At 48.8% G+C, this 143,066-nt stretch overlaps 7 protein-coding genes across 9 annotated transcripts in view; all 7 read left to right on the forward strand.

Moving 5' to 3' along the window:
• LOC144932336 (importin subunit alpha-1-like) overlaps positions 1–3,765 on the forward strand; it is a 6,125-nt gene extending 2,360 nt beyond the window's left edge. The window contains exons 4-11 of the mRNA XM_078856276.1: positions 1–10; positions 188–456; positions 713–807; positions 1,032–1,295; positions 1,637–1,870; positions 2,354–2,536; positions 2,871–3,017; positions 3,237–3,765. The exon at positions 1–10 is cut by the window's left edge and continues 121 nt beyond it. Of these exons, the coding sequence (XP_078712402.1) occupies positions 1–10; positions 188–456; positions 713–807; positions 1,032–1,295; positions 1,637–1,870; positions 2,354–2,536; positions 2,871–3,017; positions 3,237–3,332 (1,298 nt within the window). The 3' untranslated portion in view covers positions 3,333–3,765. The remainder of the gene's footprint in view (positions 11–187; positions 457–712; positions 808–1,031; positions 1,296–1,636; positions 1,871–2,353; positions 2,537–2,870; positions 3,018–3,236) is intronic.
• Positions 3,766–6,018: 2,253 nt separating this feature from the next.
• Positions 6,019–15,985, forward strand: LOC144932689 (putative ATP-dependent RNA helicase DDX5). 2 transcript variants are annotated; one of them, XM_078857024.1, is made up of 13 exons: positions 6,019–6,222; positions 9,363–9,564; positions 10,053–10,149; positions 10,356–10,489; positions 10,618–10,683; positions 10,973–11,114; positions 11,481–11,641; positions 11,812–11,984; positions 12,344–12,454; positions 12,670–12,731; positions 12,928–12,987; positions 14,477–14,707; positions 14,951–15,985. In XM_078857024.1, the coding sequence occupies exons 1-13, from the start codon at positions 6,170–6,172 to the stop codon at positions 15,538–15,540; spliced, it is 2,082 nt and encodes a 693-aa protein (XP_078713150.1). In that variant the 5' UTR covers positions 6,019–6,169; the 3' UTR covers positions 15,541–15,985. The 2 variants fall into 2 exon arrangements, with proteins under 2 accessions (XP_078713150.1, XP_078713151.1); XM_078857025.1 differs by having other exon boundaries at positions 6,019–6,177.
• A 1,857-nt stretch (positions 15,986–17,842) lies between these two features.
• Positions 17,843–24,744, forward strand: AIMP2 (aminoacyl tRNA synthetase complex interacting multifunctional protein 2). The gene is made up of 4 exons (XM_078857026.1): positions 17,843–18,106; positions 19,876–20,100; positions 21,669–21,903; positions 24,007–24,744. The coding sequence occupies exons 1-4, from the start codon at positions 17,978–17,980 to the stop codon at positions 24,402–24,404; spliced, it is 987 nt and encodes a 328-aa protein (XP_078713152.1). The 5' UTR covers positions 17,843–17,977; the 3' UTR covers positions 24,405–24,744.
• Positions 24,745–35,621: 10,877 nt separating this feature from the next.
• LOC144932691 (voltage-dependent calcium channel gamma-2 subunit-like) lies at positions 35,622–52,162 on the forward strand. Of its 2 annotated transcripts, none has more exons than XM_078857027.1 (4): positions 35,622–37,118; positions 43,456–43,539; positions 45,419–45,559; positions 46,111–52,162. In XM_078857027.1, exons 1-4 carry the CDS (start codon positions 36,902–36,904, stop codon positions 46,746–46,748), a joined length of 1,080 nt encoding a protein of 359 aa, XP_078713153.1. In that variant the 5' UTR covers positions 35,622–36,901; the 3' UTR covers positions 46,749–52,162. The 2 variants fall into 2 exon arrangements, with proteins under 2 accessions (XP_078713153.1, XP_078713154.1); XM_078857028.1 differs by having other exon boundaries at positions 35,622–37,058.
• A 644-nt stretch (positions 52,163–52,806) lies between these two features.
• LOC144932275 (voltage-dependent calcium channel gamma-1 subunit-like) lies at positions 52,807–59,794 on the forward strand. Its single transcript, XM_078856217.1, is given in 6 exon segments — positions 52,807–53,043; positions 53,045–53,148; positions 53,150–53,409; positions 57,586–57,657; positions 58,101–58,238; positions 59,562–59,794. Coding segments are annotated over 6 exon segments (1,044 nt in total).
• A 20,290-nt stretch (positions 59,795–80,084) lies between these two features.
• On the forward strand, positions 80,085–103,055 carry RBBP6 (RB binding protein 6, ubiquitin ligase). The gene is made up of 18 exons (XM_078856277.1): positions 80,085–81,409; positions 81,759–81,855; positions 84,229–84,259; positions 86,716–86,760; positions 87,052–87,140; positions 87,251–87,347; positions 87,999–88,141; positions 88,812–88,981; positions 89,560–89,663; positions 90,259–90,527; positions 91,199–91,286; positions 91,808–91,880; positions 92,213–92,273; positions 94,071–94,505; positions 95,336–95,434; positions 97,021–98,486; positions 98,527–99,730; positions 101,026–103,055. Exons 1-18 carry the CDS (start codon positions 81,244–81,246, stop codon positions 102,605–102,607), a joined length of 6,219 nt encoding a protein of 2,072 aa, XP_078712403.1. The 5' UTR covers positions 80,085–81,243; the 3' UTR covers positions 102,608–103,055.
• Positions 103,056–110,425: 7,370 nt separating this feature from the next.
• LOC144932338 (trinucleotide repeat-containing gene 6C protein-like) overlaps positions 110,426–143,066 on the forward strand; it is a 51,111-nt gene continuing 18,470 nt past the window's right edge. Inside the window, exons 1-5 of the mRNA XM_078856278.1 lie at positions 110,426–110,742; positions 122,882–122,990; positions 123,526–123,550; positions 138,271–138,603; positions 139,125–139,178. Coding sequence (XP_078712404.1) covers positions 110,426–110,742; positions 122,882–122,990; positions 123,526–123,550; positions 138,271–138,603; positions 139,125–139,178 — 838 coding nt within the window. The remainder of the gene's footprint in view (positions 110,743–122,881; positions 122,991–123,525; positions 123,551–138,270; positions 138,604–139,124; positions 139,179–143,066) is intronic.

Raw genomic sequence — 143,066 nt, forward strand, 5'->3', positions numbered from 1 at the left:
AGGGAGCACGGTGAGGCCCTGCTTGTATTTTCTTAAATGGCCTAGAGCTGGGTCATTGAGACTCCAGTTCTCATTCAGGTGCAATTTATCATATCGCACTGCGCATGTCCTCTCGGTTACTTGTGCAGCCCGTCGACACACACCCACTCCCCCGACTGAGCCGCGTGCGCGCATGTGCTCTCCACAGGAAACTGCTCTCTCGCGAGCGGCACCCACCACTGAACGAGATAATCAGCGCCGGGCTGATCCCACGGTTCGTGCAGTTCCTGGGGCACGAGGACTGCAGCCAGATCCAGTTTGAGGCGGCTTGGGCGCTGACGAACATTGCGTCGGGCACGAGCGAGCAGACCAAGGCCGTCGTGGACGGCGGTGCCGTGCCCGCCTTCGTGGCGCTGCTGTCGTCGCCGCACGCGCACATCAGCGAGCAGGCTGTGTGGGCGCTGGGAAACATTGCCGGTACGTGTGTGTGTACGCGCATACAAGCTGTGCGGGTGCCATTACTATTGGCATCAGCAAGGGTTAGTGGTGTTGTAGCTGCAGGAGATGGGAGTGGTGTTGGCTGTTATGCTGTCCCCCAGCTGTTGGAACTCGAGTGGCCAGGCTCGCCTGTATGCATGCGTTGGTTGTGTCCTTTGTGGTTGTGCTGGTGGTATTGAGATTTGGCCTCTCGCACATTAAATTAACTTTTTCTCCTTTCGGTGTCAACCCGCAGGTGATGGACCCGTCTTGCGTGACCTTGTTATCAAGTATGGAGCTGTAGAGCCCCTGTTGGCCCTCATGGCCATGCCAGACCTGTCCATGCTGTCCGTGAGTTTCACTTCCCCCAACGCTTTCCCGACACTGCACACATCTTTGGCTTCTGATTGTCATGAGCTCTCGCACTATTATTGATAGTCAACTTGTGTTAATTGTTAAAGTGGATGAAAGCAGTTTAATGATGCGTATGCTTTCGCGTTCAATATTATGGATGAAGTTGTAATGAATGTGCAGCTATTGAGCTTAACTTTGTCATTCGGTTTCCCCGTGCACAGGTGAGCTACCTGCGCAACCTGACGTGGACGATCTCGAACCTGTGCCGCAACAAGAAGCCCCCTCCCCCTGAGGAGGCTGTGCTGATGCTGCTGCCGGCGCTGGTGCGGCTGCTGCACCACGAGGATCGGGAGGTGCAGACGGATGCCACGTGGGCGCTCTCCTACCTGAGCGATGGCCCCAACGATCGCATCGAAATGGTGGTGGCGGCCGGTGTAGTGCCGCGCCTTGCACAGCTGCTCGCCTCGCCAGAGCTCACCGTGCTGGTGGGTGATCATAACCGCATACACCGTGTCACCACGTCACTTGCAACACTCGTGGACACTCCGGTTACTCGCCGCTTGCAATGAATGCAAGAATTGCTCGTACAACCAGGCGACACTTATGATTAACACTGCCGTTGATCTGAATAGACAAATAGATTCATAGTTGATTATAGTTTTTATATATCAGGACACAATCCCTCAAGTTTTATTTTAATAAAAGTAGAGTGATTTTTTTTAAGTTGGAGAACAAAGATGTCTGCTTGGTAGCTTCTGCTCGGTATCATGTTTTTTGCCTTTTTAGGAGTAACGTCACCACTCGTGTGTTCGTACTTTCTCCTCAGACTCCAGCACTCCGAACAGTGGGGAACATCGTGACGGGCACAGACCAGCAGACGCAGGCGGTGATCAACACCGGCGTTCTTCCAGTGTTCCAGAATCTGCTGCGTCATCAGCGCAGCAATGTGCAGAAGGAGGCTGCTTGGGCACTGTCGAACATCACGGCTGGGCATGCCGAGCAGATCAACGCAGTCATCACTGCTGGCCTCATCCCCCCGCTGGTCGAAGTCCTGCACAAGGTGGGGGGATACGTGCGTCGTGCGTGGGGGGAGGGTCCAATTCTCACTTGAGCGTCGTCTGTTTGGAGGCCATTTCAGTTTTAGGGTTCGCCTAATGGTTTGACTTGTACTGAGCTCTTTGTCATCCAGATTGTAGATTTAAATTCGACTTGTTTTTAGTATACGTGCAATCATTTTCAGGATCGGCTTTAAGTCCTGTTTACCATAATGGTGATTTGTATGTTTTCTGTCAATACTATAACTTGAAGTCGCCAAAACACAAGTGACTTGTATGTATACTATAAAAAAGTAATTCGATGACATTTGCATCTGATTACAGCCATTGAGAAATTGTATAATGACCACGCGTCCACACGTACGACTGCCGTGTAACGAACGTGACATTCCAGGCTTTTACCCAGAAGATCGACAGTCGATACGGTTTTAGCCGCAGTGCTCGAGTGGAGGCTAACCGATGTCTGTTCTTATTCCCCTCGTACCCAGGGAGAATTCAAAGCCCAGCGCGAAGCAGTGTGGGCGGTGACGAACCTGACGTCGGGCGGCACTGTGGACCATATCGTGTACGTGGTCCAAGTGGGGGCCATGGAGCCCCTGCTGTCTCTGCTTGAAGTCAAGGACAGCAGCACGGTGCTCATCATCCTGGACGCCATCACCAACATCTTCCAGGTTTGACTTTTCTTCCTCAAAGCAGTTTTCTGGCTTGGTTGGTAAGACCTTGAAATGGTGAATTTTTACAGGTGTTTCAAAATTTGTTTTAATTTAGTAAGGACCCCTAATGTCTGTCAGTCCCAATTAAAAAGTACCTGCAGGGGTGCATAGAATAGTATATAGGAGAAACCTGCAGAACTTTGAAAGCACACTTGATTGCGTCATGTATTATAAAGCTTAACGTGTGGCTGTTTCAAATATGCATTCTGAATGATTGCTTGCTGTCGGCTGGCATATTTTTGATTGCCTTGACAAGTGATGTCCCGGTGTACGTGGTGCGGTTTGTGCACAGGCTGGTGACAAGGTTGGCCAGACAGACAAGCTGTGCATGATGGTCGAGGAGCTTGGGGGACTGGATAAGATTGAGCACCTCCAGTCGCACGAGAACGAGGCAGTGTACAAGGCTGCCCTGAACATCATCGACAAGTACTTTTCTGAGGTGCGTCCTGGCGAAGCGCTGCTGCTGGCCGCGTTTGCGCTGTATTGAAGTTGTGGCCGATTTTTTGAAGATTTTGAGATGGTTTGGGCCCATAGTTTTTTTTCATTTTCACATCAATTTGTAAGACATTGTCGATGTTTTATCACTAAAAAAGCTAATTACAAATGAAGTTCTCGCTTGACATTTTAGTGCTGTGTTTTGGGTGCTTTTTGTTGGCAGGAAGACAGCGAGGCGGAGAACTTGGTGCCCGAGGCTGGGGAGCAGGGGTACAACTTCCAGGTGGCAGACGAGCAGCACGGCAACTTTGCCTTCTGAGCTGCCCTCCCTCCCAGTGCACCTCCACCCACCATTCTTCACGCTTTCCCTCCCCCCCCCAAATTGGGAGTGGGGCGAGAGATTCCGTGCTTCGGGCATAATGAACTGCCGCAGCGAATTTTAAAACAAGATGCTGGAAATTAACGACTGCCGTGTCATTTCACCCTCGTCTCTGTTTTTTATGTGTTTCTTCTTTCAACTCTCTGGGCCTCCTTGGGCGATCGAGTGTAACACTAGACCGCTCGGGCACACGCACACTAGGCTCGTGAGGTTGCTGCTGTGTCATTGTGTTGGTTGTGCTCGTTTTGACTACCACTGCCGTTGTAGCAGCTCTCACATCCACTTTTAATGTGAATACGTACTGCAGTCTACTTGAATTTGGCTTCAAACTTTTTTTTGTACACAGTATTTCTTTAAATAAAAATGTGTGAATATGCAAGTGTGAAATATTTTTTCTGTATGGTGAAGTGCCGTAGACTTTAATTTTCTGTTGGTGAAAGGTAATTCGTGAACACTTATGTTAGAGAAAGCTTAACATGTATGTTTTCGCGACCAATACATTATCCATAAAGGTTTTTTGGGTTGGATTATGTCAATGGGGTGTTAAACCTGTGTTGGAAAGCAAATCCACAACATTTACAATCTTGCGTACGACGTTTTGCCAGTAATTACAACTAGCGTCATCAGGCGACAGCCAGGGGCAGTTTCTTCATTAGGGCGATTGGGCGACGCACCACCAATCTCAGCCGTCACTGTGCCTCTGGATATAGTCCAATCAGCGTCATGTCACGTTCTGTGGAGTACCGCCTCTTTTTGGGCGATTTCACTCCGGCTGAGAATCGCCCCGTGTGGTCCCATAGACTTACATTCAAAGATGTTTTTTTTCGAACGGGGGGCGCTGCAATGCATTCTCTATGGCTTCCGGGAGGGCTCGCACTAACGTGCTTACGTCATCATACGTAAGCACGTTTCAGTCAATATTATTTAATAAAAGAAACTAAGTGGATTGTAATAATAGTGAGATAGAAACAAACAAGATGTATTGTAAGAGTCACTTTATTTTTCATTAATATTAAAGAAGTGAAGTTGCCTTTACATCAGTTTAACACGTAGGCTTTCGCGACCAATGTTATTCATAATCAACGTTTTTGGGTTTAGATCGCCAGAATGGCGAATTGCCCGATGATGCTGGATGCAATTACCAGCGAAACGTCGTACTCAAATTATAAATGTTGTGGCTTCAACACACCGGTGGGCTAAAGCAGTGAACTATTTGTCTTTTGTCAACGTGACACTTTTTTACTGATTGGCCGTATCGGGTGGTGGAGGGTTACGACACATTTATAAATAACGCGATCTAAACCCAAAAACGTTGATTATGAATTGCCTTTACATGCTTAAGCTGTTAATTTATCCATTGCATGGGTGGACCTTATCCTTATCAATCATCCAGACATTTTCCCCCCCCTGAGAGATTTTGCAGGAGCCGCCACTGGCGACAGCCATATTTGTGGTGAAATCCTGTTTCATTCTTTGGAGGGATAATTGTCGCCCGAGCCATTTGGGTGGGAAGGCCAGAGGAGTGGGGGGGGTTAATATATACATCTAAAGTACAATGGGTTGTAGGGAGATTGTGCTTGTACATACTGACAATTTTTTTTGGTGCACGAAGATTGCAGTACCTGTTACTGTCGGCTCTCCAACACACCGGTGTGTTGTACCAGGAACGAATTTATTTGTTTTACGTGACCAAGCCTTACGAATTGGCTGTCGTGACGGGTTTAACAAAAAACAAGTGTATTGTAACTACGTGGTAATTGTGGCTCTTTCAGGCTGTAGCTACTCTAAATCACTTGAGTTTGTCTTAATGTGGCAAAAGTAGAAACAATTATCTCGGTTCACATTCCACTGGTATCCGTACAATGTGGGAGCTTAACCAATGTCAGCCTTGATCTACTGGCAACCCGAATGTTTTGACCATCTGGGTGACAGGAATTGATTTGTACCGAGATTTGATGGCATTGTAGAACTATACAGTATGCGGTACTGCTCGGTCTTAATATTACTGGGGCTGGGTGGAGTGGGGCTGGTCACTCCGTGGTGTCCTTATAAAACTCAACGTTTAACCTACTCACGCCGGCTTGTGTCCACCCTCAGTCGGGCATATTAGCGGAATACACCGCGCCGCCGTTGACCCTGGCCATTGACCGAGCAACCCAACGTTCCTACCAGCTCCCTCCGCAGGAATTTGTTACAGGGAAATTGAGTTTTCAGGTTCATACGGGGTACAGTCATTTCAATATGGGCAACAAGACTTTTTGTCTTTCTCCATAGTGATGGAACTTTGTAGGATGAATGGTGAAATGGCACGGGGTGACCAATAAGGTCTGAATTGGTCTTTCACTAGAAAGGCACCGATCAGGAATTGACTGCTATGATCTCCCTCGGATTAAAAAAAAATACATTCTCATTCTGAAGCTGTTCACGTTCGTCACGTGACGGCCACGTTGGAAAGCACTCTCCGCGCGCGCGTCATTTTCTCCTAGAAAAAAACGTCACGTGACACCCCTCCCCCGCCTCCCCCCCGATTTACACTGGCACCGTCGTCGACGTCATCCACGCGTGATGACGTCATGTAACCCCTTTTTTAATGTCGACGCCACCGGACTCCATTTTAAGAAGGTCGGTGACGTCAGAGCGAAGGCAGGCGCCATTTTGAAGCTTGCGAGTGGCGTCGTCTCCTCTTCTTCCTCCTTCAGCGCGACGACTTCTTCTCCTCCTTCCACCTCCTCTACCGTCGTTTTCTACTCCGTCGTTGTCGCCAACGTCTCTTCGACATGCCGGGGTACAGCGATAGGGATCGCGGCGATAGAGATCGCGGCCGCGACAGGTTCGTTAGAGAACAACAACGCGAGGGGTGGAGTTGGGGGGTTGGGGACGCGGGAGATAAAACAACAACAACATCAATACTAATAACAACACACAGGAGTGGTTACGATACGTAATAAAGCAACGCAAAATAACGGGTTATTTGTTTTAAAAACGTAACGTCTTATTTATGTGAGGACATCGCACAAAGGGGGGGGGGGGGGAGGTAACGGGTGAAGGTGCTGACATTAATCGTTAAATACGTGACGAGGGCAGTGATAGTACACCGACACATTGCAACAATACTAACGTCTTTTATACACCAAACATGCTAACAGTTGTAATAACTATAATATAGGGTTAGCGTTACGAGAGAGCAATTATAAAAGTAAGCATTTGACGACGCTGCGTGGTCAATAACACCGCGGGCCTGGCAATGATAACTTGTGCTACGTTAAGGCCCAAATGGCACTTGTTACTATAATAAAGCTTATTGATCGATACGCGGCGAGGGAGTTAAGTGGTTGGAGAATTAAAGAACCTCGGCGATAATGTAAAAGTTTCACGGCGAAACAAAAGTAAATTGTTACTGTTTGGACGTGACGCATCTTCGACAAACTTAAAATATAACTCGTGACTACGACAAGACGTTCAAATTTTAAATATATAAACGGACATGACGAGACAACATTCACAAACTGCTATTAACTTCAAAAGAGTTACTATATAAAAAAAAGTATTGTACATTTCGTGACGCAGCGCCAATAATGACCACAATAACAAATGTTGCAATCCACGACGCAGTGACGCATTGGGTAATCGAGTGGATCAATAGTTTCGAGTTTATAAATCCCCAGGGGTCAGCGAGGTTGCCCCTGGTTCAGATTTGCGGTACATAAAAGTGGGTTTATCGATTTAATCTGTGCGTTGGCCCTTTTTCCAGGTGCTCTCCCAATTTTTGTTTCAACGAAGTAAAAAAAAGTGAAATGTTGCATTTAAAACTAAACTAATTTGCTGTCTCGATGTAGGATCCTCAAACAAGTTTATTATATGATAATAGGTTTTCCCCCTTTTTTCTGGCAACAAAACGGGTGTGTTAAGACGTTAGAACACCGAACTGAAACCTTTTACAAGGATTCTAGATTTGAAGCTTTCGTGACTGCAAGGATTCATACTCTTAGGATGTTTCGGTAAAGTTACGTAGGTAAAAATAAAAAATAATAAATACTTTTACAAGGAATCATGTCTGCATTAACCACAATACTTGTAATCAGAATGCAAACAAAAAACATACTCTGATAATATATTAATTGTCTTTGAAACTGATTGGTCCACACCAGAGACAGCTTTCTTTTGAGCCTAGTCTCCAACGGTGTTATATTGACCATGGCTGGGTGGATACATTACATTTATAATTTGCGTAATAGCTATAATTATAATTAAAAACTACGAAATAAAGTAAACATCTGTAACAAGCAGAACCACGCCAAAATATTTGCAATTGAACAGTTAACCATAAAAAGCAATAATTCTCATTGCTTTTATGCAAATAAACACACTGCCGACTTTCTTGGTCTTTAGCTAAGAATCACCTCCACGACATTTCTCTTGGACAACAACGGCGATCAGAATACAACCACTGTCATCGATCTCGTAACCACACCGTAACGATCATTATCGACGAACGACTAAAACAAACAATCACTGGACTGTAACATCCACAGCAAAATCCACCATCATAACAGTCACCACTGGGGGGACAACTCGCGTAATGCGAGGTTGGGGAGCACGGGCACTTTGCTTTTTTACCCGTTGATGTTTACTTTATGTCATTGTCTATTCCAGTTATTGCCGTATTCTCCGGATTTTAGAGACGTTCTGGAAAGTAACTGCGCAACGTAAACTCGTGCCTTAAAATAAACCCAAAAGAAATCGAGATGCTCGTCAGCAACACTTGCATTAAAAAAACATCGGCAAGGGGGGGGGGGTGGTGGGTGCGTTTTTAAATCCTGAGAATACGGTGATATAGCAACTGAAATATGCGGATTGATTATGCCTCAGCTGTAGATGTTTATGGGCAGTCAGATGCTGTATTCTGTATGCTATTATACACGGCTTGCATGTTCTGCAGGTATACTAATGAGGCTAGCCCCCCGTGTGTTTTTACGTTGTCCAAACCGCCCTCAACAAGTCGCTGGCAGGGGGTGGGGTGAAGGTCACAACGGGGTGCGGCCCGCTCAGCCATAGCCCAGGCCACGTGAGTTCCCGCACATGGAGCTGTCGGTCCTCGGTTCTTTCAAGGCTGGTCCTGCCCTGCCTTGGTCCGGCACCGTAATTTAGACGTGAAAACGTAGAAGCACATTGATACCCCGGGGTACCGCCATAAGGTTCAATAGTACCCCGGCTCTCGCGTAATATCCGTGATGCAGTAATTTTAGTCTGTTGATGGTCGGCGATGCGGCAATCGACTCATCTCGACGAGCTGTACACGATGCACTATTCAAAATTGAAATTTTTATGCTGCTTGGCGTTTCGACATGGCTGAGTAACACTGATTTCGGATTGATTGGTACCCCAGTTGCGGAGTTAAGTACACCCCTGGAAAAAATAGTGTCCCAGAAATTAAATATTTAATTGCCTCGGGCATTTTGTGTTATTTGGTACCCCGGGGCACCGCCATGAGGATCATTTGGTCATGAATCCTGGCAGGGAGCCAGGCGCACTTGGGTGTGGGATGCACTCATCCTGGTTCACGTGAGCAAAGGCATGAACCAATGTCCCAAGTGAGTGTCGAGTTATACAGATGGTTTAACTGTGTAAATTGTGTAAATGTTATTAGTGAATGATGTATGGCACTAGGTGCACTGTGTTACTTAAACTGACATTTCAAAGAAGAAAAAACCTTGATATTTGTTAACTGTTAGTCTGTATTTCAGATTGAAGTTAGTGTCTCTGTCGCAAAACTATAAATGAGGTGGAATATTGTGGCAATTTCATATTCTTTTGGCAGGGGCCAGCATTGAATTTGCCACAAAAAGATCAAACCAGCTGAGCAAAACCCGTACTGGAATTTGAATTGTAATCCACAAATTTTAAGTGAAGCGATTTAACCACAGCACCACACTGCAGCCAATAAAACACATCCCTCCAATCCTGAATTAGGTGGGGTCGTGATTCCAGCCCGCGCTTCGGCAGCAGCCGCGGGTTCGGTGGGGGTGACCGCGGTGGTGGCGGCGGCGGCGGCATGAGGAAGTTTGGGCAGCCTGGCGAGAAGCTGCGCAAGGTCAAGTGGGACATGAGCAAACTCCCACGCTTTGAGAAGAACTTCTACGTGGAGAGTCCCAACGTGATACGCCGGAACCAGGTACGCAGGTGCTGTGCCACGCGAAGTGGAAAGCGGATGAAAGGTAAAAAGGAGGGGGCCATACCTGGAAAAAATGAGGGAGTGGACAGTGGTCAACCTAAAAAACGAGCCAAGCAGCCCTTAGCACAATTCTTAGACTAGTCAACCAGCTCCTATCGTTTATTTTGTTGCTTTCAAAGGCATGAGCAAAAAAACACTTGAGCTATTTTATGCAACTGGCCCTTGACGCCCTAGTTCAAAATGTTATGTTTATCCAAGCCGCCTTTTGTTTACTTATTCTATCTCAAGGACCCACGAGTTATATGGAATATTGATGTTTTTGTTGCTGTGCCCGTGCACCACGGATCTTGTAAAATATCTGGGAAACTGGCGAATAAAACTGAACTATTGTGTCGTCGTCACTTTGGGTGTTTACTGCTCTTGCCTCTCAGTATGTGGTGTGTATCTTGTGTGAGAACCCAACATCACGGCTTTTGTTGTGTGTGCAGCATGAGGTGGATGAGTACAGGCGGAAGAAGGAGATCACGGTCAAAGGGCAGAGCTGTCCCAAACCGGTTTTCAATTTCGAGGAGGCCAGCTTCCCTTGTGAGTAGAACCAATCAATAGCGTACACAAACAACTTATTAAAGGAATGTCGCTTATGTTATCATATTCGCAACTTTTTCCATGCAAAACCTTGCGCAGCATGCAGTAGGTTTCTCTACTTGTACTGGATATAATCTTTCTGAGAGTTTTGAGTTGCATCGTTGGCAAGTAGCTGGTGTTGAGTATGTATGATGTTACCTTTTCAGCCTACGTGATGGACGTCATTAAGCAGCTGAACTTTAAGGAGCCCACCCCGATCCAGGCACAGGGATGGCCCTTGGCGTTGAGCGGGCAGGACATGGTTGGCATCGCCATGACGGGCTCAGGAAAGACCCTGGCTGTGAGTGCTACCGCCCATTTCACCACTTCGCCAGTGACGTATGACTCAGATGGGCCCTCGCAGAGTTGTTTCTCTTGTGCTTCGTGCCACAGAAATCTAAAATACATGGTTGCTCTGTTTATTTGCAGTATTTGCTTCCAGCCATCGTGCACATTAACCACCAGCCCTTCCTGGAGCGTGGCGATGGCCCAGTGGTGAGTACTGTCTGAGGTGATTGTTCGAGATGAGCATGATCTGCATGTTTTACAAGCTCTGTTGGTGTCTTGTGTTAAGTGGACACAATGTTAGATAATGTGTTGTTACTTTATATTGTTATATAACTGATCAAATTAAAATTGTAAACATTGAGTGATTGAAGTTAAGGAATGTGAAATATGTACCTGTTTAATATTAGAGATTGCTGCGGATGACTTAAAACACGCATGATATCGGTGAAAGTGATGCTGAAATGGAGCAGGTATGGCTAATGGTGCTTGTTTGCAGGTGCTGGTGCTGGCACCAACGCGTGAGCTGGCACAGCAGGTGCAGCAGGTCGCGCAGGACTACGGCCGCTTGTCACGCATCAAGTCCACGTGCGTGTACGGCGGAGCCCCAAAGGGCCCACAGCTGCGCGACCTTGAGAGAGGTGCGCTCCCCTGTCATGCGTTCATCGTGCTCTGAAGCAGCAACGTTTATATTTCAGATTTATATTGTTCTACACATTTTCCCAGTTCATTAATCTTACTCGATTGCGGTCAAGATTGCTCGTTATTAAATTGTCCAAATGATCTTGTGGTCAGATGTGGCAAACTGTATTTTTTTTTATTCCATTCCTAAAAATACGTAATGCTAACATACTCTTTTAAAAATGCTACGAAATCCCTTCTCTCGGTCGTACTAAAGTTTTTACACAATTGCTGGTACGAGTGTCTTTTCTGGTCCAACGGTGCCAATTGCATTGCCGTGGACATTGTGCCGAAGGTAGAATCGCGATGTGCTCCGTCTTTTCTAGGAGTTGAGATCTGCATCGCCACCCCGGGGCGCCTCATTGACTTCCTGGAGTCGGGCAAGACGAACCTACGGCGCTGCACCTACCTGGTGCTGGACGAGGCCGATCGCATGTTGGACATGGGCTTCGAGCCACAGATCCGCACCATCGTCGACCAGATCCGGGTATTATGTTATGATATATAAAACCATTTTAACAAATGAATTGGGTTTGTTCAGAATATAAGATTGTGTTGGACATTAGCTCATCATGAGCTGTGAAGTGTAGGCTTAACCAAAAGTCGAAGGCTCACAGATTACTGATGCTGTGCTCGGTGCTTGCATCGTACGTGCAGCCGGACCGGCAGACGCTCATGTGGAGCGCCACGTGGCCCCGGGAGGTACGACAACTTGCAGAGGACTTCCTGAAGAGCTACATCCAGATCAACGTGGGCTCCATTGAGCTATCGGCCAACCACAACATCCTGCAGATTGTCGACGTGTGCATGGACAGCGAGAAAGACAGCAAGTGAGTTGATGTGCATGGCCGACAAGGGTCCGTGTGACTGCTGGGACTCGCTTCTGCAGTTGTGCACACTGCTCGGGCCATGCCTTATCTGCCTATTTAATATTGCTGACACTTGTCAGCACTATTAAGCAAATAACTAGAAGGCGTGTAACAATTCTTAATATATCGTCAAGATTTGGTATTTCATTCACAATTTATACACTATAGCTTTCATTGGTTTCAATGTAACAGCATATCGTCGACAGGATAATTTTAATTGTAAATTCTCATGGAGGCACTGACCTACCCGCTGTGGAGGTTTCACCACTGGACGCAATGTGCTTGCGGTTGATGAAGAATGTGTATGTACGTGTCGTTAGGCTGATCCGCCTGATGGAGGAGATCATGGCAGAGAAGGAAAACAAGACGATCATCTTTGTGGAGACTAAACGGCGTGTGGATGACCTGACACGGAGGATGAGGCGTGACGGGTGAGCCTGCACTCTTCTCACGTCAGAACGCAAGCACACTCGCACCCAAGCACAGTTGCACATACCTCTTAATGGTGTCACAGTATGTTATTCGCACGGGGTGGGGTGTGGGTTATGGTCAACAGCCTGTGTTGGCCTTAATATAGGCGCACTAACGGTTTAGCCTTTGTTATTGATGTCTCTTAATTTTTTTAATTGATGGACTTTGTGTGCAGATGGCCGGCAATGTGCATTCATGGAGACAAAAGTCAGCCGGAGCGAGATTGGGTTCTGAGTGGTAAATGCTGCAATCAGTCACAAATTGTTAATTTGCCTCAAAGGATATCAGATAATTCCCATCATTTGTAATTTTACTAATTTTACAATGTTTTCAATCATTTATCATTACAGTTGGCATTGACTTTTATTTGTTGCAACTCCCTCTGCATATGTGTTCATATATTTATGCATGAACCCCATTTGTTTTCTTGCAGAATTTCGCACTGGCAAGGCCCCCATCCTCATTGCGACTGACGTTGCTTCCAGAGGACTAGGTCTGTAAATATTTGCAAATGTCGACTCTAATTTTTAAGCACATCTACTTTTTTTAGCATTGTGAGGAATTTGGGGAGGCTTGGCCGAACGTGCAATGTGTGATGAACGCCTGTGTATAATTGTGCTCTGTGTTAGTGTTCCCTGCGACGATAAGGTGCAGGAGTTTGGCCTTGCGCGCGGCAGGGCCTTGGCATGACGGCCAGGGGACACGAGCAAGCCGGAGAGGCCTCTAGGCGCCAGCCACCCGTCCACCGCCTAGCAGCCTACTCGCGTAGTCTGCCTCGGCTTAAACCGAGGGCCTCTGTGGGCGCCACTGTGGGCGCCAGTGCTCATCGCCTGCACTGCCGCCACTTGGGAAAATGCTAAGCTGCCTTAACGCGGGCTGTTCTCTCTAAGGCCTGCCCGCTGTCCTGCCGCAGCCCAATCTGCCGGCCAGTGACGCTGAAGTTGGCTGCAAAGCCAAGGGCGTGCTTCAGAAAGCAGCGTGTCCAACAGCACGCACACAACAGGTGGAACGCCTACGGCAGATGAACATGCTTCTGCCTGCTGGAATTGTGGGCCGACTTAGGCAAAAATGCAACGGAAGACATTGGTAATATGGGTAGTAATTGTTGAAAACGCGAGAGAGCAGCTGCAGCCTCCTACCTGGGCAAGCGTCCGGGAGTGGGGCAGTATTCCCAGCGTCCCATTGGAAATGACGGCGATGACCACACTGGCCCCGACAGCCCAGAGCCCTGAGGTATTTTAAGTTGAGCGGGTGGCTTTAGCCTGGCTGTGGAGTGCCTGGTTCCTCCCTTGCCGTGCAAGTCATGTCAGGACCTGCCACCGCCAAATTGGGATGTTGCATTCCATGTGATTTCAGGCAGTGCACTTGATAGCAATCAAAACCCTTTAATTTACTCAACTGCATTTTCAGCAGCACCCAGAATTTGTTGGGTCAGAGTGCAATTGGCAAATAGCAATGTCCCACAGTACAGAGGCACTGTCTGAGCCCTTGGCGGTAAGCAACCCTTGGTGACTGACCAGTGGCTGGTGCGACCGGCTTGGCTCAAGGCATCGGCTGGCTATTGTGACCAGCTGGCAACAGCAGTGACTGGTGCGATCAGCTGGCCAATGCGACCATCCGGCTATCAGAGTGGCTGGTGAGACCGGCTGCCTGGCCACTGGGGGTTGCCAACGAACGCTGGACACTTGCCAGCACTCGGCCGCGCTGAGTGCGACTGGCGCCCCTTCGTGGATTGGACATCCGAAAAGCGGGTGCCTGTCCGTCATGCCCGTGGCGGGGCACGATGGCGGAATCGTCTTGATAGGCACGCACGCACTCACAAATACGCACGCACAGGCATATGCAGTGGAATGTGTGCTCTCTTCCCACTGAACAACTCCGGGCAAAGGTAAGTGACTAATCCTTGCACGACCGAGTTTGACTTTGTGTGTGTGTGGCTGTCTTGCGGTGTGTAAATGGCGCCTTGCTGCGTCACCCTTCAGACGTGGAAGACATCAAATTTGTCATCAATTACGACTACCCAAACTCGTCGGAGGACTATGTACACCGCATAGGCCGCACAGCTCGCAGCACCAACAAGGGCACTGCCTACACCTTCTTTACTCCATCCAACCTCCGCCAGGCCAACGACCTGGTGAACGTCCTACGAGAGGCCAACCAGGCCATCAACCCCAAGCTGCTAGAGCTGGCTGGTGGGGCCCGTGGAGGCAAAGGTATTGCACAGATAACATTCATTTTCACTTTGCTAAATATTTTACTACTTGGCTTGCTGTGGCTGGTGTACACTGGAAATGAGATTATTTTGTCTTGGGTTTGAGTTCATTTTTCACACATTGATACAGTAAACAGCAAATGAATGTAGGTCCTTAACAGGGTGGTGGTGGTTTGTGCAGGGATGTGTGAACGCATGCTGTATTGACCATGTCCCCCCCCCGACCCTTTTTGTCTATATACAGGTCGCTCCCGGTACCGTGGTGGAGGTGGAGGTGGCGGCAGTTACCGCGATGACAGCGATGACGATCGACGTGACCGCTTTGGTAGTCGCTTTGGCTCCGGCCGAGATCGCGACCGAGACCGTGGTGGTCGGGACCGCGATAGCGGGAGCAGTCGGGATCGTGGGTACGGGTTATCGGGAGGGAACAGAGACTCTGGCTCGAACCGAGATGCTGACAGTAACAGCAGTCAGAGCCAGATGCTGCAAAAAAGCCTGCTTGGGTTAGCACCACAAGGTGGTCTATCCCTAATAGGCCAGCCAGGTCTCCTGGGACTGATCCCTTCTTTCTCTGCTGCCAGGGACGGTAAGTTGGCCCAGGTGGGTGGGGACCAAAGCTCGCAGCAGTCGGCGCAGCAGCAGCAGTTTCTAACAGCGAGCACGCCCCAAATCTCAACCCTCCTTGCGCAGCAGTACAGTCAGTACCAGTCACCCATGCCGCTCATGAGCCTCAACTTTATTCCTGACTTAAACCAGGCTAACTTCTGTTTGCCTGCGAATGGTGTTGTGCCCCCTCCTCCCCCACCCCCTCCTCCCCCAGGAGTTAAAAATTGATTTCACTTTTCATTTCTGTTCACTTGTGTATTAACACTTCGAAAGTAGATCAAACATTTAAGGACATTTACTTACATATACTTTTGTTTTTTGATTTATAAAAAAAATTGTGTAAAAGTGGTTGTCCAACTCCATTCCCCGTGCCCCTCTATTTTGACAACACTCGTGTGACAATTGGACTTTCAATTGGTACTCGAGCAACATGGACTCGGGGTGGGGGGGGCGACTAGGAATGGAGTTAGGTTCTGCATTATCGGGGCAATCATCCCATGGTAAGTAGCATGTTTTTGGTTTAAAACAAAAAAAAGTCCTTGTGAAGGTGTTTTGACACATTCCCATTTATTTGTATAGTCTTAACCTTTTCAGAGCTATGTATTTGTAGTGTTACCTAATTATGGCGTAGCACTCATGTTTGTATCGTTTTCAATAAAGGCCAATGAGCACACGAGTGGTCCGTGTGGTGTTGTGCGACGCGTTTGTGGTCTGATCTTTTTGTTAAGCACAGCGAGACGAGGAGCCATTACGTCTTTGAGGGATCTTCTTTTCACATTGTCTATATTCTGCCCACGCTCAAATCTTCAGATCTAGGAAGCCTAAAAGAGCTCAATGTTGTACTCGTCTCGCATGACAATTCAAGATTTCATTTAAATAATTGTTTAGATCCCGCCGATCCTGAGCCTCTTGGTGGTTTTTTTTACTTAAAAATGTATTGCACACTTTATAAGAATGTACAAATATTTGTAACGAAATTTTCAAAAATTATTTGCATGATTCATTTTTGAAGTGTTTTGCAAATAAAATTAGAAAAATTCTGGGGTCAATTTACAGATGCAATTATAACTAATTACTGGTGGAGGGTCTCTTCACGCTGGTCAGTGCGGCAAGAAGCGAAGACGAGGCAGTGTGTACAGTTCAGGGAAGACTAATGAATATAATTGACTTAGAAACGTGCAAAAAATACGAATAGATCTCTGCATGTCATGTATATGTCATCTGCGGAACATGAGCCAATAGCATCTGCAAAACATGAAGAACCAGTGGCATCTGCAAAAAACAACCAGTGGCATTTACATCTGCAGAACATGAAGAACCAGTGGCATCTGCAGAACATGAAGAACCAGTGGCATCTACAGGAGATAATAAAAATGTTAAAGCCATTCCCCGTGTTTAGTGTACACGCCGTGCAACACGTTTGGAATCGACGGGGCGGTAACGTTGGACTCGTGAACAAATCGACTTTGGAACAGCCCTCTGGGACCCAACTCGTTCGTCACCAGTCCCTCTACAGCGGAAGAGCCACCACCCTCGACCCCTCCCCGCATGCTGCTTACAGCCAAATTTAAATCACAGTTCCTATGATTACTGCTATATTGTTTTTACAGCCTTATTTTGGTGATTTCGAAAACATGGGTAATCTAAATTGTATTATGGTTATTGTTTGACTTGCATCACACTGGGATTGTTACGCACAGCGTTTTTTTTGTGGAAGATTTGCTGGTTTATCCAGGATGTTTCTGTTGCGCGTCGTCGCTTTAAGATGTTCTCCGTTCATATTTTGTTTGTTGCGGTTGCCACCCGACTTCAAGTTCATTTATTAGGTATAGCCCTGTGAGCCATTCGGCTCTTGAATCGGGTGCAACCGCAATAAACAAAAACATGAACAAGAAAACATCTTAAAGTCAATATGTGACTAAGTGCAAACAGAAAATCCAAGAAAAGACACCAAAATATTGCAGAAAAAGCACCGTACACCAACGCTGTGTGCAAAAATCCCAGTGGGATGCAAGTCAAACAACAACCACAAGACAACTTAGATTAAGGCCATCAGTCTTCCTCCGTATTACAACAAACAAACATGGCCAAACCAAAACACTTTTCGAAATCACCAAAATAAAGCCATGAACGCAATGAAACAGTGATCATAGGAACCGTGACGGAATTTTCACAATAAACGACATAAACAACATGTACTGTTCATGTTTTTATTTTTTGTTTGTTGCGGTTGCACCCGATTCAAGAGCCGAATGGCTCACAGGGCTATACCTAATAAATGAACTTGAACTTAAGATTCTAGATTTGAAGCTTTCGTGACTGCAAGGATTCATACTCTTAGTTCTTTCGGTAAAGTCACGTAGGTAAAAAATTTAATTAATAAAAGTAAAATAAAAATCACGACGTTTCATCAGGTGGGACCGTCACAGCCAGATTGAACTTAAGAGCCACATGGCTCACAGGGCTCTACCAAATAAATGAAATTTGAGGCCACCGGAAGTCGCAAACACGTGCTGACCGACCACTTCCGGCCACTTCCTCCTCCCCGCTAGTCTCACGCCACCCGCTGACGCCTCTACGCAGATCGCAAAGCGCGGTAGTTTACACTGTCGAGTTAGGGAGGGGTGTTGCGGGAAGACTTATCGTCGAGTTACATACAATTAATATGTACAAGGTGAAGCCGTTCTATAGCTCCGCGCCGCTGGAGGATCTGCCCGGCTGCATGTACCGACTCCCGGGCGTCCACGCCGCGCCCGGGGTCGACGCCGCCGCCGCCGCCGCCGCTGCCTCGCAGGTGCGGTGGTGCCCGGCAGGGCTGTTAGGAAAATCGTGTAGGCTTGGGCCTTGCGCCGCTCGGGTTGAGGGGGGCATTTAATGCGAACACGGTTTAAATGTCTCCTGGGCTTCAGTCGCGGGGAGGTGTCCTCTGGCTGCCGTTGTTGTGGCGAGTTTTGTTTTGTTTTGTTGTTGTGGTACAATGAGAAAGTTTAATAAAATAGCGGTTCAGCGCCACCGTGCAACGCGGCGTCTTCCTGCAAGGCCATCGTAAACCGGCACATACCGTTGTCGCTAAAATACTGAATGAAATTAACGTGATTTCCAACACTTGGCAGTCCCATTGCACGTCCTATCGTTGTAAATTCGGCTGTGTTGCACTCTTATTTTTTGTTTTATATTCGGGGGCTTTGTGTTCATTCTTAGATTCGCGTGGTCAAAGGCACCTGGAAAGTGACTGTCTTGGGGTGACACTCGGCTGGGCGATGGGGGCTCAATGTGGGACTTGAAGTGGTTTTGTTCATGGCTCTTGTCATGGTTCTTGGTGATGACATAGCCTGTGAACACACACGGTCGGTTTAATCCAAGGGGAAATTGAGTTTTGAGGTCCATACGGCGTACAGCCGTTTCAATTCGGGCAACAACAAAACATTTGTATTTTGTGTCTTTTCCTTGTGATGGCACTTTGTAGGATGCTCGTTGAGATTAATAAGGGCACGGGGTGACCAATAAGGTTTCAGTTGGTATCCTAATAAGGTAAGCACTGACAAGGGGTTGACAGGTATGTGATGGGGACTCAAATGGTAAGATGATTAGTTATGACTCGCGTGAGACTGGTTCCTGGGTTATTGTGCCTAATTTCAGCCCACACCATGAATGCCAATTACGTTACATGTGTATATTTTTGTACAGTATGTTGAACTTTTTTCGCACCCTACGTAACCATCCGTGCTAATCGGAGGTTGCGGGGAAGGACAAAAAATTAAACACAAAAGCAGTTCTAAAGAAATGAGCTTTCAATCTAGATTTAAAAGTGCATTGCTCTGGTGGCTTCCAAATACTGTATCGAAATGGAAGAGCGTTCCAGATGGCGACAGAAACGCATCTGAAAGCGTCAACGCGGTCGTCTTTGTTCGATGGTTCGCCAAAATCCACTGCGAGGATGACTGGACTTTGCGTGATGGTTTATGCTCTTTGCTATGGGACGACAATGGAGAATCCGGTGGACACTCACGCAGAACAGGAAGAGAACATACACACGCCACAAAGACGCCCGAGTCGGGAATCGAACCCAGGAACTTCTGGCCGTGAGGCACAAGGAACAAGTGTTACTATTGCGCCACCCTGCCGCATCATTATGCGTACAGTACGTTGTTACCGCAAGTCGTGTCGAAATTGAAATGCCGTTCTTATTTGGAACTGTTAATCAGCTTTACAAATCGTATATCACATTTAAACATCAGAACTGAAATAACCAAGATAAATAACAATCGTGTGTTATCAGACATGGGTAGTGGTAAAACAGCAAAGGGTAGTAATTTAATATACAAATAGGGGCTCTCAAAATACTGAACCCTAATAAAGCTTCATCCAGCCCTGGCAATAACGCAGCACAACCCTGGACCAACAAAGCCACGTCTGGGTGGATGAAACCACATGAGCCCAATGAGTCTCAGGCAAGCCAGGCCCCCCCATCACCAACCAGTTCTAGGGGTAGACAAGACAAGCACTTCATCATGCCACAGTTTTTCAGAACAGAAATCAACTTTGCTGGAATGTGCGGTGCAGGGGGAGGATGCCACCCTTCTGGAGCTGGAGCAGCGGCAGGAGGCGATGCTGCGCCGGCTACACAAGTTGCGTAACGAGGTGGATGATCTGGTGCGAGCCGTGCTAGTGCCCAGCGGGCCCCAGAGCTCAGCTCCTGCAGCCGGTGCCAGCTCCTCGCCGCAGCTTCGCTCGTGCCCTGCTCACCACCACCAACACGATGGGCAGCTCGACGCTATCTTTGGCATGGTACGTCGGTGCGGAACCATCAGCGTGACAACTTTGACAGCTTTTTTTGTATTCTTTGGGTCTTTCGGTAAAGTCACGTAGATAGGTTCAAAGAAAATAAAAAATTACGACGTTTCGATCGCAACACAAGCGGTCGTCTTTAGAGGAGGCTGGCGATTCTGAGACGGGGATAATGCGTGGGTTAAGATACCAAGGCAGCAATCTTACACAGGCTGACAGGGTCACGTACAGACGCAGGCACATGAGGCCAAACTCAGAAATTGTGAAAGAGATGGGTACTTAAGGACAAACATATACCCCTTTTCCACTGGCATACCCAAGCCACACAATTGCACCCATGCCATGAGGGCTTTATTTTCTGTGCCAAGCCAGAGCCATTATCCTCACAAGACTTATGAATTTGATTCAGGTCAACCAGAGCCAGAGGCGGGTTCAGTCATTTTCGTCATACGTTGCATCAGTAGCATGGGCTCGGGTTCTTCAGTGGATAAAACTTGACACCTCCTGAGCCATGCTGGGTTGACTCGACATGGCCCCGGTGTGGCTCGGTTGTACCAGTGGAAAAGAAGTAATAGACTCGTATAGTGACATTGACCCCCACAAACAAACAAAAAACAGACGTACACAATTCGACATGAAGGGGCAGAGTCAAAGAAAGAGGCGCCACGTTTAGCCTTGATTGCTATTATTTATCACCAGGTAAGACCTGATCTTTATTGAGATATGCAATAATGTTCTGTAGTTAATTTCCATTGATTGTTAGAATGACTATTGCATCAGAAAATCTGAGATGGTTCATATATTCTCCACGTGTTTTTTAATAAAAGCAGAAAAGTGCACAGAGAAGCCATGGGGAAGTGCACGTTTGGAATTGCACATAGAACGAGGAACGCATGGCTTAGAGAAAATATGCAAGTTAGGGAGACATCGTATTGACTTTAAAGAAAACAAATGGGCTTGGGCAGGACACATTGCTAGAATTTCACCACTAACTACAGCACTTCTAGTAGTGGCAGTATGAACTAAACTAATCATTGGCGATATCTTTGTCATCAGTCTGAATCATCCATTTCTGCCTGAAGCTGTGCTAAGAAAATGGCAACAACTCCCAAAGTATTGAAGGGCACACTTTCAAACTTGCAGAGATTATTGGCTAGTCGATGTGCTGCAATATGCGATATTTATAAGACAATCTGAGGTTGCGTTATTTGATTGTTGCATTTATAAGGTCAAGGTAAAAAGTAACATACTTATTTGTTCTTTATTTTCTTCCATTTCCCTTCAAGGGATATTTTTCTTCCAAGACTAATTCAGGAGTTTTTAAATGACACCTGACTCACCTTTCTGCATACACTTCGAGGGACTTTACAATACCTGGAAGTCCACCGAGTGGTCTGGGTCTGGTCAAACTTCATTAACCTACATATGAACGGGTGGTCAGATTTGACCTATAATTAATTGGGCCAGTATCTTTCTTGGCTAAATACAAATATGTCCTCCAAATGTTATCAAAATTGGGATTGATGAAGTACAGTCGTGACTGAATGGGCCTGGCTCTGTGCCTCCAGGGCGGTGGTGTCGTGCGCGACATTGTGGTGGTCGCCAGCCCCGCACGGCCGCCCCTGTCCGTGATTGTGCTGCACGAGCTGCTGCGTCACCGCTACCGCGTGCTGACCGCTGTGCACGTCCACTCCAACGCCACCACACTCGTGCCTCCTGCCCTGCGGCTCTGCCTGGGGCCGCCCAGCGCCAACGACTCCCGCAGCGACCACCAGCTCGTGCTCACCATCATCTGGAAAGATGGTGGGGGAACAGCACACGCACGCACGCACGCACGCATGCACGAGCGCACAAACTACATGGGTGTCTAGGGCCTCCGATTGATAGGACAACGATAAAGATAGGCCATGTAGAAGTTTATCCCGCGTGCTGGAGTATAATGTTGGGCATTATGCCAAACGACATGCGGGTACAACTCAAAAACACATCAGAGAGCGAAATCCTTTAACAGACTGTTGGAAAGACCAACATATGGCGCACAACGTGGTGATGTCGCCAGAACCACACCCGACTGTCTTCGCTTCCCAAGTGCTAATGTTTTTAACACTTCATAGGTACTCACTTAAGGCTGATTCAATCTGGGGAAGGCCCAAGATAAATTTAGATATCATTCGCCACTGATGTTAACCGTGGCCACGAATTGAGATAGAAGGTCACAGCACGGTGGATCAACCAGTGCACCACTGCTCTAAACTGGTGGCGTGTACACACACACACATGCACACACACGGGAGTGCGCAATTTTTCAGTGGGGTGGGGCATGCACGTACACACGCACGTACACACGGGTGGCTTGGGACCTCTCTGTGAGATGGCGTTTAGTGAGATGGAGCTCAGCGAGACTTGGTGCTATTAGTAGTTCTCTCATTTCACGTTGACATCGGTCCTTTGTTTAGCCACGTGAGAACCAGCTGAGATTGACTCCCTCTTTTGCCAGGGGGCTGTAATTTACTGTGTCCACACAGCAGCATCTCTTGTTTTTTATTTGAGATTTGCACTCTGGGGTTTTCCTTTTAAAGTCTGGCGATATCTCCGTTGCTACCAGTGTATTTTGATGCCACTATATTTTGATTAAAAAAATCTGATGAGAGTAAGCCATCGTTAAGTTAGGAGTGATACTCTATGACTCGCGCCACCCTTGCGATTGGCCACTTTATAACGTGTTACGCTTATTTATCCAGGAGAGCTTCACTGAGTTGATACTATTTTTTTCAGGAGTGTTCTGCTTTGGGAAGTTTGGCAAATGGCAGCTTAATCCGTGTTTAATACGATCTTTAACATCCACTTCAGTATTTTCCATGCTGCACGTACATTTTGTGATGCGGGTGCAACAATGGCACAGTGGTTTGTGTACTGCAATTCCTGAGCACAGCTAATGTTAGTAGTGAGTGATATCTGAACTCAAAATCTTTATTTTGTTTAGACTGGATGAATCCGATGAGCTATGAAGCTCTTTGTCACAGATGTCCAGTAGGGGAGGGTCAGAAAGTTACAACAACAAACTGAACTGGTCCTGCATCCCGGACCCCTGCCCCTACCTCAACTCCCCCTTCATCAACCTGCATTGATTGGCCAGCTTTGTGAAGCATGGTCAAACCACACCCCCCCCCCCCCACATGATCAACATGGTGTTGGGTGGCCTTCATCTCGCAGTGGATCGAACAATGACTCGGACGTTAAGTGAACGTTGTTCGTAACATTCGAACTGCCGACTCGTCGGTTACTGACTCGATGACGAGCGTGCCGCCCACACGGCTGTTAAGCCTCGTGTCGAACATGAGAAGACATTGATTTTCCCGACCTCAAGCCTCAGTCAGAGCCACGACAAGGAAACCTCAGCTGGGTTTACAAATTCCGAGTATCCGGTGTGGCCAGTGGATGAGTAAGCAGACACCTCGCGCACACTTCCTCACATTGAGGACACGGTTACGGCTGCGCCCTTTGATGCTGTTGATCATTTGGCTTTGTGTGTGTGTATGTGTGTGTAACCATGTGTGTTTGTGCAATCGCATGTCTGTGTACAGCTCTGTGTGTGGATACGTGTGTGTAGCGGTTAGCGCACTGCGCTATGAACCTGGCGACCCGGGTTCGATTCCCGCTCACGGCTAACACCAGTGACGATTATCTGAACCGGTCCTGGGCCTCCCCTAGGTCGACTCAGCCTTAAATGAGTACCTGGTGCGGTGTGTAAACATCGCCACAGGGGAGACAAAGGCGGTCGGGCATGGTGTTGGCCACCTACTGTGTACCCCCCTTTGTGTGCTGTGCCGCATTTCATAGGCGCTCGCTAACGGCACTTGCCCCAACAGTCTGTTAAGGCTACACGCGCGATCTTTGTCTTTGCAGTACCGCGGCCCGAGCTGCGCGTGAACGTCACTCACGCGTGCCCCGTGCACGGCGAGGGCAACGTCGCTCGCTTCCTGTGGGCGCTGGCAGGCGCCGCCCCGAGCGACCCGGTCGCACGCACGCAGGATGACGCCTGGGTGGACGTGGCCGCGCTGCAGCTGCTGCCCGCTAGCCCCAAGGAACGGGCGTCTGTGCTCAAGGCCCTCAACGCCGAGCTGGGCCGCCCTGGCCGACCCTGGCTGGGCGGCGCCGAATTCTCGCTCGCCGACGTCGTCATGTGGAGCGCCCTGGCGCAATCGGGAGGGCCCGCGGCCATGGGGGGCCCCCCGCACGTGGCGCGCTGGCGCCTGGCATGCGAGGCACACCCTACCTTCCAGACGGCGAAGGGCCTGCTCTAGCGGGGGGGGCGCATAGAGGGCTCCGTTCCCCTACCCCCATGACACCCCCCCACGATGCGTAGTGCAGAGCTCCTGTCCATGGGACTGCATCGGCGCGATGCCACCCCAACTCCACCTCCCCTGCCCCCCACCCACCCCTCCACTACCTCCGTTCCTGTCCCACTCCTGTCTGCAATTTTCATGACGGATTCTCTGTGGGAGTGAAAATGCGCTTCTGCTTGGCCGCGGCTTGCCCCTGCATTTCCCCCATTGTCCGTGCATTGGATAGAAAGCCTCTTGATTGTGCAAGCGAGTGTCATTCTAGAGTCTGAAATGTTTGTTTAAAAGAAATAAAATTATATTTAAAAACAAAATCGCAACAAAATGACTCGACTGATAGCGTGGAGGCCATGGTGTGTGGATACAAAGTGTGCATTGCACGTGATAAGTGGCTAAGTCCGTGGATAATTTGGTCGGTGTTGTAGAATGAGTGAATAGGTAGATGTTTGGGCAGGTAATAGAGCTAGTAGGTGTGTGAGTTTGTAAGGAAGCAAGCGAGCGAGTGAGCTTATGAGTGTCTGTGTCAGCGAGCAAGCAAAGCGAACAGGGTCAACTGGCTGGACGACTGCACAGAAGATGGCACGGTCGCCCGTCGCGTCGGCCCTTAAGCGGAGCTGCTGCTGCTGCTGCTGCATTATTAACGAGAGCCTCTCTCCACCACGCTCCACGCCGTTTATTGGCGTTCTCTGTAGGTTGAAAGGTTGCACCGTCCCGGGCGACCAGGGCGGTGGGGGGGAGGGTTAGGCGATGGAGGGGGACTCCCCCTCCCGTCCGCACCTCGCTCCTTCCCCCCACGGAGTCTGTCAAAGTGTGCCCCCCCCCCCCACCATAAAACCCACCATTCCCCTTGGAGCCTTATCTCACAAAGCCAGATTAATTTTAATAACCTGAAAAGATGCTCGCTTTAATTATTTACGATCGTATCAATCGGCGCGCAGATGAAGCGCGGCGCGCAGATGAAGCGCGGCGCGCTGGGCTGCTGCCACTGTCCTCGGGCCTCCTGGTGAGGGCCCTTCCTGTGGGCCTTCGGGTGTCACTGGACCCGGGGCTTTTATCGTCGGTGGCAGAGGCTGCGTGTGGGGGAACTTTTACTCGCAGGCGGTTTTGTTTTTGTGCCCATCCTGGAAGTAAATGTCAATAATTTCAACGTCTTCTTCTTCTTCCGTACGGCTGATGTACAATGCGGGGGAGGGCAACAACTACGATTTCACATTCAGGTGGTCAAGACAGTCACCTGCGTCAAGGAGCAGCGGAGTAGCGTATTGCCGCGATGTCTCCGTGTTTGTGGAGCGGGCATCGCTTCGTTTACACCCTTGCACGGTCTGTTCTGGATGACCACAGTAGCACACTGGAGAATTGTACATTTTACACCTGTGCATCGGGTATCCGCATCTGCCGTGGTTTGTGCGGATGCGGTTTAGGGTGGACCATGACCTTTGTGGAAAATCAAACCCAACTTGTAGTGCGCTGCCGCACAATTGTCGCTCTGGCAGCGTGAGGACGACGACTCCAGAGGCAAACGGGAAAGGCAGCAGCCACACGGTGATCCAGCTTCAAATCCCCCCCAGTTCTGCAGTCCTCTATATATTAAGGTGTTCTCGGCCAATTAATAAGTGATTACGTGTGTGGGAGGAAACCGGTGTGCGCATGGAAAACCCCATGCATGCAAGGGAGGAAACGCGAGGTGACATGAAATTAGTCCGTGCTTTGCTGTACCACCTGGTGAGCCAGGGTATGGCTTCGATTCGACATCCTTCGGAAAAAAGTTTCACAACATTTGTGCAATTCAGCAACTCTCGCCTTCACGGTGCTGGATTACCAGCATGCGCGCCACCACCCTCTAGTATATGTTGCCGGTGTGGCTTGATTGAACCACGTTGGAAGAGTGGAGATTGTCATCTTTAGTGGCGAGAGATGGATGTTTGGAGCAAGATGCAACGTCTCTGCTACTCCGTGGGTCAAGAGAGTCGTTCTTCGACAAAGAAACTAGAAAGCACAGTAAAACCCCGGTCTACATCGGGGGGGGGGGGATGCGTTCCTGAAAGGCGTGACGACGAGTTTCGAGACGGCGCAAATCAAAGCGATTGACAGGGCAGTAGGCGGTGAAGGTGAAGGCTGAGAGGCGACGGATAACGATGCTGACAGCGACGTCAAAGTGTGTGGTTTGGGGCGACGCAAATCCGGTAGCGGTGTTAACAGAGTGACGACGTAGTTGCAAAACGAGGTAAAAAGGGTGAGACGCAAATCGTCGTATTGCTCCATAATACAGGTGTTTTGGGTTAGATCACGTAAATATATAAATGTGTCGTGAAACTCACCACCACCCGACACAGCCCATTGGTGAGGTTTGTCGCGTAAACAGAAAATGCCAATTCGTTACTGGAACAGCACACCGGCGTGTTGGAGAGCAAAGCCACAACATTTACAATCAGTACGACGTTTCGCCAGTATCAGGCAACACCCAAAATCTGGCTGTTGCCTGATGAAGCTAGCTGTAAATTTAACGACACTTTTATATATTTACGCGACCTAACCCCAAAAAACGTCATGGATATTGGTCGCGAGAGCTTACGTGTTAAACCGGGATATTACTGTAATCCTCTGGCTTTTGAATACGGGTGCAAGTGAAAAGTAATGCAGAACACATTCAATGGATGGCTCGGGTTAACAACGTGTAAGCTGGTGTGTGTGTGAGACCAGATTTGTAGACTTCAATCGACACCGAGCACAAGTTTGCAACTGCGTCTTACTTTCCAGGGAGTCCTGATAATCCGGTATTTATTTGGCCGTGAGAAGACGACCGTCAGTAATCCGATGCTTTGTATTTAGGCGCTAGGGGGCGCTGCAGACCCTGAGAGTCGGGATTGGTGTGGCGTGGGGGACTGGCACTGGGGATGTTTAGAGGTAGGGAAAGGACACCGCCTCGCACGTCGATTGGTCGATGGCTGTAGATGGCAACAGCTGCTCCCTTGACCACGTGCTCCTGGTTAATAATGGCCGACGAATGGTAGATAATTTACTTTTAGGATTGTTTACCCAGGAGAGTCTCAAAGGCTTGTATGTACTACGTATGTTGAACTTCTTTTGCACCGCACGCAGCCAACTGTGTTAATCGGAGGTAGTCCAATTTCCGTAGTCCAATTTCGGAATTTGCGAGTCGCTGATATAAGATGTCCACTGTCACCAGTAAGTTTACATTTTACCAACTTTGGGCGAAACACTTAAACATAGCACATTCGCCCAGGTTGTGCTATGAATATACTGGATCCCGCCATAGGAGGTCGTGGGATCGATCCCGACCCTAACACTTGTATATTTCAAGTTTGCATGTCTCTCTCCCCGTGATCGCGTGGATTTTTCTCCGGGGCTTCCGGTTTTTACCTCCACAGTTAGAATCAACGTGCCGATATAGTCATTTGTTTGCTATACATTTCCACCTGATAAGCCGCTTCATTGAGCTATCATTTGTGGCCAGGTCGCTTCTGAAAAAGAGCCATATAGCTCAGTGGGCCTTACCTAGGATCATTGTCTAGCGTAGTACCGCCCATTAATTTTTCTTCTCAAGACTTTTTTAACCTCGCGGTCACGGTTACCAGGACTGGTCCCACCAACCCCCCCCCCATCCATGCACCGCTACTGTGGTGAAGGCTGCCCCCCCCCACCACCGAAGGGTAAATGCAACGGTAAATGCGCAGCCACAATACCTTGCTGATCTCGTGAAAGGAGCACAAAACATCACGCGAAATCCAGTCATCATCATAGCAGCAGCTTTTGAGGCTGGCCATCGAACAAAGATGGTCACCACATCGCGCGCTTTCAGATGCACTTCTGCGACCTTCTAGGTCCGCAGAAGGGTGACGAGCGAGACGTCTGGGTGGACATAAGGGTGACGAGCGAGACGTCTGGGTGAGTAGAAGGGTGGACAGAAGGGTGACGAGCGAGACGTCTGGGTGAGTAGAAGGGTGGACAGAAGGGTGACGAGCGAGACGTCTGAGTGGACAAAAGGGTGACGAGCGAGACGTCTGAGTGAGCAGAAGGGTGGACAGAAGGGTGACGAGCGAGACGTCTGGGTTAGCAGAAGGGTGACGAGCGAGACGTCTGGGTGGACAGAAGGGTGACGAGCGAGACGTCTGGGTTAGCAGAAGGGTGACGAGCGAGACGTCTGGGTGAGCAGAAGGGTGGACAGAAGGGTGACGAGCGAGACGTCTGGGTGGGCGCCGAGGCCCCGTTACTTCCAATGACGCGACGCCGGTTAATTCTCCACCTCCCCCCACCCCTCCGCCCCCTCCCCCCTCACAATTCGATTGTTCCTGCTTGTGCTGCCGCTTGACTTCGTTCCGCCCCGTGATTGCCTCATCCATTACTCCTCCTGATGTGTGGGGGGTGGGGTGGGGGTGGTGGGGTGGGGGGCACGGGCGAGGGGAGGGGTCACCAGCAGAGGCGAACAGAACCGGCCGACAACGATTGGCCACTCTGCATCTGTGCTCTCAGAAACATCCCAAAAAAACCTGCCGTTGTTTTAATTTCCCTCGTAATTTTCAACACTGTTGGGTTGTTGTTGTTATTATTATTACGATTATGTGTTTTTTTTTTTTGGGGGGGGGGGGGCTCTGTGGGGGTGGCGAGATGGAGGAGTTCATGCCTCGAACTCTCATCTCTCATCAAACCACGAGGTCATTGATTGTCCAGGCCAAGCCTCGCTCAGTCTCGATGTTTCTCGAGTCCTGCGCCGCACCGGCAATGTTCGTGACAATTCCCATTTTAAATCGAGAGGCATTTCGTTTCGTGTGGCGCATACGAGGGGATGACACTAAATGGTTCGCTTCGTTCACGAGCCCACTTGCTGTACTGCCACCTCGTGGTCACCCACCTCGCAGCCCCGGCGGATTTGGGAGGTTTCAAAAAATCTGTCCGTGGCCCACCAACCCTGGCTTACGAAATTGCTGGATTACAGGCGGGTTGCCACTCCCCTCCACCGCCCACCAATCACCAATTACCATCACTCTTCACCATCACCGATCACCCATCACCATCGCACCATCAGCTTTCGCCGTCGCTCATCACCAACCTGCCACCGCTAGAACCACATCGATAATTACACTCAACCATCACAGCACCAGTTCACCTATTACTCCTCACCGATCACTCATAACCCATTACCAATCGTACACCCCCCCCCTCCCCCCAGCCATCACCAGCACACCATCGCTAATCACCAACACACACCATCGGCAGTCGCCATCTCACACGAATCACCCTTCACACCGGGCACCCATCTCTGGGTCGCCTCGTCCCGCCAAGGGCAGCTCGAGGACGTGGACTGGGCTCTTACCCCTCCCCCTCCCCCCTCCCATCCCCCGGCCCCGCCCCTCCCCTCCCTCTGGGTGTCGCTAATCTGATTGAGAATCGCTTTGCACAAAACGGGGCCCGATTGTTCCTGGAAAGCAAATGAGTGTGGATCGGCCACCCGCACATCCCGCGGTCCCTCCCCCCACCATCATATCCCCCCCACCATCATATCCCCCACCATCATATCCCCCCCCCCCCCACCATCATATCCCCCCCACCATCATACCCCCCCCCACCATCATATCCCCCCCACCCCCCACCATCATACCCCCCCACCATCATACCCCCCCCACCATCATATCCCCCCACCATCATATCCCCCCCCACCATCATATCACCCCACCATCATACCCCCCCCCCCCCACCATCATATCCCCCCACCATCATATCCCCCCACCATCATATCCCCCCCACCATCATATCCCCCCACCATCATACCCCCCCCCACCATCATATCCCCCCCCCCCACCATCATACCCCCCCCCCCACCATCATACCCCCCCCACCATCATATCCCCCCCCCCACCATCATACCCCCCCCCCACCATCATATCCCCCCCCCACCATCATACCCCCCCCCACCATCATATCCCCCCCCCCCACCATCATACCCCCCCCCCCCACCATCATACCCCCCCCCACCATCATATCCCCCCCCCACCATCATACCCCCCCCCCACCATCATACCCCCCCCCCACCATCATACCCCCCCCACCATCATACCCCCCCCCACCATCATATCCCCCCCATCATCATATCCCCCCCCCCACCATCATATCCCCCCCCCCCCACCATCATACCCCCCCCATCATCATATCCCCCCCCCACCATCATACCCCCCCACCACCATCATATCCCCCCCACCATCATATCCCCCCCCCACCATCATACCCACCATCATACCCCCCACCCACCATCATACCCCCCCCATCATCATATCCCCCCCCACCATCATACCCCCCCCCACCATCATACCCCCCCCCCCCACCATCATACCCCCCCCCACCATCATATCCCCCCCACCATCATATCCCCCCCACCATCATATCCCCCCCCCCCCACCATCATATCCCCCCCCCCCCACCATCATATCCCCCCCCCCACCATCATATCCCCCCCCCCACCATCATATCCCCCCCACCATCATATCCCCCCCACCATCATATCCCCCCCCACCATCATATCCCCCCCCCACCATCATATCCCCCCACCATCATATCCCCCCCCCACCATCATATCCCCCCCCCACCATCATATCCCCCCCATCATCATATCCCCCCCCACCATCATACCCCCCCCACCATCATACCCCCCCCACCATCATATCCCCCCCCCCCCACCATCATACCCCCCCCACCATCATATCCCCCCCCCACCATCATATCCCCCCCCCACCATCATATCCCCCCCCCACCATCATATCCCCCCCACCATCATATCCCCCCACCATCATATCCCCCCACCATCATATCCCTCCCCCCCACCATCATATCCCCCCCACCATCATATCCCCCCCACCATCATATCCCCCCCACCATCATATCCCCCCCATCATCATATCCCCCCCCCACCATCATATCCCCCCCCACCATCATATCCCCCCCCCCCACCATCATATCCCCCCCACCATCATACCCCCCCTCACCATCATATCCCCCCCCCCCACCATCATACCCCCCCCCCCACCATCATACCCCCCCCCCCATCATCATATCCCCCCCCCCACCATCATATCCCCCCCCCACCATCATACCCCCCCCCCATCATCATATCCCCCCCCCCACCATCATATCCCCCCCACCATCATATCCCCCCCCCCCCCCACTTCCATCCATTCACTTCCACCATCCTCATCCCCTCCATTGTCTCATCATCCTCACCATCCCCACACCAGCATCCCACTCACCATCGTCATCCCACTCACCATCGTCATCCCACTCACCATCGTCATCCCACTCACCATCGTCATCCCACTCACCATCATCTCGATGCCGTCTTCCCTCTCTCGTTGGTAACAGCTGCGAGTGAATATTAATCTTGTCCTGATGGGGTCAACGTGGAGTCGCGTCTCCCTTCCCCCACCTACACCCCCTCCCCCCTTTCATCTTTCACCCCCTCCCCCTGCACCAGACGATGTAATCACAGCGCAGTGCGGGGGTCGGCATGATTACCAGCACCCACCATCATGATCATCATCATGATCATCATGATCATCATCATCGCGCTAATGAGGATGTGGGATCATGAGACACGCGTTGGTGTGGTACCCAATCACTTTACACTGCACACGATACACAACGCACACTACACACACACTACACGCACATTGCAGCTTACACACACACACTGCACCTTACACACCGTGCACATTATAGAACTGCACTTTGACACACTGAACCTCACACCTACTGCACCCTATACACAAAGACGAAGATCTCGTCTATAGTCTGAACACACTGTTGGGGACAAGTGCTGTTAGGAAGCACCTATGAAGGCCGGCACCGCACACTAGCGGGTGGGTGGCCAGCACCAGGTAGTGATTTTAGGCTGAGTCAACCTGGGGACCGGTTCAGATAATCGTCACTGGTGTTGGCCGTGAGCGAGAATCGAACTCGGGCCGCCAGGTGCATAGCGCAGCGCGCTAACCGCAGCACCACCGCTCCCCAGGATACACATTGCACACTGCACACGCACTGCACACCACACATCCATACTGTACACGGTATAAACTCCACTGGGATCGCCCCCCCCCCACACACACACCCCCTCCCTCCATTTCAATGAATACACTCCGAGAGGAGATGACGGAAGAGATATCGACTCGCGATAGAGATGCAGCGAGATGAGCGTAACGTAGACAAAATATCGAAGGTGTTACGAGATGGTTACGATATGTATACAGATGAGACACCAGTGGATTGAATACAGGTGCAAGCGAAGAGAAATGTGTGACGAGAGAGAAGCTGAAGACAGGATCGAGTTCAGATGAGAGACATTAATTCATTAGCTTCATGGCAATTGTCTCTTCAGGCTCTGAATTCGAGATGATATTCGTTGCATCTCCGTTGTTGTCGTGATTCCGTGGTTCCCTTGAGCTTATCGGGTCTCTACGAGCAAACGGCCATAGGCGGAGTTTGACTTCTATATTTGGGTGGTGGGGGCGGGTTCGCTTTGTCCATCATATTAGGAATCGCGGGTGCATTTAATTAATTAATTGTGCTCTTCATTGTGAACTACTGAAAACTCCGCCCATGAGCAAACCCCCTGCCGTGCGGAGTGAGCTGCGATGCCAAACGCTGAAAAGTGCGTAAAGACACGTGGAGGAGGGAGATGCATTTCTCGGAATCACATTAAGAGACAGACAGGAAGATGGAAAAAAAACCCCAAGGAAGACGCGGATTAGAGAACGTACAGAGCAGGTGAACGACATCATTGTAAGCCCGATAAGAAAAGTCGGTCTTGGCTTGAGTCAATCTGAAAAGGAGCAACATATCTCAGTGGGCCTTTCCTGGTAAAAAAAAAAAATGTCAACACAAATAAGACACGTCGCTTACAAGGGCCGATGGTCAACACGAACAAAGGAGTGGCCATCCACACGTGATGGGAACATATCCGAGGTGGAGCGATAACGGCACCTCGCGTGCAGGTGCTGTCGGTGGACTGCTCGTATCGCAGAGCCGGGAGGGGATTGATCACGGCTGATGCTGACAGACAGATGACGCCAATAATACCACGAGAGCGGTCATTGGAAGTGTGGAGTCTGGCAGGTGGAAGGAAGCGATGGCGAGGTGCGGCGACATCAACGATATTGCCCTGATGACCTCTTGACCTTGACCGGGTTCCACTGCTGTACGGAGTGGAGGGGGGGGGGGGCTCAGACAGGGCTGGAGGGGGACCGAGAGTCGGGGGAATATTTTCCGGAATTCAGACCTGGATAGCTCCGGCTGATTTATCAACATAACCATCCCCAAGAGTCCCGTGCCTCCCATCGGAAACGAGCAATGGGGCGGCGCTCATCTTCGTTGACCACTCGAGGCAACAACTGGACGTTCCACGTTCCTATGGCGGCTCTTGCGTCCGTATTATTGAGTTCATTGTATATTGTTCCGCTCCTCCAGCCCTCTATTCGATACCCTTCGTTCTTGGGCGCGGGGAGACCAGAGTGGACTTTGATTTGCTTTGCAAACAGCATCCATCCACATCCCCTCCGCCTCCTCCCCTCTCATTGACGCGCTCTCTCCTCCTCCCCGCACCCCCCCCCCCCCCTCTTGGAGCGGCCGCTCCCTTTGTCCCGCATGCACGCGAGCAGCGTCTAATTAACCAGGCTTGGCGCATGCGCACCCCGGGGTTTCTGTTAGCCTGATAATACCACCTTCTTGCGCCAATGACTCCCCCCCCCCCACTACGGACACGAACCCGGACCCCCCCCCCCCCTATCAACTCAGAACCAAACTCTTTTCCTATACACGCCCTATACCTCCTGTACCCCTAGCCCCCACACATCATTCTGCCTATCCCCTACTCATCCCGCCTGTCTATCCCCTATACGTCCCCCTGTCTATCCCCTATATGTTCCCCTATCCCCTGCACGTGCCCTATTACGATGCCCGACGCAACCCCGTCTATCCCATATGACCCCTGCATCCGCCTGCGATATCCGTTAATGACACCGTATAGAACAAAACAAATTATGGAGATAAAAAAAAAACTTTCCGACAGTGTGCGGAGACTTTCGTCACCACCAGGCAGAACAGAACCGTGGGACGTCGATAGAAACTCAATGCCGGATTCACAAACACGGACGAGGATGCATCATCAACTACGATGCGCCACTCCGCTGCTCGTGACGCAATTATTTGGCTCATCCACCTCAAGGTATAATTATCACTGTTGCTCCACATCAAAGACAGACTGTTGGGGCAAGTGCTGTTAGCGAGTGGCACCTATGAAGGCCGGAACGGCACACGAAGGGGGTAGGGTGGCCAGCACCACGTCCGACCGCCTCTGTCTCCCCAGTGGCGATGTTCACACATCGCACCAGGTACTCATTTGAGGTTGAGTCGACCTATGAGAGGCCCAGGACCTGCATTGCCCTCTCCAACACCTCCTGCACCACCAGAGAGCGAGGAGAAAGCCAGTAGAGAGATGGGGAATAGAGAGAGTGAGAGGAGAGAGACAAGGGGGAGAGAGGAGAGAGCGAGGAAATAGATCAAGAAGAGGAGGTAGATGCAGAGCATAGTCAGAGGAGAGGTATGGGAGGGAGATGGGAGAGCGAGCAGAAAGTGCAAGGTAGAGGGAGGAGAGGATGGGAGAGTCAGAGGAGAGACAAGGGAAAGAGAGGGGAGAGACGATGGAAAGCGACCATAGAGGAGAGGCGATACAGGGGAGAGCGAGGAGAGAGACAAGGTGTTTGGGGGGGGGGGAGATGAGAGTGAGAGGCGAGGCAGGGGAGAGGTGGAAGAGTGAGAAGGCAAGGTAGAGAGACGAGAGAGGGAGAGTCAGAGGAGAGGCAAGGGAGAGAAGGGAGAGAGAATGGGGGAAAGACAGAGGGAAGGGAGAGTGAGGAGAGAAGCAGAGGGGTAGAAAGTCTTGCTGCACGTGTGTGGGCTCTCATTTCAGTGGCCCCCTCCAAATCCTCTCAGTTGCCCCCCCCCCTCCCGTGACCCCTATCTCCAGTGACCCCCCACCCCTCCAAAAGCAAAAAAAACCCTCCCCTCCATCTCGGCTCGGAACATTTCGCACCCAGCCCCTCCTCTCCGCCAGCCGCGCCTTGACGTCCCCCACCCCCTCCTTTCTCCCCACCTCCTCTCCCTCCCTCCCCTCCCCCCACTACGCCCCCCCACCCTCTCCCCGAGGCTGCTCATGGAATCGGGAGTGAGATTCTGGAAAGGAGGAACCGGGACGCGAGACGCGGAGACGCGGGCAGAGCTGCGGAACGGGGGGAGATGCTGCCGTCGGGCAAGATGCTGTAGAGGTGATGTGTGTAGCGTCGTGCTATAGAGAGACATAGCATAGAGCGTGATGCTATGGGGGGGGGAGAGTGGCTGTTCGAGAGAGAGAGAGATGAGACAGAGCGAGAAGGTGCGGTGATGATTTAGGATGCGGATGTTATAGAGGGCAGCTGTAAGGAGATGCTTGCTACATTGCGAGATGATCTGTAGAGGAATATGCTGTAGGAGTGACACGCTATGGAGACAGCAGCTGTCGAGAGAGACGCTGTGGGAATGAATAGAACGGTGCCATAGGGAGGCGAGAGAGAGAGAGAGACGGTACGAGGTTACGAGATGCTGTGAAAAACAAGGAGACGATATTGCAGGGAGAGAGGGATGCTGTAGATAGGACATTGTGGAAGGCTGTAGGAGGAGAGAGATCGAGCCACAGAGCGAGGTGGTATGGAGGAAGACAGAGGCGCTGTAGAAGGGATGAGAAGTCATTGGGGGAAGGAGAGAGAAGAGCGCTAATGTGCAGGGAGCTTTTTGCGGTGCAGAAGCCGCTGTAGAGAGACACGACGAGAGAGACAAGGCGAGAGAGAGAGACAGAGATACCAGCAGGGAAACACAGCGAGTGAGACACGGGGGAGAGACGCGGAGACAGACGGAGGGTTGCTGTAGAGACACACGGCGAAGGAACAAGGAGCTGCTGTTGATGGAGGCGCGGAGAGTCAAGGAGAGCTGCTGCAGCTGATGCAGCTGATGGGGGAGAAGACGCATTCGGCTAGTGGCAAAGAGGAGGGAGACGCTGCCGTTGTAGCGAGAAGGGAGATAACGAAGCAAGGGGCTATTGACGCAGACAATGTAGAGTGCTGATCCTGCTTCTGAGACGCAGAGAGACACAAGCACAGAGACAAGAGAGCGAGAGACAAAGACGCAGCTAAGGGACAGAGGGCTAAGAGACTCGAGAAGAATCCAGGAGTGTGAGACAGGAGACAGGGGATACACAGACTCGCGAGTAGATAGACACGCAACGCAGTACACACCTAGTAAGACACAGACAGCAGACCCCCCCCCCCCAAGGGAGACAGACCCCCCCCCCAAGGGAGACAGACCCCCCCCACCCCGTCCCCGCTTCCTCCGGCCACCGGGGGCCCCGTAGAGGATGCGGCAGCAGCATGGGAGTGGGCGCGGGTGAGCGCGGAGGGCGGATGCTGCTCGCGACCCTGGGCGCCTTCGCCGCCTTCAGTCTCATGACGATCGCCGTGGGCACCGACTACTGGCTGTACGCGCGCGGCCTGTGCCACAGCAAGGACAACGGCGACAATGACACAGGCAAGAAGATGCAGGAGGTGCTCACGCACTCGGGCCTCTGGAGAAAGTGTTGCCTCGAAGGTACGCGGTGGGGGGGGGGGTGAGAGCGAGGGTTGTTTGTTGGTGATGGCACCGGGTGGGGTGGTTGAGGAGGGGTGGTGAGGATGAGGGCGGTAGGTTTGATTCGGCGGCAAAATGTTGGTGAGATCTTGAGCGAGCGGTGAGGCTGGTGATGGATGGTGAAGCCGATGGTGGGTTGGTGAGGCTAGCAATGCTCGTACGATCCTGAGGGATGCGTGAGGATTGAAGGGTTTAGTGAGAGTAGTAAGGCAAAATAAATATATAGGTGAGGTCTTTCGGGATGGTGAGGGTGGCGATGATGGAAATGTAGGCGCAATCCTCAGGTTTGTGTGAGACCGGTGAGGGGCTTGGTGAGACTTGTGTTTGTTGAGGCTGGGGGGGTTGGTGAGACTTGTGATGTCTGTCGGGCAGCTGAGCCTGATGAGGCTTTTACAAGTTAGTGAGGCTAGTTGAGTTGGGCGGTTGGAGGAGCCACTGAAACTGGTGAGGCTATACGTGTGGGGGAGTTGATGAGGTTAGTGGAGTGGTGTGAGTTGGTGAGGTAAGTTGGGTGGGTAATTTTGTGAAGGTTAGAGGTATGGGTGAGTTGGTGAGAGTAAAGGTGTGGGTGAGTTGGTGGGGCTCGAGGTGTAGGTGAGTGTGTGAGGGTAGAAGAGTGGTTGCTTTGGTGAGGCTATAGGTGTGGGTGAGTTGGTGAATCTTGAGGTATGGGTGCGTTTGTGAGGTTAGAGGGGTGGTTGGGATTAGTGTCGCGGTTGTGGTGAGCGTTGTGGTAGATATTTTGAGGAGTGTTGTGGATATGATGAGTCTTGTGGTTGTGGTGAGGATTGTGGCTGCACTGAGCGTTGTGGTTGTGGTGAGTGTTGTGGTTGTGGTGAATGGTGTGGTCAGTGGTGAGGCTGTGATGTGGTTGTGGTGAGTAGTGTGGTTGTGGTGTTAGTTTTGCCGTGAGTGTTGTGGCTGTGGTGAGTGTTATGGTAGTGGTGAGTGTTGTGGTTATGGTGAGTGTTGTGTTATGGTGAGTGTTGTGGCCGTGGTGAGCGTTGTGGTGAGCATTGTGGTGAGTGGTGTGGCTGTTTTCAGTGCTGTGGCTGTGGTGAGTGTGGTGGCTGTGGTGAGCGTGGTGGCTGTGGTGAGCGTTGTGGTGAGTGTTGTGGTAGTGGTGAGTGTTGTGGTTATGGTGAGTGTTGTGGTTATGGTCAGTGTTGTGGTTATAGTGAGTGTTGTGGCTGGAGTGAGTGTTGTGGCCGTGGTGAGCGTTGTGGTGAGTGTTGTGGTGAGTGTTGTGGTGAGCGTTGTGGTGAGCGTTGTGGTGAGTGTTGTGGCTGTGGTGAGTGTGGTGGCTGTAGTGAGTGTTGTGGCCGTGGTGAGCGTTGTGGTGAGCATTGTGGTGAGTGGTGTGGCTGTTTTCAGTGCTGTGGCTGTGGTGAGTGTGGTGGCTGTGGTGAGCGTTGTGGTGAGTGTTGTGGCCGTGGTGAGTGTTGTGGTGAGTGTTGTGGTGAGTGTTGTGGTGAGTGTTTTGGTGAGTGTGGAGGCTGTGGTGAGTGTTGTGGTGAGTGTTGTGGTGAGTGTTGTGGTGAGTGTTGTGGTGAGTGTTGTGGTGAGTGTTGTGGCTGTGGTGAGCGTGATGGCTGTGGTGAGTGTTGTGGTGAGCGTTGTGGTGAGTGTTGTGGTGAGTGTTGTGGCTGTGGTGAGCGTGATGGCTGTGGTGAGTGTTGTGGTGAGCGTTGTGGTGAGTGTTGTGGTGAGTGTTGTGGCTGTGGTGAGTGTTGTGGTGAGTGTTGTGGTGAGTGTTGTGGTGAGTGTTGTGGCTGTGGTGAGTGTTGGGGTTTATGAGGCCGGTGCGGCCGGTCACTGTGACCCACAGCCCCTGCGTGAAGGCGGTGATGGCGGCACCGGTGAAATCTCAGGTCCATTGTTGTGTCAAGCGAGTGCGAGGCGCTCGGGAGGTGGGGGGGGTGAGGGGAGGGGTTGTGGCGGGTGAGGGGAGGCGGTGGCGTGCATGGGAGCGAGGGGGGCGGCTGTGTCACCAATAGAATAAAAACTGAGATTAGAACCCGGTTCACGGTGGGGTTTGGGATTGTAACGTCACACATCGGCCTCACGCTTTGCCTACCCCTATCTCTATTCTATCTTTACCGCTATATCGAATGCCTATACTTATATCTTGATTTGAAGCTTTCGTGACTGCAGGAATCCATACTCTTTGGTTCTTTCGGTATGTATTTCAATCCCTACCCTGATCTCTATCCCTATCGCTATCTTTATTGCGACTCCTATCCCTGCACAATCTCTACTCGTATCTCTATCCCTGCCCCTATCTATACCCCAACACCTATCACTCTCTCTACAAAAACGCTACCCCTACCCCTATTTCTATCCATACCCTTGTCAGCATCCCTAGCCCGATCTCTATTCCTACCCCTATCTCGACCCCCACACATAACACAATCTCTACCCTATCTCTACCCATACCACCTGCTCTACCCCATTTCTACGCCTATCTCTTTCCCTACCCCGATCTCTATCGCTGCCTAAATCTCTATTTATGACCCGATATCTATCTATAGCCACATCTATTTTCATACCCCTGTCTATCCATGTATCTTTACCCCTATCTCTATCCTTGCTCCTACCTCGATGCAAAGCTGCTCTTTCTGTTTTATTGGCGAAATAATAACCATCCCAAGGTGCGTTTATACTCCCGGCTCTTCGTCCAGACGTTTCGAGCGTTCTCCTCTAGCACGCGTGGGGTTTTCTCCGGTCACTCGTGTGTCCTCATCATAAACACTCAACCAGGAATTGGCGACACAGCCCCACGCGGGACGCTCCTGAAAATGACCTTTTGAGGCTCAGTGAGGCCTTTATGGAGAAATAAAGGATGCTCGGTTGATATTGTTGTTGTTTTGAGGGGTAGGGTAAGAAGGGGTGGGGGACAAGGGCGAAGGGGGGGGCGAAGGGGGTTAGGACCCCCTGGGGGTTGCGGGAGAGATGCGCGTGCACAACAAGATGGCGGGGGCGTTGGGCGCTTTCACGGGCGTCGCGGGCACGCGCTTTGTTAGGGAGGGAGGGGACATGGCTGGCTTTTGCCTCCCTCCCCCTCTCTTCTGCGCCTCTCACTCCATCTCCTTCCTCTCTCTCACCCCAGCTCTGTGTCTCTCTCCATCTCCCTGACATCTGTGTGTTTATTCATCGCCCATACCTCTCCCCGTGTGTCTGTCGCTCCATCTCTCATTACACTGCCTTCCTCCCTCCCCCGGCCTCTCTTAAACTCCTCCTCTGCGTGTGTTACTCCATCTCTCATCCCCTCTCCACTGTGTATTTCGCTGCATCTCTCACTTATTTCCCCATCTCCGACTCTCTCCATCTCTCATCCTCTGTCTCCATCCATCTCCATCTCCTCTGCGCTCTCCCCCTCAACCACTGTCTCTTCTCTCCTTCCAGACTCTCTCCTTTCTTTCTTCTCCACCTCTCTCTACCTTCTCTCCACCTCTCTTTCGCCATCTCTCCCCATTCCCTCTCACCGTGCCGATCTCCATCTCACTCCATCTCACTCCTGACTACCCAAGAGGCAGTGGAAGGACCGTAATTTGCGCTTAGCCCCATGGCGCGGTGTGCGTGACTGTCCACATTACAGTGCCGGGATTCACAGCCACTGATTTGCGTTTGTTGAGCGATCTCGACTACGATTTGACATTCGCTGCACTCGCCATGGCTAAAGTAGTGCGTGTGCATGGTGTAATGTATGTATTGCCCCTTACTGTTGCGGGAAAGATAATGTGCATACCCTATGACATCGCCATCTGCAAGAGAATACCGTTGTGGGCTGCGGGTGTCATCGATGAAAATGATATGTTTGAAAAAAAATCCAACATCAAAATGAAATTAGCACGCGAGTCTCTGTGGACGCGGATTCCTGGTCTCCCGTTACAGCGATAATGCATTTTAAACGACTCTCAAACGGAATAACAAGATTCGTTCAATTTCAACGAGCTCTCACTTTGTTAAATAGACGGAGTCGATACCAAAGACGATTCATATCTCAATGAGCAACTCGCCTACTTAAATTATGTCAACGTCAAGTCACAGGAAAAAGGCATTGAATCTCGGTTGGTAAAATAAATGGCATCGATCACGATAGAATGGGATTTTTTTTGGAACGCTTAAATACGTGACTCAAATCGCACGGGATAATCTCAAAACGAGCTTGCATTTTGCTAAATAAAGATGTCAGCACAAAGGAAGCAGTTAATCGCAGCGGTCTCTCTAGGGGCTGCGGTCGTCTTTGTAAAAGAGCCGCTTAGCTCAATGGGCCTTAACCAGCTGAAATAATAAACTCCGAGTCTCTCGCCTACAGCAAGTTGAAGGGCGTCAATGGCGACGGACAATGGCTCGCACGGATTTTAATAAAGACCTAACGCACGCGAATCGCACGAGATAGCGATTTCTCAATGGGCTCGCTCGCGCTCACGTGGCTTAAACAAAGGACGTAAATCACAGCGGGTAATTAATCTCAAAGGGTCCTTCCTCGCCTGGTTAAATAACGGACATCGCCCGGTCTCTGTTCGCTCCGGGCCGCCCTTCAGCACCGGCGCGCGTGGACAGCGGCCTCAACCCCCACCCCACCCCACCAGACGTGTGACGTCATCACGAAGTGAGGGAGGAGAGTTGGGTCACAATGAGTGGCGTCATCGCGGCTAGCATTAAACACCGGTGACGTCATCGCCGATGAATCACGCGGATGACGTCGCCGCGAATGAAGCACGCTCGGTGACGCCATAGCCCAGGAGCCACAATGAAGTAAATTGCCGTTAAACAATTGATGCGGCAATGCTGCTGTTGCTGCTGCCAGTGGTGCACAAGTACAAATCTAACAACAACAAAAAAAACTGAACACATGTTCAATAACACAGTGGGGTCAATGGGCGACGTTTCGGGCAATGATCTTTGTTTCAAAGTACACGAGGCATAAAGAAATGTAATTTGACAATGGGTCGTCACGGCGGACCTTAAGCACAATGTTATGCCCATCAGCCAATCGATATGCGCCTCGTTTGTCAATGCTTTCCAATAGCAATCGTTCAAGCAACACGATTCATAGTCAATGTTTGTTAATAACGATGGTGCTGATGGTTAATGCTGAGGTAAACTTAGTGCTGATGTTATGGTAAATGCTAAGGGAAAGTCAGTGCTGATGTGAATGATGATGATGATGGTCAACTCAGTGTTGATGTTATGGTAAATGCTGAGGTAAACTCAGTATTGATGTTAATGATGGTAAATGCTGAGGTAAACTCAGTGTTGATGATGGTAAATGCTGAGGTAAACTCAGTATTGCTGTTAATGATGGTAAATGCTGAGGTAAACTCAGTTTTAATGATGGTAAATGCTGAGGTAAACTCAGTGTTGATGATGATAAATGCTGAGGTAAACTCAGTATTTATGTTAATGATGGTAAATGTTGAGGTAAACTCAGTGTTGATGATGGTAAATGCTGAGGTAAACTCAGTATTTATGTTGATGATGATAAATGCTGAGGTAAACTCAGTGTTGATGATGGTAAATGCTGAGGTAAACTCAGTGTTGATGATGGTAAATACTGAGGTAAACTCAGTGTTGATGATGGTAAATGCTGAGGTAAACTCAGTGTTGATGATGGTAAATACTGAGGTAAACTCAGTATTGATGTTAATGATGGTGGTAAATGCTGAGGTAAACTCAGTATTAATGTTAATGATGGTGGTAAATGCTGAGGTAAACTCAGTATTTATGTTAATGATGGTGATAAATGCTGAGGTAAACTCAGTGTTGATGCTAATAATGGTGAATGCTGAGGTAAACTCAGTATTGATGTTAATGATGGTGGTGAATGCTGAGGTAAACTCAGTGTTGATGATGGTAAATGGTGAGGTAAACTCAGTGTTCATGTTACTGATTATGGTAAATGCAGTGTCTCTGTGTCTATGACAGCCGTTATTGATGATTTTAAATGCGGTGATTATGTTAATGATGGCAAATGATGAGGTAAACTAAATTGTTGATGTTAATGGTTTGTGGCAAATTATGAGGTAAACTCAACGTTGATGTTTTTGATGAGGTAAACTACTTACTGTTTTCAGTATTGACGATGATGATGATGACGATAATTTCAGTGTTTTTTCTGCTATAGGTGGCAATGGCGCTGCTGCTGTTACGTCTTGGGCTGTTATTGTTGCTGCTACTGCTGTTATTGCCACTTCTGCTCCTGCCGAGTATCACTCCGACTGTTGCAGCTGCTGTTGCTGATGTTGCAAAGAGTTGTGACACGGCCTGTGCTGTCCCTTGCTCTATCCCCCAGGGGAGCTGAAGGGCGCTTGCAAGAAGATTGACTACTTCCCTGACGACCAGGACTATGAGAAGGGCAGCGCGGAGTACCTGCTGCGTGAGAGAACGCACACCTGGGCGATCTTATACACATACACACCTGGGCACACCTGGGCGATCTTACACACATACACACATGGTTGATCGGTGATCTTATACACATAATACCTGGGTGATCCTATACACATACACACCTGGACGATCTTATACCCATACACACCTGGGCACACCTGGGCGATCTGATACACATACACACCTGGGCACACCTGGGCACACCTGGGCGATCATATACACATACACACCTGGGCATACCTGGGTGATCGTATACACATACATACCTGGGCGATCTTATACCCATACAACCTGGGCACACCTGGGTGATCATATACACATACACACCTGGACGATCTTATACCCATACACACCTGGGCACACCTGGGCGATCTGATACACATACACACCTGGGCACACCTGGGCACACCTGGGCGATCTGATACACATACACACCTGGGCATACCTGGGTGATCGTATACACATACATACCTGGGCGATCTTATACCCATACAACCTGGGCACACCTGGGTGATCATATACACATACACACCTGGACGATCTTATACCCATACACACCTGGGCACACCTGGGCGATCTGATACACATACACACCTGGGCACACCTGGGCACACCTGGGCGATCTGATACACATACACACCTGGGCATACCTGGGTGATCGTATACACATACATACCTGGGCGATCTTATACCCATACAACCTGGGCACACCTGGGCGATCTTATACCCATACAACCTGGGCACACCTGGGTGATCGTATACACATACACACCTGGGCACACCTGGACAATCTTACACACATACACACATGGGTGATCAGTGATGTTACACACATACACACCTGGACGATCTTATACACGTACACACCTGGGCACACCTGGGTTATCTTATACACATACACACCTGGGCGATTTTTACCCAAACTCACCTGGGCACACCTGGGCACACCTTGGCAATGTTATACACAATCACATCTAGGCACACCTTGCCATTCGTATACACATGCATACCTGGGCACACCTGGACAATCTAATACACATACACACCTGGCGACACCTGGGCACACCTGCGCTATCTTTTACACGTACAAACCTGTACACACATGAGCAATCGTATACACATACACACCTGTACACCTGAACATTCGTATACACATCTGGGTACACCTGGCCATTCTTATACACATACAGACCTGGGCACACCCTGCCTGGCTATGTAGGCTGTAATAGGGATCTGTGTGTGTGTTTGTGTGTGGGGATTGGAAGTGCAGTAGTTAGCACACTGCACTCCGAACCTGGCGCCTTGAGTTATATTCCTGCTCTCGACCACTAATCATGTGACGAATATTTCAACCGGTCCTGGGTATCCCCAATATCGACTCAGCCATAAGCGAGTACCTGGTGCGGTGTGAGAACATCAACACTGGGGAGACAAAGGCGACCGAGCGTATGCTGGCACTTTCGTTGCTGGAGGGCGACTGCCAGAGGGAATTGTCTTGTTTTTACATATGTATGTTTGGTACCAGCGTTGTCAAGATCGACCTTTGGAGAGGAGGTTCGTGAAGGGCACTTCCTTGGGAGTTTGTGGCAGTCGCCCTCCGGCAACAACGGAGAGTGACGCTCACAACAATGAGCAGAGCGCCGGGTGGCTAAAACGCAGACAGTTGGCACAGTAGGGACCACAGTTGGTGCATCTGCCAGTCACCTCAGGCAGAAAACCCATGGGTCTGTTCCGTGACTTGCCAGCGGGCCTTTTATACTTCACCTGGTTTTAAAGTGCACCTAGCATGGCACAAGCGCCACGATGACATCACTGCTACTTAACAGTGAACGGCGGTTTTGTTGTTGTCGTCGTCGTTGTTATAGGCGTGGTGCGAGCGTCCAGCGCGTTCCCCATCCTGAGCGCGACGCTGCTGCTGTTTGGCGGCGTCTCGGTGGCAGCGAGTGAACTCTACAAGCGGAAGCACAACATCCTGCTGGGCGCCGGCATCTTCTGCGTGTCGGCGGGTGAGCACCGCCAGCTCCGGCTCTCAAACTCGAGCACTAACACCACACTGCCCACTTAAATCTCCAACACGCTCGTCAACAACACTGTGGGCCTTTGCAGAAAACTAAATGTATGTGTGTATTTTCATATATTCGGCGACGTTTCAGGCAATGACTCTTCTTCACAGCACAAGAAGGGCCATTACCCGAAACGTTGCTGATTACGTATTGTCTTTTTCTATTTTATGGCCAGTGTTGTTGACGAGTGTTTTGAGTATTTTTTGTTAATTCTGCGTTGTGCACCAGTGCAGCAGCAGCATCACCAAATGCTTAGTTTACTCCCTGCATAGGCACAATTAATAAACAAAACCTCAACACATTTATTCGTCAATAACGCAGCCTTAATTAGGGCTTCATTCTGCTGAAGCTGGTAGCTGTCCTTGGCTGAGCTCCAGAAAATGTTTCCTCAACCACCTCCTGGTGCTGGTAGGGGCGGAGGGAAGTCCAGGTGGTTGGGGTGTCCTTGGAAAATATTTCACCCCTCCGTCGTGTCTCTCCCGCGCGTCTCCCAGGCCTGAGCAACATCATCGGCATCATCGTGTACATCTCGAGCAACTCATACGACCCGGCGCAGAGTGACTCCAAGAAGAGCAGCTACCAGTACGGCTGGTCCTTCTACTTCGGCGCGCTCTCCTTTGTGCTCGCCGAGGTGGTGGGTGTCGTTGCCGTCCACGTCTACATCGACAAGACGCGGGTGGCCCGTGCACGGGCCCGGCCGCACCAGCTGCAGCACCTCAAGCGGCCCGTGCCAGCCCCGGGGCCCTACTCCACGTACCGGGCGCGCTACCGCCGCCGCTCGCGATCCTCGTCGCGCTCAAGCGACCCCGCTCGCTCCCGCGACGCCTCGCCAGGCCTCCTCCCTCCGCAGTCGCTCCAGCACCAACAGCAGCAGCACCAACAGCAGCAGCTACTGCCCTTGGGGGCACCGAGGTTGACGCAGGTGGGACCTCCCATGCCAATGGCCGTCACGGACATCATCCCCATGTACGCGCTGCAGGCCACGCCAGGCCGCGATGTGTCGTCGGCCTCCGCCTACAATTCTGTTCGTGGGCCACCCGGGCCCTTCCTGCAGCCCCACGCATTCTCGAGCAAGGACGACTTTGACGACTCGACGCTGCCGCTCGCGAACCGACGAACTACGCCCGTGTGAGCGTGGGGTGGTGGGCGGCAAGGAACGTGGGGTGGGGGTGAGGGGCGCCCAGGACGTTCCCACGATGGCGTGATGCTGGTGATGGAGGTCATGATAGGAAACTGGCAATGATCAAGGTGATCGTAATGATGATAATGATCGTGGTGATGATGAAAGCCACAATGACACACTGGCGGAGATGGTGGTGATGGCTCATGTAGACGAAGGTAACAAGGATGAAGTGGTGGAGATGGTGGTGATCAAATTCACGATGAGGAACTAGTGGTGTTGATGGTAATAATTGTTAGCGGTAGTGTCTCAATGATGTAGAGGGTTGTCAAGATACTGGACTGGCAGTGATGGTAGTCATGCTCACTGATGTTGGTGGTGGTGCGTCAGTCATGATAATGAACTGGCGGAGGTGATAATGATGATGGCGCTGAAGACGAAGATGATGTTGATAATGGTGATGATTACGATGGTGGTCACGATTTTGTTGGTAGTAGTCGTGTTTACGATCATGATGGTGGTCATGATGATGATGGTAGTGATGATGGTAGTGATGATGGCGAAGCAGCCGGTGCTGGTGATGGTGCTGGGGGAATGGGTCAGGGACCAGATTTCAGTGTTTAATGTTGTGATGTTTGTTGAAAGAAAATGTTTTAAAAGGTGCACGTGGGCAGTGGCCCCACACATAGCTACATATACATAGCTACACACACAAATAGGTATATACACATCACCCACACACAGGCATATAGATACACACATATATAAACATATACTGTACAAATCACACACATATAATACGTACGTACAACACGCATATACACACTTCAGGATCACACGGAGATACTAAATACGTACAGGTACATAGCGACAATAAACACAAATTAAAGAACACGTACACAGAACACGCATAGGTACTTAACGACGCACACACGTACTGACATTCGCGCACACTCATAGATATATTCACAAATAGAGATGCGCGCACTAACACAACACACACGTACATACATACAACACACGTACATACATACACACATCGATACAAACGTAAATAAAATAAACCCAGAACACGTGTATAAAGCGACCTCAATGAAGACGTCATGGCCATTTGAGACGGCCCACGCGCCGCGTCCCAGTGTACACCTGGGTCATCCCGTGTGCACCTGGATCCCTGTCTGCCCCTACCCCCCCTAGGGTGGTCTCCCTCCTTCACTCCCCCACCCCAATGCCCCCCCCCATACCTTCCCCCCCCCACCCCGCGGGGCCGCTCGCAGCGAGCCGCGTCTCTCAGTGCCATTAAGCGACACTCGTATGAATGAATGCCTTACTTCACACCCGTGTTCCACTCGTGACCACGGTCCGTCTTGCCTAGGGGAGGAGGGAGGGAGGGAGGAGGGGAGTAAATTCCACATTCCCATGACTGGGGCGGGGGTGCGGAGAGCAGTTCAACCACAGTGGCGATGATGAAACGCGCTGCTAAAAATAACGGGGCGACGGGTTCAGAATCCGCGTCCTCACAGGGAGGTGTCACTCGGTTCGAATCCAGATGAGGAGGCGAGGTGTGCCAAACTGTTGCCCAGGTGTGCCTAGGTGCTTATACGAAGTGATGTGTAGAGATATTTACGTAGAGAGATGTAGGATGAATTCGATGCTGTTCTCCGCTCTGTGTCTGACTTTCGCCACCGCTGTAAATTCAGGTGCAGCAGCTAAATCCGCGGAAGTTCCGCCTCTCGCTACTCCATAGCGCAACAAGGAAAAATTGAACTCTGAATTTACAGCCGTATATATATAGCTACAACCACAGCCGCAGATCTGTGTCAACGCATAAACAACCGAGCGAGCGTAACTTTGTTTGTGTGAAGGTGACTTCCGCGGATGTCTATTGTCTCGGGACCCAAAGTGATGTAGCCCCCCCCTCACCTCCTCCAGGTGTCAAAGTGGGGACAGCCGTGGTCACGTGTTCAGAGAATTTATTTCCCAAACCTCTCTGCGCGCGAAACATAATAGTATTTTATTTATATTTGTACCGTGTATTTTTTGTATTAGTTTTTACATTTATTTATGTATTTATTTGTATACCGATTTATTTATTTACTTAATTACACCTGAAAAACTCTCCACGCCAGGTGAGCGAATGGGTCACGTGTCTACCAGCAGAGCGCAGTGTCGTTTTGTAACAGATTCCCTAGCCAATCACCGCGCGTCTCCTAAACCGCTCCTCACACCTCCTCTCCTTCTTGCCACTCCTCTGACATCTGCTCTTAGTTCCACTTAACTCCTCACTTCACGCCTCTCATCTTACTTCCACCCACCTCTTCTTCACTTCGTTACCTCTCCTCCCCTATTCTCTCACCTCCTCACACCATGACCCTCTCCTGACCTCTCTTTTCTCACCTCTTCTGACTTCTCTCTTCTGAAGCAATAGCGTCGCGACCTACGCTCATGGTTGTCATCACGCCTCCGCGATTCGACCCGACCTGTCCTTCATTCATTCATCATTCATTCAAAGTCCGATGTCAATCCACTGCTGAATGAACGCCTCCCCAAGCTGTGTCGGTCATGACATTACCCGACATGATATGACCTGACCCGACCCCCCCCCAAACCTGATGTGACCTATATGACCCTACCCCACCAGACCCGATCAACTGTCGGCTTGTGACTCCAGGTTGAGGAGGCTGCAATCTCCATCTCGGTTTTTCCCACTATCAGCTGTCAGCACGTACAGGTGGGTTCATGGAGTCACTGGAATGCGCTGTCAGTGGCTTCATCATCAGCGCTTTCTCCGCAAGACGTGAGAGCGCAGCGGTCTTGGTGAGAGCCCAACACTCCAGCATCTCGTCATCCACCTATTCACCACCACCATCACTCGATCCCTGTGTCAATCCACTCATCAATGAATCTACCTACACCTCGCGGCATCCGAAACTTGAAAAGCCAGGGCGCACCAGTGTTGATTCTGGTATCCAGTGAACAAGGGGAGAGTCTGGACGGCGGAATCGATTTGGGTGTGGAGAGGCAACTATATCCACAGCCTCGGTGTAGAACTCCGCAAGTGGCGTGAGACCGCGAGAGCAGACTTTGGAGGTCACGTGCTGCCTGCACTCCCGCTGCGGGATGTGGCAGAAGGAAACGATGGCGAAAGGAGTGGTAGCATCAGTGGCCGTGATGATGATGCCCTCTTTAATTTGTCAATTTGAACTTGAGTGCCTCCCCAGCCACCTCGAGGAGCTACCTCTTAATTCGGGGCACAGAGTGGTTAGTGGGGGGGCATTGCTGTTTATTAGGGGGCATGGAGCGTCCCCCTACCCCGCCCCCCCCCCAAATCCTCTAGGATCGCCACAGACTGGAGCCACGCGCCGACACTGACCCTATTCCTTGTTGGGCACAGCCCCAGAAGCGGCTGCCCGTTTTGTGCAAAGAGCTACTGTCCATTATTAAATGTGCCGGTGCCAGTGCCAGCTCGTTGCCCATAAGGCCTCGGAACACTGAGCCGCGTTTGAGTCCGGGAGTGAGTTTCTCTGCTGCTGTGTCGGTGTCATCTGGGTTTCAAACTACAAACCCAGAAAGCTGGATTTTTTTTTACATAAATAAAAGTGGCCGGTTGCATAAATGACTTAAGGGTAATTCTTACTTTGTGTAGTTTGACACTTAAAGCAATATATGTTACTGGGTGGAAGGGATTACTCGCGTTTTATGTAACCGGACACTGAGGCTTTGGAATCAGGGGTTTCATTTAGCATTTATTATGTTGAGCTGATCGTGACCACGTGATCAGATTCATTGCCTCCCTGTACAATTTGCTCGAAATTTGAGTAACAACAGCTGTCTCCTTATTTAACGAGCAGCGGCTGCTTTTTGTACAGAGTATCTGCTTAGTGTACAGCTCGTTGTCTGCTGTGTGTACCTCTGTCTAGTCTGTCAGCCGTGTGTACAGCTCTCTGGTCTGCTGTTGCGCATACAGCTGTGGTTTATGTGCTGTGTGTACAGCAGTCTGCTCTGTCTGTTGTTCGTACAGCTGCCTGGGCTGTCTGTTGTACGCACAACTGTTTGGTCTCTCTGCCGTGCGTACAGCTGTCTGGTCTATCTGCTGTGTATTATAGCTGTGTGTAACGACAGCTCCCTAACCACCCCCACCCCCATGCGGTTGATTTATCAGCAGGGAAACTCGCTTCCAGATGAATCCGCACGCGTTTTGCGTCCTAATGTTCTGTGTCCGAGTTGCGGTAAACACCTATAGCGGAATTTGATTCCATTACTCTTGTCGTTTGTGAAAGTGTAACAATTTCAGAGTGAATCCGTCACTTTAGGGGGGGGGGGTGTTTAAAAACCAATCGGCCACTGAGCCTACATAAACCTGGTCCACGCGAAGCGATTTTGGTTAAATCAGGGCGATTAACCGAGCGAGTGTCGCACGGAAGAGTCGTCGCGCCGCGTTTCGCGCGCGACACCGGGCGCCTTCCCACGCACGTGTTGCCAAACTCAGCTATTTATTTGGTCGCTATTTCTCGGCTGCCACTTATTGGGTTTCTCGAGTGCCATAATTTTTTTTGATCAAATTGGGTCTAGCGACACATTTTGAACGACTTTCTCATGCAAATGCATTGTTTCAGATTTCGGAACGGCTACGGCTATGTATCAAGGTTCCCGCATCAGTTGACTGTGTGTTATAACTCCGGTAAGTTGTCTCAGTGGCTGATTTAACGACTTTACAAGCTATATCTACAGCGACATCTAGCGCCTTTTTTTTAGTTTTGTTATAGTGGGCGACTTTCCTCATCTCGGGAGTTGGCAACGCTTCTTATTCCAATGGAGAGAGACGGATTCAGCTCGCTCGGTTGTTTCCGAGTAAAACTGTGGGTTTTTTGTTGTTGTTTTGTTTAATCGCTTGCGTTGTGCGACCGGCCGTCGAAGCGTCACGTGTGCGTCGCGGCTCCAAGACGCTGAACCTTGCGCGGGTTTAAGAGCCATAATTATCATATTTAAAGGACTAATTAATTAGATTATTTTTTCTAATGCTCAAGCAAAAGGTGGCTTGGTCCATGCGTCGCGTTTCTAAGTTGGTCTCGGCTCGGGGTGGAGAGAGAATAAAGGGAACAGCGTGGAGGGAGGAGGTCCAATGCAAGCATCTGCGTGCTCACCACCACGTGATCCTCCTGCGTGTGCGAGTCAGGAGAATGGGTGATGTGATGGCGTGATTGTGGTGGACAGTTAAGTGATGTTATGGGCGATGGTGGTCGACATTGAGTGATATGGTGATGGGTGATGATGGCAATGGGCACTGGATAATGGTGGTGGTGAGAGGTAATAGTGATGGGCATTGAGTGATGGTATTGAATGATGGCTATGGGTAGTGGTGGTGTTAATGGGTGAAGACCACTGAGTCATGGTGATGGGTGATGGTGAAGGGAGATGGTCAGTGAGCCAGAAGTTAATTACCGATTAAACACATCCAAAATCAAAAGATGAATCAATCGATGATTCTCCACGTGGTAATGCGGAATTTCCACCACCATTGGCTCAGATCCCAGAACACCCCCGGCGCTGGAAATAAACACATTCCTTGCGGGCATCGAAGCCCATTGATTGATCCCGCATCGTCAATTAAAGCCCAAATGCTCATTACATATTATCCGGGCCTCCTACCCACGGGACACTGCCCGGGATCAGATACAAACCCATGGGTGGGTCACTTGCACGGTCCCCTCACCATCCCCCTTGCAGTGGGGGCGGGTGTGGCTATGTCTGAATCTTGGGTATGGGTTTATGAGTCATGGGTATTTGTTGCTTACAAGTGTCACAACAGCAACCACGCTAACCTCTAAACGACCCAACCAACGCTGCCACCCGACCAAAACTACTCTTCAACCACCCACCCATCCACTCAGCCACCACATTCCCTCAACCAGAGGGCGGATCTAAAAACTTCCCAAAGAGTGACAGTTCCAAATGGTCAACCTTTATAAATAGGACCCTAGAATTAATCAAACAAATTCAAATTTATCCCCAAAATTTCAGGGCCTCACTGGAGGGGGACTGGGGGGGCAATCGCCCCCTCCCCCACCCCATGGATTCGCCACTGCCCTTAACCACCCGACTACCCCTCAACCATTTCAGCAAAACCACCCCTCACCCTGCTAACTACCACAATCACTCAACCGCCACTACCCAAACTTTCCCCTTTCCCTCCCTCCTTCTCCACCACCTCCCACGCATCGACAAATTTGTCCGAGGTTTCGGGTTTCAAGAGCCCCGCTGGCCCCCCAGAGGCCATACCTTCCCCCTCCTCTCATCATCTCCCTCCCCCCGAACACAAAATCCAAGTTCACTTCACACCCAGAACTTCGGCGCAGCCACCACCACCAACACCACCACCGCCGCAATCACACAATCACCACCGTGATCCGGTGGCAGACGAACGCAAGGATGTCGGAGGGCAGCGAAGGGAAGATAAAGGCGGCCGCGTTCCTGGCTTTTGCTGGCTGCGCGCTCATGGTGGTGGCCATCAGCACCAACTACTGGGCCGTGCTGGAAGCCACGGCGAGCGCGGCCAACGCAAGTCTGTGCGAGTCGGCGCACCTCGGACTCTGGCGCCTGTGCCGGCAGCAGGCGCCCCGCGACCCCGCGGTGGAGGACGGCGGCTGTCGGAAAGCACACTTCCCCACCAGCGGTACGAGGAGCTGTGTGGAAGAGTTGAATTGAATGGGGGTTGAGTTGAGTTGAGCAGACGTTGAGTTGAATCGAGTGAAGTTGGGTTGAATGGAGTTGAGTTGAGCAGAGTTGAATGGAGTTGAGTCGAGTCGAGTTGAATCGTGTTGAGTTGAATGGAGTTGACTCGAGTGGAGTTGAGTTGAATGGAGTTGAGTTGAGCAAAGGTGAATGAATTTGAATTGAGTACAGTTGAGTTAAGTGGAGCAGAGTTGAATGGAGTTGAGTTGAATTGAGTGGAGTTGCGTTAAATGGAGTCGAAATGAACAGAATTGAATGGAGTACGATTGAGTGGAGCTGAGTTAAACGGAGTTGAGCAGAAATGAATGAAGTTGCGTTGAATCGAGTGGAGTTGAGTTCGAGCTCAACAGAGTTCGAGTTAAACGAAGTTGAGTGAAATGGAGTTGATAAGAGTTTCACTGAATTCATCTGAGTCGAGTTGAACGGAGTGAAGTCGACTTGTGAGTCTAGTTACGTTGAATTGCCGCAACACAGCAGCAGCGGTGATGGGGTTGGTGGATTGCTCAAACCTTCCATCCCGCTGGACTGCGGAGGGCCGCCAGGAGATGGCGGTACAGCAAGTGGGTTCGTGGACCCGTCTGTGCGGACGTTTGAGTGTTTCCTCTCGTCGATGCGCGTGCTGTGTGTGGTGTTCTCCGGGTTTCCGTTTCTTTCCACGGCAATCAAAAGTTCATATTTTTTTTTCTCTTTAGAATGGACTTAGGCAAAGATCACAAATGCAGGCCAGGACTCTCTTGATAAAGAGTCCGAGGTAAATGAACGTTTTGGCGGTACACCGGTGGTGCACGGTATTTATAAATAAATAAAAAAGCCACATTTTTCGCAATAATTGTTTTTATTTTCCCACGATTCGCAACCCCGGTCAGAAAGTATTGCAGGGTGGTGGTGGCGCGGTCAAAATCAGTTCTCGTGATGTCGAAGCAGTCAGAAAAGTAATGTTTTATGAGCAGCTGAGCACAACGCTTCACAGTATGTTGCCGTATAGCAGCACCCAGTCTGATGGCGATTGGCTGGCTCCGTGTTCCAAAGGCAGATTTGACTGATGCCAAACACTTGGTCGGACGGTTCCTCGATTCAAAGGACCCAATTCAACGGTCATTATTGACCCGTTTGGTTGTTGCAAGTCTCAGGAGAGTGAATAAACTTGACGACAGGGTGAATAAGCAGATTCAAAATGTTATTCGAGACTTTTATGAGGCCCGTTTGTGTTACGCTGCACCGGTGTACCGCCGATACGTCAAAACACATAACACTGCTGTAATTATGATTATTATTATCCGATATTTATCTGTGGTCAAGACTAACAACGGGATCGCAGCCGAAGGGGCGAACGCATCCGAGAGGACGTCTCCACCTCGAAAATGGAGCGATGAGATCAGCCTCGTGAAACCATGAGAGATAGTTACGCCTTGGCAAATCCTTCACCTAGCAGTGGATAGATCATGGCTGATTACCTCGAGTGACACCGTGGCTAAAGCAACTTGACTCACAATCGGAAGATCTCAAGTTAAAATTATCATCATCATCATCATCATCCTTCTTTGGTAGTTAAAGCGACGAGTAGCAAGTGTGCAAGCTAATATCGGTCGCCCATGGGGAGAATGGCCCCAGCCATAGTAATGTGGAATATCCCCCACTGGCTCGTGACTAACCAGTGGGGCATGAGTGGCGCCTCCACTCTCGGTTGAGTGGTGAGAGTGTGGCTAGACACTTCAACCCACGCACAAGGAATCCTCCTGTCATCATAAGCATCAGGAGCAGCATGATCCTGTTGTGATGAATTGGGCCGCGTGTAGAGTTTCAAAGGCGTGTTGCATCAAGGGGTCGCTCAGCCCTCAGTGCAAGATGCAGGCAAATGGAGCAAATCGACTGAACAGCTGTAAACAAATACTACACACCAGGAACTTCACTGCCGTTATTTCATAAAAATGGATGCTGTCGGATTACTTTTTGTTGTATACAAAAAAAATCGCTTGCGGTGGAAAGGGATTTTGCGATTTGTAACGAATATCTAGCCATGTCATATGGAACTCTCGTGTCATCCCATACAGAACCCTCCCCTCACCCAGGACAGAAACCTTGCCTCATGCCATATAGAACATTGGTCTCATCACATACGAAACCTTTGGCTCATACAATTTCATAGAGCCCTTATCTCATCCGTTAACTCTCTTGCCGACCGGCGCTCTTGCCCTCGTGTCGTTGGGACGTCTTAATTTGGAGCAACGAGCGTTAGCCAATTCAGCTGAGTCACAGACAATAAAATTAGACATAATAACAGAAACCACATAATAATACCAGGCAGAAACGATGCTTACACGTATTTATCATCATCCATCTATTCACTACCATCATCCTACATCTGTTCGCCAACACCATCATCTATATATTCACCACCACCACCATCCATATATTCACCACCACCATCAAAATCATCCATCTATTCACCATCATCCTGCATCTATTCACCACCACAAGCATCATCCATCTATTCACCACCATCAAATTTGTCCATCGATTCACCATCACCATCCTCCATCTATTCACCACCATCACCATCATGTTTATACTGACCATGATCATCAACAACCTCCGTCATCATCATCACATGGTGAGCCGACATTAACCGCTCAAACGCGCGATGTGGCAATGCTCAACTTCAGCTGCGCCCCTCCAGCTGCCGATGCCAACGCCACATTGCTATGACGGGGCCCACACACACCCACGCGCATGCCATGGGTGCGGCACCAGCTGTTCCCGTCCCAACACCAATCAGGCGGTGCTCAGTTGTTCATTGACTCCGCGGGATGATGACGACGAAGGCAATGATGACAGTGTTCGACAACTGATTATTATGTTCAGTGCTGAATTCCAGCCGCATCCATCGCAGCTTATTTTACCTTCACTATAGATGTGTTTTGTCCTCATAGGAGTGTAAGAGTGGAATAATGTCGCATCAATATAAATGTGCGTACCTTGTACTCGAGTGACAATCCTTACTCCAGGCCTCTATAGCAGCACAAGTGAGACAATGAAACCCCGGTGATGATTATTGCAAAATACTTATTTTGATTATGACCACGGTGGTGGTGATTAATGGTGATGACCATGATGGTGCCACCCTTTCAAAGTACCACCGTTTCAACCCCGCACGTCGCTAAGGCGGCAGACACGGGGTGGGCTACAGAAATCGGCCTCGCTCGCGTGAAACGAGCCCGATGGACGGCAACAGCTGAGCCGAGCTCGGGGTAAAATTAGCGCGGGGGGCGAGAGGGGACGAGGGGGGTGGAGAGGGGTGGGCACGGGGCGCACGAGAGGACCTAGGAACGGCCAAAAGCGGGTTGACAGGTGGTGGTGGTGCCCGTCCACATCTCCTCCAACTCCTCCAGGTCCTTCAACTCCATCACCATCATCGTATCATCATCATCATCGTCTCCTCCTCCTCCTCATTCAGCTGCTCCGACTTAACTCAGCTTCCATTTATCAGCACCTTCATCGAAACCGATGAATGGGCTGATAAAGGGCAGCCTTCCTCCACTCCCACCTCTCCGCCCCCGACCCTCCCACCGTCGCTACCGATTAGGGTCTAAACATTGAACACAAACACCGCGTAGGAAACGCTCGCTCTGCGCAGCGAGGAAATGCGAGGAATGTGGCGATGAGAAGCGAAGCTGGGAAAAGGGAATTTGTTACGGCGACAAGAGCCTGGGGCGAGATGCGAGCGAGGCTTTCCTCGTTGTCATGTGCGCGTTCTGAAGTCCACCGACAGCGCTTCGTGTGTGTCTAATCGGTTGTCTGGCAGTCGTTTGATTCGTGTGTCGGTCTTATTATTTTTCTGAATGTATTTGTCCGTCTGTCGGTCAATCAGTCTGTCCGCCTGTCTGTCTGTCTGTTTATCATTCGTCTGTCTCTTTGTCTCTGTCTGGCTGGCTGCCTGACCGTATTTATGTCTCATTGACTGTCAGTCGTCTGTATGTTTGGAATGTTTGTCTTTTGTGTCTTATAATGTTTGCTTGTCTGTTCGTCCGGTTGTCTGTTGTATTATCTGTATCATAACGCGTGTCCTTATCTACAAACTGTCTATCCATCTGCCTTGCTGCCCACTCCCTCTCTGTAGAGATCAAATGCGCCTTCTTCAAGCACTTTAAATTGGGAGCCGGAGATGACTTTGAGGTCGCCACGCAGAAAGGTGAAGATGCCGGGCTCTGTGAGAGAAAAAAAACAGCCCCGCGCCATCACTCGAAATCCGCGACCCCACGTCTCCCCACGCGCCACTGTGACCCCTCGAAGCTGAACTCCATGCCTTCTGGCCTACGTGATCTCCTCTTTCCCCGCTCCCCAGTGACCCCTCAGAGCTTAACCCCTGTGTGATCCCTCTGAATCTCCATATCCTATCCCTTAACAACCCATGCCATATCCCATTATCCCAACCCCATGCCCTAACCCATCCCATAACCCTATGCCCTGACCTTATGCCACGGTCCTCCGTACCGCGACCCATGGCTCTGACCCATTCCAATGACCCATTGCCTTAACCCATCCCATGACCCATGACCTGATCCTCCACCCCCGCCATATCTCTCGCCCTGACCACCCAACGTGCCCCCCTAACGCCTTCTCTGCAACCCGCAGAGTACAGTATCTCAGCGGCGGTGATTGGCCTCCTGAGCTTCGTGCTGATGATCCTGGGCGCGGTGTGCGTGGGCGCGGGGCTCAGGAAGAACCGCACGTACATGATGCGACCCGCTGGCCTCTTGTGCCTCTGCGCTGGTACGTACACACACACACGTACACGCACGTACACGCAAAAGACAAAGATCCCCCCGATAGCCTTAACAGACTCTTGGGGCAAGTGCTGTTAGCGAGTAGCACCGATGAAGGCCAACACGTCACACGAGGGGGTGGGTGGCCAGGAGCCACGCCCGGCCGCCTTTGTCTCCTGAGTAACGATGTTTTACAGACAAGTACTCACTTGAGGCTGAGTCGACCTAGGGGAGGCCCATGACAGGTTCAGATAATACACAAACGCACCTCGTTTTTCCGTCCATCTGTCAGTCAGTCAGTGGCAGCGCCTACTCGAGTAACTTTGCTCTTAGAGAGTCGAGTTAGGGCTCGTTTTGTCCGCAAGGAACAAGAGGCATAGGGTATTGAAAATGAGCTATGTATGATAAATAACAAAGAATGATAACAAAAAAAACATAAATACAATTTACTTTACTAGCCACTGCGTGGAAAATATGGCAGAAAAAAAGTCGGTGACCGCTTTTCTACACGTATAGAAATGTCTCTCCATAATAAAACATTTTAACTGAGAAATCAAGGGATCTGCCACAGTGGTGGAATGGTTCGCAGCGCACTGGACTTGCCACCCAGAGATCACCGGTTCGATTCCATCTCCCGGCACGGCAGTACAAACAATGGTGGCGAGTTTCTTAAATCTCCCGTAACCGCCTCTGTTCAACCAGCGGTATAAATGGACGCGCCGCAGTCGATCGTAAGATCGCGCGTGGTGCGGCAAAATGTGGGTACCCCCACACACTATCTAGAGACCTCTGGCTAATCTAAAAGCAATTCTGCGCGGTGGAAATAACAACCCAGTAAACATGGCAACGTTGGGCCATCGCTGACATGTGCTTGGAACCGTTATTGAACCAACAACGTCCCATGCTTAGAACGGAAGGATACATGTTTGCAAGCTTCCTCGCTCAGCATTGCTTCGAAGTGTCATGCAGAACAATTACGTGGGTTTTTTTTTTCCGTGCACGAGAAGCCATCCCACACGAAAGATAATTCACCAAGAATTGTTTTGCCTTTTGGGCTCGACGTCCAGTGCTGTAGCAAATACGGAGCGAGGCAGGGTGGCGTGGCGGCTGTCCCAGACGCCCTCCCAGGGGGTTGGCGGGGTGTGGAGAGAGGGTATGGGCACCGCCAAGATGTGTGGCCGTATAGTGGGGTCACGTGGCAAGCAGTAGCAGCTGGTGGCTCACATGTTTTGTGGTGCGGTGCTGGAGGGAGGACAGGAAGATGGCACCTTGCCCTAGATTCCATAACATCGAGCTGCTACGCCTCTTACGACGTCTGCCGCGCGTGCAGGCCTGTGCGTGGTGGTGTCGGTGGAGGTGATGCGTCAGTCGGTGAACCGCATGATCGACAGCCACGCCACCATGTGGGAAGCGGTCACCTTCTCGTGGTCCTTCGGGTGCGCCCTGGCGGCCGCCACCATCCTCTTCGTCTCCGGGGTGGCGCTGGTGCTCATTTCCCTGCCCAGGATTCCGCGTAACCCCTGGGAGAGCTGCCACGACTCGGACGAAGTGCCCGAGCAATAGTCGCGCGTCGGTTCGACTCGACGTTGTCACCGACAGGAAGACGACAACGCGCACGCGGCGATGGAGGAATCGCCGTTTTGCCCGGGTATAGAGCAGGGTTAGTCGTCGTTTGAAGTCGACTTTTAACAGGCGGATCGACGGCTTTGAGATTAATTCTGAAGTCGAGAAAACGAGTCTCGTCCCATATCGAACCCCTAACGCATCCAATGTAGAGCCCTTGAGAATCCGTTTATTGTTGAAAAGGGGTTATGAAAATTATAAACTACATCACACCATCCCATAGAGAAGCATTTTCTCATCCCATATAGAAGCCTCGTCTCTTATACAGAATCTTAGTATCATCCAATTATCGAGCCCTCATCCCATACCTTTGTCGAATCCCATACAGAATCCTTGTCACGTCCTACTACATACAACATCCTCATCTAAAGCCCATACAAAACCCTGTTCTCATCTCCTTGTCTGATAAGATACATACTTCTACATCTTGTGCAATACAGAACCCTCATCCCATTCATTACAGAAAGCTCGTCTCATCCCACACAGAACCCTTGTTTCACGAGGATGAAAGTTGAGCTCACAGTGTAAGCCACTTTGCAAGGCGAATATTGATTAATCGAATCATCGACTGAAAGCGATTCTTACGCTGTTGGTGCACGCATTAGATTGTGCCACTGAGTATCATTTACAATGTATTCAAATGACTGTATATGCAAATGCGACAATGCATTTGACAGAAGCAGAAAGCGAGAGAAGTTAAACGGGACGAGAAAACAAACCTCAATGTTAGAATCGTTACTCTGCTCCGGCAAATTCCGCCTGCTCTATCCTTGCGAATCACAAACTCCACGGCATCTTCCCCAATCGTTTAAATGCAATCTATAAACTTAAACTAAAATATTTTTTTATTTTACCAGGTAAGTCCCACTAAGCAACCTGGCCACAGACGATAGCTCAACGAAGCGGCTTATCGCGCGGAAATGTTTAGCAGCCAAATACTCTAAAACGCATACTCAATGCGTTTAAGATGCCAAATACTCAATCACATTTGCACGCACCAACTTTAGCGACTAATTGCCTGCCAAACAAGCCTGCGTCGATTGCACGATTAATCGATAGGTGGAGTCTTAGCTGGAATCGTTGTTTTTTGTTGTTGTATTTTATATGCACGGTCGTGTTTGCCTCGACGCGAGCGGTTGAAACCCCGCTCCAGCGATCGACGCCAAGTGACGGAATCGCTCTGTAGGGGGACCCCCCCCCAGGAGGACCCCCCCCCCCCCTTACGGGGATCGTCGAGTGGGGACGTGGAGCACGCGGGATGTGGGGGGTGTGGGGGGTGGTGGTTGTGGGCAAAATGTTGGGATTCGTGTGACCGCGTGTTGGTGGAGTGCTCGCGTCGCTGAAAACTTCGGAGGGAATGAGGTTGAGAAGAGGGGAAAAGCCACGTTTGGCTCGAGTGATGGAGATTTGGGATGTTACCATTTTTTTTAAGAATGTGAAAAAATCGCTAAACTGCGCCTCAATATGACATTTTTCAAATGATGCGGATTTTTTTTCTTTTTCGGAATATTTTGGTTTGATGAGAAAGTTTGCCACAACTTCACGTCACGTGACATCGGTCGACATTACTTTTCTCGTACGAAGCCACGTCACGTGATTGCATTGTGATCCAAACATCTGACGGTCCAATTTTTGTTGTTGTTATCCAACATTGACCTTAACAAACAAAAAATCCCGAAATCAATATTTGTTTTAACATCTGAAAACCATTTCTAATTGAGATCAGCGTCAGGGGGCGAAACACTTTCTCCAATTTGTTGTCCTTCCCCGCACCTTCGATTAGCACGTTTGGCTACGTACGGTGCGAAAGAAGTTCAACACACAGAGCATTGCAACATGATCTCTAACCACGATGGCCTAGCACAATCGCTGTCTCCTGGCCTCTTATCTTCTCTCCAACCCCCCATTTCACTTATGATTCGCTCACCCGTTTTGGAGCTCGCAGCGATGAAGTTTGTCGCATTATATTATACTCGTGTTATCCTGCTGGAATGTAACCGAGTGTTCAGTTATCGCCTTCGTAATTTTCCACCCCGTTTATAGGCGGCAAGATCTGTTATGAGCACGACGACCGACGTTGGAATTAAAGCGCAGGCCATTGATTGTTCTTTTTGTGGTGTCACTGCGTAGCTGTACGGGGCATGTAGTGACCCCAGGGTTTGGGCGTGAGACAGAGACCAATTAATAGAACGTGAAATCTATCTGGCACCAACTCGGAACCGTCAGGGGAAATAACGCAAGTGCTGAAAACTGGTGTCATTTTTTTTGTATCTAAACACCGATGTCTGTGATGTATCTGGTAATACTGCTGCTGCGTTGGCAGTGGTGCACAAGCAAACATAACAAGTAAAAAAAAACTATCTTCGTCAATAATATTGTGGCCTAAAAATAAAGAGTATATAATGTGATGTTTTAGGCAATGACTCTTCTTCAAAGAACATAGCATACCTCTCTGGCCTCTCTGTGTGCTGTGAAGAGGGGTCATTGCCTGAAACGTCGCCTATTATATATACGTTTCGATAATACGTGAGGCCAAGCCAGTCAAAAAACTCTAGGGCAGTCCTCGACGTACGAACATAATTCGTTGCCGAGACCCGTTCGTAAGTCGAGCGGTTTGTAAGTCGGGACACAATAATGTACTGTATTTAAATTACCACACACACACACTCACGCCCAGCACGAGGCTGACTCATTACATCTCGCGGAGGATCGCTCAGCTGAACAAAATAGTTCCGCGGTTCAGTTTGCAAGCTCGAGTTCGCGTTTTAAGTCAAAGTAAAAAAAAAAATCGAGTTTTTATGGAAGCTGGTTCGTAAGTGCTGGTGTTTGTAAGTCGGGAGTTCGTAAGTCGAGGACTGTCTGTACTTGTGTCTACTTGAACACGCTGCTGTAACCGCTCTTGGTCTCCAGTCTACTTTGTGTGATGAGGGTGTCCGGCGGATTTTGCGTCTTGTTCATACCTCGGGATGTCCCTTCCCACCCAAAGCTTTGGGAATTGTCTAAGCACGCATTTGAAGAACCAAAGTATGGCCATGCCCAGTGGTGGATCCAGGATGGGGTGGGGGAGGGCGATGGTCACCTCCCCGCCTTGGGAAGTTTCGAGAACTGTCTCTGCCCATGCCTGGTATGCACGTTGTATTATAGGCTCCCCAGCACCAGCGTAGATTGGCGGCAAACAAAGAATTGAGCGAGTGCTGAAAGTTGCTCTAATATTCGCGACTCCGTGTGTGTGTGTGTTATAAACTTGTTATGAATCATACCACTTTTATTTTACCAGATAAGGCCCACTGAGCTATATATCTATTTTTTTTTAAGTTACCTGGCCACAAATAGCAGTTCAACGGAGTGGCTTATCACGTGGAAATTTATATCAGCCAAATACCATAAACGCACGTTGATAATTATAAATGTGGAAGGACAAACCGGAGGACCCGGAGAAGAATCCACGCGACCGCGGGGAGAGAGACACGCAAACTCCAAATATACAACAGGCGTCAGGGTCGGGTTCGACCCCACAACGATCCCCTGTATACCAGGCGATGTAGTTAACATATTGCCACCGTGTGTGTGCGCTGCCTGTCATACGCACGCCGTACGTCGCCTCCCTAACGCGAGCTAAGGACTGTAGCATTCTTGGCCGCCCCTGAAACGGCTTAGCGTCCTTGGATGGCCGCCAACAATTGCCCACCCCGAATGAGTGGGACAGAAAGAGGTGGTGCTGGGGTGATAACGATGTGAGGTGTGCAGGAGGGATCAGACGGAGATGTGTGAGAGATGTGCATCGGCGTTATAGTAAGACTATAATAACTTTTTTTCTATTTGACCAGGTAATGTCAAATTAGCTATATAGCTTTTTGTCAGAAAGCCACCTGGTCAGAAATGATTGCACAACGACGTGGCTTATCATCACGTGAAACAATGTATAGGAGCTAAATACTCGAAACGCACGTTGATTCTAAATAGGGACGAAAAAAACGGAGGACCCGGAGAAAAATCCACGCGGCCACGGGGAGAGGGACACACACACTCGAAATATCACAACAGGCGCCAGGGTCGGGATCGAATTCACGACCTCCTGCATACCAGGCGAGGTAGTTAACGTCTCGCCACCGCGGTGCGAGAGAGACGGTGCGCGTGTATGAGTGCGGGAGAGACGGTGTGGGTGTGTGAGTGCGGGAGAGGCGTGTGAGTGTGTGAGTGCGGGAGAGGCGGTGTGGGTGTGTGAGTGTGTGAGAGGCGGTGTGAGTGTGTGAGTGCGGGAGAGGCGGTGTGGGTGTGTGAGTGTGTGTGACGGTGTGGGTGTGTGAGTGACGGTGTGGGTGTGTGAGTGTGTGAGAGGCGGTGTGTGGGTGTGTGAGTGACGGTGTGGGTGTGTGAGTGTGGGAGAGGCGGTGTGGGTGTGTCAGTGCAGGAGAGGCGGTGTGTGAGTGTGTGAGTGTAGGATAGGCGGTGTGGGTGTGTGAGTGCGGGAGAGGCGGTGTGTGAGTGTGGGAGAGGCGGTGTGAGTGTGTGAGTGTGTGAGTGCGGGTGTGTGAGAGAGGCGGTGTGAGTGTGTTAGTGACGGTGTGAGTGTGGGAGAGGTGTGAGCGCGCGAGGTGAAGTATCTCTGGGAGATGTGTTTCAGAGAGAGATATGTGTAAGCGTGAGAGAGGAGAGAGCGAGAAAGATGTCACGGTGAGAGAGGTGTGAGTCGGGTGTGGCGGTGAGGGTTGTGAGATGCGACAATGTGGGGATTGGCAGTGGAGCGGTTAGCGCGCTGCGCTTCGAATCCGGCGAGCCAAGTTCACAGCCTCCCCGAGGTCGACTCAATCTCAAACGAGTACCTGGTGCGGTGTGTAAACATCACGTGTGCCGTGCGGCCTTCATGTGTATTCGCTAACAGCACTTTCCCCAACACCCAACAGTCTGTTCAGGCTATACGGGGATGATCTTTGTCTTTGATGTGACAATGTGAGAGGTCTGTGTCTGTGGGAGAGAGAGAGAGAGAAGTAGCAGCAGCACCACCACCACGGCACGGCTAGCTTGGTGCCAAGCTAGGTGCATCCATATCCTGGTATAAATATGTTGGTGCCCCGCTTCAGGGCCCCTAATCCGTGGCTGGGGGTGGGCAGGAGGGGAGGGGGGTGAGGGGACGAGAGAGACAGCGTGGACATAAACGAAGGTCGCCTTGGGACTACCCCCCCCCCAAAAAAAAACTACAAATAGCAACTCTCCCAGCTCCTACATGCTTCCTGCTTGTTAGCGAGCACCTATTAAGGCTGCCTCTGACTGACGGCTGGGAGGTGATCGCCTTCACACCACCAGTGTCGGCGTGGAGACGCTGAGTCGACACGCTGCAAACACACACACGCACAATACACCACACGTATAGTATACAGTCTATATACCACGCACGTATTCACACACACACACGTGCAAACACAACGACACGCTGCAAAAACACACACACGCACAATACACCACACGTATAGTATACAGTCTATATACCACGCACGTATTCACACACACGTGCAAACACAACGACACAAGAGGTCACTCACATGCAAACATATAAAGCCTTAAGACTTTTGATTTAAAGCTTTCGTGACTGCAGGGAATCGTATTCTTGGTTCTTTCGGTAAAAGTCACGTAGCAGGGAAATACAAAAATAAAAAAAATATTACAAATATAAAACAATAAATAATTTTATTAACAATAATTAAGAAACAATTTTTTTATTGTTTCTATTATTTTATTATTTCCCTTCTACGTGACTTTAGCCTTAAGACTGTTGGGGCAAGTGCTGTTAGCGAGCACCTCTGAAGGCCCGCAACGGCACACGAGGGGGGGTGGGTAACACCACGCCCGGCCGCCTTTGTATCCCTAGTGGCAATGTTTACACATCGCACCAAATACTCATTTGAGGCTGAGTCGATCTAGAGGGGGGGGGGGGCGGCAGGACCGGATCAGATAATCGCTGTTACCGGGGTTGGCCGTGAGTGGGAATCGAACTCAGATCGGCGGGTTCGTCGCGCAGCGCACGAACCGCTACACTACCGCTCCCCACACATACCACACGCAGCCACACGCACATATATCACAGACAGACACATGATAATGAGGAGGAAGAGAAGACGAGTCAGGGGGGGGAGAGTAAAAGGCACGCGTTGTGGGCCGCGGGCATGGGTCGTGTCGGATTGATGTGGCGAGACGGACCCAGCCACGTGGAACGAGCTCCCCTCTCCTCTCCCCACTCCCCCACCGTCTCCGTCCCTCCTCTCTGCCTCTTTCCCAGCGCCGATTCCCTGTTCTCCGCCTTATCTCTCTCCCATCCTTGTTTCTTTCTTTCTCCCACCCTGCCTCTCCCTTTCTCTCTCTATATCCTCCCCATCGCGAGGTCGCCTATCTCCATCCCTTTCAATATCTCCCTCCCGCTGTCTGCCTCTGCTCAGTTTCTCCTCCCTGCATCTCTCGTCCTCTCTCTCTACCACTCTACATCCCTCCCTGTAAGCACCTCTCCCTCTCTAAAAATCTATATCTAGCTCCACTCCCTCCCTTCCCTTCTCTCTCCCTCTAACGCCTATCTCTCTCTCTGTCCTATTCATCTCTCTCTCTCCTCCCTGTTGCCTCTCCCCCGCTCTCTCCCCACTCTCCGCGCTCTCTGCCCTGATGGTCTCTCACCAGTTGTTCCTCATGCCTCACTGAAGCCGCCACGCGCTGCGGTCAAACATATTTACACCGCAAGGCATTACGCAGAAACCCCCGTCCAAAATTCCATCCTGGTCCACCAGGGCAAATATAACAGGAGCCTCAGGATTCTGGGGAAGTGCCCAAGGCTCACGGAGCTAAACTAAAGCATGCCCGACAAGATGCATAACATCATGACACGGTTCTTAGCCAGTGCTTTGGAGGCAAGGGCTGGTTAGTGGCTCACTAACATTTGTGAAAGTCCGAAACACCACGAGATCACAATACAGGAAGTAGATTTATGAAACCATTTGTGCGGATCTTTAAGTGTTTTTTACCTTCTTCTCATCGTGGTGGATTTTCTTCTGGTACTCACTGCACTACTCCGATTTTCTATCCCTTAGACTGTGAGGCTCTCCGAGATAAATTAATGAATACATTGCATTATTGTATAAATGATACAACACAAGCCAAAAAAATCCCTGAAAATTGTATGTTTCATAGTTAATTTATGAGGCGTATACAAGTAGATTAAACCACTTATGATCCTTTGGGTCACATTGTTAAAACTTCGGCTCACGGGGACACATGGAACCACCAGAATGTGTCGGCTTAATTTGGCCTATTAAACCTTGAGGCTCGGACAGCCAAGCTGACGTACCCAATATTCTTAGGAGTCACTTTGAATCCCCAAGATTCCAACCCAGACTGCAATGGAGATATTCTGTAGGAGCCGATGTTAATTCTCAAGGCTCATGGAGTTAATGTCAGTGGAAGATATGACACAATTTAACTCATTAAGCATCTAGACGCAAGGACATCTCAATATTATATACACTGAATACACAAGCGGTTTGTTGAATGGGAAAAGCAGTGAGCTTTGCGGTAAGATAAAAACAACTACCTTTATGGAAGAAAGCTGCATCGGTGTCTCAGGAATAGTTTTCAAAAGGGCCAATTTGAATGTTTGGACAATTCTATCAATGAGTGTTTGGCGTGACGGAGGAACGTAGCGGATGGATGTGGCAGCCACTCGTCATGGGTGGAGTGGACAGAGGTCTTCAACATGCACTTTAAAATGACGATTGAATTAGTAACTTCATGACTGCTTGTAACCAGCTATATTAATATGCACAAACTAATTATATTCTTAGGTTTTTTCGGTAAAGTCACGTAGGTAAAACATCAAAATTAATGAAAATAAAATAAAATAAAACAACATTTTATTTTATTTTATTTTCATTAATTTTGATGTTTTACCTACGTGACTTTACCGAAAAAACCTAAGAATATGATTCCTTGCAGTCACGAAAGGTTCAAATCTAGAACAAACTAATTACCGAGTAAACATGCCACGTTGGGCCAACGACGTGTGGTTGGAACCGTCGGGCGACGTCGGATGAACGTTGGTCTAATATTCTATGTTTACTGTGTCAGCATCACCATGGACCACAATGGGGAAGTATATTGCTTAAATTTCGATTTAAAGCTTTCGTGACTGCAGGGATTCATCTTCTTGGTTCTTTCGGTAAAGTCACGTAGAAGGGAAGTAATAAAATAATAAAAATAAACATAATAAAATAATTCTCACGACGTCTCGGCCACAACGCAAGCAGCCGTCTTCAGGTGGAGAACAGGTCTGTCAAGTAGACAGCGTGCCATTCAGACTCTGTCTACTTGACAGACCTGTTCTCCACCTGAAGACGGCTACTTGCGTTGTGGCCGACACGTCGTGAGAATTATTTTATTATGTTTATTTTTATTATTTTATTATTTCCCTTCTACGTGACTTTACCGAAAGAACCAAGAAGAGATATTGCTTTAATCATATTGGCGTATTGTATACGGAGTGCTCTTGCCAATAACAAGCCTAACTCTGCTGATGAGACTCAGAAGGTCGAACCGCTCCATCGTTCGCTTGTTTAATTGAACAAATGTTGCTTGGTAATGTGGGTCTGGAAAGCCAATATTTAATTACTTACCCAGTAAAAATGCAAACGTTCGGTCAACGTTGGTCGTTGCATTGGCCAGACGTCATACACTGACTTGGATATGCTTATTTATTCCAGTCTATCAGCGAGTCAAAAATAATTCAGATAAATTAGCACTGGTTAATAACAAAAAATGCATGTAATAAGACGATTAGCCCATCATCCCACCAGGGTCGAAAAAAGTTAGTGCCACTTTGAGGGGGGTGAGGTGGGAGTCAAGAGCCGCTGTCCTATAGATAGACTCAACTCTGCCATAAAAACGTGGACATCCACAACTGGCTTCAGGGCTTTAAACGGGAGCCGCTACGCACCGCGTGCTAATTTAGAGCGAGAATAAATCGCCGACTTGTTTTCAATACGTGAGTGTGCAGTGTTTGAAGTGCGGTTTACTCGTGGCTGCGTGAGAAACCAGCGGAAATGATAACCTCTGCATTTTTCAAACACTCTTGGGAAGCCTGGCCGAGATGTGTGTACAGTATTATGTGATGGGTAATTCTCACGCACGGGCAATGCGTGATAATCTGCTGTGGCATTGTGGCGCGATATATCAACTATGTTTTATTTTTTACCAGGTAAGGCCCACAGAAGGGACCTGGCCATCACAAATGATAGCTCAACGAAGTGGCTTATCATCACGTGGAAATGTATAGCAGCCAAATGATCTAAACGCACGTGGGTTCTAAATGTGGAGGGGAAAACCGGAGGACCTGGAGAAAAATCCACGCGACTTACGGGGAAAGAGACACCGCAAACTCCACATACAGCAGGCGTCAGGGTCGGGATCGAACCCACGACCTCCTGTATACCACGCGAGGTTGTTAACATCTTGCCACCGTGGCGCCCGGGATCTAGCATGGGGTCGAGCGTGGAATTTGAATCTTAATAATGTCTCTAAGATTCCCTTTTCCTCAACTCCATTCTATCACTTTACAGCACCGTGCGAGCTACACTGAGAGAGAGCACAGCAAGTCGGAATCTTAACATTTTTCACAATAATATATTTGAATATTTAGATTCTGCATATTTTTTTCAGAATCAGAATATTAATTTACACTGGATGAATCCGATGAGCGACGAAGCAATTTTTTGTTATTTTCTTCACAGATGTCCCAGCAGTGAGGACTAGACCAAAGTGCCTCGAGACACACGCCTCATGCGTGAGATGTGTGTGAGACGCACATCACCGTTGTTGTTGGTGTTGTTGTTGTTTGTTGTTATTAGTATTGTTCAGTGTGTGTGTGTGAGAGGGACGAGAGGGATCACGATCCCAATGTCGGGGTTTTGTTTCCCCGCTAAAGAAAAAAAACGTTTCCCCGCCCGCGAGTTACGAGCATCGCCCGCCCGGCTTTTATTGCCGCAATTGATCTTGATTTTGTCCGTGAGAGGTCGGGACCCAGGATAGGCGGTGGGGTGGTGGTGGTGGTGGGGGGAGGCTGTGAGGAGGAGGCTGAGCCGTTGATGGATGATGATGGGGTCTGCCTGTGCGTGACTGGGTCTGTGTCTGTGCGCGTGTGCGGGGAGCGGTGGTTGTAGCGGTCAGCGCGCAGCGCTACGGACACCGACGAGCCGGGTTCGATTCCCGCTCACGGACTCAGCCTCAAATGAGCACCTGGTGAGGTGTGTAGTGGGCATCGCCACTGGGGAGACAAAGGCGGCCGGGCTTGGTGCTGGCCATCTACCCCCTCGTGTGCCACAGTGCCAGTGGCCTTCGTAGGTGATACTCGCTTAACAGCAATTGCCCCAACAATCTGTTCAGGCTATACGGGGGATCTTTGTATGCTTTTAACACGTCACTTTTGTTAAAGTCCACCTAGCCTGGCATGAGTGTTGTATATTGTGGCGTAGAAACATTCCAGCCAAAAATATCAGCCGCACCATCAGCTAAGGCTAAGAAGCTGTTATTATAATGACCTAAGCTTCTGAGGCGTTGTAAGAACACCGGACTATCACATGTGGACAGATCATCAACGGCACACGCCATCACATGCAGATATAATCAACAATACACCAACCATCACTCACACACCATCACCGGCAGAGATTATCACCAATACCCCCACCATCACTTTCACACCATCACCGACAGAGATCATCACCAATACCCGCACCATCACTCACACACCATCACCGACAGAGAACATCACCAATACCCGCACCATCACTCACACACCATCACCGACAGAGATCATCACCAATACCCGCACCATCACTCACACACCATCACCGACAGAGATCATCACCAATACCCGCACCATCACTCACACACCATCACCGACAGAGATCATCACCAATACTCGCACCATCACTCACACACCATCACCGACAGAGATCATCACCAATACTCGCACCATCACTCTCACACCATCACAGGCAGAGATCATCACCAATACCACCACCATCACTCTCACACCATCACCGACAGAGATCATCACCAATACCCCCACCATCACTCACACACCATCACCGACAGAGATCATCACCAATACCCCCACCATCACTCTCACACCATCACCGGCAGAGATCATCACCAATACCCGCACCATCACTCTCACACCATCACCGACAGAGATCATCACCAATACCCGCACCATCACTCTCACACCATCACCGACAGAGATCATCACCAATACCCGCACCATCACTCTCACACCATCACCGACAGAGAACATCACCAATACCCGCACCATCACTCACACACCATCACCGACAGAGATCATCACCAATACCCGCACCATCACTCACACACCATCACCGACAGAGAACATCACCAATACTCGCACCATCACTCACACACCATCACCGGCAGAGATCATCACCAATACCCGCACCATCACTCTCACACCATCACAGGCAAATATAATCACCACCACCCACACCATCACTCTCACACGCACACCATCACAGGCAGGAACCATCATCAACACATCATCATCACACACATTTTTATACACGCACCATCGCAGTCAAACACACCATCACCAGCCGCTTACACTGTCACAACACCGGCAGTCAGGCTGTCAACAGTATACACAGGTTGTTACAGTCCAGTATATATAGTAAGTGGTCAACGCTGAGGGTTTGTGAGTACGGCGCCATATGTTTCATTGCGCCCTCTGGCGGAACATACACCCAATACAGTATATGTCCAGGTATTGGCAAATCAGATTTTTACTGGTAGGAACCTCTGGTTACACCAGCCCACAGGAGATTATTATGTCCGTCCGTCGTGCAGGGAGGGGCTGGGTGGGCAGGGAGGGGCTGGGTGGGTGGGGAGGGGAGGGGAGGGTGGGGAGGGGCTGGGTGGGGTGGGGAGGGTGGGGAGGGTCTGGGTGGGGTGGGGAGGGTGGGGAGGGGCTGGGTGGGGTGGGGAGGGTGGGGAGGAGCTGGGTGGGGAGGGTGGGGAGGGGCTGGGTGGGGAGGGTGGGGCTGGGTGGGGGTGGGAGGGGTGGGGCTGGGTGGGGAGGGGCTGGTCACCCCGTAGTGCCCTTATAAAACTCAACGTTTAACCTACTCACGCCGGTTTGTGACCGCCCTCACAGTCGGGCATATTTGCAGAATACACCACGCCGCCGTTGACTCTGGCCATTGACCGAGCAACCCAACGTTCATACCAGCTCCCTCCGCTGGAATGTGTTTTTTTTTATCAAGCCCAGGGAATCAGCACCGATATGGCACCGCTGAGATCATGGGTTCTATGGTAGGCAACCGCCAATTATTCTCAATTGTAGCGAGCTGATGGTCTCAGCCTGGTAACCAACGACTAAAAAAAACCCTCTAAATATTTACTTTTTGCACAAATCCGGTTTGCGACCAACATTACTCCGTGTAGCAGGGTGGGTGCGGAGAGTGAAGAGCCCTTGAGTGATCAGAGGTCGCTTGAATTTATACCACACGGTAGTTCTGTGATCTTTATAACACGTGTCTCTCCGAGAGTTCCGAATTTAATATTTGTCTCATGCTATCGTATCGATAGTACAATTGAGACAAAATTGGGGGAAACCGCTACACATTAAAGAAACGTAAAACAGGCTTGTGTAATCAGATTGCATGTTACCTTGCTTGAATTTGTATGGAAACCTATTGTGTCTTAATCACAAGGGTGTATTTTTCCACCAAAGATAAAACATTTAGATCTATTGGTAGGTGTCGTCTGGATCAATATACATATCCCAGCAAAGTTTATATAGTCATTAAACCCCAAGACCAGATTAGACATCATCTTGGTTCTTTCGGTAAAGTCACGTAGAAGGGAAATAATAAAATAATAAAAATAAAACATTATTAAATAATTCTCACGACGTTTCGGCCACAACGCAAGCAGCCGTCCTCAGGTGAAGAACAAGTCTGTCGGGAAGACAGCGTCTGACAGACTTGTTCTTCACCTGAGGACGGCTGCTTGCGTTGTGGCCGAAACGTCGTGAGAATTATTGTATTATGTTTTATTTTTATTATTTTATTATTTCCCTTCTACGTGACTTTACCGAAAGAACCAAGATGATGAATCCCTGCAGTCACGAAAGCTTTAAATCCAGATTAGACATGTTGAGTCTTCATCAGCATTGTTGTGGCCTCCGAGCAAGTAAAACCCAGGCCACGACTTTCCATTAAATCAAATGCTGCTGGATAACTTTGGCTCCAGAATTTGGATAGGTTGATGAACCAACACGGTATTTGATTTTTTGGTCGCGGAGCAGAGCATTGCATATTATTTATTACAACAATAAACTAATGCTAAGACAGCACATTTTCTACAATCCTTGGCAGTGGAATGACATTTTGTGTGTTGACAAGTGTCACAATTCTGGAAACAGATTGCGTGTTGGCAAGCAGGATCAGACCTCATGAATTGTCACTGTAAATTGTTCATGATGCTGGGCTTGTATCTCCCAGATATTATGCGGCGCATAGGGAATTGCGACGCAAATTTCCAAATCGTACAAGCTACGCACGCTTATGACCAAATCAATTGGAATGCACCCAATCCCGTCAGATTTCGCAAGCTAAGCATGTTCAAGGCAAGATAGTGGTTGGATAGGCGACTATCATGCATAACAGGTGTTGTAGATTTGAAGCTTTCGTGACTGCAGGAATCCATACTCTTTGGTTCTTTTGGTAAAGTCACGTAGGTAGAAAAATACAATAAATCCCGACGTTTCGACCGCAACACAAGCGGTCATCCTCAGGCGGAAAACAATATAATCCAGCAGTGGAACTGCTATACCTACGCGACTTCACCGAAAGAATCAAAAAGTATCGGGTGTTATAGAGGCTGCGGGCCTACGTGGTTTGCAGAAATGCAGAAACATGTATTGTTGTACAGCACTGAGTAGTATTGCTATGCTCCCACATCTATGATTAGCACCTGCACCAACCTGCACCTGAACAGCGTGGCGAAGTTTGGTCTAATAATTCCCACGACTCACACGGTGTGAGAAGGCCCTAACACAGCACGTAGTGGATTAACATAAATGGATGCATATGTACACAAGCTGTAATGCGTTCAGTGTTCAGATGCTGTACATCACGTGAGTAACGCCGTCTATCTATTCCCCCAAATCACGAAAACAATACAGGCTTTGCATTTCGCACAACACATTCGGGAATAGGGCATCTCTGCGTTTGTATTCAGCATCTCTGCGTTTTTATTCAGCATCTCTGCGTTTGTATTCAGCATCTCTGCGTTTTTATTCAGCATCTCTGCGTTTGTATTCAGCATCTCTGCGTTTGTATTCAGCATCTCTGCGTTTTTATTCAGCATCTCTGCGTTTGTATTCAGCATCTCTGCGTTTGTATTCAGCATCTCTGCGTTTGTATTCAGCATCTCTGCGTTTGTATTCAGCATCTCTGCGTTTGTATTCAGCATCTCTGCGTTTTTATTCAGCATCTCTGCGTTTGTATTCAGCATCTCTGCGTTTGTATTCAGCATCTCTGCGTTTGTATTCAGCATCTCTGCGTTTTTATTCAGCATCTCTGCGTTTGTATTCAGCATCTCTGCGTTTTTATTCAGCATCTCTGCGTTTGTATTCAGCATCTCTGCGTTTGTATTCAGCATCTCTGCGTTTGTATTCAGCATCTCTGCGTTTGTATTCAGCATCTCTGCGTTTGTATTCAGCATCTCTGCGTTTGTATTCAGCATCTCTGCGTTTGTATTCAGCATCTCTGCGTTTGTATTCAGCATCTCTGCGTTTGTATTCAGCATCTCTGCGTTTGTATTCAGCATCTCTGCGTTTGTATTCAGCATCTCTGCGTTTGTATTCAGCATCTCTGCGTTTGTATTCAGCATCTCTGCGTTTGTATTCAGCATCTCTGCGTTTGTATTCAGCATCTCTGCGTTTTTATTCAGCATCTCTGCGTTTGTATTCAGCATCTCTGCGTTTGTATTCAGCATCTCTGCGTTTGTATTCAGCATCTCTGCGTTTGTATTCAGCATCTCTGCGTTTGTATTCAGCATCTCTGCGTTTTTATTCAGCATCTCTGCGTTTTTATTCAGCATCTCTGCGTTTGTATTCAGCATCTCTGCGTTTGTATTCAGCATCTCTGCGTTTGTATTCAGCATCTCTGCGTTTTTATTCAGCATCTCTGCGTTTGTATTCAGCATCTCTGCGTTTGTATTCAGCATCTCTGCGTTTGTATTCAGCATCTCTGCGTTTGTATTCAGCATCTCTGCGTTTGTATTCAGCATCTCTGCGTTTGTATTCAGCATCTCTGCGTTTGTATTCAGCATCTCTGCGTTTGTATTCAGCATCTCTGCGTTTGTATTCAGCATCTCTGCGTTTGTATTCAGCATCTCTGCGTTTGTATTCAGCATCTCTGCGTTTGTATTCAGCATCTCTGCGTTTTTATTCAGCATCTCTGCGTTTTTATTCAGCATCTCTGCGTTTGTATTCAGCATCTCTGCGTTTGTATTCAGCATCTCTGCGTTTGTATTCAGCATCTCTGCGTTTTTATTCAGCATCTCTGCGTTTGTATTCAGCATCTCTGCGTTTGTATTCAGCATCTCTGCGTTTTTATTCAGCATCTCTGCGTTTGTATTCAGCATCTCTGCGTTTGTATTCAGCATCTCTGCGTTTGTATTCAGCATCTCTGCGTTTGTATTCAGCATCTCTGCGTTTGTATTCAGCATCTCTGCGTTTGTATTCAGCATCTCTGCGTTTGTATTCAGCATCTCTGCGTTTGTATTCAGCATCTCTGCGTTTTTATTCAGCATCTCTGCGTTTGTATTCAGCATCTCTGCGTTTGTATTCAGCATCTCTGCGTTTGTATTCAGCATCTCTGCGTTTTTATTCAGCATCTCTGCGTTTGTATTCAGCATCTCTGCGTTTGTATTCAGCATCTCTGCGTTTTTATTCAGCATCTCTGCGTTTGTATTCAGCATCTCTGCGTTTGTATTCAGCATCTCTGCGTTTGTATTCAGCATCTCTGCGTTTGTATTCAGCATCTCTGCGTTTGTATTCAGCATCTCTGCGTTTGTATTCAGCATCTCTGCGTTTGTATTCAGCATATCTGCGTTTGTATTCAGCATCTCTGCGTTTGTATTCAGCATCTCTGCGTTTGTATTCAGCATCTCTGCGTTTTTATTCAGCATCTCTGCGTTTTTATTCAGCATCTCTGCGTTTGTATTCAGCATCTCTGCGTTTGTATTCAGCATCTCTGCGTTTGTATTCAGCATCTCTGCGTTTTTATTCAGCATCTCTGCGTTTGTATTCAGCATCTCTGCGTTTGTATTCAGCATCTCTGCGTTTTTATTCAGCATCTCTGCGTTTGTATTCAGCATCTCTGCGTTTGTATTCAGCATCTCTGCGTTTTTATTCAGCATCTCTGCGTTTGTATTCAGCATCTCTGCGTTTGTATTCAGCATCTCTGCGTTTGTATTCAGCATCTCTGCGTTTGTATTCAGCATCTCTGCGTTTGTATTCAGCATCTCTGCGTTTTTATTCAGCATCTCTGCGTTTGTATTCAGCATCTCTGCGTTTGTATTCAGCATCTCTGCGTTTTTATTCAGCATCTCTGCGTTTGTATTCAGCATCTCTGCGTTTGTATTCAGCATCTCTGCGTTTTTATTCAGCATCTCTGCGTTTGTATTCAGCATCTCTGCGTTTGTATTCAGCATCTCTGCGTTTGTATTCAGCATCTCTGCGTTTGTATTCAGCATCTCTGCGTTTGTATTCAGCATCTCTGCGTTTGTATTCAGCATCTCTGCGTTTGTATTCAGCATCTCTGCGTTTGTATTCAGCATCTCTGCGTTTGTATTCAGCATCTCTGCGTTTGTATTCAGCATCTCTGCGTTTGTATTCAGCATCTCTGCGTTTGTATTCAGCATCTCTGCGTTTGTATTCAGCATCTCTGCGTTTGTATTCAGCATCTCTGCGTTTGTATTCAGCATCTCTGCGTTTGTATTCAGCATCTCTGCGTTTTTATTCAGCATCTCTGCGTTTTTATTCAGCATCTCTGCGTTTGTATTCAGCATCTCTGCGTTTGTATTCAGCATCTCTGCGTTTGTATTCAGCATCTCTGCGTTTTTATTCAGCATCTCTGCGTTTGTATTCAGCATCTCTGCGTTTGTATTCAGCATCTCTGCGTTTGTATTCAGCATCTCTGCGTTTGTATTCAGCATCTCTGCGTTTGTATTCAGCATCTCTGCGTTTGTATTCAGCATCTCTGCGTTTGTATTCAGCATCTCTGCGTTTTTATTCAGCATCTCTGCGTTTGTATTCAGCATCTCTGCGTTTGTATTCAGCATCTCTGCGTTTGTATTCAGCATCTCTGCGTTTGTATTCAGCATCTCTGCGTTTGTATTCAGCATCTCTGCGTTTTTATTCAGCATCTCTGCGTTTGTATTCAGCATCTCTGCGTTTGTATTCAGCATCTCTGCGTTTGTATTCAGCATCTCTGCGTTTGTATTCAGCATCTCTGCGTTTGTATTCAGCATCTCTGCGTTTGTATTCAGCATCTCTGCGTTTGTATTCAGCATCTCTGCGTTTTTATTCAGCATCTCTGCGTTTGTATTCAGCATCTCTGCGTTTGTATTCAGCATCTCTGCGTTTGTATTCAGCATCTCTGCGTTTGTATTCAGCATCTCTGCGTTTGTATTCAGCATCTCTGCGTTTTTATTCAGCATCTCTGCGTTTGTATTCAGCATCTCTGCGTTTGTATTCAGCATCTCTGCGTTTGTATTCAGCATCTCTGCGTTTGTATTCAGCATCTCTGCGTTTGTATTCAGCATCTCTGCGTTTTTATTCAGCATCTCTGCGTTTGTATTCAGCATCTCTGCGTTTGTATTCAGCATCTCTGCGTTTGTATTCAGCATCTCTGCGTTTGTATTCAGCATCTCTGCGTTTGTATTCAGCATCTCTGCGTTTGTATTCAGCATCTCTGCGTTTGTATTCAGCATCTCTGCGTTTTTATTCAGCATCTCTGCGTTTGTATTCAGCATCTCTGCGTTTGTATTCAGCATCTCTGCGTTTGTATTCAGCATCTCTGCGTTTTTATTCAGCATCTCTGCGTTTGTATTCAGCATCTCTGCGTTTGTATTCAGCATCTCTGCGTTTTTATTCAGCATCTCTGCGTTTGTATTCAGCATCTCTGCGTTTGTATTCAGCATCTCTGCGTTTGTATTCAGCATCTCTGCGTTTGTATTCAGCATCTCTGCGTTTGTATTCAGCATCTCTGCGTTTGTATTCAGCATCTCTGCGTTTGTATTCAGCATCTCTGCGTTTGTATTCAGCATCTCTGCGTTTGTATTCAGCATCTCTGCGTTTTTATTCAGCATCTCTGCGTTTGTATTCAGCATCTCTGCGTTTTTATTCAGCATCTCTGCGTTTGTATTCAGCATCTCTGCGTTTTTATTGAGCAATTCTCAAATGTCTCACCTGGGTGAGCGGTGGCGCAGTGGTTGGTGCACTGCGCATTCAAGTATAAACCACACTGTAAAAAATGTGACCCATTGTTACTTAAAAAAATTATGGCAACAAAGTGACACGTAATATAATTGAATAGATTTTAAGCACTATAAATTTGAATAAAAAGTGTTGAATAAATTAACTAAAAAATAATAATTAAAAATAAGTACATGGTAATAAAAGCAACAGTTAAAATGTGTTGGATTTAGTAATAGGATGCCAAATGATGAGTTATATAGCCTAAAAAAATTGTGTGAATCCAAATAGATTTTACAAGGAAAAGTGATTTATATTTACTAAATATCTGAGCAATGATAATTTAGATTTACTAAATATCTGGTGGAATCTGATTAATATGTATTAATGATCTGGGTGAAATTGATTTACATTTACTAATTGTCTGGGTGAAATTGATATAAGCTTACTAAATATCTGGATAAAAATGATTTGGATTTACTAAATAAAATACTTATATTGAATGTCTGTTGCCATAACTTTTCTATTTCTAATCCACTCAATATCATGCCTTCGTGGTGCCACAATTAACTTACGTTAAGTCAACCGATCACCATGAAAAAGATAAGAACCATGAAAAGGAACAGCAGGTTAACATGTATTGGTGCAATTTTGTCTCAACATGTTTATCCAACATATTACAAGTACAAAACAAAGACAGAAATCATGTATGTGTACAATAGGGATACAATACTGGAATTATTTATAAATTGTGGGCATTACAGACACAGATTCCTTTTTTTGGATGTGATTCAAGGTTTAGTCTTGTTAGCGCATTTAAATTACGACAATGTTTATAAAAAATCTGTAAAAATACTTTCATATTATTTCTTTTTTATATGCGCAAATTGAAATCCTAAGGGCCAATATGTTTTTCAAACAGCTAAAAGAGATTCAAACATCACGTGAATTTACTTGCATTGCCTGTACTTATACTAGTAGCCATAATCCACAATCCGGGTGGACCTATCTTTTTTAACATGCATAATTACAAGCATGGCTTCCTAACAAGTAAACTAGCACAGCCTACAGATGTTCTATGCATATTACATCTATTCCTTTCGAACAAACACTTGCAATGGCCTATCAAAATGCGCAACTTTAAATACATTTCGACAACACGTTCTACTTAATTAAATATACTTTTTTTAATCAATGTTTTCTCCTACAACATCAGAGTGCAGCGGCACATTAAATACGCACTAAAATGAGAATAATTTAAAGCGATTTGAAGCATGTTTCATATATTTTATTGGGGGGGGGGGCAGAGCTTTGTGACGTCATATTTGAGGGGGGTCTGACTTTTTGTGACGCCGTGTGACGAGGGGGGGGGGGTGTCAAAAATCGTCCAAAATCGCGTGACGTCATTTATGGACGGCCCCTAACCCCCCAAAAAAACCTGTATTAAGGTTGTAAGAAGTGGGGGGGTGGGTTGTTGTTATTTTTTGTTTAACACACAAGAGCCCCCCTCCAGTGGAAAGGCCCTTCCCGCCGGCAGTGCTGAACGCGAGCAACTTTCGGGGGTTGCGCCTTCACCTGCCAACGCTCACCACGTGCTGTGAAACCTCTCGCGAGTCACGTGGGCACGCTGCCCCGCCCTCTCCCGCTCGCCCGCCCCGCCCACACCCCCTGCGTCTCGAGCTCCGGAAACCCCGTCGCCCCCGCGCCCGCCATTTGCTTTTTTTGGCGGCGCCCGCAGTTTGCTTGCGAGCGGCACAATACAATCAGAGGAAAAAAATTTGTCGCCCGAGCGATTCTCGACGTTCGCTTCTATCCGTCGCCGGATGGATTGAGTCTCACTCGTTATCGTCGCCGCTGCCGTCGTCGTCCACAAGAAGAAGAAGCGTGGACCGCAAGCACCGGAGCCGGCATGAGGGAGGCGCGGGGTGCGGAGGCCTGCGCTAGGCCGCAAGCCTTGGCCTGGGCAACACCGCTTCCGCAGCACGCGGAGAAGTGACCCCTTTCTTATCCTGTTATTATTATTATTCATAACACTTATCAGTAACTACCATTATAACCACTGCTACAGTGTGAGTGCTTCTTTAGAGCGAGACTACAAACAGTAAGCCGAGCCCCCGTGACGGGAATTGGGCCTCTTGAGGCCTCGCGACGTCGGAATCGCGAACCCCCTCAGGGGTGCGTGGGGTGGTGGAGACTTGAGGGGGTCCTGAGGGGTCTTGAGGGGGTTTGAGTGTAGAGGTGTGAAGAAGGGTGTGCAAGGAGTCTTGAGGGGTTGTATGTAAGGGGGGGTTGTGTGGCTGGTTGGGTCGGGTTCAGTGATCTGTAGGGGTGTGGTGCACAGACATAGGGGTGTGCGTAGGGGTCTTTGAGGTGTTAAGGGTTTCTGTGGGCTTGGTGGTACAAGGTGTAGTAGGTATGTGAGGGGTTCAGGTGTCCGAGACTTAGGTTAGGGGTTGTGTGGTTGTAGCAGTCTTGAGGTGGAGGAGGTGTAGGAGGGGGCACATTGGTGTGCGATCGAGGGGTGTGGGGTTCTCACGGGTCTCGTGAGAGTTGTAGGTCTCTCAAGGTTGACGCTGTGCTCAGCATCAGACCGCACATTCACACGCAGCGCCGCTTAACCCGAAGCGGCCCCCACAGCCACGGACTCCCCATCCATCGTCACGGACACCGCTTTGACCACTGGACTCCCCTTATTCGATCGTTCCGCCCACCAGCGTCCCGAAGACCCCTCGTCTACGAAGAGGCTCGTCGTCTGTCCCAAACCCGTACATTAGGTCCGCAGATCGGCCTGACATAGCCGCTACATCGCACGCACCCGCCCGTCCGACCCTTGCCGCTCTCCCGCCCACTCGGAGCCATGTCTTGCGTTCACTACAAATTCTCTTCCAAGCTCGACTATGACACGGTCACGTTTGACGGTCTGCACATCTCCCTGGCCGATCTCAAGAAGTCCATCATGTCCCGGGAGAGGCTCAAGGCTGCCGACTGCGACCTGCAGATCACCAACGCACAGAACAAAGAAGGTAATGCCTCAATTCCTCTGTTAAATGAGGCAGTGACCCCTTTAGAACAGAGGTGGCATTAAGACTGGCAATTGGATGTCTCGGTCGGAGCTTGCGTCGGTTCTAATCTGAAAGCTACGGGATCAAATAGTGGGCGAGGGTCCACTGCCATCACTTGGGTTGAGATAATGAATACTACTGAAAAGTCAACCGGTCAATCAGTAGGTTGACTGATCTGTCATGCCATTTGGAATATGGAATTTGCATCACAATTTAATATTCATTTCAAACCAGGTTAGATGTTTGTTGAGTATTCTCGGACTTTGCAAAATGGTGTTCTGATGCCCCCAAATATCATTGTTCCCTGCAGAATACACGGAAGACACTGCACTAATCCCCAAAAACTCGTCTGTGATCGTAAAACGCATCCCCATCGGAGGGGTGCGGGCTGTCAACAAGGGTTTTGTGTAAGTAGCGTCCCCAGCACCCTGTGCCCCACTCGACGTGATGCCAAGCAAGGCAAACATGAGTCGTGCCGTTTCTACCATGAGAATGACAATACAAAAATAATTTTACCCAATTAACACGTTTGACGAATTCTCACAGATCAGTCCATTGTACACTGTTCGTACATTGTCAGTTAAAATGTATTACTGATCGTATAAATACAACCACGTAAGGCAATTAACCAGACGGCCTTCCAGAACAACATTTGTTTAAAGCAGTGGTTCTCAACCCTTTTAGTATAGTGCCACCCTCCCCCCCCATCAGTACCACTGGTCCCCAGACTCCCGAGACCCTAAAACACTTAAAACCAGAGTACATTAAGGTCACAAGACCATGCTACTGCTCTACGGGGTGCTAATAAGAAATGTGTTTAATTAGCGTGTTTTGTCGCCGTGACATGGCGCTGACGTTCCCCGCACAGTCTACAGTTCTCCAGCACGGTATCTATGCCGCAGCCTGCGCCCCCATAACGATCGTTTCCGTTACCACTGGGGAAGGGGGATGTTCATCACGGGTTGAGAACCGCTAAGTTAAAGTAACGACTTGACAATTTCCAACTTACCTGGCTTTTTTTTAATCAGTCAGGCATTTCGGTTTTCCTGACAAAAAGGCGTTTGATTCAGTGAAAGTTTATGCAATCATCGAAGTTATCAGAAACCAAGACTTCAATATAATATAGAGGTATAGAAATGATCAAAACCGTTTACAAATAATGTACGGTAATCACTCCACTGAGATTGCATGAGGAAAGTAACAAGGAGTTAGCCAGTGAGGTATGCTGTCACCAAGGCTATTCACAAAGGCAATACATTTTTGGAAAACTGGATTAGAGAAATGAACTTGGCAATACAAATATTAAAATGTTGGACTCAATATAAATAGCAAAACAAGAGTAACGTACAGTAATAATAAAGAAATTCATTGTTGGAGGGCCACGATTGGAAAACAACACAATATATAGCTAGAGCAATTATTAAAGTGAACCTTGATACCAATGAAAACAAACATTATTTGTTGACTGAAAGTTTTAAGTCCTTATGTTAACTGCTATGACATGGGTCACACACTTCTACACTGACAAAATAAAGCTGAATAGTATTAAGTAAAAGTATGGGGATTTGTATATTGTGGAATATCTGTAAATTACACATGTCACATTATCAAGCAAAGCAGGTGGGCTTGGGTGCAGGACACATTGCTAGAAGGGAGTATGACGACTGATGGATGAGACTGGTGACAAAATTCCATCTCAATGAGATTGAGTGATGAGATTAGATCATACAGGAGTGTGATGAATTGACATCGCAAGACCGCAGGGGTTGGTAGTAAATGAACATCTTCATCCAACAATGAATAGACCATGGCTGATAATGATGACTTTAATTACGTTGTGGTCCAGAATGTCCATTGACTTAAATATGACTTGTTTGACATAACGAAACAGACACATTCATGATTAATTAATGTCCCCTTTGCGGCGAACACGCATTGATTTTATGCTCTGTGCACGTTGTGTAAATGAATGTAGACCGAATCCTACGCTATCAGTATGTGGGCACAACTATTGAATTGGCCATTTAATGGCTTGGGTTGTCCCTAATAACAATCATTTAATTTTCCAGTGTGCGGATGAAGTGTGTTCAAATAACTTCTAGCTACAACCAATTCTCTTTAACTTGAGGCATTGTTGGATGGAACCCGACCTTACTTGCCAACCCCTATCTATTATGTAAACACAGTACACTCTCGTAATAAATATAATTACATGGTGCCATGGGCATGTAACGATTTGCTTCCTTCGTATTTTCATTGCCCATAAGTCAGGGTTACGATTAAATTCAATAACAATTTGCCGTTGCGGTACATGTAATTTTTAGTGGTTGCAGGGCTTACGAGACCAAATTACAGCATTACAGCAGAAAAGAATAAACCCTATTTGTGTGCTGTATCGTGAATATTTTAGACCCCCTCCAGTCACAAGAGGCTGTCGGGATGTACCACAGTATTAAAAACTAATTGATTCTCAAATTGAACTACAACATTGAAATGCATCTGGGGGGGGGGAATTGTTACCCCACTCGTAGATGCTTCGGCTGTGTACTCCTGCCCATGATAATTTTTTTTTCCTAACGTAGCTACATTAATAATTCGCGCGTGTCCTCGTGCTTTCATTCACCTGTTTCCACAATGTTTACCCCTCCACTTCTGTGTAGTCTTGGGATGTTGTATTTTCGTGCTTAAATTAATACGTACAATGTGATGTTGTAGGTGTAGAACCGTGCATTCCCTGACTTCCAAGACACATGCTGATTCGATTTTTTTGTGTTTTCTAGAGAGCGATCAGATCCCGGCCCAGCAAAAGCAGTATGTAACATAAGTATTTTCTATTTCTCTTTACCTCCTTTGCCTATACTCACATATAGTCACATGCTTGTGAGAACATCACGCACACTGGGAAGGGGGCTTTCAATATTGTTTTTCCTTTAGGAGTTGAAGACCTGAGTGTGACCCACATTTTCAAATAAATGCTATCATGACATAAGGTTCTGTGTCAACAAAAGCATCTTACAGGACTAATTGTTTTTATTCTCTCTTAAGACTGCAGTTTATTTTAAGTTGCAATCTTAATGTGATGTATTTATGAGTAATCGCATGAAGATCTAAACATTCCATTTTGATCTTGATGCTGTGCTACCAATGCAGCTTGTGGAATTCCTGTGAGCTGTGTTGTGCAAATACCTGATTTCCTTTGCAAGTGAACCCCTCTGTGTATGTAATCCTGCAGCAGGATACCGAGTACTCTTAATGTTGAATTCCAAGAGCCTAACAGGAGGTTTTTGTGTTGCTTCAAAACATTGGTAAAAAAACAACATGATATGAGATTGCAGTCTATATGGTTTACTTGGTGTGGAAAAAAAATAAAGATTATTGAGAGTGGGTTAATACTTGAAAAGTATTCATAGAATTACCCAATGACTATGGCGACTCATTATCTGCCTGCCTGAACCTAGAAGCACTTTATCAAACTGACGTTTAATCATAACGAATACAGTCGCATGACGTCAAAAGTATGACTTTTACCGATGTGTTCTCTTGCACGGGGATGGGAGGCTGGTGGGAACGTTTTGTGCTGACACCATTCACCTTCATGTGTACCTTGGGCACGTTCTAGCTTTTCGACGAGACGTGGCCTGAATTTGGTAACCTGTACCGTATGTGTTGGGATGCGTGCTTTTATTTAAATCACAGTATGCACAAAAGTGCCTCGTTTATTTACCTCGCGCATTTTGTTGCCGTGCAAATGTAACGTCCAGTGTTTGCGTTCACGAAGCGCCGAGAATGTTGAGGTGGCTCTCGTGCACGGCGCTCTGCATGAGCCACACCGATCACCCACAGCTGTTGCCGCGCTGAGACGCGTGCGCGCAGTTCCCCCCGTCTCATCCGCCTCGTCCCAGCCCTGCCGATCGCAGTGCAGTTGTGAGAATGCCGCAGCCAAATGTGCCTCCCCCCTCGCCACTGTATGACTGTTGCTTCATTGCCCGTCGCGGTCAATCACGGGGTAAAAAAAAAACCCGACAGTACTGTGTTGTGTCACATGCAAATAAAGTAATAAAGAGTCGTGGAAGGGTGTCTTTCCTGTTGATTGTCCTTTGCTGAGGCCAGGGCTTGTTTCAAAAAGAAGCTAAAGCTATTCCCGCAATGTTCTCTTGTGAATGGGACCACTCAAAATTGCAGTGTAGGAATTTCAATGGTGAGCATTAGGCGAGCATTTAGTTGGGTGTAGGGACTGAGGCTGCCGTCATCATTTGTCATCGCCAGCATTTGTCACGGGCGAACATGTGTCGGTACAGCGGTTGCTGTGGTTGGGGTGACCCCTTCACAATCGTGAGGCTGTGTGCAGTGGATCCCCACTTGTCGCCACCACCTCTGGCACTCGCTGCCTGGTGCTGCGTGGCATCACTCTTCTGTGTGCAGTGACGAAGTATTCCTTGGTTGATTGTCGTGTCGTGCTCACACCACGGCTTTGTCGCAAATGCATATACAAGCCCCATAAATATATTTATTAAGAGCGATCTAATTAGTAGTTGCGGCCATCTCTGCTGCTATATTCGCCTAAAAGGTGTATATTGTTATGTTCCAGTGGCACAGATGCTGCATGCCTTCAAGTTTGATCAGATAACCTCAATCTAGAAACAAGGATAAAAAGGATCTGCACAAGTTGTAGAATAAGTATACTTGTTCGGCTGTTATTAAATGTAGCTGAATTGATGCAGCACAGAGCCATTTGCTAATTTGGATTTTTTGAACAAGGCATTGTTCACGTTACTCTTCAATAGAAACCTGTTTGTGTCCGCAGCCTTATTTGGGTGAGTGAGCGTGTTGTGTGCCTGTGTTGTGTGTTTTGCTTGATGTCTGAGTGGTGATTCCATGTGTATGCCTTTACGTATGCTCACCTAGCAGAAACATAATTGAAGTAATACAGTAATAGCCTTTTATGTAATTTTGAGTGGTACATTATTGGCATATTGTAAATACAAATACGCTGTGGTTACTGCCTAAATTTAGGCAATGCCGCACGCTTGAAACTGGAAGAGTATAGGGTTGTCCACACAAGACCGAGGTGGGTGTTTTGGCTTCTGGGACTGCATGCCTTGCAAAACCACCACCGGAACTGCAAAACCGAAGGTTGCATTAAAAAAAATGTTGATGTGACGACGGACGCACAAGTCGACTTGGTAGCTCTGCGTGCAGTGACGTCCACAGGGTACTGTGTAATGCAACTGGTAACCGACTCTCACTTTATGCAATTCCTTCAACAGATCGATGATCCTACGTCATCATTGTCGATGGCACGTCTCATTAAGGTACATCCCAAACGCGCAATAGCAGCCTTGTTCGTTACATCACCGGAGTTGCACCGCCACTCGCCACACCCGAAGCTTGTCCAAAACAGCCGCTTTGTTACGGAGTAGGGCGGCCACTGCTAACACACTTTAACCAGCGAGAGCTGGTAGGCATGGCCAATGAGCTAGTTCCTGTGGTGAGCTGGGGTGCCCGGTCAGTGCAGTGCGGTGCCACTGGGCAGCATGTGGCGGATTGTGCCATCCACACCACCACGCCTGCACTAGACACGTGTGTGTTCGGTTGCTCGTCAGACTGCCAACATCGCCGAAGCCAATGCGTCAGAAGAGGACAAAATCAAAGCCGTGATGAACCAGTCTGGCCAGGATTACGATCCCGTGAAGTAAGCGATTGCAAATACGTGTTTACATTTCTCACACCTCTCTTTGATTTGTCTCGGGGAATGTGTCGAGTGGCCGGCTGTGTTTGAAACGATTCTTTCTCCACAAACAGCTACGTGAAGAAGTCGCTAGGCCCTCCGCCATCCTCCTATACTTGCTACCGGTGTTTGAAGCCAGGCCACTACATCAAGAATTGCCCGCTGAACGCGGTATGTGATGGCGTGGCAGCGCTAGGTCTGATGAACTGAGTTTGGTTTTGGTCATAAATATGATGCTTTAACCTTGCAAAGCAAATGCACGAATGTGTCTTTTTTACAGATTAGAAGAGTTTTTTTACAGGATTCTATGTTGAAATCAAAGATGATTTATCTTGGTCTGCTGTTCAGTCAGATGAGTGGTGACCTACAAGTGTAGCAGCAAATGTGACTTAGTGGGAGCCGTCTTTTGTACTATTTGACTTTATTGATATGTTGGCAAAAAGGCAGTTGGTAGCTATATTTTATAGAAACTGTTATGCTCCTTTTCATGTCATTGTTTTCGGATATTCCAACAATTAAATTAAAATGGGTGTCCGCCAACACAATTGACATGCTAGGAATTGAATGCGAAGACTTGAAGTGGGAAATGCATCATATAAATGTTATAGATGATTGCTTAAAATAAATGTATACTAAAGCTTTATATCGATTGAATTATAAAAGTCAGAATTGGGTCCAAATTTGTATTGCAATTGGGTTGATTGGAAAGTTTGAAATCTGTATTCTTCTTGAACCACAATGGCAAAACAATCTGTGAATCATATAAAGCCGAGCCGGGATCTAGACAATGCATCGAAACGTGTGTGTACGTGGCGTGTGCAGCAGGAGAAGAGCTATGAATCAGTACCGAGGCTCAAGAAGAGCACCGGCATTCCACTCAGCTTCATGACCGAGGTCAATGACCCCAGTATCAAGGGTGTCATGCTCACCAACACGGGGAAGTACGCCGTGCCCACCATCGACGCGTGAGTGCTGCACAGTCGCGCACATTCACACTCAGGGGTGGCAGGGATGGTTGGCATCTGTGCAGTGTGGAATTGAAGTATGAGAATCAGTTCCGTACTCCACACGCTGGTATGAATTTGCAGACATGGTTACTTGCATTGAAGACCCCATGAATGTGCGATCTGAAGGCTTCCTGGTTATGAATATTAGGTTGTGTTTTAGAAGCTATTAATAGCTAGGTAGGGCAGTGCACAGGCTCAAAAATGCAGGGAATGAATGCTTGCCTTGGCTGAGGTGTACACTAAGGCACCCTTATGCTAACATGTAGGCATTGCTTTCCCTGCCAATGAGAAGTTAGATTGGGATACCAAGCTATTGATTAGTGTACTCAAATTTCCATTTACAATTTGTATACAACATCAAATTGCAGCTGTATCTCAAGATGCTGAAATGCTGTTGGAAATTTAAGTTGTTTATATTTTTCAGAGGAAAGTGTGAATGATACTTGGCATAATGATTCGCCACTGAGCTCTTCGATGAAGTATGACAATTTAGGGTTGTGATTCAATCCAAAGTCAATTATTTGTTGTCTCGTGTGTTTTCTCTGTTAATGTAACATACCGTACGTGAATGTAATTTGACTGGTTTAAAAAAAGTCATAAATATTCGTGCATGCATTGGGCACTGCAGCCAGGCATATGCTGTGGGGAAGAAGGAAAAGCCCCCGTTTGTCACTGAGCAGTCGTCCTCGTCATCGGATGAGGACCCCATCCCGGACGAGCTGCTCTGCCTCCTGTGCAAGGACCTCATGGTGGACGCCGTCGTCATCCCTTGCTGCGGAAACAGTTATTGCGACGATTGTGAGTGGTGGCGCGGTGATCGCGCGCTCCCTTCCAGGCTCCACAGTTACCCCATGGGACAAAATATTTATCGGAACTATTGCAGAGCAGTGCGTTACCCCCCACCGTTTCTAAGAGCTCATGGAAGAACATCATCACAAAACTACTTCTGACATGCATTCAAGTGACCTCTTTACCACACTTCCGTGATGTACATTCCCACGGAGCCTACTTCAGAGATAAGTGCGTCGTATGGCGGTCAAACTGAAATGTTTAATTCTCAGATCGGGAATTCACTTAATTGAAAGAATATAGATTTCATAAAAATAGATATTAATCACGGTCAGGCCTGTCATAGCACTGTAGTGAAGGCTATTGTGGAGAGCACAGCATATGTCCTTCCATCATTGTCAAATGGGGGCAAAACATGGACTCTAGGGAGGGCAGCTGGTTGCCATTGTTGGCTCATGTTACCAACTCCATGCAGTTCTTGCAGCACGCTCGGGCAACTGGGTGCAAATTCAAACCAGGATCTCGCATATTTTCCCACGTAAATGCAGGTAACGCCATTCAGCCCACTGACCATTTTTCCGTTGCAGGTGTTCGCACAGTGCTGCTCGACTCGGAGGATCACACGTGCCCTACGTGCCACCAGAGTGACGTCTCGCCCGATGCGCTCATCGCCAACAAAGTATTGCGCCAGGTGAGTGTTGCGTAGGTGCGTTACAGTACGTGGAGGGCCCTGCTTTGTCTCTGTCGGGAACATAGGTGCTACTGCTGTTCATCTCACCCATAACAGCTCGATCTGTCTCATGACCTGCCAGTAAGCCTTCGATAATTTTCGTGGCCTCAGTGCAGCTAGCCTGGCACAATCGCTGCGGTAACGTCACTGGCACTTAGTGGTGAATGGCGACTTGTTATTTTTGTATATGTCGGAGTGCGCCGTGGCAAAGAGAATAATACACTGCTAGGAACCCATCGATCTGGGTTGGGATCCCAGCCATGACTAATGTCGGTGGCAATAATATCTGAACTGGCCCTTGCACCTCAGCTTGTTTGACTCGACCTTAATTGAGTACCTGGTGCAGTGTGTAAACACGAGCAACTGGAGAGCCAAAGGAGACCAGATGTGTTGGCCACATCGCTCCCTCGTGCGCTTTGCCAATCTTCCTAGATGCTCACAAATGGCATTTGCCCTATCAGCCTGTAGGCTTTATGGGGGATCTTTTTGTGTGTATGGGTATGTTTACATGTGTACATACTAATCTGTACGTATGTATGTGAATGTTTACCCTCAGGCTGTCAACAACTTTGGGAATGAAACCGGATACATCCGAAAGATGAGGCGGCCTGGCCTTCAGGGCAAGGGTGCCCAGGCGGCCGTAGCCTCTGCAGCCCCACCAGCCAACCAGACGTCCCAGCCGGGGAGGCTGCCAGCTGGCACAGGAGGATTGCCTTCTTCGGCAGCTCCAGCAACCGTGTCCGTGGCGTCCACCACTGCTGCCGCCAGCAGCAGCAGCGCATCCTCTGGAGCAGTTGCTGCCAGTGCTATGGACAGCGATAAAACGTGAGTCCTTTGTGTCTTTGAATCTCTAGGCTGTTAGCCCTTGTTCATTGCCTTTTATCATAACCAGGTTAAGGAACCCATGCATAGAGGTGTATGCTTGGATGTATTACTTCACCTGGTATACAGGAGGTTGTGGGCGTGATCCCGACCCTGATGCCTGTATATTTCGAGTTTGCATGTTCTCCTCGTGGTCACGTGGATTTTTTTCTCCGGTTCCTCCGGTTTTTCCCTCCACATTCAGAAACATGCGTTTAGACTATTTGGCTGCTCTAAGTTTCCACATGATAAGCCACTTTGTTGAGCTATCATTTATGGCCAGGTTGCTTCTGAAAAAGACTATATAGCTCAATGGGCCTTACCTGTTAAAATAAAAATAGTATTTTTTTATAGTTTTAAATAGGAACACATTGGTCAGAGAACATGCGTAAGTTGTATGCATTGTATTTACTGTCAAGTAAAGTGGGCTTGAGTGTGACACGTCACAAGACCAGCACGTGGAAGGTTATTAATTGAAATGTTGGTTGGGAGTAGACACGGGTCATCATTTTTTTATGGTCGGTAAATCGAGTACTGCTCTACGAGAAGTTCCAGGGTGGTTGTGCTTTGATGGAGAATAAACCTTACCATTGAAATGTGGCTTTGACGTTTCGCGCTTAATTGTTGTGACCCAGCGATGTGGACAGAGGCCGCCTTGGCTCTGCAGCTTCTGCGGGACCTGCTGCCGCCAACAGCATCTCCCACGGTGCATCAGATCGCAAGGTAATAATCTCAGTCATGTTACATGGTGCACAGTGACAAATATTGTTTTATAGTCATGGGCATTTAAGTAGTTCACACCTTTCCATGGAGACCAAAGTGGGTAAATAATGTGGCTCCAGTGAACGTGCAGGTTTGCTAGGGCTCGCATGTTTCTATGGGTTTTCTCTTCAATGGTATGTGGTCTATGTAATTCACATCATCGTACATCCTTCAAAATATGAATGGTGCAGAGTGTTACGTGCACCGTGCTACAATCTTAGTCTTCTTTTCAGTTCCAGACTGTGTGCCAGAACTTCAGTGCAAAAACTTAGGTAAACCTGTCTTAGCCCTTCCCGATATCAGCCCAGCCAGAAATAACTGTAGTGTCTAAACATGAACACTGGGGAGGAAAAAAGGCGGCTCTGTGTAGGCGTTGGTGATTACACCATCCTCTTGTATGCCGCGCTGGCATTATAGGTACTAACATGTCTCTGTGGTCTATAAGGCGAAATGAGGGATTACTGTGTGTGTTCTTTGTACAGTTGCCTATGGTTGTGCACCATGGACCCTCTGGACAGGGACTGGCTCACCACCAAACCATGGCGTACACTGCAGGTAAATAGGCTCCGTGTAGTCGTACGGAGCAATGAGACAGTCTCCGTACCGCTGTGTGTTAATGAATGTTTTTGGCAAGCGATTTTAAAACTGAGGGTTTTGTGCTGCAGAGGAGCACAAACACTAATGATAAGAAAACTTGGCTCCTCGTTCCTGTTTAACCTTGCCTTAAAATAGAGAACACCAGAGTAAATTTGTTATGAACACTGCCTTAAAATAAAAAGGGGTTATTCCACTGTCTTATGCAAATGGTCACCGATGTCACTTATTATTAAGGTTCTCACCTGGTATAAATTGAGGAACTGACTGAGTGTAATGTAATCTGTGTTTAGTGCATCACGGCAGACCGGGCATGACCATGTTGGGCTCCGTCCAAGCCCCTTCCAGGCTTGGGTAAGTTTGACTGCATCCCGTACACTGATAAACTAATTGATATATATAGAGCGCTTTCACTCAAGGTGCTTGGCATATTTTACAAAATGATGACAGAATGGAATGATGATGTAGTTGACAGGGGTGTACAATGTTCAAGAATGAGTGACAACAATAGAGGGTACTTATGGATCACGAAAGAGCAGAGGAGGAATTTGGAAGGAGTGGAGGACTGAGAGAAGGGGAAGATCATTTTCCAATAAAAGAAGAGGTAAGTTTAAGGAGGAGAACTACTTAATGTACAAGGGAAGTTTATTCTAGTGGAGGGGTGTAAGGAGACAGAAGGACTGAAAACAGAATTGGGCACAGGGAGACTGAGGGACAGAGAGAGACAGAAGATTGTGAACGAAGAGGAAGAGAGGTGGGGACATGGAAGGAGATGAGAGGCGAGACCATGAAGAGATTTAAAGATGAGCGTCAGGTATTTGAAAAGACAGCATTCTAGCAAATGTGGAAGCCAGTTGAGTTGAAAGAGGAGAGTTGAAGTGTGGGAATTAAAGGGGAGCTTGAGGGCAGAGGCAGGGAGACCAAGAAGTCGAGCATTGCAATAGTCCAGATGGCTAAAGATCAGAGAATAAACCAGGAGTTCATCAGCAAAAATTTAAATGAGAGGGCGGGTTTTCCTGTTTAACAGATGAAAGCGGCAGATGCAAGCGAGTAGTGGAGATGTTGGTGGAAAAAGTGAGTCGAAGGTAACATCAAAGTTGAGGGCAGAGGAAAGAGGAGTGAAAGAGAGAGGAGGGAAGGAGATGGTTGGGAATGGAGGAGGAGAGCGAGAGGCCGGAAAGAAAAAGATTTTTGGAAGGATTGAGAGAGAGAAAGTAAAGCCCCATTATTATCGAATGGCCGCCAGGCAGGAGGAGATACGAGAGGAAAGGTCAGGGGTAAATTAAGGAAAGGAAAATAAGATGTGGGTATCGTCAGCAAATTAATTATGAGGAAAGCAGAAATATAGTGATTGAAGGAGAGAGGAAGTATGAGAAAAAAACATCTGAGACTTGAGCCAGGAGAGGGCGGGGGGGCAGAGATGCCGGGTTGGAGAGTGGGGGGAAAAAGTGGGGTAATCAATAGTGTCAAAGGTGAAGGAAAGGTCAGGAAGAATGAGAATGCAAGAAAGGCCGGCCTGGAAGGAATTTTCAAGATGGTTCGGTTCATTGAGAAGGGCTATTTCAGTGGAACGAAGAGTGCGAAAACTGAACTGAAATTAAAGATCTGAATAAATGTGGAGTGAGAGCCGGTTATGTAAAAGAGGTTATAGAATTTTAGAGAAGTAAGGCAGATGAGATGTAGGGTGATTATTGCCAGGATTATTAGTCAAGGAAAGGTTTTTTCCAGAGTGGAAAAATAATAGATTTGAAAGTAGAGGGGAATGCACCTTTGGAAAGGTAGGAGTTAAAAGGAATACAAGGTAGGGAAGGATAAAGGGGAGGAGTTTGCAAGGAACAAGGTGGCAGGAATGGGGTCAAGGGTGGAAGAGGTGTGGTGAGTTTTGGAAATGACCATGGATAGCTCCAGATGAAGATGTTGGGGTGAAGGCGGAAAGAGGAGGTACCCAGGTGGCGACAAGTTCACAAAGGCTGACAAAGGGAACAAACATGTCAGGGGCTGGGCAGAGCGACGGAGGCTGAGGAGAACGGCCCGCAGAAGGGAAACGGCCAACATTTTGGTGGATTGTTTGTTCTTGTGAGACCTGACGTGCCTTGCAGTGCGCAGCAGCTGAGCATGCCTTGTGTTTCCCGCATGCCCGGACTGTTGCAGGCCTCCGCTGAGGATCGTCCCATCCAACGTTGAGAGGCCCATGTTGCCTCGGATGCCGCAGGCCTCCCTCCCGATGGGTCTCACGCCGCAGACGATGTACCAGCATCTCTTGCCACCCGCACACTACCAACAGCCGCCCCCCATGGCCCTCCCGTCAAATTTGCCGCCACCGCTCGGCTACCCGCACTATCTGCCGCCGGGACAGCACATGGTGCCGCCGGGCTACGTGCTACCTCCGCAGCCTAACGCGCCTTCATACCAGTCGCACGTTCAGGGAATGATGCCTGTGATGCCGCAGTGGGGTACCCCCATGGCGCCGCCACCCCCTGGGCCCCTTGTCGCGCCAGGCACCGTGGTGACGGCCCCCAGCGCCCCAACCCCGCCGATGCTTAGCAAGGAGGAATTCTACCGCGAGCAGCGGCGTCTGCTGGAGGAGTGCGTGTTCACACATGCTACCATCATCACTCATTTTTTTTCTAAAGACATATCTCGCTATACATCCTTTAAACTGGTAGTAGTGAGTTTAAATATCGATTGCGGGTCAACTCGGCCCAGCACAGTCTCCCTGCTGCGGTTTTAAAAACGAGCGCTGCCTGTGAGGCAGCCACTGTTGGCGTCGCAGCCTAAAAAATATGTTTTACCCAGTTGGAAGAATCGGCCAATTTCCGCTCTGTTTTCTTGAACAGCAGTTCTCAACCTGTGGTCCACGAAACCCCCTGGTGGTCTGCGAGGCTACTGTGAAAAAGATAAATTATAACATTCTAGAAGATTGCATTACCATTGCACAAGCATAATTTATTTACTGACGATACCCAAATGTTATTTTCCTTTCCTTCGTTTACCCCTGACCTTTCATCTCGTATCTCCTGCCTGGCTGCCATCCGATCCTAATGGGGCTTTACTTTCTCTCTCTCTCAATTCTTCCAAAACATCATTTTCTTTCCGGCGTCTCGGTCTCCTCCAACTTTTATTAAATTTACTACATTTTGTTGCCTCGTGAATGGAATTGTGTAAAAAAATAGATTTTGGATTATTCCCACTATATGCAAATTATATGTTAATGTTACATTTAGGCTTACAAAATCGAGAAAGCAATAAAAAAAGAAATAGAAACCAGATGGTTACAATCAGTATAGAAACTCAATTATTTGAATATAATTGTAACCGCCGAATCGTTATGAGTCAACATCAATAAGGAGGTGAATAATTACGTGGCTGCTTATGATGGCCTGATGAATTTCCCATGCGTACACTCCACTTTCCAGAGAGAAGAAGTCAAAACTGGATGAGATGACCGACGATTTTGCCAAGCAGCTGCTTGAGTACAAGAAGATACAGCGCGACCGGCGTAGGTCACTGTCCAGGTACGGGGCTGATGCCACACTTAATTTCTGCCACGTGCCACTCTTTGGCGGTTTTGCGGTTGCAGGGTGTGTGTTTGGGATTTTACACACAATCGGTCCTTGAGTCCAGACCAGATGTTTCACTTGTCGGTGCCACCTGAGGTGGCAGCATAACCTTATTGCTTCCAACGTCATTGTGGACAACAATAGTGATTCACGATAACATTTTCAAATAAGTGGGTAATCAAATAATCCACTCTTTGCTTTATAAATTAATGAGTGCTGCTAATATTTGGTATCAATTTTTTCTCAGGCCCATGGACTAAATGTAACATCGGTTAATGTCGATTCTTAATCCTCATGATACATGGCTTGAACTCTGCAGATTTAGACATAGGTATATCACAATAGATATTGCATCACGATGAATTCACATCACTGGAGGATTGAGAAAATGCGATGCAGAAAAATGAGGAAATCTCGTTTGTTGGATTTGTCCTCGGAATTATTTGATTAGCGATAAAAACGTTAACTGTCCAGCCGCACGAGAAGTTGACGTCACAGCCCGTGATGCATTGTGTCACAGGATGATGTTACGCGTCATGACATGGGGAGGCACGGTGCACGTGACATCGCTCTTTGGCTAAAATGTCTTATCCATTTCGCGGCCTATTTTTTTTCCGCTAAGTTTAACAAAAAAACTTTTATGATTTGGCTGGTGTTCTTTAAGGTATGTCCCGAATAGCAATACAAATTTTGTACTTTTTTCTTATGGCAGGATTGAAAAGAAACAGTTGTGAAAGATGTTATAGTTAAAAGTTATTTTTCTCTCAACCAATCCAAGTAGGCAGCCGTAGACTGGATTTCAGCAACACCACCAGGATCTGCATGGAAGGTGCAATCGTCAGTGAAGTTTGATGATTTGGACTTCACCACAGCACAGCGATTATTTGGCCTTCCATTTGTGGAAGGTGTAAGCGCATCTCCCAAGTTGATCTTTAACCAAAAGTTTAATGTATCTTTACGAGTGCTGTGGTGACCCAATATTACAGATACTGATAGCTCGTTCATGTTGGAAAGCATAAAAAAAAGATTTGATTCGCAACTTGCGTCTTTAAATCATGACAGTCGTTATAATTCCAAAATTTATGGTCCGGAGATTTTGTGTATGTGAGAAACGGTTTTGGACTAATGCTATCTGAACGTATTGTGTGGCCTTCGCTGAGTACCTGATGTGGTGTGTGTAGACAGCGCGGCAGAGAAAGAGGTGGTGCTGTACTGTGCTGACATTTAGAGTAGTTGCTCTATTACAGCCTTTGTCATTGTTATTTGAGTATTGGAGTGGAGCAGTGGCACATTGGTTAGCGCATTGAACCCTATGAGTTTGATTCCCAGCCACAGCTAAAATCAGCGGTAATTGATATCTGAATCTGTCCTGGGCACTCCCTTCACTAACCCGCACTCGATAATTTGTTGAAATATGGCCAAACAAACTCGACGAGCAACTCTGTGTCGGAAGGCAGTTATCCTGCAGTGGATTGAAAAGCAGTGCTGTGCATGTGCATGAGAATTAATGGGGAATGTGTCTGTGTGTGTGTGTGCTGCAGGTCGAGGTCGCGGTCCCGCTCGCGCTCCTACTCGCGCTCCTCGTACTCGCGAAGTTCATACTCGCGGTCCCGGTCCCGGTCCCGGGCTCGCTCCCGTTCTCGCTCTCGCTCGCGCTCCCATAGCCGCTCGCGCTCTCGCTCGCGTTCCCGCTCGCACCGCTCGTACTCTCGCTCACGCTCCTACTCGCGCTCCCGCTCGCGCTCCCCGGCCTACGGGCGCCGGCGGGGCGGGCGTGCGTACCGCTCTCGCTCGCGGTCCTTCGCCCCGTACCGCTCTCGTTCCCGCTCGCCCCCGCCGCCCCGGCACGGAGCCTACCGCTCCCGCTCGCGTTCGCGCTCCATGGGGCCTTCCGGCTTCCGACCACCGCCCATGCTGAGGGGCGGGCCTCCTCGGGGGGGCCCCGTGCGGGGTGAAGTGAGGGGTGATGTGAGGGGAGGGGGCCTCCGAAGAGGAGGGGGTCCGCGCGGGGGTCCCCCTCGGGGTGGTTACCGGCGGCCGCCGCCACCGCCGGGGCAGTACGACCGCGCGTACTACGAGCGCTACCATGACTACTACGAGCAGCGTGCGCACGAAGCGCGCAACGAACCCTACAACCGTGAGATGCGCGAGTGGGAGCGAGAGTACCGCGAGTGGTACGAGCAGGTCAAGGACTACTACGGCGAGTCATTCCCGGGCCGCCGCTCACGATCTCGGTCTCGCTCCCCCCGTACGCCGCCCACCGCCGGTCCTGGCCCCGGCCTGGGTCCGGGGCTGGGTCCGGGCCCCGGTCTGGGGGGCCCGGTGCCCCCGGGGGGACCCACTCAGCAGGGCGGGGGTCCTCCAGGGAGCGGCCCCTTGCCACCGGGCGGGAGCGGAGTGGTACCTGGCAGTGGTGGCGGTGGCGCTGTGCATCGCGACCGCTTCCTGGAGCTGCCGGAGCACTACTCGGGGCTTGTGCCGCACAATCAGCTGATCCGGCGTGAGCGATCACCACCATTTCCGCACGGCCGGCGAGGGGACCATGGCCCCGAGGCTGCTGGGCGCATGGGCGCTCTGGGAGGCGGAGGGAGGAGTGGGCCATCCAGCATGATGCGCGGCGGAGTGGGGAGCGGACCGATGCTCCCCGGGCGTGGAGGGGGCGGAATGGGTGGAATGGGCATCCTTGGTCCCATGAGGGGTGGAGTAGGCCTGCCTAGTCACCTTGGTGGGGGGGGCATGGGAGGGAGGGGAGGAGGGGGTGGGGGCAGACTCTTTCACGCAGAGCCCCTCATGTTTCGGGATGGACGTCTGTGCAAGGGCCCGCTGCTCCCCCTGCCCTCCCTCCTGAAGCCGCCGATGGCACCCCCGGGACAGGGAGAGGTGCCCAAGCTAGTCAAACCGCTCATGGAGCCACCCAAAGTCATCAAGCCACTGATGGAAGTGACAGTGCAGGTGGCGCGTGAAAAGTCTGGCATGACTATGATCGGTGGAGGTGGGGGCGGTGGAGGTGGTGGTAGTGGGGGTGGTGGGGGGGGGTGGTGGTGGGGGTGGCGGTGGGGGTGGCATCGGATCCAGTGGGGGAAGTGGAGGTGGTGGTGGTGGCATCGGTGGTGGTGGAAATGGCAGTGGAGGAGTTGGTGGCAGTAGCAGCAGTAGCAGCAGCAGCAAAAACAAGAAACATCACAAGCGCCGGAGTGGCCGAGACGGAGAGGGCAGTGGCACCGACGCAGGAGGCGGCGGCGGCGGCGGCAGCGGTGGCAGCAGCAAGCACGGGCGGTTGTCGCGAGGAGACGGCCGCCGCTCAGGAGATGGGCACGGAGACAGCAGGGGTGGTGGTGGTGGATTGCTCCTGGCACCAACCAGCCGAGATGCTACGCCCGTGCGTGATGAACCGATGGACGAACGTAGCTACAAATCATCCTTTGACCGAGATAGAGAACGTGACCGGGAACGTGACCGAGACCGCGAACGGGACCGCGACAGGGACCGCCGGGACAAGCAACCCAAGTCAAAGTCGGACAAGTCCAAGCGCAAAGTGAGCAGTGAGTCATCGAGGAAAGATCGATCGGGAGCTTCGGGCCAAGACAAGTACTCAGACAGATCATCTGCCAAACCATTCGACAAGGAGGTGGAGAAAGACAAGAACAGCTCTGGCTCGCGGCGGGAGGACACCCATTATAAGAGCGAGAACTCACGGTCGCAGCTGGCGCCAGCTGTGAAGGGGGAGCGCTCCGACACAGGCAAGAAGATGGGAGGGCGTTATGAACGCGAGGGGCAAACAGTGAAGCATAGCTCGGACGATGTGCGCAAGGAGCACCACGCACCCAAGAGCGACAAAACCAAGAGCAGCAAGGACAGTGATAAGAAATCCGGCACCATCACGGAGGATGTGAAGGCAGTGAGGAGCTCGAAGCCCGACGCCAAGGCAGGAGACGGAAAGTCTGAAAAGCGCAAACGCTCGCCGGAGGAGAGGAGCGCGTCGTCCAAGGAGGCAGCGGTGGGGGCGGCATGTGGCCCAGGGTTCCAGGGAGGCCCGGAGAAGGCCCGTGGCCCGACTGGGGAGGCAGGTGAAAGGCTGAAGGGCTCTGTTGTTGCTGACGCACCGCAGCCGAAGAAGATCAAGATCAACCGTGACACTGGGCGCAAGCTCTCCAGCTCAGCTGAAGGGGCACCACCGACGGACGGCGCCTCCGAGGGGAAGGAGAAGAACCGCAGCGCCAGGGCAGTGGTGGCGGCGATCGATAAGTCCAGGTAAGCACCATCATGTTCTTTAAAACTTCGAGCTTTTCCCCAACCCAGCACGCCCCAGGGTGGCGCTCATATATGTTGGTCGTTTCATTCTTGTGTAATGTGAATAGTCCATATTCCTGTGGCAAGAGGTTATTTTTGTACGTACGACGACCGCTATTGACTTCCCAAAAAGTAAGTCGTCTCTCTCACCGACCCTGGAGGGATATGATTGGCTTGAGTCAAGCTGACCAGGGTTTTTGAGCTTATCTCTTTGTCGTTGGAGCACTTTAACCCAGCTTGGGTTGAACACCGAGGCCATAAACATGATCTAAGTGAGGCGGGTGTCTCTTTGTGAAGGGCCATTGCTCAATGGTAGGTGGAGAGAAACTAAACAAGCAAAAGTTGTGGATGGTTAAAAAGTATATTGAGATCAATACAGCATTAATGCTTGTAATTGTCAATAGGGCATAATAATTAGGTTGCATGAAATTATTTTAAGAAAAAGAAATACCCCATCTGTCGCAAATTATGAAGCAATACAATGCTGTTTTTGACGTGTTTCACCCGGCGTATTCAGGTTTCTTTATGGTAAGTGTTTTGGTTTGACATGTTTTTTGTTGACTTGTGCTAAGGAGTTACTCTGATATAACTTTGAGTGATACATGTTGGTTATTAAAGGGTTTGTAACTACTAATCATTAACTTCATATAACAATTTAAAAACTGTTCATTCAGAAACATTTTTTTAATGTAATTGTTATCAGGCCTCATGTTGTATCCACTGTCTGTCTCTATGTTCTATGAAGATGGGCCATTGTCCGAAATGTCGCCTATTATATATTTTCCCTTGTTAGGCAATGTTATTGATGAAAGTTAGTAGTTTTGGCATGTAACGATTCACTTTGTGCATTATTATTAGATGAACTGTCACACATCTGCCTCGGTATGATACTCAATTCCTCTTTTGTCGCAAACTACAGCAGCTACATAATTTGCATGAACCTTTATGGTTGCCATCAACCAGTTTGATACAATATTGTGAGTTGGAAGTAATCGATTCTCACGTCCAGTTTGATGCGTTATATTATGACCATAATAACATGTATTTAAAAGCATCTAACTACATAAGCATCTTAAGATGCCATACAAGGAAACCATGTGAACAGAAATTGTTACCACAAATATGTTGAAAGTGGATGATGAATGGATAAAGCATTACATTAAGCTGTTCTTCAACGGGCGAGTACATATGCTTGTGTAAATGACTGGTACTTGTGTGTGCCTGCCCATGCCCACCCGTGTGTGAAACTGCAACAGTGGAGACAGCAGCCCGTGCAGGCATGAGGACATTGCTGCTGCGGCGAGGCGTGTGGTGGTGAAGACGATCGAGGAGTTCAACAACGACACAACGGCGCCAGCGGCCGATGAGATCGTCATGATTCACATCCCGCGTTCTAAGTGGGAGCGTGACGACTGGGAGCCTGACGAGGAGCCGCAGCGCAGGGCCCTCGGTGCCGTGGGCACTGCTGTCCCTGGGCTCAACCAGGGCCGACCAACAGGGGGGGCGCTGCCCCCGTCGCGAGCGAGCGGGCCTTCCACTGGTGGCCTAAAACCCACCGAAGAGTCCTTGGTGGTAACAGTAGACAGGATTCCTGGGAGTGGTGTGAGGGTTCTTCCGGCCGAGGCCATCAAACAGGAGGTGGACGTAGGTGATTGCAAAGGCACTGGGGGTGGCGAGCGAGTTAGCCAGCCTGGTGGTGTGGATGCAGTACCTGCCCTGCAGGGTGGTAGGGGTTCCAGCGAAGCACTACCCGAGGACCCACAGCAGGACGCGGCCAAGGATGTTGCCGAGAAGCTATCCTCTGGTCACAGAGATGACCATGGGGACTCCAGATCCGGCTCCAAGGAGCTGGAGAGAGAGACTGATAGGATGAAGGTGTCCAGCCATGATGGTAGGGACCGGCAGCCGGAGGGGGTGGTGATAAGCGGCAAGGGCACCGATTTCGGTGATGCGATAGTGACCGATGAGGGGCAGGAAGCTGAGCGGAGGCACGATGTTGGCCAAGTCGACCGGGCCTTACCTCCCCATACGGAAGAGCACGGGGACAACCCTGCCAGGAGCAAGGAACCAGCAGAGCAGGGGAAGAGGATGACGGCACCCGCTGCGGAGAGAGTGGAAGGTGCTGAGGGGAGCAGCAAACTGGGGTCGGCCGTGCCAGAAACGACTGAGGGATTGGAGAAGCTGGCGAGGAGGGACAGCGCATCTGCCAATGGGGGGCACAAGGGCAGCCCAGACGGCAAGAGGAGGGCACAGCCAGAGGAGGGGGGCAGGCCCGAGCGCAGTGGGAAGGGCCGGCCGCGAGAGGGGTCGACACAGGAGCTGAGCCGTCTCGACGAGGCCACGTTTGAGCCCGATTACAATGAGACGGAGAGCGACAGTAGCTCGGAGAGCGAGGATGGGAGGGGAGGCGGCAGGGATGGGAGCGGTGGGGAGCGCGGGGTCACGGGGGTGCGGCGCAAGCGTAGTGCCAGTCCGGGTGGCGGAGGCAGCCCCAGCTCGGGTAGCCTAACTCAAAAGCGTCGCAAGAAGGAGCGCAAGAAGCACAAGAAGCGCAAGCGAGGCCGCAAACACAAACGGCAGCACGTGGGAACCGACTCGGGCAGTGACCGGAGCCACAAGCACAAACACAAGCGGAAGAAATCAAAGAAAAACAAAGATCGAGAAAAGGAGGACGTAGAAAAGGACAAAAAGGACAAAGACAACAAAGAGAAGGAAAAAGACAACAAAGACAAGGACATCAAGGACAAGGAACGGGACAAGAAGGAAAAGGACACCAGGGAGGAAGTGGAGAAAGCCAAGCGGGAGAAGAGGGAGCGCGAAGAGGCGCAGCCCGTGTGAGCGTCGAACCGTCGTCTCTTGCACTGTAAATATTTTTTTTGCGTTTGGGAGGCGCGGGAATGCACAGTACCGTGCAGTCAATGTCGGATATCTACGCTTGAGTCCAAGTGGCCACGGTTGTGTAGATTGAGAAAATTGGCACCCCTCTTTGCGTTGTTGTAAGGCTGTTTTCTTTAGGTTTTTAAAATAAATTTCACTTCCCCCATGTGCGTTCAAAATAATAATCTTAATTTGCGAAGTATTGCGGCAGTCTCATCTGAGGGCATTTAATCCGTTTCGGTTGCCGGAGAAAAAAAGCCCCTTGCGTGTAATGCGCGTTACTAGTGGGTCAGAATTATTGACCACCACCTCTACCCTGGGCTCTTTGTGTGCTCATTTACTGTAGGTGGTGGAGTCTGTGCTGTAATTGCTGCGATTTCCCAATAAAGTGAGAGATTTTTATTTTGCACCTCACCTGTAGCCCTGCTTTGTTTTGCGTTGTTGCCAATGTCCGCTGGTCTGGTTGATTTAGTCTTATTGTCACATCACCCATTTGGTACCAGTACAGATGCCACGAGAGAACTATTAAGCATCTGTTTAGTGACCACTCACTTCCTTGGAGATCTGTTGGCTAACAACCTGCATTAACTTTTATTTGAGATCCGTTAGCTGAAGCAACCTCAATTCACGTTCTTCCATATCAGCTAAAGCGATCTCCATTAACTCGAATAGATGTGTTTTGCAAAGCAACATCCATTGCCTCGAGAGATCTGTTCACGAATGCGACTTCTGTTCACACTCAGAGGTATGTAAGCGAAAGTGACCTTCATTGACTGACACAAATAAGTGACATTCTTGACTTAAAGCTTTTGTGACTGCAGGAATTAATAATCTTTGGGTCTTTCGGTGAAGTCACGTAGATAGAAAAATAATACAAAATCACAACGTTTCAATCGCAACACGAGCAATCGTCTTCGGGTGAAAAAATACAGCAGGGTGGACTGCTGAGGCAGGAAGAAATATAGCGAGAGAGCTACAGCCAAAGGTTATATAGGTTTGAGATGGGTACAACCCAAGGGTAAGTGGGCAGGGCTAGAGATGGAATTTGCAAGTAAATGTAAGATCGCAGAGCTAGGTATACCTCGGCCATTGTGTTTCTAGAGATTAGCATGTTAATCTGTTAATGTAACCCCACGGCTACGGTGCTGAAGAAGCCATTGTATTGCTCTAGATTAGAGATTAGCATGTCAATGTGAGACGGCTCCCGCAGCAGCGGCGGTGTTAATGAGAGATTCAGTCTATTACACAATGAGTGCCACCGCCCCATCGAGGAAAAGGGAGCAGCAGCTATGCAAGACATTTAGCCTGTTAATGTAAAGACATTTAACAAGGTAATGTAACTCTGAGAGTTGTAAATAACTGCTAGCATATGCAGGTAAGATGGAAGCATCACAGTCAGTTATGACTTTACCTGATTTATAATATCCTTCCAATGATTGCTCTGTACCCATCTCGGTTGAAATTGTGTGTTTATATATCTGGATGGCTTCATGAACAAATCTCTGTTGAAACCATCACCTTGCCATACATAGCAGGGGTCACCAAAATTATTTCCAAAATCATGAGCAAACAAGATCCAGGTCGGATTCAACAGTACATAAAATTTGTGATCTGATCCCATCTGTGAAGGATGTTATCCCTGACATACAATACCCCGGCGTCTACAAACTAAGCTGTGCCTGCGGCAGTAGTTACATTGGGGAAACTAAGCGACATGTCTCAGACCGTGTTTGCGAACACAAGGCGGATCTGAAACACGTTAGGACCAACACCTTTGCCGTTGCTGATCATTGTTTTAACGCTGTGGACACATTGAATTTATTTCTCCAAGACGAAGGTACTATGCAAACCCACTGGCTATCAACAAATATTTGTTCATGAAGCTATTCAGATATATAAACAGACAATTTCACCCGAGAAGATGGGTACAAACTGAGCAATCATTTGAAGGATCTTATTAACCAGGTAAAGTCATAATTGGCTGTGATGCTTCCATCCTACCTGCCTATGCTAGTAGTTATGTCCGACTCTCTGAGTTACATTACCTTGTTAAATGTCTTTACATTAAAGGGCTATATGTCTCACATAGCCGCTGTTCCTCAATGTGGCGGTGGCGCTCGTTTAATATGCTGAATATCTCTTATTAACACAGCCGCTGCTGCGGGAGCCGTCTCACATTGACATGCTACTCTCTAATCTCGAGCAATACAATGGCTTCTTCAGCACCGTAGCCGTGGGGTTACATTAACAGATTGATATGCTAATCTAGCAACAATGGCCGAGGTATGCCTGGCTCTGCAATTTTACATTTACTTGCAAATTTCATCTTTTGCCCCGCCCACTTAGCCTTGGGTTGTACCCATCTCGAACCTATATAACCTTTGGCTGCAGTAGCCCTCGCTATATTTATTCCTGCCTCAGCAGTCCGCCTGCTGTATTTTTTCACCTGAAGACGATTGCTTGTGTTGCGATCGAAACGTGATTTATTATTTTTATACTGCTAGGAACCACCTGGTTCCACCAGCCCACAGGGGATTATTGTGTCTGTCCGTCGTGCATCCAAAAATGGGATGGGAGGGTCTGGGTGGGGTGGGGAGGGGCTGGGTGGGGTGGGGAGGGGCTGGGTGGGGGGTGGGAGGGGTGGGGCTGGGTGGAGAGGGGCTGGTCACCCCGTGGTGCCCTTTCCAACTCAACGTTTAACCTACTCACGCCGGCTTATGCCCGCCCTCACAGTCGGCCATATTTGTGGAATACACCACGCCGCCGTTGACCCTGGCCATTGACCGAGCAACCCAACGTTCTTACCAGCTCCCTCCGCAGGAATGTGTTTATTTTTCTCTCTACGTGACTTTACCGAAAGACCCAAAGAGTATAAATGACATTAACTTTCAACCAGGGTAAATTGGCTGAAGCAACCATTATTTGCACGTCCATTTAACCAGATGAGATCTCGTCAAATTAGAGACATTGTTTAGAAAAATGCGAGGTTGGCCAGGCGAGAAGGGCAGACGATTAATGGATGAGACGGGGAACAGAATGACAGCCAAAGGGAATGGACAGAAGGTCGAACACCGTGGCGATGAAAGGATGAAGGCGTGTGTGCGGGACGGAGATGGCTTGTGGCATCACCGGGCCATGGAAGATGGTGATGGGCATACGGAGGCATTCAAGCAAGCGGATAGACGTGGTGGTTCAAGTTCAAGTTCATTTATTAGGTATAGCCCTGTGAGCCATTCAGCTCTTGAATCGGGTGCAACCGCAACAAACAAAAAACAAAAACATGAACAAAAAAACATCTTAAAGTGAATATGTGACTAAGTGCAAACAGAAAATCCAAGAAAAGACAGCAAAATATTGCAGACAAAACACCGTACACCAACGCTGTGTGCAAAAATCCCAGTGGGATGCAAGTCAAACAACAACAACAACAACCACAAGACAGCTTAAATTAAGGCCATCAGTCTAACTCTGTACTACAACAAACAAACATGGCTAAACCAATAAACTTTTCGAAATCACCAAAATAAAGCCATGAAAGCAATGAAAAAGCAATCATAGGAACTGTGACAGAATTTTCACAATAAATGGCATAAACAACATGTACTACCAAAACCCTGCAGCCATAGCTGGCTGCATGAGTCACTCCACCTTTAAGATCAGCACACTAAATCAAAACACAGGTCATACTTTGTAGCGATCATCTGGAGCGAAACATTTTATTTTAGGTCACTGAATAGCACTGGCAGCTAGGGGTGTACAACTCCTCTAGAGCAGTTTTGAGTGAAGATCTCATAGGTAGTGACTCAAGTTTCAATTTATTGGCAACAGCATTCCAGACCCTGGGGGCATCAATAGCAAAGGCCCTTCCTCCAGTATATGTACGGCAATAGGGAATATTAAGCTGGTAAATGAGTGTAGACCTTAGGTCAAATTTGTTCTTTGAAACAGAGATGAGATCCAGCAGGTAATCTGCAGATTCTTTTGCAAGTACATCATGAATAAATAAGATCTGGTGCACAAGCCGTCGAACATTCAGAGATGTTAAGTTTGACCCAATGTAGAGGTCACAGTGGTGAGTCCTATATGGGCAGTTCAATGCAAATCTTAAGGCCGAGTGATACATTGAGTCAAGCTTCTTCAGTACAGTACTTGGGGCTGATTTATAAACAATGTCACAGTAATCAAGTAGAGGCAGTATGGTAGCTTTAATCAATTCCAAACGGAACATAGGGGGGAAGCAGTGCTTGTGTCGATATAGAAAACCAATTTTAATTTTTGTCTTTTTCCCAATATAATCAATGTGATCTTCAAAATTCAGTTTTGAATCCAGGATGATCCCAAGATACTTATAGATCTTAACTTGCTCTATTTGATCATTATTTAAGGAATGTAATTTGGGGAAAATAACTTCCCGCTTTAGTCCTGGTGAGAAGCATAGCACCTTGGTTTTGGCAGGATTTAGGACTAGTTTAAGAGCAACTAGCTGATGTTGTAGTTTGTTGAAATCACTCTGAAGCTTAGCAATCACGTCATCCGGAGAGCGGCCAGCAGTAATTAGTACCGTGTCATCTGCAAAAAGATTTACCCTGGAATAATCCAGTTCAGTGCCCAAGTCATTTACATAAAGAGAGAACAAGAGGGGGCCGAGAATGGAACCCTGTGGAACCCCTTTTGTTATCTTAACACTGTTTGACCTCCAACCATCTGTGAATACAGTTTGGGTGCGAGAAAAGAGGTAATTTTTTAACCATTTTACTGTGTTTTCGGAAAAACCGAGGCAACTTATTTTACTAAGCAGGATGTTGTGGTCTACTGTATCAAAAGCTTTGGACAAGTCAAGAAAAAGACAGGCGCAGTACTGCTTATTATCAAGGCTACTGTAAATGTGATTCATAGAGTCTAATGCAGCAGATGTGGTGCTGTATTTTTTTCGGAACCCAGATTGTTTTAGATGTAATAGATTGTTGGCGGACAGGAAACTGATAATTTGGTAGTTCAATAATTTTTCAAAAATTTTCATCAACGGGGACAAAATTGAGATAGGTCGGTAGTTATTTGGATCATCTTTAGGGCCCCCTTTGTGAAGTGGACGAACATAGGAATGTTTCCATTCTAGAGGAACTGATGCTTCTTTGATGGACAGGTTGAAAATATGGGCTATAGGTTTGTATATTAGGTGACCAACACTTAGTAGAGCAAAGACGGGAATACTATCTGCTCCGGTAGAGGAGGACCCTTTGAGGAAGGACAGTTGTTTCAGAACATTACTTTCGTGGATTGGCTGAAAACTAAATTCGCTTAATGTTTAGATAGGGGTGTAGGAATTTGCATGAGCAGGGGTGACTCCCAATAGATTATCAAATAGGGTACCAGCTTCAGAAAAATGAAGGTTAAAATTGTCAACTATTTTTTGGGGATCTGAAAAATATTCCCCATTTCGGTTAAGCTGAACGGGCAGATGATCTGTTTTGGATGCTTTTTCGATACATTTGATTGTTTTCCAGAAAATCCTGGCATTTCCATGAGATTCAAGGAGAGTAGAAGAGAAGTAGTCATTTTTTGCATGCCGTATTTTTTTGACGCATCTATTCCTTAAAATCCTGTATTCTAGCCAGTCATTAACCAAATTACTTTTCTGAGCACATGCCCAAGCCTTGTCTCTAGTTTTCATGAGTTTTGTAATCAAAGGATCAAACCATGGTGGACGATTGCCTTTAGTTTTAAATTTAACCAACGGAGCATGTTTGTTAAGAATTTGTAGAAACGTGTACCTGAAGGTCTCCCAAGCCGTAGTCAGGTTTGGAATATCACAGACCTTGTCAATATCCGAGTGAAGCACATCATTAGTAAATGCCTGTATGCTGAAGTGTCTCATGGAGTGCTTCTCAACCAATTTAGGGGGGGCTTTGTGTCTGGCTGATGATCTCACCCCAAAAATGAAGGAGTGATCACTAAGGTTATTACCTAGAACACCAGTCAGTGCGAAATTGTGAGGGGCATTTGTCAATAGGACGTCAAGCAGAGATGACTGTCCCGGATTTTTTAGGTTGGGTCTTGTGGGGACATTTATTAATTGAAACAGGTTAAATTCATCTGCAAAATTTGTGGCCACGGCCGGCGGGTTTAGCCAATTCCAATTTAGATCACCCACTAAAACTATTTCACCTTTAGGGAGGCCCCCAAGAAGCTCTCTCAGTGCAGATGCAGCTTCAACATCCTTACCACTAGGCGGTCTATAGCAGCACACTACCAATATGTGTTGATTATTAGGGAGAGTTATTCTGAGAGCCAGACCTTCAAAGCAACATTTTTTAAACAAGGAGTGAGCTGGTGAACATGCAATAGTATTACGAACATAGATGGCAATTCCACCTCCTTTAGATCCTCGGTCAAGCCGAAAAAGGTTGTAGTTGTCAATCGTAATCTGCAAGTCATTGACGGCAGGAGTGAGAAATGTTTCTGTTAGGCAAAATATGTCCGGGTCAAGATTTGCTACTTCTAGTTTTAGTTGACTTAATTTAATCAAAAGCCCTCTGATGTTGACATGTAGAACACCAACACCTTTTCTGCCAGAAAAATCTACAGAATTATATGAGTTCTTTACATTTGGGCCAGGATGAAGCTCAATACCACCCAGAAATAAGAAAAGTAGAATTAATAGTTTGCACAGGTATTTTCTGTGAAAGGATGAAGAGCGACGAACCTTGGACGAATAGCAGCAGCTCACAGATGGTGTTATTTTTAAGAGCAGAATGAAGTTTGGAAGGAGTGCTGGTGAAGTAATGGGACAAAGATAGGGTTTAAAAGGATACAATGATGGAGTGTAGAAGTGTCTATAAGTTGTTGTGGTTAAAGTTCATAGTTGCTGTTCAAAGCTGGAGAAAGACATGCCCGCAGCAACAGCCACCTCTGACCCCTGGTTGGGCTGAAATGTTGAGCGGGAGTGTGTTGTGGTACCAGATTGAAAGCTGCGTCGTGAGCGGCTGCCAATAGATTTCTCCGAATGCAAAGACGTCATCACAACTGCGCGACATGGTCCCGCCTACTCGATTGCTGTTTGCACTGATTGGCTCAGCCAGGGAGTTCACCCACAGGCTATTTAGTTGGGGATGTTGCTGCTGCTGATGCGTTGGTAGTGGGAGTGCAAGCACAAATAACAACAAAAGCTCAACACGCTGTGGCCATTCGAGGACAATGTAATATAGCTGACGCTTTGGGCAATGGCCATTCTTCGTAGCACAAAGGGCTGTTTGCCCGAAACGTGCAATATATAATACTGTCTAGTCGACGTTTGGGACAATGGCCCTTCATAGCATATGAAGAAGCGCCGTTCGTCCATGTGTTATGAATGCCCTTGCTGGAAACGTCGCCTAATTTATACAGTACTGTACAGTACGTTTAACACTACAGTATTTCCACTATAGTACGGTACAGTACTTTTCAGTACAGTACAGCAAGGGGGCCCTACATAGTACTGCACAGTACCGTACAACCCTTTTGAGGCCACAGTGTTGACGGACGTGTCGAGATCGACGTCACGAGGTGGGCGTCGTTGAGAAGGCGACGCTCGCCAATTGGACGTGGGCGGAAACGGGTGTGGCTAATCGAGAAGTGGGCGTCGCCCTTGATTCGTGGGGGGGATGGGCGTGGCTCGCAGGTAAGGCAGCGCTCTTATTGGAGCACGGCACTCGTAGGGCGTGGCGAGCAGGAAAACAGCGGGTGGGGGTGCGCAGAGCTTTAAGCTCACTGATTGGCTGTAGAAAAAAGTAGGCGTGCCTTATGCTTGTAGGGGTAGGGGGGGGTGGCCGAGCCTCACGACAGTCGCCGTCACACGCAGAGCGGGAGTCGTCGTGCGTGGCCGCGTGGTCGTCTTCGTCTAAGGGCGCCGAGTGTAAGCGGCCCGGCTCCCAAGTCAAGCCAACCAGGCGTGCGACCGGCCACTGCGAGGCCCTCCCCTCCCGGGGACGAGGCGCGGCAAAGACGAGGGGACTAGGCGGCCCCTTGGAGTTTCGCCCGGAGTCAGCGGCGGCGCCCCCTGCCTGTGGCGTCTCCCTGCCGCGTTCGGCTGCGCGGAGACGGCGTCGGCAGCAGAGCAGGTGGGGGTCGGGAGTTGAGGCTCTCGGTACCGTGGCGGGTGTTGCGAGAGACCCCGGCTCGGCTTGAGGTAGAGGGGAGGCCATGAGTGAGCTCGTCGTGTTTGTGCCGTCGAAACGCGACCCCGACTCCAACCCCCGCACCTCTCCCACTTAGCCCGCTCCCAGGTCCACTTCTACAACTCGATGTGTCGCTACCCTCTCACCCGGCCCCTCGTCTCCCGTGCTAATTATAGCTGCTCCCACACCTGTTTCCCTGTTTCGTGCCTTGGATCCACGTTGGGGGGTGGGGAGTGTGGAGGCCTGGGGCGGGGACCCCCTCGGGAGGTGCATTCGGTAAGGGGGCCCTGGGTAGGGATACTGGAGAGGGTTGTGGGGGGGGGGGGTCTGTGGTTGGAGTTGTACGGTGCGAAAATAGTTCAACATAATACATGTGAAGAGAGGGGGGGTGTAAGAAGTGTTGGGTAAGGGGGGGCCCTGTGTAGGGATTCTGGAGAGGGTTGTGAGAGGGGGGGGGTCTGTGTTTGGAGTTGTACGGTGCGAAAATAGTTCAACATAATGTGAAGAGGTGGGGGGTGTAAGAAGTGTTGGGTAAGGGGGGGCCCTGGGTAGGGATTCTGGAGAGGGTTGTGAGAGGGGGGGGGGTCTGTGGTTGGAGTTGTACGGTGCGAAAATAGTTCAACATAATACATGTGAAGAGGGGGGGGTGTAAGAAGTGTTTGTTAAGGGGGGTCCCCGGGTAGGGATACTGGAGAGGGTTGTGAGAGGGGGGGGGTCTGTTGTTGGAGTTGTACGGTGCGAAAATAGTTCAACATAATACATGTGAAGAGGGGGGGGGGTGTAAGAAGTGTTTGTTAAGGGGGGTCCCCGGGTAGGGATTCTGGAGAGGGGGGCCCTGCGTAGGGGTGGTTGTGAAGAGAGCTCTGGTAGGAGATGTACGATGCGAAATAAGTTCAAAACACGTGTGAAAATGAAGGGGGGTGGGGGTGTATGAAGCGTTGGGTTAAGGGGGTACCCTTGGTAGGGATCCTGGAGTGGAAGGGTTTTCAAAAGGGGCCCCTGTAACCCTAGCGGGGTGGTGAGCCACCGGTGCCAGTCACGGCCTCCTCTACAAGGGCCCCCCCTCTGCAAGGGGCCCCCCTCTAAGTCAGTATAGGGGTCACGCGGAAGTTCCTCTCTCTCCTCTTACCCCTCCTCGTGGTGGCGGTGTCTAAGGTGCCCACCCCCCCCCCCCAGTGGCGAACGTGGTGAACTCGTGGCTTTCACGAAAATTTCCGGCATTAAATTGGCAGAACGCTTGAAATGAGGGCCCCTCGGTGTTGGTGTGTTGAGGGCTTGAGGTTGGAGGAGGTGACTGGCTTATTGAATGAGGTACAAACCTTTCATTCTCGGTTCGTGAGACAGGCATGAGCTGAAGAGCACAAAGACAAAATATCCCTCCGCATAGCCTGAACAGACTGTTGGGGCAAGTGATGTTAATCGAGCACCACGCCCGACCGCCTTTGTCTTCCTAGTTCCGTGCGACGTTTACACACCGCACCAGTTACTCGTATGAGGCTGAGTCGACCTAGGGGAGGCCCAGAACCGGTTCAAATATTCGCCGCTCTGGTTGGTCGTGAGCGAGAATCGAACTGGGGGTCACCGGGTTTCTAGTGCTGCCCGCTAACCACTGCGCCACCGCCTCCCACAATGGTAATTGCGCACACACGCGCACGCACTTGGCCAAAAACACACAAACACAGCTGGGTAAAGAAAACCACACAGGAGGTGTCTTTGTCAGCAGTGCAAGAAGATAAAGGGGCCTTCACTGCTGGTTGAAGGCCTGTGTATGCCGTGCCAGTTACTAAAGTTGTTTGACCATATTTCATTATGCAGGTGAGTGCAAATTGTGTAATATAGTGTACCTGTATTTTGTTTGTGACATTGTGTTTCGGTTATCTTTTTTGGTTGTTATGGCTGTGTTTTTCATGCCCTGAAATATTGTACTTTGTCTACACTCCAGGTCTTCCTTGCTAAGAGGATCCTGCCTTAGTGTGGGATCTCACCAAGAGGCAAACTTCATGTGTGTATGTATTTACAGTATGTAGTGTGTATGTATATATATATGTAGTGTGTAGGACAGCGGTAGTGTATGTATGTTGATCTTCTTTCGCACCGTACGTAGCCAACCGTGCTAATCGGAGTGTAGCGGTTAGCGCTCTGCTCTATGAACCCGGGGACCTGAGATTCCCGCTCACAACCAACACCAGTGACGATTATCTGAACCGGTCCTGGGCCTCCTCTAGGTCGACTCAGCCTCAAATGAGTACATGGTGCAGTGCGTAAAATCATCGCCACAAGGGAGACGAAGGATGCCAGGCGTGGTGCTGGCCACCCACCCCCTCGTGTGCTGTGCCGGCCTTCATAGGTGCTCGCTAACAGCACTTGACCCAACAGTCTGTTTAAGCTATACGGGGGATCTTTGTCTTGCCTTACATTTAGGAGAGCGGTATCTTAGTAGTTCGCGTTCTGTGGCGGCCCAGTGAGTGTACGCCCGGTGAGTGTGTAAATGTGCTAGTTTGGGGGAGACATAACCCCATGTGTACGTTCTTTGCAGAAGTGATGTGCCTGCGTATGCACACTTTGTGTGGGTGGTGTTGTGGTTATCGCACTCCGCTATGAACCTGGCGAAAATAATTTTATTCCCAGTCACGCTAGCATAAGTGACAAATATCTCAACAGGTCTAGGGCCACTTGTAGGTAGACTCATCCTGATGTAGGTACCATGTGCGGTGTGTAACATAAGCACCTGAGAGGCTAAAGTGGCCACGTGTGTTGTTGACATCACCATCCCCACATGTGCCGGCCTTAATAGGTGCTCACTAACAGCACTTGCGCCAACAACCTCTGTAGGCTCCATGGGGGTTTTTGTTTTTGTATGTGAGTGTGTGCTTGAGTGAAGAGGTAATTGATTAGTCCACAGCCGTGCGTGTGTGTCTGTGTGATTTGAGTGAAGAGGTAATTGATGAGTGGACGGCCGTGACAGGATGAGAGCCCGGTGGGTTGACGTGTCTCCTTCACGAGGGTAGACGTGTACAATGCGGTGTAGGGAACGCGACAGTGCAGCTCGGCTTACATCAGAGAAAGCATTCACACAAATAAAACATTACCTCCTGTGACACACAGGGCTCAGAAATGTGATCAATGACAAAAAAAAATAGAGAACAAAAACTGAAAAGCGTGCCACAGAAGTGTGGAGAGAGAAACGCTTGAAATTGTGTTGAGAGAAAGAAAGAGGAACCCTTTGGATGAGAAAACACACTCAGGTTGATGACATCATTCAAATGTAAGAAGAGTGAGTTGTGCTTGGGCAGGACGCGTCATGGCTAGAAGGGGTGATGGGCGACGGCCAAATATAATGACGGAGTAGTGGCAGCCAAGGAGCGATAAGTTCAGTTCACGGTGCTGTATGGATTGTTGCATCACAGCATCGTGAGAGGTGGTGTTGGCTCAGGGAGGCCTGCATCCAGCAGTGGATTGATCATGGCTGATGTTGATGATGAAAACATGAAACCTAGAATAATCACTCGAAAGTAAAATGACTTGTGACAGAGCAATTGCCACAGGATTTGGCAGGGATGGGTTTCAGTATCAACAGTTTTAACAAAGGTTACATAATATTAACTAATCCCGACATTAAGTAACAATACATTACTTTCATGCCTGTGGCAATCCTCTGCATTCAGTCTTCAATAATGCAAGTTCAACCCCAATGAAGCTTGGTGAGCTGAATAGAGTTCAAAAGAACTCACAAACATCTTGTGAAAGAACCATCGCAGAAAAACCTTCAATTTGATCTTGCAGGGAGTTCATGGTCCACCCTAATCCACATCTGCACAAACCATGGTAGATGCGGATACCTGATGCACAAATGGAAAATATATAAACAGTGTGCGACTGTGGTCATGCAGATCGGACCATACCAAACATAACTATGCAATGCCCAATCCACAAATGTGAAGGAGACATCACGGCAATATATTCTGCTACTCGTGACATGGTTATGTGGCTTGACCACCTGAATATGAAATTGTAGTTGTTGCTCTGCATCTACATCAGTTATACAAAAGAAGACGCCTTTCATAAGGGTTGTTAGACCATACTTCACCATGCTGGTTAGTGAAGGGGGAGGTGCCCAGGGCTGGTTTAGATATCGCTCACCGCTGGTGTTATCCGCTTTGAAAAACGTCCCACAATGACCGGATTTTTCACTTTGCCAACTTGTGGCACGCGGTCATGGATAAACCCAGCTTAAAGCGTGGATGCAGCGATTGAATAATCCGTCATGCACGCCAAGGTGAGGGCGAACGCACCCATACGTGGAGAGCCATCGCGAAAGATAAAGAGAAAAATCCCTCCTATAACCTTTAACAGACTGTAGGGGCAAGTGCTGTTAACGAGCACCTATTAAGGCCGGAACGGCACACAAGCGGGGGTGGGTGGAATGCATCACGATGCCTTTGTCTCCCAAGTGGCTATGTTTACACATCACACTACGTATTAATTTGAGGCTGAACCATCACGCACACATGCACCTTCCACAGGGCCTTGCACAGCATTTTGGGGAACGGTTTTTACCACCCAGCATGCCGTGCGGCGTAAGTGTTGCCTGCCTCGACCCTGTGTTTTATGGTTCGACATTTTAATCGCGGTTGGGAATGGGGCGGCAGTGTCATCTCGTTGAAGTCCCCTTTGCCCACAGTTACCCTGGCTACCTGTGGGTTACCGAGGTTACCCGGACGCTAGGGGAGTGGTCATGCCCTACCCGTGATCCATTTCGCTCTGGGCCAGTGTGGGTGAGGCCCAATTACAGCAGCAACGACAGAGCTAAGAATAACTCGGCAACAGCCGCCTACACATTCACTGCTCCCGGCCTCCCTCTGCAGCAAGAGAGGTCACTCGTCGTGTGCTGCTCCTACTGCCTACAGCAGCTGTCTCTTCACCACTCATATTTCAGACCTCGACCATTGGTTGAACTCTAAAGCTCTCTTCAAGGTAGCCAGGGGATGATATTAAGCAATGGATTGTTAAATCTATCTGTGTGGAGCTTTGATTCTTACCCCACGGCAAACGGTCATTAATGGAAGAGTCCAACATCCCAATTTATCAGGAACCTCCTGAAACCAAGTCTTGAGACTGGGTTAGGCTTTCCTTGGTAAATTGGGATATTTCTATTTATTTTGTAATCAATTTTAGTTTCACATCCATTAATTATCTCTGCTCCAACGGTGTTTATCTTCACATTGGTACATATTTTCAAAACGTAGCGGTTGTTTTTTGCTCCAAGTCTCCCTTGCAAAAAAACGAATTGTCTCAATTGACTCTCACCTCCCTAAAGACATTGGACACTGATTGGTTGATTGAACGATGTTAACGAGGTGACTGAGGGGGGCTGGGGGCCGTCCTCACCGCACGCGTTTCCAAGCGCACCACGACGACCGTCTGCAGCTCCGGGCGGCCCCTTCCCTTCCCCACCATCCCCCATCAGCTGTTCTTACCTGGAGTCGGCGGGGGGGGGGGGCAAGCCAGGTGTATTCGCACTCGGCAGCTGCTGTGTGCGTTCATCGCGTCTGTGAAGTCACCTCCTTGCCTGTTGCAGTCGGCTGTTAACGAGAGACTGGAGGAGCGAGCGAGGATGCTTCCTTCTCCCTTGTCCATGGCTCGTAAGCTATTGTGAAAGATGCAACGTGTATGAACGACAGCGCGATTACAGTATATGAAACCAAAACATGAATATTAAACATGAAAAAACACTTTCACGCAGTGTCCGGTAAAGATTGTGAAGGCTTGTTGAAGACCCAATTGGGTTGACATTTTTTAATGTGGTGTAGATGCCATATCAGTTTCGTGTGTTCATGTGTGAGGGGCAATCAGCAGGTGAGAGGATTAATTGGCCTTAATTTAACCAGGTGTGAGCCCACTGGGATTAATTACCTCTTTTCCAGGGTGATGAGGGAAGCTGTTGCAAGCTTACTAAGTTCGGCACAATTTAAATAACGTCAATTTCCAAATTATCAGCTCATAATGGCCTGCTCATGAAAATGATGATAGCATATAGTCATTTAGCATCCATCGACAATATAACAGAGTTCAAAGTGGGATTTGTGAAGTGACAAAATACGATGGAATGCGTCTCGAGACCTTCGCATGAAGTCACTCGCACGCAACCTCTCGTCACCGATCATGATCGTAAACATAATAATGTATCCTGGAAAATTATAATTTAGTCTCAGTACAGTTTTCAGGAGAGTCCTGTCACATTGAGGTCTATTGGCAATTGCTTAATCGCTTAAGTATCGGGAGAGGGCCCACGTATTATGAATAGCCAACGCTCAAAATCTATACAGATAGGTCCGCAATACATTTGCAGTACTGCCACCACCTGGTCACCTGGCAGCAGGGGGAGGTCTCATCACACGGTGATCCCTGTGTGATCTACCAAACCAACCCTCATCTCCTAAGGGCTGGATCCCAGGCGTGCTCCACCATACCCAACTATCGTCACCTCTTCTCTTGTGTCAGTCATCCCATGGTGGTTGATATTGAGGTTGTTCGAACTTATTCCGCTCCCTTTCTCCGGTCATGGCGATCGCTTGATCTCTTTTAAGTCCTCCGTTAATCCGGCTCTTGTGTGGACAGCATCTCCTTGCTGCTTGCATGAGGCAGTTGAAGGCCATTGATGATGGCCATCTCTTGGTCTCCATCCTTTGCACCAAAGTCTCCTGCTGTGTTAGCTTTTATTTGTCTTATTTCTTATACACCCACCTTTAACTCGATATAAATCGGTCACGCGTCTGAGGGGAATCTTCACTCAAAAAAACACGGGGCAGTGTTCGCCTCCACTACCAGCAAACTGTTAAATGGAAAAACCGGACACCAGGGCACCAGGAACCCCCATCTTGACGGCACTCCCTCCGTCTGCGATTCCGTCGGACCGGCTCCCACCTCACCCCTCCGTGTGCAGGTGGCCACCATCACTGGCGTTGGAGGCCATCCGCTATGATGGGAGCAAGCGGCTCTAGTGGTGCCCAGGGCTGAGAAATGGCCGGGGCGTGGCAGCAGGAATGATCGGGGAGTGGCGGCAGGAATGATCGCGCTGGCCAGCAAACAAGAAATGTCGGTGCATTCCTTGTGAAAAAGAGACTTTGTGGCCCCGGGTGGCGCTTGGTATCCCAACTACTTTCACCATGGCCACAGAGCCAGACCCCTCACCGTTTGGGCTGCTCGTTACACCGGCTTGGTGTTGTGCAGCGATTGGGTTGCTCTGTCCAGCTGCGAGCAGCAGTTGTCGATAGAGCGAGTTCAAATCTCCTCCATCCCTCCTGAGGTTTGTAAAATGAATACAATTTAACGGCAAAGTCACCATTGGCTGTCCTGTGTGAATCGACTCGCGTCTCCACCGTAGGAATTTCCAGCACTGGCTCTGGGCTATGAACTAGAGATGAGCACCGCCCTATGCTGGTTTGAGCAGGAAATCGCTTGAACTCCGAGACCGCTCCCAGAATTTACAAGCGTGTTGTCGGCTGTGAATCGTGCGTTAGAGGGGCCCATGAAGTCGTTCGCAAGAGTTAGGCCTCTTGCGTGTCGCTCTGCAAGTCTGATATGACCGGAAAAATCCCGTAATATAATGATGATGTTTTCCCTTCCTCATGATGTTTATGCTGTCCCACCTGATGTCCCCTTACCCTGGCGATCTGAGATCACAACCTCTTGTAGTAAAACATATAAATAAACGCCGACGATACCGCTGCTGCACCGGCTCTCATCTCAAGAGCAGGTCCTTGACCTCTGGCAAGATCTAACCACCTCCTACAACGTACACCCAAAAGTGTTGAGCGTTGAACAGAGGAGGACTTAAGACACGGCAAGTTTGCCACCAGCGTGGGTAAGACATCAGAGAGCAAGGAGCTCCTGGCTTTGGTGGCGTGGGATGTTAAGAAGGAGGCCGAGAGAGAGAACGCGTCGAGAGGAACAGCTCGGCTGTGAGGTCACCCTCTTGGTCCACCTCCTTTCCCACCACAGTGACTCCCTCTGTGTGAGAACCAGGCTGGGGAGTGCGTCGGGGTCGGGGGTGAAATTGGGTGCCTCGCTCTCCTTATCTCCGCCCCACATCGGAATGTGGCAGTGTGCCACGCTTTTCACAACGTGGATATCGCGGTGGGAGCGTGGGCGTTATTGCTCCGCACGTCTCTTCCTGCTACTGCTGCTGTTATGAGGGATATCACGGCTTCGTGCGCAGCTCTGGTGAGCGTCGCCAGAAAGCTCTTCACTGACGAACACGGAATGCGGTCTTCCGCTGTTTCTTCCTGTCTCTGCCCATCTCTCCCCATCCCTTGCTGTCTATCTGTGTCTCTCCGACTCTCCCCGTACCTCTGTCCCTCCCTGTCTCTTGCTTTCTCTCTGTCTCTCCCTGATCCTTCCCTGGCATGCCCATCATTCCACAGCTTGTCCTGTGCCCGTGGGTTCCTGTCAGTTCCTATCTATTCTGGGTATGTCTCCTATCAGTCCTAAACCTGTTTTCCCCCTTTTGTCCTTCCGAGTTTTGACCGACTTGGCCCATGATGACTGGATCGGTTTGGATTGGTTGGTCATTTCTCATGATTCTTGTTTTATCATAACTTGTGTGAATTAACTTGCACATTGTAGTGTGAAAGATGCTTGAAAAATACATTTTATTTATGACCCTGTATTTAGCTGTGCAAGAGTCATTGTGACTAAAACTTTCGCTTTCTTCCAAGCAAGACCTGGGCAATATTAGTCCTGTATTGGCACGGATAGTATAATGTTAGGGGCAGGGGTACTGTTAGGGGTAGGGTTATGGATAGAGAGAGCGTGGTTATTGTTCAGAGTTATGGTTATTCATAGGGGTAGGATTAGTCGAAGAGGTAGGGTGAGTAACATTATTAGGTTTATTGTTATAGATGAAGATGGTGTTGGTAGTGTTTGCGGTCAGGAGGTAGTTTATTGTAGACCACAGACAGATCCCTGAAGTCTGCAGCGCAGTTCCAACCCTCACAGCACCGCAAGGCAACAGCGCTGCCACCCACTGGGATTTTTCTTGTGTGTGGCCCCTGGTTGTAGTGGTGAGGTTGGGGTCGGGACAATGTGTGGGGCTGGGTTGTGGTGTTGCGAGCTGCGAATGCATCCCTGTATTTCGAGGCCCCAAGACTTGACGTCTCTCTCCCCGCGCCGCTCAAAGCTTCAAACGCAGAGAGACTCCCTTGCAGCGCTGTCCATCCTTGTGTGCAACACAGGTGTGTGCGGGGAAGAACATCCGTCGTGTAGATGGAATGATTTTCTCACGGGAAAAGCTTTCATAATAAATGTTTTTTTTTATTATGCCAGAATTGTCGCTCGATGATGCTGGATGTAATTACCAGCGATAACGTATTCAAATTGTAAGTGTTGTGGATTTACTCTCCAACACACCGGTGAGCTGAAGTAGTAACTAATTGGTACGTTTTGTTTAAGTGACAAATCTTACTCATTGGCTGTCGGGTGGTGGCGGGTTAACGGCACATTTATACATCTGCGATCTAACCGAAAAAAACTTTTACTATGAATTATATTGGTCGTAAAAGCCCACGTGTCAAACCGACTCGGCTCAACCGTTGTGAGTTTAAATCCCCAGTTGGCGGCTGATTCGACCCATAATCCCTTTTGAGGTGGAGTCCTTGTGGAAAGTCACCGTAGATTGTTTTACGTCTTACGGGGAGACTGGGCTCTGCCATAGAGCATATTTAATTTCCACAACTGGTTTGTGGGAAATCGCCCGCGTTACGAATTTTTGAGCATTGATGCACTTTAACTTTTGCTTCATAATTTGTTTAACTTGGGGAGTACCATTGAGAGTCAACACACCTCTCCTGCACAGTAGATCTACCAACGTGCATGGCAGGGTCAACAAGTGGTAAGGTCAGCCCGTGGTAGTATAAAGCCTATCGAAAGTTCAACACGTGGAAGGAGATCACCACATGGCAGGGTAATGGTCTGCTTAGTTAAAACTCTAATTTGAACGTGTAATGGAAGACTCAAGAGTGGCTGGCCCTTCTGTTGATGTGGCTGTTCAGTTCGGAGCCCTTGTTTGGTTTTTTTGCGGCTGTCGTCACGACCTCGCAGAACTGGTATTTTAGGTCTCGCTTGCTCGGCTCGGGGTCCACGGCCCCCCGTGGGAGGGCATGATGGGGCAGCCGTCGGACCTGCCTGGGATGAGGCGGGCCATGCTGAGATGGCCGGCGTTGTTTTGGCGAAAAACGCAGCAGGAAGGGGGCCCCCGCAGGGGTCTGAGTGGGTGGTTCGACTTCGGCAGGAGGGGGGGGGGCAGGGAGGGGGAGCGAGGAAGGGGGGGATGGCGATGAGGGATTGGCGAGTCACGAATATAGGTGCCGCAAATCCTATCCAGTTGCCTGGCCCTGTATCTAGCCTTAACACTAGCCCTCGTCTTTATACTGATGACAACACTAATCTTAGGCTTAATGCTAACACTGGCTCTAACACTCACCCTAGTTTTTACATTAATCTAAACACTAACCCTCGGCTTAACGCTAAGGACTCTTTATGTTCCTGCTAACTCCAACACGAACCATCGTACTGACCATAGCCTTTACAATAACGTTTGCCCTTGTGCTGACACTAACCCAAGTTATCTGGGTGAGAGAGAGAGAGAGAGCGGCACCTCGTTCAAACGAGGAAACGTCTCTTAGCAACTTGCACTTACAACAGGAAACAGAGGGCCGCAACGGCATTAACAACAGCAGCAACAGAGGAGTAGCAGAGGGAGCAGCAGTTGTAGAAATCACAAATCCTGTAGCAGCAGCATCCGAGGTAGTTGGAGTAGAGGCGGCAGTAGCCTGGATTGTAGCGGCAGCATCAGAAGCAGCAGCGAAATCGGCAGCAATTACGGTAGCCACAGTCGGAGCAGGGATAGCAGCAGTGGTAGCCGCAGAAGCAGCAGCAGAAGCAGAAAAATCAGTTGCAAGTGTAGCATCAGCAGCAGGAGGATGAGCAGCGTGCAGGTTTTGTTGCTGGTGTGCGATGGTCATCAAACATTGGCGTCGAGTGTTTCTGCAAAGGGCGGAGAGGAGTGAGGAGAGACGAGATTTGAATCTCGAGGAGGGTGTCGACACTTCCGGAGAGGTTTACACAAGCACGGCAAGCCGGGTCCAGGGTACTCGGTGTGAAGATCCCGCAGTCCAACGTTACCCAACGACGGAACACTTGCTCGCGTGACACGGCGGTGCGTGGCGAGTTTGTGTATAGTACGCACAAACAAGGGAGGCGGCGGTGGATAAGTTCGCATGCCTGCGTTACGATCCTGGCTACTACCCAGGGCTACGTTCCTCGCCACACACACCCCCACCAGTGTTACATGGGATCAGCATCTTGCCTGGGCTACCCCTCAAGTGAGTAACGAGTGCAAGTGTGTCAATGTCAGCAGTAGGGAGACGAATGTTGCCAGGTGTTGCATGGCGGGGTGGTGTTAGTAACACCACCCCGTCATGTGCTGTGTCGGCCTCTGAGTAGGTGCTTGCAAACTATTTGCCATAAGAGTCTACAAGAATAAGTGTGGACATGTGCAGTTTAGCGACCCGAGTTCAATTCTCGCTCACAGCCAGCACTAGTGTCGGTTAACTGTACCAGTCCTAGGCCTCTCCTAGGTCGACTCAGCCTCAAATGAGTATCTCGTGCGATATTTATCAGCACTGGGGAGACAAAGGCAGCCGGGAGTGGTGTAGGCCACCCACCCCCTCGTGTGCTGTTCCGACTTTCATAGGTGCTCATCACTTGCCAAAAAGTATCTTGAGGCAATTCGGGGTGTTTTTGTTTTATATACACGCACCCATAAAATCCACTCAGTTGAATTGCAGTGAAATTGTCGTCTACTGTGACACATGGCGGTTGTGTTGATTGTGCTTCACCACACTGCTCCGGGCGGGGTCTTATTATAGCAAAGTGTTTTTTTTATGTTGTATTGTTTTTGAAGTTTCTCATCCAGACAGGGTTCGCTACAGGCAGAGCTGACATGTACATGTGCCCCCCCCCCGCCTCCTGTCCTCCACTCCCCCCCCACCACTCTCCCTTCTGTCCCCCCCCGTCCCCACAGGCGATCCCATGACACGGGGACGGAGCACGACGAGCAGTTGATGGAAGAAAAGAAGAAAAAGAAACAGGAAGAGCGACACAGGAAGAAGGGCGGCTGCTCGCAAAGGGCGGTAAGTACGCACAAGCACCCAACGCATGCGCAGACACAGACGGACGCACTCTTACACGTATATATGAGCGATTGTTCATATGCTCATTTGCCTGAACATGTATGCATCTGCACACACCTGCCTCCATTTATTCACCTGCAAACACTCGCCAGCATTCTCTTGCACGTATCTATACTCACTCACCAAGCACATGTACTCATCTGCATGCGCACACCTGCACACAATCACCTGCCCATGTATGCAACTACAACACCGCCATTCGCCACTAAGTGGCGGTGACGTCACCACGACGCTTGTGCCAGGCCAAGTGCACCTTGTACATACACGTACCTGCACATATCCATTCACCCACAACCCATTCATCTTCACCTGCTCGCCCGCATGCACGCACTCACACCTACACTGAACTCACCCAATCACTTGCACACATGCATTCATTCACTCACCTGCACTCATTCGCTCACTCACCTGCACACGCATGTGAGCTGTCTAACCGCCGATTGTCTCGTGTGTCGCCCTCACTCCCCGTCCCTAGGCCGCAGGTGAGGATGCACTGAGAGGTGAGTCTACACCTGTGTTCACACCTGGTCACAGGTGACCACGTGTGTAGGCTTCCCGCAAACATGCGGTTGTGGTAAAGTGTGGTTGGGCACGAGTCGTGGTTGAGTTGCCGAGTGGAGAACAAATCGCAACATGGCAGGGGGGGGGGGGGGCGGTGTACAGAAACTCCGCGGACAGAAGTCCTGAACCCTGTGCTCCAGAGTTTAGAGGAGGGGCGGGGGGAGATTGGATTCGCTGCGATCGACGTAGACTTTGAATGATGGACGATTAAAATGTGCTCAACTTGTCGCTTTTTTAATCCTTTATATTAAGTTCACTTGCTTGCTTGCGCGCTTACGACCGTGCAGATCTTTCTGTCGTTTTTTAACCCACTTCCCGTGATCCAATCGAGCTGACATTTTGCACACAGACTCATTGTGCGTGACAATTTATTTTCGTGAAAATTTTTTTCCTACATTTTACACTTTTTAGGAAAAAATAAATAATATTTAATTACCAATTGCTTAATGGTGGCAGGCAATCATCTGACCCATAGGTGGCAGGCAATCATCTGACCCATAGGTGGCAGGCATCTCAAGCCAGAGGACGAGAGGACTCTAGCCGCCACGCATATAAAGGATTTATAGTGAAAAACTTTGTTTTTACGGGTTAATTTTTTATATTTTAAGTCTTGCGCAATGTTTAAGTGAGATCAGTTGTCATTGTGAGGGCAGGATTTTAGGTTTGAATGTAACTTTGTATTTGGCCAAGTTTCCCACTCAAGGAGGATGAGCCTTCTTGCTCACGTGAATAAACCAAGTTATAGTTACACCTTAACACCTAACCCAATGTGTCAAGTTAATCAAGATTAGGATTATGGCTGAGTCCAGCTAAAGCCTCAAGTAAGGTTTAAGGTTGCACCTGAGTTTAGCCCTGGCCTTAAGTCTAACCTAGACACAGCAGCCCCATACGTGCCTGGTTTAAAGTTACTTCTGGGTCAATCCTTAAACTGAATCTCTACTCCTGTGGCTATAGCCCAGATCTTGTCATCGGGACAGAGTCACTTGATTATTTAATAAATTCTATAGCACAGCACTTGTTTTATGCGCATTCCTATGTTGCTTTCTATGATTATTTTTTGTGCTGTTTATTTTTGCCGTAGTAACAGTATAGTTTTATGAAATCCAGTAAAAATTCGTTTGATTCACGGCCATGGATTACATCAATGACAGGTGATATCTGTAAAACTAGACTGACCAGCGTGGTGAAGAATAGCCAAACAATTGTCATGATCGACATTGCTTGGGAGGGCCTTTTATCCAGCAGTGAATTGACAAATGGATGGAAATAACTATTGATTACGCAAGTGTATCCCGTTTGGTTTGTGCTACAATTAGGGTGACTGACGCACATTTGCAAGGTTACAAGTCAAAATCGCTGTCGGGGATTGACTTTGCCCATCATTGCTTCCGGGGTCGATAAAACGATCACTGCTTTGTGTTGATGGCAACTGTGGAATAATTTCCAGCAGTGGCAGCGGCCGCGAGCAAACCTCCTTTTTGCTCTTTTGAGCAGAGAGACGCTTCAACTCTTGAGTTAGTTCCACGCCACATGTCGCGCACGTCTCAGCCGCGCCCTCGCCTGGTTCTAAATAAATCTCGCCGATTGATGTTTTTGTCTGAGAACCGATTTGAAAAGGAAACCGACTTGTTGAGACCTTTCGCTTCCCGGGGCAACCTCGCGTTGTAACCGGTCTCACAGGCGCGGGTACCGGTTCTGGAGGGAATTTGTGTTTATTTTCGTCGCAGTGTCACAGGTTTTAGTTGACGCCGTCTCACGTGGAGCGGACATGCGCCACTGCACGTGCTCGCTTCAATCACGACCCTGTTTCTCGGGGTCACAAGCATTTGTGTGTGAGTGAGTGGACGCGTGCATTTACTGTAGTGTCGGGAGCGGTCGTGCTGACCGCTCAGTGTTTGGTGCGATATTTAAAACATCGCCACTCGGGAGACAAATGCGGCCGTGCATAGTGCTGGCCAACCCCCACCCCCTTATGTGCTGTGCCGACCTTCATAGGTGCTTGTTAAGAGCACTTGTCCCAAAAGTCTGTTGAGGATATTCGGGGGACCTTTGTTTTTATTTTGTCTCGGTAGTTGCTCACAAACAGCACTCGGCCTGACAGTCTTCAAGGCTAAACAGGAGTCTTTATTGTTGCAATTCTACAAGTGTGGTATAGTGTTTTTGTTAAGTGCATGACACAATATGTTCATGGATTTTTGTGGATGCACAACTCTCTAGTGTTTTGTGCTGTGTCAGACTTAATAGGTTCTCATTGACAACATATGCCCCAAAGGTTTACAAGGCTAAATGGGGCATGTGTGTGGTAGCGGTCCTGCCCTACCTAGGTCGACTCAACCTAAAATATATACCTGGTGCGGTGTGTATCAGGACGAGAAAGGCAAAGGTGGCTGGGCGTGGTGCTGGTCACATGACTCCCTCGTGTGCGGTGCCGATCTTCATAGGGGCTCTCAAACAGCACTTGCCCCAACAGTCTCTTCAGGCTATGCGGGGGATATTTGTCTTTGTGGTTTCATCCTCAGTGCTGCAATCCTTGTAACCTGGGTGTCTTCCACCAATAACATCAGTGGCATGTGCAACGCGACTTGGCCTTGTCCTATGTTAACTCGGCCTTAAAAGAAGTACCTTATTCAGTGTGCAAATATCAGCATTGGGTAGACAAAGACGGCTAAGCGTGTTGCTAGATGCACCATGGCACCGTGCTGGCCTAAATAAGTCCTCGCTAGCAGCACTGGCCCTCATCCGTGCATGGCCTGCACTGCTAAGTGGGGGGGGGAGGGCACTTTGCGTTTATAGTTGCCAGTGCCTTAATTTTTCCCGCAGTATTTTGGCATACGCGGTATGTGCATGTGGGTGGCCGCCTCTCTACTCTACACACAGTCTCTGCATTTAGAATTATTGCAACAGTGGGGGACGACGAGTTTTGGACATGCGCCTCAATCTCTGTTTCTTGTCAATCCGTCCAGCCCAGATGTCGCCTGGCCAACTCGTACCCGTCAACCCCTTATCAGTGCCTACCTTATTACAGACCAATTCAGACCTTATTGATCATCCGTGCCCTTATAAATCTCGACGTTCATCCTACAAAGTCCCATCACAAGGGAGAAACACAAATAGACAAAAAAATGTTTGCCCGTTTTGAAACGGCTGTTCGCCGAATGGACCTGAACTCAATATCCCTGTACAACAATACGGGTAAACCGTTTGGGTCGACAGCAATGGATCTATCAAGTCTTCTCTACACCCACAAACAGGTCCTTGGAATCTTATGTCAATGTTGCGCTGCTTCCCGTCATCAACGAACCTTCATCTATTTCTCAAACACCAATTGCGGTCAAGCAACAACAACAAAATCACCTCCACGCCCACGTTTTCAAGATAAGAGAGCGTTATCGTGCACCTGCAATTCGCTTGCCAACTCATTGTCTGATTGGCTGGGCGTAGGGGCGCGATCTGACACTTTCTTTTATTTGTATGGGTCCGCTAGACTATATGGGGGTGTGTGTGTTTATGGTTAGAGAAGGGATGGAGTGATCTGGTACGCGAGAGGATGTGGACTTGCCTATGACTGGCACCAGCGGTGTCAAGATCGGCCTCTGTGGAGGAGGCTCGTGAAGGACGCTGCTACTGGGCAGTTGGAGGCAGTCGCCCTCCAGCAACAACGGAGGGCAGAGGAGCGACTCTCACAACAACGAGCGGAGCGCCGGGTGGCTAAAGCGCAGCAAGTTAGCACAGTAGGGGGCACAGGTGGTGCATCGGCCAGTCTCGTCTCAGTCAGTCAACCCATGGCACCACCTGGGTCTGTCTCGTGACCTCCTGCCAGCGGGTGTTTGACACTTCACGTGGCCTAAAGTGCACCTAGCCTGGCACAAGCGTCGTGGTGACATCACCGCCACTTTGTGGCGAATGGCGATTATTGTCATTTATGGTTGTGTGGGGAGCGGTAATGTATTGGTTAGCGCGCCCATCTAAGAACCTGACCACCCGAGTTCAATTCCCGCTCACGGCCAACAACAGTGACGAGATTATCCAAACCCTAGGTCGACTCAGCCGCAAATGAGTTACCTTGTGCGATGTGTTAAACATTGGCACCTAGGGCGGTGGTGTTGGCTACCCCCAACCCGTTCTCGTGTGCCGGCCTTCATATAGATAGGTGCTTGTTAATGGCACTCTTCCCCCAGCAGCCTGTCAAGGCTGCACGGGGGAGCTTTGTCTTTGTTATCGTGAGAGATGCGTGCGACAATCTGAATCGATGTTCTTGCGTAATTAAATAAGGAGTCCCTCGGTTGGTGAATGTCGAATTATGGCTTGTGGTCACCGAGCCGAGGGACCTATCAGACCGATTTTTAAACCGCGTAATTTTAAAACAACAAAAATAAACGCATTGTCGTTAGTTGAACATTTACGGTCTTAACCAGCAAATCCCCTCGGTGTTAATTCTAGATTTGAAGCTTTCGTGACTGTAAGGATTCATACTCTTAGTTCTTTCGGTAAAGTCACGTAGGTAAAATTAATTTTAATTTCATTTTTTACCTGCGTGACTTTACCGAAAGAACTAAGAGTATACCCCTCGGTGTTGCCACGACTCGGTTGTGATTGGTCGAACTGGACAGTGGGCGTGACTTCTGTCCTCTTCGTCGTCTTCTTCTCTTCTGATTGGTCCGCTTTGAGTGGCGGCTGGTTGGGGCCCCTCCCATGACTTCTCCCCGAGTACCCTTCGCTGATTGGTCGAATTGGGTGTCATGGGGGAAGGTGGGGGTGGGTGTGTGAGACGGGACCTGGGGGGTCGTGGGGGATGGGAGGGGGTGAGAGGGGCGGGGGTAGGGTGAGTGAGAGCCCCGCCCCCTACCCCCCCTCCCCCCGCCTTCCCCCTACCCCGCCCCTCCCCCGCTTCCTTCTCGCGAGATTTGACGAGGAAAGGTCGCGGCCTCCATTTTGTGGCCCCAGGGCAGGAGGAGGTGGTGGTGGTGTTGGAGTAGAATTAGCGTCGTGTAGAGGCGGAGGAAGAGGAGAAGGAGGTTGGAGACAGACGCGTGGGGGAAGAGGAGCGCAAAGGAGAGAGGGAGAGAAAGCAGGAGCAGAGGGAGAGGCGGAGGGAGGCGGGGATTCTGGCACCACCGCGGCTGTGTTTACCACGGTACAGTGTTGCGTACAGTGCACGTGTTATGTAAACTTTAACCCCCCCCCCATCTCCTATCTGTGAGCGTGGCGCTGTAGACGGTGTTGCCGATGGATTTAGACACAAACACGGGACACACACGTGTTGTCGTGCCAGGATATCGCAGGCGTCGTCGTCGCGGATGTTGACATCGACATCGCTAGGGGGGAGGAGGGAGCTTTGTGCCCTCGCCTCCCTCGGGGTTGACCCTCGGCGTTTTCAAAACGAGCAACTTCAGCATCACGTATAGTGTACATCGATGAGAGTGATCGCATCGTGAAAACAAAACTCTTTTAATTAGATTAATGACAGGCTTGTTAAAGTGGTCGCGAAGTATAAGCTCCAAAGCAATATCGCACATTGCAAAAAACTGTAACATACGGCGAAAATTACGCGATTAAATTATTGTATTAAAATTTACGAAACAACGATATGGTGGACTCATGAACATAATTCCAGCACTAAATAGAACACGTGCACTAAATAACGATAATAATTGTTCATTTTTTTATTCCGTTTTGTTTACTTGGGAAAGTCTGAGTATCAATGTTATTTTGTCACGAGGGTCTTGCCAAGTTGTCCCAGAATGGTATGATTGTTGCTGTCAATAATACTGGTAGGAACCTCCTGGTTACACCAGACCACAGGGGATTATTGTGTCCGTCCGTCGTGCATGGAGGGGTGGGGAGGGGTGGGGTGGGAAGGGGCTGGGTGGGAAAGGGTGGGGAGGGGCTGGGTGGGGGGTGGGAGGGGTGGGGCTGGGTTGGGAGGGGCTGGTCACCCCGTGGTGCCCTTATAAAACTCAACGTTTAACCTACTCACGCCGGCTTGTGCCCGCCCTCACAGTCGGCTATATTTGCGGAATACACCACGCCGCCGTTGACCCTGGCCATTGACCGAGCAACCCAACGTTCCTACCAGCTCCCTCCGCAGGAATGTGTTCACAATTGAGTAATTTGCAGGTATATTTTAGCGTTGGGACGTTTGATCCAATACCAATTACATTCTGATGGTGTTTTTTTTAGCGCCGAGAGGAAACTGAGAACGAGCAGGAAACCCATGCAGAACAGGCGGATAATATATAATCTCCACACAGAAAGGCGTCAGAGTTGGGTAATCAAACCGATAATTTTTTTCTGTGATGCACAAGCGCTACTTAACACTGTTCCACCCTATTGATCTACCCTACTCTAACGTCTCATGGTAAAAAAAAATTGACAGGCTTAATACGTTACCCCTAACCCTGAACTCTACCTGTCACGCCCAACCCAATGTTTGGTAGTAACTCGCATCGTTAACTCCGTGTTTATTAGCCGTACCTCTGACACTCGTAACACCCGCTATTGCCCTACCAGTAACAACGTGGGTTCTGACTACGGGTAGAGAGCGTGAGGCTCCACACACAACCCAACCATTTTATATCTAGCCCGAGATCTACCACCACTAAGCCTTGGTCCTAATCCAAAAACTGCTTGCTCACTCTGGCCGTGACTAGCCGTAACCATACAAATCCCACCTTTCCTCATGCTGTGGTTGTGTACAGTGCCCACTGCAACGGTCGTTGAGGTTTTGTGTGTTTGTGTGTTTCTTGGCGTGAACCAGTATTTGTTCACAACGTTAGTGGTTTGAGCCGAGATGGGCGACCACCCACACACGCCAGATATGTCATAGGCGGCTTCGGGGCTATGCTACGTGCTGGTCAGCAGAGGGCAGGGCAGCAACATACATTGTACTTTCTATGATCCCACCATAGGAAACTAAACTGTTCATTTTACCAGGTAAGGCCCGCTCAACTAAACAGTTATTTTTCAGAAGCGACCTGGCCGCATATGATAAGCTCAACGAAGTGGCTTATCACGTGGACATTTACAGCAACCAAATACTCAAATCGCATGTCGTTCCCACCCCCCCCTTTTCAGAAACACTCACTGACCAGCGTAGTAAAGTACGGTCAAAGAACTCCCTTATCGTGTTGGAAGGCCATCAAAACCATACCCGGGCGTTATACGACACGTGTTTAGTTGACGATTCTCCTTGCAAACCAAACCCCACACGTGTAATGGAAAGCGGCATATCCAGGACTTTTAATTGTACCCGGCAGTTACTCGCCTATAAAAATACCCTGGGTAGCGTCTAAAACGGGCGGGGGTGCCCAGGCTACTTTCTCCCTCCCCCACCACCAGCACTTCGGTCTCAGCCGCCTCCATTCCCCAAGTAAAATCGGAGCCGACCTCATGAGTTTATTGCAATAACTACGTGTGCTTTATTAAACCACTTGGGGCGCGTGGTTGAGACTCATCGCTGCTTAAGAGAGACATGGATAACAGTAGCCATGAAAACTCACTGTTATTGACACGCCTTTTTTGTTTTAGAAGTGGAGATAAAATTCAAAAGTAGGGTTTGGCCCATAACACCGGGACAGTGGTGGTATGCTGTTTAGACAATATGAGATGATTAAGGAAAATAAGGTTGCACTGGGTAGGAGACGGTGCAGGCTTGTGGAGGACTCGTTGCAGAGATGGGAATTTGGAATGGTCTCCCAAGTATCCGGTGACCAAGGGGAACACCTACGACCATATGGTGGGATGATACTCTTTAATGCCTTTCGTCTGCTTTATAATATTGGGCTCACTGTGGTAATGCACTGCTGTAATGATTGGGCATCTGCATCAGGAACAGTGGCCATGTTTGACGTCGGGTCAAGGACGAGCTGACTGGTTGTGTGGTGTTTGCGGGGAGTAAAGGCAGTTGTGGATTTACAACGCTGATGGTAAATTTGGTGGTGAACGTTTTGCTACAGTCACTTTTCGGATGCAGGTTCTGGGGTCTGGCAACTCCATGGAGACCTCACTGTATCGAGGCTTTTCACTAGAGCCCTGACATTTGGATGTTTGAGAAATTTCTTGTTGATCTTGTTTTATTTGTGCGAGTTATCAGAGTAGTACAAACATAATTTTCAGCCCGTTTTGTCAAGGTTATATATGTGGCGATGGGCAAGCATATATAACCTTGTTGTGACAGCTCTCTCGCTGGTTCAGCAGTTCCACTGCTGGATAATTTGTTCTGCCTGAGGACGACCGCTTGTGTTGCGATCGAAACGTCGTGATATATTATTTTTATTTTGTTTTATTTTTCTACTTTACGTGACTTTACCGAAAGAACTAAAGAGTATGGATTCCTGCAGTCACGAAAGCTTCACATCAAGATTGAATCTGTATGGGTAGAGTAACATTGTCTTTTACAGCTGGTGCCTTGAGCCAATATAAATAGACTACTGAGCTGTGGCTGGATTTTGATATGACTTTTTTCCAAACCCCAAAGTTTCCTTCCGCCTTACGAAACATGGTACAGTACTTTACTTCCAAACGCAGTTGACCAACTATCCAAAGGGGGTCGACCCTCCTGAAGGAAACACCTTGATTGGTCGTCTGCTTGCTTTATTGCCATCTACTGGCCACCTGCAAAGCTGGTGGTCTCGGGCACAGAGGGAAATGTCTACTATCCCCACCCCCTCCTGCAAAGCACTGGATCTTCTTGGCGGCAGCACCCTCTGTTCTGATCCAACAAACACAAATGTGGGTCCAGTAGAGCTGTGGAGCTTGCTAGTGAACACTGCCCTTACTATTTATAGCCAGCGAGAGCTGCCAGATGGGAGGTGTCGTGTGCGGCAGTGTGTATCGCTGTTTGATTTTTAATGTGTATTTTTTAGTCATCTGCAAATTACAATGTTAGACTGCGTTGGCAGGAGTTCCTTTATCCATTAACATTGCCTTGAGGTTTTGGGCAATGGCTCTTATGTAGAGATTACAATCCATAGTTTAATCGAGGTATTGAGGGCCGAAATACAAAGCAACTGTTGGCAACGGCAAGCCCTCTTAACGATAATCAACTGCGGTTGGTTGCAAAAATTTCACAGTGATGTAGTGTTTTTCCCTATCTTGTGCTGCTTTGAATTATGCTGAATGGAAAATGTATCTTAAGGATTCCCCATTTCACTTAATTTTATCTGTTGGTGATTTTTTTTTGGTGACAATGCACTGATGTCTCCAAGACGTCAGCAGCATTAGGCAAATGGCCATCTCTTCTGGCCTATTTGTCATGACTGATGTGAATATATTGCATCAAAATGCCACCACATCTGAAGATGCTCTACAGAAACAGCATGCATATTGTATACAGTAATACCTCGATATGCGAATATTCGATGTATGAAGTTTGAGTAAAAACAGACTTTGCTTTATTATAATTTTATAGGAAATATGCATTTAAATAATAAATAAACACTGAAATCACGAAATAAATAATACATTTGCCGATCTCTGGTACTATGTAAATGAGAATAAGAATGTCTTAGATTTATTTTATTTATGTAAATTGTAATATAGTACAATGTAACTTATTTTAATTTTAAGTTGTTTTTGTTTACAATATGAATGGTAAGTTACGAAGTTTTTATCGTATGAAATAGTATGCTACGAAGGCTGGGAATTGCATCCTCATAGTACTAAAGGTATAAGTTATTAAATAAATGAAGTTTCAATATACGAACGAAGCTGTAGGAGGTATTATTTTACACCGAAATAGGCAAGTCATAGGCAGAGGAAAAAATTAAGGATTGGACTTGAACAGTGGCAGGGAGTCCAATGCACAGATGGCTGAGGAAAGGGGAGTTCCGGACTACGTAGGCAGCAAGATATTCATCTTGTCCAATTTATTTTAGCAACTGCACATGGATTAGTGACTTGCAGCTGCCCTTCATACAATGACAATTGTGAAAGCCCTATGTGTTTTGACCTACTTGTCGTCGTAAGAGCAGATGAAATCAACTTTAACCCCCCTTCTGGCAGCCTCGGCCACATTCATGTGCAGACATTGCGAAGCCCCCTGCATGATGCCTCTGGAATCAGGTGGTGTTTCTACTCTGCGTGGTGCAGTAACACCCCCCCCCCACTGCCTTATTTGCCTGGCAGGGGGGGGGGCCACGGCAACCTGTGCCATCACCATCTTCACCTCGTCCTGGTAACAGCTGCGTTTCCTAAGCGACGAGCGCAACAGCGGTTGCCTGTTTCCCAGTGACCGCCCATGACCCTCTCCTGGGTTTTGCGCAGCTGCATGTAGTCAACATCTCGGCGTGAGTGTCTGGGGTCTTAGCGTCTCTCCATGCATTTTCACTGTGTTCATCGCGGGTTTGACAACGTTCTGCATGGCTGGGGTGGTTATATGTTGACGTTTTGATGGAAAGTTTGTTCGTTAGGCTCTGCTGAGTTTGACGCTGAAGTATGACAGCTAAGGTTACGTGCTTGTGTTATCACGCATGTGCCTGACCTGGTGTGTGTTTGTGCATGCTGCTTAATTGCAGCTTGGGTTTTTTCGGCAGAATGCGCTGTTGTGCAACTGTGTGTGTCTGCATAATGTCTCTTTACGACCATAGCCCGGTTGTATAAACCAAATTAAGTGAAAAGTTCCCCCGACTACTATTTCAATCAGTGGCAATTTTACTTGAGGTGTTTTATGCTGCTGACTACAGGTGCATATGCGCTGGTGGTTTTAGTGTCGTGGTATATGTGTGTTATAGTTTGAGCGGTAGTGTAACGGTTAGCGCGTTGCGCTATAAACCAGCAACCCGAGTTTGATTCCCGCTCACGGCCAACGCCAGTGACAAATATCTGAACTGGTCCCCGGCCTCCCCTACGGCCGCTCAGCCTCAACTGAGTACCTAGTGCGGTGTGTAAACATCGCCACTGGGGAGACAAAGGTGGTCGGGCGTGGTTCTGGCCACCCTCTACTCCCTTGTTTGCCATGACGGCCTTCATAGGTGGTCGCTAACAGCACTTTCCTCAAGTCTGTTAAAGACTATATAGGGCATATTTGACTAGCTTGAGTGTACTGGCGCTTGCATGTGTTCTGTGCAAGTGTATGAATATTGCTGTACAATGTGAGTTTGTGACCTCGTGAAAATGTATGCATGGCTTCTCTCCAGCTGTTTCTGACTCCAAGCTGTGTGCTCAAGTTTGTTTTCATATCATTCAGTCTTTCCAATCAGGATTCCGATTGATTCGTTTTAATAAAATTAGATGGCATTTGGTGTGTCATCCCTTTTTGCAGCATGGATAATGGGTGAACTCTTACTGGTGTGAAAGTAAACTGTTAAATGATGCGGTTGAGCGAATGTTAGACATGTAACACCCTTCCATTTGATGCATTTTCAAGATTCTCAATGACAGTTTCATTTATACCTGTTTATTGTACTTGTTTGTTCCGTTTGACTTACAGTAGAAATTTTTACGAATTTTTGCACAATTATTAATATTCGCTGGTCATGTGCACATTTCGATGCACGTGTTGTGATCCCAAGGATTGATTTCATTTGAGGTGGTGAGTTATTAGAAGCCTAACAGGTATGGGAATACAATAGTACCTCAACGTTTTTTAATCCGTTGCACAAAAACTACTGTTAACCGAAATAATTGTTAATCGAATTCACTTATAAGTTTAAAAATAAGTAAAAATCACAGTCTGCAAGAGAGCTGTTTCCACTGCCAAAACAGAAACCATAATGTAAACAAAGCCAGTCGTCTAAACGCTCATAAATGGGCATTGCTGATTGGCCGAGGGCATGGCTCGGCCCCACTTGCGAGCGCTCGGATTGGACGAAATTGGCGCCCGCGTGCATAACGTAAACATGACCGTAAAGTATATTTTTTTACGTTAGTCAACCATGGGTTCCTCTGGAAGGCGAAACGTTAACCGAAAAACCATTAACCGATCGAACTGTTAACCGAGTGACTACTATACATCGCTATCGATATTGGACTTGCTTGGGTCGCTGCCATTTCACTGCGGCTCTTTGAGCACTGCCCCAGTCTATCTTCTCGGAGTCTTGCTTTGTCTGCTTGATTTTCCAGGCGCCGTACCTCCCACCAACTCGCCCTCATCACAACTTCTCGCATCCACCTGAACCCTCCACATGCTTCCGTTGTAGGTGTTGCCCACGCTGTTGAGCATTAAGAGGCCAAGCCAGACAAATGTTGGGTGCGCAAAACATGCTATTTTTTTTACAAACTAATTGTTTTCCCACCATCACTTATTCTATGTTCTTTGCACCATGCCTCCGATCATGCCGCATCTTCATTCGGACCACTAGCATCTCACTTCATCCCGGCGCTGTTCCGGTGGAGGGTAGCGGCAAGGCTTGCGGGGACACCAAACGTCCTTGAGGCCTGGGTTGAGCGGTCAACGAGGAGGCATGAGTAGTGCAGCAGGTGCGGTGGATCCTTGTGGCGCTAGCCGCTTGTAGCATTTACCAATCTCGTTGATTAGTCTATCGCTTGTTGGTTGGAATCTGACAAAAACAACTCGTGACGACAAAGACTGGTTTGGAAAAAAATTCAGATTAAGTGTTAAGGTAGATGTTTTATGCAAGAGTAGTGTCCATTTTGCTATATGGGTCAGAAATGTATATTTCAACAAAGCAACTGTACAATACAGTTGCTTTGATGTGGAGGATGCCTAAATTGTCATGGAGTAACGTTGTAAACAACATGGAAGTGTTTTTATGGAACGTGGCAAGAAACTGTTGCAGATATAATCAGGATAAGGAGGCTGTGATGGGTGGGGCACTTGTGCAGGGTGGAGAAGGCAAGTTACTGAGACTGGCATGGCAGTGGCACCCAGAGGCCACTGACCAAGGGGAAGACCTTAAGTCTGATGTTGGAATATGGTAAGAGCAGACGTTGAAGGTCAGATGTACTACAAATATGACATCTGGCAGAACAAAGAAAGTGATGTGTGGTGACACCTTTACGTGACCTTGGCAAAGACAGTTTATGGTGAGGGCTTTGGTGTTGCAGAAAACCTTAGGACTTTAGAAGTGTGCAGCAGCTAATGTGTGTCTGGAGACTCGCATTGATGTCTGTTTTAAGTTTGGTTTGGTCTTCAGGTGGCGATATTGCCATTCGTCCGAATGATTTTCTTGGAAAAAACTTGACTTGCACTGGCATGCATAAAAGTTAAATGACTCGCATTAGTAGCCAATAAAAAAAATCACCTGCTGTATTTTTAACACAATTTTTTTGTCCTGGACGGTATTATTAAACACGGGGTTGTGTCTTTATTAGATAGATCGTAATGAAGTGCTCCATTAAAGTTCCCAACGGTGATAATGCTGGAGAGGAGAGGTTATTGACCTTCAAAGATATTATAAATAATGTCCAGACATCAGTCCACTGCTGAATGAAGGTATTCTCATGCCATGTTCGTCATGAAAATAACTCGCCACATATACATTTTTCTCGCTGGTCCGGGTAGGTTTCTAAAGCGGGGACAGCTACGGATATCACTTGCCACTGATGTTTGCCGTGGCCGAAAAATCAACTCATCTCGCCGGATTCATAGAGCAGTGCACTTACCTTCACATTGGATGTTGAGGACAAGTTTTAACTGCACACACAAGTATAATTTGTGCTGTTCACAAATGTAAGCACCCGTAACAAAAAAAGTGTATATATATTAAAGAGGCTGTGTTGGCAGTTGTGCACAGGCTCAAATAAAACAAACTGGCACATTCATCATTCTGAAGGGTCACTGCACAAAGCATTGGTGTATTATGTTTTCCTGTCAAAGGGCAGTGATGAATGTGGTGATATTTTTTATTCTACTTAAACACACCTATCCTGTACATACATCTCATGGGAAGAAGAGCACTCAGTATGGTATTTGCTAAATTTGAAATGCTACGGGTTTGCTCTACAAATGTAATTACTTGAAATATGTGCAGTATCTTGTTTGAGCCAGAAGACACTTTTGCTGAACCTAATTGTAAATATAATTGGCTTTGGGCTGTAATGTTGGCACGTAATTACCTACTCGTTCAATTAACATCACAGAGGATGAAACATAAAAAAACGTGGTACTTATATTGTAGATTTGTACGTAAAATTTGCGTCACTTGGAGGTTAGCGCTGAGCTACCACCGCCAGAATTGTGGATTCAATACAGGAGGCTGTTCTCCAGTTTAGCTAGTTGATAGTCCGGTCATTGGAACAAAAACAAATCACACTTAATGTATTTTTTTCAATTTGCCAATCATTCCAGTTGTGAGAATTAAAATATATTGGATTGTCTGCCATTTCTTTCTCTTGTTAGGTGTGTGGGAAAGTGCACCCTCTAGTGTATGCCTAAAAAAAGGTCACTCGAAGAGATCTCGAAAGCAATTCTGCAGTGTCTTTTTCTGCTGGTCATTCTCTGAGCGTGGAGCAAAGTGAAAAGTATTTATACATACACTTTATCTCATGACACCGATAGGACGAATAAAAATAAAACTTCAAAAAAGACAAACATCTAAACTGGGTCAATTTCAACTCTCTCCTGCTCAGCAGAGCTTGTGGCAGTGCTGCTCACCTCGCGTCAGACGGTGCCTTTGGGAGCCTGCTTTTCCGTGTCCGGATCACGGCGTGCACTTGCTTGTACTGTAACCCACCACTGGTGCCTGCGTGTCGCATGCAGCAGTGACGGCCGGAGCCAGCGACCCTGAGCGAGGCCGCGACCCGGGGGTCGGGCGTGGCGATGCCAAGGCGCCGTCTGGAGTCCCAGACAAGCAGCCGAGAGCGGCGCTGGCAGGGGGTGGCGAAGGGACAGGAGGAGGGCAGCGTGACTGGGCGCCGTCCGACTCCGCTGCTCCACTGCCTGCTGCAGCGGCGGCGCAAGAACGCGGAGCGGACCGTGGCGTGACACTGGTGCCACAGGCCCGGGACGCTGTTGGGCAGGCCGCGGGCAGCGACGAAGAACGGCGAGGGGCGTGCGGTGAAGCCGGAGTGGCCAGGCTCCCTATTCACCAAGGTGCGCCAGCGTTCCTGTCACTCGTTTGCAGAGCACACAGGGGTTAATGATTGCTCGCGTACTGGAATGGTGGTTTGGCTGGTGCACCCATTGTAGTTTGTCTCGCGTGTTTGCTATGTTTTTGTATATGTGCGTGTATGTAAATGGGAAGTGTGCTCTCTGGTGTGCCTTTGTGTGTGTGTGTCAGTGCGTATGCTTGCATGTGAACGTTATGATTTGTGTTGAATTTTTTTAAAGATTGTTTATTCAAATTGCAGCATTGAATGTAATGAGGCAAAGGGTATGTTTGGTGTAAACATTAATAGCCAAGTTCTGCGAATGCATTCGTGCGTGTTTGTAAGGGCAATTGTATCTGCGTGTCCGAGTGTATGCATATGTGTGTTTGCGTATTTTTGTGGGTCTATTTTCATGCTTGTCCTCTGCGCATGCATGCCTGCTCATATGCTTGTGTGTACATACGTTTGTACATTTCTTCGTGTGCTTTTCCTTCCATACGGATGCTTGGGTGTGCATTTGTGCAGGAATAGCGATGGCTCCAATCCGAGACGCAGGATCCCATTCGTCAACCCAGGCTGGTAAGTCTTCGCTCTGCCATTCTACACTCCGCTTTAATTACCTCCCTCTGTCTTCCACTGCGCCTTTATTTATTTGTGTCCTGCACTCTTACTGTAACCTCCCCCATCCCCCCCCTTGTTAGAAGTGGTTCTCACGGATTAACCAGCCAGACACCAGACAACAACACAAGGCAAATTTTCACACGACTCGACAGCAATGACCTATTTGCTCAAGGGATAATGCACAAGCCGCTGCCGCCATTAAAGGCGACGAAGCGGTTTGCATCGACGCTCTTGCTCAGACGTCTCGTCGTCTCTCGCCCCCCACCCCGCATCGCCCCCAGACACGCGCCGTCATGACGTGCGTTTGTCGAGCTGTAAAAATACAAGTGCAGTCACGCGTAAGGGTTGTAAAGAAAGGAAAACGGGATAGGGAGGGAGGGAGGGATTGAAGGTTTGAATGAAGTGAGGGCGAGTGTTTTTGTACTCCACCTCGCTGTACCCGCCTCTCCGTCACAACGCCTTGGGTTTTCCACTGTTGGATGTCCGTTGAAATATTCGTGTAAATGTGCACACATTTGTATACGTGGGTGCATGCGTGTGTATAAATATTGTTATGTGGATGGGTCAATTTATTGATGAAGATCGATTCTTCTTCAGCTCATGATACATGAGTATAATCAGTTATGTAAGAATTGATCTTTTAAAATCTATACACGTATACAATTGGTGATCGTTACCTCTCCAGGTTCTAGAAGAGCATTCAAATCAAATGGATTGCTGTATCCCAATACTTGGTAGAGACTGTTAATTGCATTGCAAGGGCTGCAAATTGCCCGAACCCATATTGGTTACAAACTGGCATTTATGCAATCCAATTTTCATTTACACAAAATACGCGTTAGACCTGTGCTTCAAAAGATGTTCAAGGCCGAAAGACTCATCCTGGCTCTCTGTACCTGGAGACGTATGCACGTGAGTGGAAACCTCGACTTTGGCCTTGTTCGTGCGGTGCATCGCCCCCATGTGTCTTATTAAAGTGAAACCACTCCTACCCATTTACATGAAGATGCAATCCAAAATAACCAGCAGCACTTGTGGACACACAATGCACCCTTAAATCTTCATTCACGAGACGATAGACTTGACTTTGACATTTGGCCATGCGGTTATGCTGCGATAGTGCTATCCACTGCATTAACATTAAAATGTGCAAGAGTGACGTTGCTCGATCCTACAATTAAGCACCTGTCTGTAACTTTAAAGGATTTTTTTCTCCTTCACGAAGCTTCAAACTTGCCAGACAGCCAGGAACTTTGCCACACCGTCTTCGTCTGCAGTGCTCGGTGCTGTCATCCATTTAGTCTGGTCAGAGGGAAATCAATTCCCCTCCTCTCCCGTACGTGCATCACAGTCCGCACCTGTCTGCTTTTACACTCTGGGCTAACCCAGATGCCCCATGGGGCCTCGTTGGCCACGCATTGACCTTGTGCAGAGCCCCCATGCACGGCAAGGCTGCGGGTGGAAGCCTGGTTGGCAGGCGGCGGTGGGGTAGAAGCGCGGACCACAATGGGTGTCGTGTGATAGAAGTCGAGCACAAGGGTTAGGTTCACACATTACCGAGGTGTGTATCAGCAAGTTGAGAGCTTGCTTTGGGTTGTGTATTCCTTGAAATACCAGTTGCCTTCCTCACTCGCGCACGCACATGTGAGACTGGCATCCATCTCTGAATCAGAGGCTCCATGGTGTGAGGTGCATTCTCCATCCTCACCGCTGCCTCTTGCGAGCTCACCCCCCCCTCTTAAACATTACCACACACCAATATGATTGCTCAGTCTTAACGTCGGCACTGTTACTGCCACAAACAATACAAAAACATGATAGTAGTGCAAAGTACAAGAAAGGAAACATACAATTAAACCATCTCCATCCTATCAGGCAAACACCACTGAGGTATTAACTTATTTTTCAAAAGTGACCTGGTCACCAAATTATAGCTCAACAAAGTGGCTTATCATTTGGACATTTATAGCAGCAAATTTATCTAAATGATCTCAATGCGTGTTTCTAAATGTGGAGGGAAAAACCGGAGGACCTGTTGAAAAATAAAATCCATGCGACCACGGGGAGAACATGCAAATTCCAAATATACAGGCGTCAGGGACCGAACCCTTGATCTCCTGCATACCAGGCAAGGATTCATTTCTGGCTACAAACGGGTGCCGTCTGCAGGAAAGTCGACGATGACGACTCTACAAAGACATTGTAAGGCCATCCTGAGCTTTTTGCTTCGCCCCCAAAATCCCAAATGTGAAATCGTGCACATCAAAAATGTCCACAGTTATGTTGCGTGTACAAATCGTTTGTACCAATAGCGGTTTACTGATACAGAGCATGATGAGCATTATAGCCACGAGAGGTTATGCCACAGGTTTCACCTGCACACTACCCCACTTTGGTAAAAGCAGCAAGATTTGAAAAGTGTTGAAATCAAGGACGCGATGAGCTATTGCAACTGTCTAAATAGAGCCAAAAACCAGGAGAATTCATCCCTGGTTTAACCTGAGAATCTCAAGAATGTGCCAATGAGGCCGTGAGTAAATGACAGGCGCCAGTGAGGTTCTGCGCTGGTGGTAGTTACGTGGAACCCTTGACTAGGCCATTTATGTTGCACGAGACACCACCAGGCCAAGGCCTCCCCAATGCTGTCATAATAGTGACTGGGGAAGGTGAATGATGTTGTAAAGCCGCCTCATGGCTTATGTAGTGACATCACTGTTATGACGGCACACATTATACATTGCCATTGTATTTACATCAGTGCAGTGCTATGGTGAAGCACCTGATTACATTTTTTACAGTTTTTTTTTCTTATCATTAACGAACGATCAAACTCGTGATGGACAGCCTGGGACGTAGACTTGAGTGCATAGGTACAAAGTGAGATGGGTTTTTTTCCTCATTGCATCATTAAAGGACGCAGGGCAACATTTAGCTGTGAACACCAAAATGGACTGCTGGGAGGTTTGAGCCGGTGGTGACATCACACTGGTGGGCAGGGTGTGGTGATTTGGCTTTCATCGAGGTTCACAGTGGCCGTTCTGGGGGCATCAGGGCATTTGTAGTGGTTTCCGTGCTTCCTCTAACTTTGCCGTCCATTCAAACCCTCGCACCTTATCACCACTCACTGGGGTTGCGCTCCTGTCTACGGACGTTCTGGTTGCCACAGCAACGGCATTCGTGGTGGCTGCAGTGTCTCGCTTGCTGGCGGCTGGAACACGGCTGGGTGGGAGAAGTCAAGGTGTGACTTTAGGGCAGCATCTTTGCTGCCAGATTCTCTGCATCCTTGCTGCCCTGGCACCCGTAGGTGTTGTCTTAGGCAGCATTCTGCCTGCCATATCCTGGTGGGGTAAAAACAGGGAATGAGGTGTGAGGGTGGCATCGACGGCAGCCAGGTGGCCTGTCGGGACCCCACCCACAAACCCCCCACTGGCTTTCCTTTAAAAGGGTTTATTTTAGAGCTGGGCTCTGGGCCAGGCTGCTGAGGCAGTCAGCCTTCATCCCACAGAAAGAAAAAAAACACCAAATCGAAGCTGTTTTATTCCCTTTAAAAAAAAAGTTTGCAAATAGAATTTTACAAAGTGATCATTTTTGCGAGCAGGTGCCCATTTGGGTAAAAACAATGTCAAATACTAGCGATGCCCAGTGCTGGATGATTTTTGGTGCCGTCCTAATTTTCCTCGCGATAGCGGTGGATGAAGACATCATGGTGCATGTAGCCGTGCCCGTCACATGATGACGCAGACATCGTGACAACAGCGTGGATGCGGGGGGCCATACAGGGGGGGGGCCCCCTTCATGGCCTTGCCCTGCCGTGGAGGCCCTTTCCGTCTGCTCCTCTTAATTAGC

This window comes from Lampetra fluviatilis, chromosome 5, assembly GCF_964198595.1.
Source record: "Lampetra fluviatilis chromosome 5, kcLamFluv1.1, whole genome shotgun sequence".
Taxonomy (NCBI): domain Eukaryota; kingdom Metazoa; phylum Chordata; class Hyperoartia; order Petromyzontiformes; family Petromyzontidae; genus Lampetra; species Lampetra fluviatilis.

Excerpts from the sequence above, each read along its gene's own strand:
- LOC144932689 (XM_078857024.1), top strand. The coding sequence starts at position 6,170 with ATGCCGGGGTACAGCGATAGGGATCGCGGCGATAGAGATCGCGGCCGC. Across the intron at positions 6,223-9,362 it reads AGAGATCGCGGCCGCGACAG|GTGGGGTCGTGATTCCAGCC; the intron begins GTTCGTTAGAGA and ends ATCCTGAATTAG. Across the intron at positions 11,642-11,811 it reads CCATCGTCGACCAGATCCGG|CCGGACCGGCAGACGCTCAT; the intron begins GTATTATGTTAT and ends TCGTACGTGCAG.
- AIMP2 (XM_078857026.1), top strand. The coding sequence starts at position 17,978 with ATGTACAAGGTGAAGCCGTTCTATAGCTCCGCGCCGCTGGAGGATCTG. Across the intron at positions 18,107-19,875 it reads CCGCCGCCGCTGCCTCGCAG|GGGGAGGATGCCACCCTTCT; the intron begins GTGCGGTGGTGC and ends TGTGCGGTGCAG. Across the intron at positions 20,101-21,668 it reads TCGACGCTATCTTTGGCATG|GGCGGTGGTGTCGTGCGCGA; the intron begins GTACGTCGGTGC and ends CTGTGCCTCCAG.
- LOC144932691 (XM_078857027.1), top strand. The coding sequence starts at position 36,902 with ATGGGAGTGGGCGCGGGTGAGCGCGGAGGGCGGATGCTGCTCGCGACC. Across the intron at positions 37,119-43,455 it reads GAGAAAGTGTTGCCTCGAAG|GGGAGCTGAAGGGCGCTTGC; the intron begins GTACGCGGTGGG and ends TCTATCCCCCAG. Across the intron at positions 43,540-45,418 it reads CAGCGCGGAGTACCTGCTGC|GCGTGGTGCGAGCGTCCAGC; the intron begins GTGAGAGAACGC and ends TCGTTGTTATAG.
- RBBP6 (XM_078856277.1), top strand. The coding sequence starts at position 81,244 with ATGTCTTGCGTTCACTACAAATTCTCTTCCAAGCTCGACTATGACACG. Across the intron at positions 81,410-81,758 it reads CAACGCACAGAACAAAGAAG|AATACACGGAAGACACTGCA; the intron begins GTAATGCCTCAA and ends TGTTCCCTGCAG. Across the intron at positions 92,274-94,070 it reads CAAGCCCCTTCCAGGCTTGG|GCCTCCGCTGAGGATCGTCC; the intron begins GTAAGTTTGACT and ends GGACTGTTGCAG.